The 144,179-nt window shown below is 41.6% G+C and overlaps 4 protein-coding genes and 2 long non-coding RNA genes across 13 annotated transcripts; 1 reads left to right on the top strand and 5 right to left on the bottom strand.

The window, feature by feature from the left end:
* Positions 1-13,930: 13,930 nt before the first annotated feature.
* Positions 13,931-56,868, bottom strand: FAM53A (family with sequence similarity 53 member A). 6 transcript variants are annotated; one of them, XM_020805923.3, is made up of 6 exons: positions 56,736-56,830; positions 45,883-46,029; positions 43,590-43,809; positions 39,922-39,976; positions 36,541-37,346; positions 13,931-15,537 (listed from the first exon to the last, which is right to left on the bottom strand). In XM_020805923.3, exons 3-6 carry the CDS (start codon positions 43,665-43,667, stop codon positions 15,211-15,213), a joined length of 1,266 nt encoding a protein of 421 aa, XP_020661582.3. In that variant the 5' UTR covers positions 43,668-43,809; positions 45,883-46,029; positions 56,736-56,830; the 3' UTR covers positions 13,931-15,210. The 6 variants fall into 6 exon arrangements, with proteins under 6 accessions (XP_020661582.3, XP_020661587.3, XP_020661583.3 ...); XM_020805928.3 differs by having other exon boundaries at positions 36,541-37,343; XM_020805924.3 differs by having other exon boundaries at positions 56,307-56,805.
* On the bottom strand, positions 20,278-27,170 carry LOC144588230 (uncharacterized). Its single transcript, XR_013543677.1, has 2 exons — positions 25,857-27,170; positions 20,278-20,594 (listed from the first exon to the last, which is right to left on the bottom strand). It is a non-coding gene; the product is annotated as an uncharacterized LOC144588230 (long non-coding RNA).
* LOC144588229 (uncharacterized) lies at positions 38,679-39,160 on the bottom strand. Its single transcript, XR_013543676.1, has 2 exons — positions 39,013-39,160; positions 38,679-38,868 (listed from the first exon to the last, which is right to left on the bottom strand). It is a non-coding gene; the product is annotated as an uncharacterized LOC144588229 (long non-coding RNA).
* Positions 56,869-62,009: 5,141 nt separating the features above from the next.
* SLBP (stem-loop histone mRNA binding protein) lies at positions 62,010-79,305 on the bottom strand. The gene is made up of 8 exons (XM_020805895.3): positions 79,132-79,305; positions 77,138-77,269; positions 72,552-72,656; positions 70,368-70,427; positions 67,325-67,456; positions 66,837-66,986; positions 65,312-65,396; positions 62,010-62,789 (listed from the first exon to the last, which is right to left on the bottom strand). The coding sequence occupies exons 1-8, from the start codon at positions 79,176-79,178 to the stop codon at positions 62,709-62,711; spliced, it is 792 nt and encodes a 263-aa protein (XP_020661554.3). The 5' UTR covers positions 79,179-79,305; the 3' UTR covers positions 62,010-62,708.
* Positions 79,306-87,686: 8,381 nt separating this feature from the next.
* Positions 87,687-97,480, bottom strand: TMEM129 (transmembrane protein 129, E3 ubiquitin ligase). The gene is made up of 4 exons (XM_020805897.3): positions 96,644-97,480; positions 95,176-95,650; positions 94,247-94,406; positions 87,687-88,731 (listed from the first exon to the last, which is right to left on the bottom strand). The coding sequence occupies exons 1-4, from the start codon at positions 96,846-96,848 to the stop codon at positions 88,483-88,485; spliced, it is 1,089 nt and encodes a 362-aa protein (XP_020661556.3). The 5' UTR covers positions 96,849-97,480; the 3' UTR covers positions 87,687-88,482.
* A 172-nt stretch (positions 97,481-97,652) lies between these two features.
* TACC3 (transforming acidic coiled-coil containing protein 3) lies at positions 97,653-134,053 on the top strand. 3 transcript variants are annotated; one of them, XM_078390662.1, is made up of 16 exons: positions 97,653-97,770; positions 106,898-107,060; positions 107,708-107,832; positions 109,821-110,603; positions 113,346-113,439; positions 122,802-122,967; positions 123,795-123,841; positions 125,138-125,268; positions 125,345-125,441; positions 125,755-125,925; positions 128,597-128,673; positions 130,242-130,285; positions 131,114-131,274; positions 132,767-132,873; positions 133,065-133,185; positions 133,762-134,053. In XM_078390662.1, the coding sequence occupies exons 2-16, from the start codon at positions 106,899-106,901 to the stop codon at positions 133,828-133,830; spliced, it is 2,355 nt and encodes a 784-aa protein (XP_078246788.1). In that variant the 5' UTR covers positions 97,653-97,770; position 106,898; the 3' UTR covers positions 133,831-134,053. The 3 variants fall into 3 exon arrangements, with proteins under 3 accessions (XP_078246788.1, XP_078246787.1, XP_078246786.1); XM_078390661.1 differs by having other exon boundaries at positions 123,789-123,841; positions 125,348-125,441; XM_078390660.1 differs by having other exon boundaries at positions 123,789-123,841.
* The last annotated feature ends 10,126 nt before the right edge of the window (positions 134,054-144,179 follow it).

The following is a 144,179-nucleotide window of genomic DNA, read 5'->3' as shown; positions in this document are numbered from 1 at the left end:
TACCAAGGAGCTGTCTGGGCTTGGCGTGAAGGGAGAGGGTGCTTAGGCGCAATCGTGTCAACCGCCCGGGTCATCTCCCTATTCCATAGGGTGACCTGAGCTTCGACAGGAGTGCCAACCATATCAGATGGATTTCTCATTTGCGGAATTTTAAAAAATGAATGGAAAGCAGAGATCTGGAAACACACACATGTCATAGACCCAGGGTGGAGCAGATAGGAATGTTTTCTAAAGGATACAGAGTGGGTCAGCCCCACCCAAAGAGTTTCTCCTTTTGGGGGAACTTCCTGTTTGAAAAGGAAGGTGGAAACTTTCACCTTCAGAAATGCCCATCACCTTTCTTCCCCACCTTTGTTTCTACCACATATTCCTGCTCCTCCTGCATAATTAGTTATCTATCTAGTTCAGTGAACTCAAATGTCTCCAGTTCCAAAATAATGATTTCTTAGGAAGGTTACGAAGATCTTTGTAAATTCCCACTGGTGGAAAATGTCCTACTCTAAAAGTGGTTCATATTCTGCATTCATTTGTTTTATATCCAGTGACAGTGATCCTCATAAGCATCATTAATTAATTAGCTTGCAACAAATGACTATTACCTTGTGCCAGACAGAGGAAACTGTCCCACCAAGCTTCAGAAGATTCGATACACTCATGGCATTTACTGGGTTCTTCTCCCTGGTCTTGGCACCACAAGGTTTCTGACCGCTGTCAGGGAAAGACACCTGTTTCTTGGTGGGCTGCTTTGCATGTTTGGAACTGCACATCTTTGCAGAATTACACTTAAACAGCGGAAGTGCATTTTCTAATACTGCCTTTATTAATGTTTTAACTGTTGTTTCCTTTGAGGATCTGACTATGTGTTCAGTGGAATCTGCTGTTTGGTTAATTTGTGCATAAATCCAGAATATTCTTGTTCTTACAGTTTCACCAGAAACCAGATGGGGACCCTAAGAATTGTTAACATGAAGCTACCCTAAATAATTATTATACCAGAATCCTGGTTCTCATACATTTGAATAGAGAAGCAGGACTCTGGTGTAATAATAATTGAATAGAGGTGTTCAACCATTAGAAACATAAGAATTTCTGCATGTTCAATAACATTGAAATAAAACCCATACCAGCAAGGGTCAAAAGCAGGTTAGGTGGAACACTACTGCCATCTTGTGGATTATTGCATAGCCTTATGTTTTCTTCTAAAAACAATACATTTTTCCTCTCACAGTGAAAAGACAATAATTTGATTTCACAGCAATTGCTGGCAAATGGCATCTGGGCTGTTTACTTTCTCACATTTCTAGGGTTCCTCCCTTCCCTTCTAGTTTTGTACTAGACTGAACCAATATATCAGAAATAACTACTCAGTAGTGAATCTCTCCATAAGCAACTATTTTAAACAACTTTCCCTTATTATTCTATAGTGTAGATAAAAATGCACAATTTAAACATCAGGAAAACTAATCTGTTCAGATTGAAAGCTTTATTTCTAAGGCCAGACAGAAACTCATGATTTTAGTTAAGAAGGCAGTTGAGATAGAACTATACAGTTATGTATTTTCCTTAAAGGAAGACAATAGGCAACGATTGGACTGCCTTACTGCGTTTGAGGACTTATTAGAAAAAAACAAGTGGAAGGAATCACATCCTCCTTGTTGCAATGTGCTAATTAATAAAATATGGATTCTGCTGTAACAGCAATGCAGATAAAGAAATTCCAGTAAGAGATGTACATGTATGCACAATATTAACTGCTGTCACAGACCAATCAACAAAGATCACCCTCAGAAACAAAATATACCATAATGTATACAAGGGTAAGAGCCTCCAGGAATATACAAAAAAAGAGAGGATTCATTGGCATCTAAGAAATAGTTCGGTTACCTACCTGTAACTTTGGTTCTTCTAGCGGTACTCTGTGAATTCACACAAATGGGTTAATCCTGCACCTGTGCAGGATGTCTGGAATATTCTAGAGCTTTGAAAAAGAAACAGTTTAATTCCCCCACGGGGCGTGGTATAGGCTCGCCCCTCAGCCTTCCTTTCAGTTCCCTGAGTCCACCGTTACCGTATAAAGTGTAGATAAGTATGGTATTTTGACAGTATCGTGACAGACAGCGGGGAGGAAGATAGGGATGTGTGAATTCACAGAGTACCACTAGAAGAACCAAAGTTGTAGGTAGGTAACCTAACTTTCTTCATAGTGGTCTCTGTGAATGCACACAATTGGGTGATTAGCAAGCTGTACTCAACGGAAGGAGAGCTGTCACGGTATCAAGGATGACAGTATTGCCCTTCCAAAGGCCGCATCAGCTTTGGCTCTGACATCTAGGTGATAATGTTTGGCGAATGTCAGAGGGTTAGCCCAGGTAGCTGCTTTGGACATGCTCTATATTTGAATACCCTTGAGTAGAGCTGTCGAAGTGGAGACCACTCTAGTAGAATGGGCCTTTAGACCATCTGGTATAGGCTTATTAGCAAGCTGGTAATCCAAGTGTATGAGTTGGACTATCCATTGGGATATTGATTGTGGAGAAGCAGGAGCACCTTTATTGGGTCCATGATAGCACAAAAGAAGACGCGGGGAGCGCCGGTACGATGAAGGTAGAGGGCAAGAGCTCTTCTGACATCGAGGATATGAAGTTTACGTTAAATTTATCTCAGCATTTACTTCTGTCATACTATCGTAGCACCATTGAGAGTGTCCTAACCTGTGGCATTCTGGCATGGTTTGGGAGTAGCTCTGTAGCGGACAAAAAAGCTCTACAGAGAACCATTAAAATTGCCCAGAATATCATTGGGCTCCAGCTACCAACCCTGGATGACATCTTCACATCCCGCTGTCTAAGGAAATCACATAGCATCCTGAGAGACTCTTCCCATCCTGCTTATAACTTTTTTGAACTGTTACCATCTGGCAGAAGATACAGAACAATTAAGACTCGGACCACACGTTTTCTCAATAGTTTTTATCCCAGAGCTATAATTGCAATTAATAATGAGCTTAAAGACCACCAGTAGTGAATAATTAGTTGGACTGTGTTACTTGGCCTGCTGTGTAGATGTTTGTATTTTTAGTGGGGGACTTTAGTGGGTGGGGAGTGTTTGGGAATTTTATGTGTGTGCATGTGTCTGGTCTCTGGGTGTCTGTGAATTTCGTTGTATGTGTATATACTTACAATGACAATAAATTATTATTATTATTATTATTATTATTATTGTTGTTGTTGTTGTTGTTGTTGTTGTTGTTGTTGTTGTTGTTGTTATATTGGTGTGGACAGAGAAGGAAAAAGTGTTGGGAGCACGATGGGCTGGTTGATATGAAAATCCGATACCACCTTGGGCAGGAAAGAGACATCGAAGGAAAAAGTGACCTTGTCAGGGTGCATTTGGAGGTAAGGAGGGTCTGACCGAAGTGCGGCTAGTTCAGTTGCTCTTCTGGCTGATGTGATAACCATGAGAAAGGCAGTATTTAGAGAGAGCAGCTTCTCAAAACAAGTAGCCATCAGTTCAAATGGTGGCTTGGTAAGGGCTTCCAATATGAGTGGAAGGGACCACTGCGGCATTATGTGCTGTGAAGCAAGCCAGATATTCTGGAGGCCTTCTAAAAAGTTTTTAAGTGTGGGATCGGAGAAGAGTTTGGCGGAGTGGGATCGAGGAGGTTGGTGAGCCACAATTGCTGAAGTGTAGATTTTGAGGGTGGAATGAGCCAGTCTGAGATTGAAGAGGCGTAATAGAAAGGTAAGTACAGTGGATAGAGATGCCGGTACTGGAGCCAGTCCCTCTGATTGAGTAAATTTAGTAAAGGATTTCAATTTACTGTCAGGAAGTAGATGGCTTTCGTGTTTGGTCTAAGATCGCATGGAATTGGGGGTTATCCTTCACGCCGTCAGGTGAAGGGATCGGACATTGGGATGGAAAAGGGCCCTGTCATTCTGTGAGAGGAGGGACGGTACTGGAGGTAAGTGAAGTATTTCCTCCACTATTTCCGATAGGTGGGCAAACCATTGCTGGTGCATCCACCATGGAGCGATGGGGATTGCATTTGTTTGATACTGGATAATTCTGGTTACAGTCTTGAGAAGCAGTGGTATTGGGAAAAATAGGTATGAGGAAGGCGTCTCCGAGGGAGGAGGCACCTATGCCCACTCTGGAACAGTATCGGTTGCATTTGGTATTCAGATGGGACATGAAGAGATCTATCATGGGCTTTCCCCATCGTTGGCAGATGTCCATGAAGACTGCGTGGTTGAGGGCCCACTCGTGCATCCTGGTGGGTAGCCTGCTTAGGTGGTCCGCCAGGGAGTTGTCTCTGGATGCAATGTGGATCGCTTGGGGAAAGATGTGCTGAGTACGGCACCATTCCCAGAAGTGCATGGTCAAGCGAAGGAGGGGCAGGGATCGAGTTCTGCCTTGTCTGTTTATGTAATGCATTACTGTGGTATTGTATGTTACCAGCTGTACTGCTCGTCCTTTGATACGAGGCAGGAAGGCTTGGAAGGCATTTATGACAGCCAGCACTTCTAGTTGATTTATATGAAGGGCCTTTTGGTGTTCCGTCCACAGGCCATGGCGTCGTAGCTCTTGACAATGCGTCTCCCAACCTGAGGGGCTGGCATCCGTGGCAACCTGGATGGACAAATACAGAGGGTGGAACAGCCTCCCCATCGACAGGTTGTTGGGGATAGTCCGCCAGATGAGATGTCATGCCACATGTGGAGGGACCCATAACTTTTTGTAGGAGGGTCCATTATGGGGTCGTACTGAGTGAGGAACCAAGACTGAAGTGATCAGAGCTTGAGTCTTGCATGAAGTACCACAGAAGTGGTGGACGCCATGAGACCTAAGAGGTGCTGAGTGTCGTAGGCAGTCACAGTTGCGAATGGAGCATATTTTTGGGCCGCTGTAGGTATATTGAGGATTCTGTGAGGTGGTAGAAAGGCTTTCACGTGAGCAGAGCCCAGAATGGCTCCTATATAAGAGATGATCCGGGAAGGCACGAGGTGTGACTTTTTTCTGTTGATTTTCAATCCAAGTCTGTTTAGAACATGTAGGGTGAGATTTGTAGTGGAGAGTGCCACTAGGAACCAATCGGCGATATAGGGAAAAACTTTTATATCTCTGGTATGAAGGTATGCCACAACTGGGTCATATATTTTGTGAATATCGTGGGGGCTGTAGAGAGCCCGAATGGGAGAGCGGTGAATTGGAAGGTGTTGTGATGAAACCGGAATCGAAGACATTTTTGATGAGACAGGTGGATGGAAATGTGGAAATATGTGTCCTGCAAGTTGATGATGATGAACCAGTTTCCCTGAGACAGAAGAGGGAGAATGAAGTCAAGAGTCAACATACAGAACTTCTTGTACAGTATGTAATGGTTGAGATCTCTAAGGTCCATTATGGGTCTGATACCACCGTCTTTTTTGGGGACTGCGAAATAGTGAGAGAAAAAGCCCTCGCTGATGTCAGAGGATGGTACTATGGTTATGGCTCCTTTGGAAAGTAGAGAGGAAATTTCCAGATGCAATGGCATGGAAAATTGAGTAGTTTTGATGGAATTTGGTAAAGGAGTTCGCAAGAACGCAATCAGGTAACCTTTCTCAATGATGTTAAGAACCCACTTGTCGATGGTGATGTTGTGCCACTCGGAAAGGAATGGGAGTAGTCTGGTGGTAAATGAAAGATTAGGAGAATTGCTTACCCCTATGCTGAGTTTTACAAAAGGAATGCTTGGGGCTGCAAAAGTGTTGTTGCTTGAACAGCAGAATGGTGGACTGTTGAGATTCATAAGTCTTACTGCATTTTATGCTCATGAAAAACAAATTCCACAAACAATTTTTCACTCCATTCTATCATTTGTTGTGCCTGCAGCCACCCATGGATCTTGTAAACCATCCCAGGCTTTGTTGTGCACCCAGCCGTGTGATAGGCAGCAAGCCAGAGGAGACGAGTGGTCATCGTGCAAGGACTGAGAGGCGACTGAAGGGGAGCATTGTGGTACCATATCCCCTGATACAATGTCCATGTCCAACTGAGTGGATGGGGAAAAAGGCTCAGTATCATGACCTCCTGGACCAGAGTAGAGAGTAGTAGCCTGAATCAAGGAGTGATGGCTGCTGTGCTTGGCACGTTTAGGAGGTGCTGTAGGTACCATAGGGACTCGCCTCTTATGTGAAAGTGCCTGCAGTGTAGAAAGGTCCACTTGAGTTTGTGGATGATGCTGCATTGGTGGGGCTAATGTATGGTGCCACGCCGGCTGAGGAAAGGTAGTGCTTTGATACTCTGGTGGATAAGCATAACTCTGCCATGGGTATGGAGCATAGAAAGGGTGGCCAAACTGTGGCGGACCCTGATGATGGTACTAATCTCCTACATCTTGTGGTTGGTACAGAGTGGTGTGTCTACACTTTTCCGTCCTTTTTCTAGGAGTGTCGTGGACAGACTCCTGTTCCAATGGAGACTCAGTATCAGCCCGCTCTGAATATCATGGGCTAGAAGGGGCAATGGCCCGGCTGGCAGCTGGTGCAGCCTCAAATTGACCCGAGTTTGGAGGCATGCACATAATGTTCTGAGCCGTCTGGGCTGGAGGAATGTGCTCCTCAGTATCAGAGAGTTCAATGCCTTCCCTCGAACGCTCCCTGAGCAATATCGAAGGAGTGGGAGGAAGTAAAGCAGAGTGCTTAGATGGCTTCTTGAGTTTCTTTGGTTTGTCATTGTTTTTCTTTTTTTGTAGCATTGGCGAGACGAGAAGGCGCCTTGGGTTTGGGCAGTTTGGAGGCTTCCTTGGACTTTGCAGGCAAGAAGAGGGTAAGAGCCACCTGTTCAGCAGGGGGAGGTGCCGATTTAGAGACTTCCGAATGCGGATGAGTTGGTGAAGGGAGGCAAGAAACCTCCATTGGGGAAGAAGAGTCTTTTCGTAAAGACCGAAGGCGTTGGCGTCTGAGCTTAATGGCTTGTTTAGAAAAACCCCTGCAGGCAATACAAGTTTGATCGAGGTAGGATTCACCCAAACAAAACAAGCATTTATCATGGCCATCTGACAAAGGAATTTTGCGGGAGCAGACGGCACACTGCTTGAAGCCCAGAGGGGCCATAAAACAGGAGGGGAATCCAGGATTTGGGGGGGGGAACAGAACAGAGGCAAAAGAAGAAACAAAGGCAAGTTCTGTCAGGTAAGTGGCAAAATAAAGCAAAAGGGAGACAAAAAGGCTAGCTAGGCTAGAATAATTAGCAAAATATTCGCTCTGCTCTTCCTAACGTCCTACTAGAACAGCGGAAAAAAGTAACTGAAAGGAAGGCTGAGGGGGCAGAGCCTATACCACACCTGGGGGGGGGGAACTAAACTGTTTCGTTTTCAAAGCTCTAGAGTCTTCCGGATGTTCTGTGCAGACGCAGGATTAACCCATTTGTGTGCATTCACTGAGACCACTACGAAGAAAATTCTGCAGTCTCTCCAATTGCCCCCAAACTACAACACAAAGTATGTGCAGTCTCTCCAATTATGTAGGAAATGTACCAAACTCCCCTTGCTATTAGCATGACTTACAAAACATTTAATTCATGCTGTTGCACTGGGCGCAAAGCAACAGGGACATATTTTTACAGATGGTAGATCTGTGAGAACATATAAATATTTGGAAAATATTCGAGGAATGCAGTACATTTCTTAATAAGATATTCAGTTTGACCCTAAAATATCCTTGCCATCATTGTTTATTAGAACATAAAGAAATGCTTACCTTTTATATATGGTGGGTGGAATAGAAGACACAAGTGGAAAACAAATGAAACTCTCTTTTTGGAACTGTAGTAACAATATGTTAAGAATATAATCCTAGTGGAAAAACCTCCTGTGCAGGTTAGAGCTCAGTAAACAGGAACTGAAATAGAATCTTATAGCATGGCCATTGTGTGGGCAGTTCCATCTTGTTCCATCAAGGAACTTCAGTTTAACCACAATCCTGACATTTCAACCTCTAATCATTGTGATTTTTGGACCTCCCCCACCCTCACACTCTGCAATGCCCAGCCTAATGAAGAGTCCCAGAAGACTCAAAATCTTTCCTGTTTATATATATTAAACATGCTGCACTGTTTTCAATTTTGCACATGGACCATGAGGTTTGTGATTCTTTTTTGTTCTACAGTGGAAAATGCCCCCAAACTACAACACAAAGCAGGATCCACAACTTCCACTTGTCTAGAGAAATGGAAAAAAGATAATTAAATCTATACCCCCTGAGGTGAAACATGGTGCTGTCATTGGTATCTTTAAAGCTGATTTTTTAAAAAGTCTGCCGTCTCCATCTTGGGATTTAAACTTATCTACAGATCCTGAAGTTTCAACACCTAGCCAAGATTATTTTTTTGATCTGTATGTCCCAGCCTCCTCCTCCTGAGCTCTGCAAGAACCAGCCTTGTGGGATTTGAAAACTCATCAGCCTATGGTATTTTAGTGATCCAATAAAGGCATTACCCATCTCTTTTCTTAGAGGTAGGATAGGCAGTTTCAGATTATGAGGACTTAAGAATGGAACTGGAAAAACAGACAGACAACACTTTTGAGGACTAACAAAAAACCCAAGACAGAGGGATATTTTGATGGTATGGTGGATGACTGCAGTCTAGAGATTAAGCATTAGTTGTATGCCTTTCCATAGCTGGCATGTGCATGGGGAAGTCTTCTGTCCATCTTTGATAATGCACTATGAAACCTAGTACCAAATTGTTAGACTTTGCTGCCAATTCTACAGGCCTAGATATCTGTTGTAAACCGAACTATTATTCCTGTTGATTCAGGGATGTTTCCTTTACTGCTTAGATTTTTTTTTCTTCCCACATAGCTACAACTGCAAAAATCCAGTGTCTCCGGTGCAAAGAAAGGGCCCAGGCTGTAGCTTTAGCCAAATTATGCATATTTCCTGGTGGTTAGAGGCACAGAACCCCTATATTTCCTGGTGGTTAGAGGCACAGAGCCCCTTACTACAGTGCAGACCTCTTTGAGCAGCCTTACAATTGTATAATGGAAATATTTTATTTATTTATTTATTGGATTTCTACCCCGCCCCTCTAGACCATGTCTACTCCGGGCGGCTTACAAAATAAAACAAAACAGTATAAAATATATAAAATCATAAAAATTAGTTACAGTTTCAATTAGAACAATTAATTTAAAGAAAGGATTACCAAGATGGAATAGCATAAGAAAGGAAAAAATAAGAAAGACTTAGTTGACTGGAGGAAAGGCCTGCTTGAATAGCCAAGTTTTTAACTGGCTTTTAAAAACACCCAGAGAGGGTGCCAGCCGAATTTCTGTTGGGAGGGTGTTCCACAGCCAAGGGGCTACCGCCGAGAAGGCCCAGTTTCTTGTTTTTTCCTTCCAGGCCTCTCTCGGCGTCAGACCCCTCAGCCGTCCCTGCTGGCTATATCGGGTGATTCGGGTAGATCTGGGTGGGAGAAGACGATCTGCCAAATATTGAGGTCTTCAGGCACTGACTAAGAAAGAATACAGGTGTTGAAAAGGAGTCACTGAGTGAAATGTATGAGGGGGTGCTGATAAGTATTGAGCCTTTCTCAGAAAAGGAAGCTATACATTGCAGGGTGCATTGGCCAATTTGTCTGTATTCAATGGTGCAAAAAACAACTACCTATGATTTTAACTTATCTTTCATGTTCAGGTCCAAAGTGACCATGGCAGCACCTCCAGAAAAGTTCAATGTGGAAGAGCATAGGACCATAATCAAGTCCCTGTTTCTCCAAGGGAAAGGTGCAAAGCAGATCCATGATGAAATGTCACAAACTATGGGTGACAGTGGCCGTTCATATGCAACAGTTAAACATTGGGTTGTCAATTTTTAAATGGCCATTTTGGTGTTGAAAGTGAGAAACTCAGTGGAAGGCCTGTTTCTGTCTCTGTTCCTGCAAATGTGAAAGCTATCCATGACATGATCATGGAGGACTTGCTGAATATCAGCCAAAAGTATTGCTATATACTGTATCTGAGAATATCATGTGAGAGAGTTGGTCCCATTATCCACGACGACTTGGAAACGAGAAAGCTGGCAGCAAATCCCCAAACTTTTGACAACTGGACAAATGAGGAAATGTGTGGAGTAATTGGTGGCTGTTTTGGAACATTTTGCAAGAAATGAGTCAGATTTCCTGGGCAAACTGGTAACTGGTGAGGAGACACGGATCTACTGTTATGATCCTGAGACAAAGGAACAGTCTAAGGAATGGAGGCACAGTGGTTCATCCAGGCCAAAAAAGTTCCGAGTGGAAAGGTCAGTGCAGAAGCAAATGGGAACAGTTTTTTTGGGATAAGCAGGGAGTTCTGCTGGTGGACTACCTCCAACAGGATTCAACCATCAATGCAAAATATTACTGTGCTTTATTGACGAAGTTGAGGCAAAACATCAAGTAAAAATGTCGAGGAAAGCTCGCCAAAGGTGTCATCCTGTTGCATGAAAATGCCTCTTCACACACCACAGGTGAAACAATGGCAAAACTGACATCCTTAGGCTTTCAAGTGATGATATGTCCACCCTATTCTCCCGACCTGGCTCCTTCTGACTATTATCTGTTTCCCAAACTCAAGGGACAATTTGGGAGTGTTCTGAAGGCAATTAATGCTGCAAAGGAGTGGTTACACCAGCAGTCAGAGGAATTTTATTTGCAGGGACTTAAGAAGATGCAGGGCAGATGTAGCAAGTGCATTGACTTCCTGGGGACATATGTAGAATAGTGTGGCAGTTACAGCTTCCTAGCTCAATTTTTCTCTGGGAAAGGCTCAATACTTATCAGCACCCCCTTGTAGAAGGGTTTGTTTTTCCTTTGCAGCTTTTTAGAACAAACAGTTATTAGTTATTGTGCTTATGTAGTTTTGGCAAGAAATCAAAGTGATCTTTGAGTAGATTGATCACTCCTGAGGGGGAAAAGATCTATTAGAAATGGAGCACCTGCTTTGTATACAAGATGTCCCTGATTCAGTCTTTGGCATCTCCACTTCAAAGGATTGGATATAAAATACTTTCACTTAAAGCCCTGGTGAGTTGCTGGCTCCATTCCACTGCAGTATATGGATGCTAAGTTGGTAAGAGGCAGGCTCTTATATTCCCCCTCATGAAAGAAACAAAAAACCTTCAATAAGCCCATTATCTGAGCCTTCAAAATTGTAACTAGTAGAACATGTTGTTGTTGTTTAGTTATGTCCGACTCTTCGTGACCCCATGGACCAGAGCATGCCAGGCCCTCCTGTCTTCCATTCCCTTCCTGGAGTTGGGTCAAATTCATGTTAGTAGAACATATATCAAGGCCTAAACCTACAGTATTTTTTGTAGGAGCATTTGACATGATGTAGTAACTCTGGGTCCCAAACACCTGGTGTAATCTTAGTTACATTTCCTCATAATGGTTGCAAACCTGTTCACACAGTTGTGCCACACAAGAACGATTACATTAGCAGCAGCAATTTTCCAAAAATTAAAAATTTCCAGTAACGCCCCCATCCTGAGGTTCCCATTACAGCCAGCTTTTTCTTTAATAGTGGCAAGGACCCCAGATGAAGGATTTTAGGATTGGGGCTCATGAGATAGCCTATCCCAACAGTTACATCACCAGACCAGCAAGCAGAGGAGCAGCCCACATTTTCAGGAGGAATATCAATATTATGCAGTATTTGTTTATGTGATGACTCTTTGGTGTTGTCTGAACATGTCTGTGTTTTTTATGATCGATCCATTAATAATCATTTCGTATTTCAGAGCAATCAGGAGAATAAGAGGAAGCATGCTGCATTTTCCGCAATTGATCGAGGGATTAATGGCCATTAGAAGGAGGCAGAGTAATAAATAACATCCTCAAGTTACTCAAGTGTTTAAAAGCACTGCATTAAATGTGAAACAAGGTTATTACAGTTGGACAACCTGGTATTGTCAAAAGTGGGCATTAATCCAACAATACACTGCATGAAATGACAAAGATACATTCCTAAACAAATAATCAAATGTGAAATTGTGAGATGCTGTTATTTTTTAATGGTATAGCTCAGTTGGATGCTGGGCAGCAAATCTTTCTATATGCAAAAAGTTTGTATGGCAGCCAAGATCACTTGGAGACAAATAGGTGAGGGCTGGACTGCAGATGAACTGCAAAGCTAACGTAATGCAAGTAGGATCTTCTGTCATTTTTAAACATGGCCGAAACCAGGCTTGCATTAGATAGAGGGCAGCATTACATCTAGTCTTCTCTCTGGAGATGCAAGTGGCCTCTACAGCTTGAAATACCTTTCACCAGTTCAGGCTCACACCAGCTCCAACCCAAATTTAATGGGGTTAGATATGCACTCATAACATCTTGTGTAAGTCTTCTATAGTAAATTAAATGTATTCTGCACCCATCAGTGACCACTCACAAAGATACTGCCACAACTTGGAAAAACATGTAGTTGTGGTGAGAAACCAAACACATGTGCATTTAGGTATTTTATTGACTCAGGATCCCCTGATGGTTGTTGTAAAATGTAGGTGGTACTAACTGCTCTTTACTCAGAACACAAATCTGTGGGGAGCCACGGGCAATCAGGGGACATCCTCCTTGCAGCTTCCTTGCCCAGAAGAGAACAGTTTAATTTGAAAACCAGAACAATAAATGCACTGTTTGAAGTGTCTTGCGGTGTAGTAAAAGCAAGTTAAGCTGGCTCACAGCGAGGCAATTCTAACTGGACAGCAATTTTCCTTTCTTCAAATTTAGTATCCACCAGTTTCACATTTTGCACAACTGTTGTATCAAATTAAATACTAAGAAAAATGTGCATCCCCTACAATTAACTCATTTTCCTTCCAACAACAGATTTCCTTAAAGATACCTCAAACTTGCTAATGAAGCCTACACAACTCTTCCGATGACCAATCAGAAAAGCACACAAGATGCAAAATGCATTGGTGAGGAAAAGCACATATGAGCTTTCATCACTTGAAGGAGTGCCTTTATAAAAAGGTACTAATTGTATCATATACTTTGACTCTTAAACAGAGGTGAACCAAGGATCAAGTATTTCCTAGGACTGGGCAGCATCAACTGAGAGTTCCCTACAGGCACCAATGCGAGAAAACTAGGATCTTTCCTCCAATTTTCTTTTGGGAGAAGGCAGAGGACAAACAATTGCTTGGTTGATACTTTATTTTGGGCTCATGGGAACTCTGCCTTGTATTGTTTACAGACCTCTGCAGTCCATTTGCCTCCATGGAAGACCAAAACAGTGATCATCCAAATGCCTCCGAGATGCTTACAGGATAGACAAAAGGTGACCAGCATTCATCCGTCTGTCCCACACATCTGGCATAATGCCTGAGGAAATGGAAGGTTCCACCTTGCTTTAGGACTGGTAGGGCTTCCATCTCTTTTGGATGAACCAGACTCCTCTCCCAAAGCAACACATGCATTTCTGCTCTGCAGTTCTAAGATTATTATTAACACTCCTATGGTTCAAGCCCTTGGCTCATATGCAGCTCCCAAACAGGCATGTGATATATTCATTGCATTATTCAACACTGGTGTTTCCCAAAGCAATGAATCTGCAGAGCTGCTTATAAGTTATAATTTATTCCTAACTAACTCCTCTCCTATCAGTGGATACTGAAAACCCCAGTTTCCCCTGCGTGTGACTTGGTCCCTGCTCTATGCAGCTTTCCTCTGCCTCCACGCACCCACAGAAAGAATTTCCAGCCCCTTTTGTTCTGGTCACCACAGAACCCCATGCAAGGGGGGGGGAGTCGTGTGCGAGATGGACAGAGCCCCACCCAGCAGGGGTGGAAATTAGAAGAAATCTTGTCTGTACCATGTCACCCATGTGACTGTCAATTAACAGAACTGAAACCTACACAGAACACAAGATGTGACTTAACAATAATTACAATTCAAACCAAACTGAAATGCAAAATGTAATTTAATTCAAGAACTAGTATTGCTGACAGGATGATTTCTTGAGGAACTTACCATTCCAAAGTCCCTTTGCAGAAGTTCAAGTGCTTTTGTCCTACATTCTTATCCACAGAAAACATGACCAAGGCAGTAGGCAGAGGCCAGTCCACTGAAGTCTCCTTCAGGCATTCTCTACTCCTCAAAATGCAAGCCGTGGGTGGGAGGGAGAGTATGCTCACTCTGTCCTCATCTGCTACCAGTTCCATCTCCCAAACAGCAGCAGTCTGAAGAGGAGAGCCACTGCTATATAATGAAGGCTCTCCATTCATTTCAGAACCCAGGGCTTCAAAGCGGGTGAAGAGCCTCCATGGCTACAGGAGGTTCTCCAGTTCAGAGCATCACTTTCCAGGTGCCAGAACTGGCAACAGAGGGGGACAGAGCTAGTTTGATTCCCCCTCCTTTAAACAGAGAAAATGCCTGAAGAAGGCTTCAGGTAGCTCTGCTTCAGGCTACTAGATAGTTTAAGATGGAAACTCTCAAATATCTTTCACAACGTTTTGGTAGTTTTAGTTCACAGAAACTATTTGTCAACATTTGTTTACAGATAAACATTCTTACACCTTCTGTGCTTCCTCATAATCTGAAGGTACAAAAGTATTCAGCTACGCAGGGCTGCAAAGATCCTTGTCACTATGTAACTCTAAGAAGGGCTCCTGTGGTCAACAAGTGTGGCACTGAACTCTTCTGGCTCTCATCCGATTTATAACCCGGTCAAGAAAGGCAAGAACAAACCAAAGGACATTCAGGGTGCGACTGCCATGTAAGCCAGGCTTCCACTTGTATGGAGAGCCATCCCTGCATGAAATTCCAAAGTACACACTGCACAAAGCATTGACCTATTTTGGATCAAATGCTGTAGAGTTCATTCGTGGTTTGATTAAGTAACTTACCTTCTATTTAGTAATGAGCCTAATAAACGCTCAACAGAATCACTGCAGCCAAACTGCAGCACTGAATGCCTTTTCCAGCCATGGGTTTCCATAGAATGAACTTTCTAGCAGTGGAAAGGAAAGAACCATAAGACATGTAATAGGAGTTGTGTCTACATCCAAATGATTTCTCAACATGTTGCCTCCTTCTACAGTTATTATTACCTTCACTAGAAACGTGACTTCTCACCTAAGCTGCAGGCAGCTCGCACACATTGTGGAAACTTAGGGATGTAACATCAGAGCCCACCGCCCTTCTGGTACAAAATGCAAGTCCAGGTTTTAGCGCACCTCTTGCTCAGTTATTTTCAATCTGCTCTAAATCTAAGGCCTCACAGTCCAGAGGAAAGATGCCTTCTTCAGTGCACTCACAGTCACTGGTTTCATCTTCACTCTCACACATGGCAGCCCCTTCCACAGAATCTCTTGTGCTGAAGCTGGCTTGCTGTGAACCATGATGCCAGCCATCATTTGGCTGTTCTTTCTCTAGGCTGAAACTAGGGGTGACTACGTTCAGAAAATCATCCGAGTCACATGGAGAGGAGACTATGGTCTTCATCTGTGCCTCATCATTGTCATCATCCTCATAATCAAGAGAGCAGAGACTTTTTGAATTTTTTAAAGTCTGTAATTAAAAAGCATGCAATCAGAAATTAAACAAAATGAAGTACTTATTCCAGAAACTTATGCAGCTACATTGTATTTCCATGTATACTATTGAGTATTTCCTTTTTTTAAAAAAGAAAAGCCCATCAATGCTCTCTCTGCTGGTAAATAACTAATACAGTAAAGCCATTTATGACCGTTACAGTTGCCTTACAGCAATGAACACAAATTGTAGACCATTCACATTATTTATTTCACAATGGCTCAAATATGCACAAAGTGTACATTTTGATGGTGAACTGCTGTAGGCATTATCTTCGCATAAGTGATTGTGCAATTTGGCATCCAACAAATAACGCCTATGGAGATTTCTTAACTTGGCAGTTTACATTAAAGACAGTGTCTATACCAGGTGATTGTCCACTTTTACCTCCCACGAGTTTCCCTTATAGACATGGACTTTAGCAATCAGCCTTGCAAAACAAGCATTTACCTCCCAATAACCAATTGCAAAACAAAGTACACTAAATGCAACAGGCAAGGAAAACTACATGTTCTTACAGACATCTTTCATTGTGATAGGGCTCCCATAACCCACAGGGGACCAGTTCCACAATCTACTGTGGATATAGGAATCCTATACACATAACATATGAGGAGATGGGACGAAGGCCACAAGGGGTACCCTTGTATGTTGTATATAGAACTGCAGAAAAACGCAGGAAAGTGAAACTGTGGGTACCAGTCCTGCAGATATGGCGTGGTTGTCCTGCTGTACTTGAGGGAGCACCTATTCTAAAAATGGATTAATTGCATAATCTTCTGACCCTGATGTGATCCAGTACCCTACATATCACATGTTGCAAAAGTCACTGGAATTCCCCATTTTTATTTTGCATACTGCTAGGTTTTAGTGGGAAAGATGGGTTATGAACTGTGCAAAATAAATCTGCTTTATGTATGGGCATGTGCACCCACACACACACACCCCGCAGGATTCTGGAATGAAGATCAGGTGTATTTTGAAGGACCATTACTATTCCCTTGGCATCTGCCCAAGTTCCCAGTTGCAGCAACCCATTCCCTGGGTGTCCAACTCAATGACCTATCCTTATGGAGAGGTTTGAACAGTCTCTAAAAGCCACACATTTATTAATTTTTAGCAACCAAGATCCAATATAGGGGGGAAACATCTGGATCAGTAAAATGCCCCAACCAACCGGTATAATCTATGGCAGAGATACATATGCATATCAGATCAAGATGTATTAACAGAAATGTTCTTTGCAAAGGCAAACAACCCTCAATTGCATTAAATGTTTAAAAAAATATTTCAGATAAAGGTGATATAGAAAGAATGTGGTAGGGATGAGGAATATGTGCCCTTCAGGAATTTTTAGCCTGCAGCTCCTATTATTCTGCACTGACTGCTGGCTAAGGCTGATAGGAGCTGTACAGCAACATCTGGAAGGCAATGTTCACCTTTCTTGATGTACAGCTAGGAGAAAAGGAAAACCAGAAAAATTTTAAAAAGGTAGAGAAACCCCACACGGGTGTGCAGAAGTAGAAACTGCATAGAAAACTACTATGTTTGCACAACAAACTTCTTTGGATAATTGCAATAGAGAGGTTGCTGCTTTTTATATACTGGTGTATATAATACCTGTACATACATTTTATTTATCAGATTATAAATTCATTTGGAGTGAACTGGTTTCCCTCTGCTTCCTGGGTGGGGAGACTGCTATCAAACGGTGTTACTAAAATGCACTGGGAAATCACATTATTTTAGTACATTTATTTTCCCTCTTTTTTCCTTTTCTTATTCAATAGTATATTGTGTATCTTGTATATTATCTACTACATATTATGTTATATATCATTATATTTTATAACTATATTATATTCATTTGTTCTTACGTACCATCAAGTTGTAACTAACTTATATTGACCCTAATAGAGCTTTCCAGGTGAGATATTTAAGGAGTGGCTTTCCCAGTTCCACTCCCCCAGTGACCTTCCATGACTGATCAGGGATTTGAATCCAGGCCTCCTGAGTCTTAGTCTATCAGTCTATCCACTAGACCACACTGGGTACCTCTTATATTCATTTACTATACAGTATTATATAATATTATCTCAGCACAAACTGAACAAATTAATTCAACATTCACAAGTGTTTTTAGTTTGCACATATGAAGTGCAACTTGTTTTACAGTGCTATCCTAAGTAGGAACTGTAGCACATGCCTTCTGTTTTTCTACAAGAGCCAGAATTCTTCCAGTTTAGGCCTTCCTCCCGGGTGAGTCACATGTAGACATCTGTCAGATGGGACTCCCAGCATGGATAATTCTTGGTTTTGTAGTACCAAAAACAAACAGCACCAAAATAAAACAACAATAACAAAACAAAAACAACAAAATTAAACCCCAATGGCACATCCCTAATCCTAAGCATATTTCCAGAAATAAACCTCACTGGGATTTACTCCTAAGTGCATAATGGACTGCAGTTCGAAGAATTAACAGCACAATCTTGTTCATCTTTGCCTTAGAAGAACACAACTGCATATAGGTTTGCAACTTCAGTCTTACTAATTCCATTAACTGATTAATCATCATCCCTCGGCCTGAATTTTGAGAACAAATAATAAACGTGTCTCCCCCCACAGCCCCAGGGAAAGACAGAACTGGAGCAAAGAAACCTATCTTTATTTGTAGTGTGTTGACTTACATAACTCCCCTTCACAATGGATTTACTTGCCTTCAGATTCTTAACTGATTCACCAATATAGGTCAACGGACACAATTCTATTCAAGCACAAATTCCCAATTTTTAAAAATCATGCTAAACTCTGCTGTACTCTTAGTGAAGAGTTTGATATATGTTACATTTTCACAGTGGGGGAGGGGAGACAACCTTGTCCTGATTAGTTGTTTCAGCAATGCAATCAAGTTGGTAAAAGAGAAATGTATAATAGTCCATAAAAGAGTCATGTATTTTCTAGTACATTACTTTTCAGTTCATACCACATTTAAGTAATAATTGCTACAACTGGAGAAGGGAACAAACTGTTACCAAGAGTTCTGTGGAAACATTCTATTTGTACAAATCCAAAAGATGAAGACAATGAAATTCTCTCTCCATTTCCAATTATCTGGAGCTTGCATTTTCAGTACAGAGGTTTCTTGCCTCAATAGCTCCCTTACTGTTTGGGGTCAGTTTTACATTGTAAAACTGCAGTGGCCAGGAGTGCATTGGCACATTTAAAACTAATGCACCAGCTGTGCCTATTCCTGGAGAGGCCTGATCTAGCCACAGTAACATATACAGTGGTGCCTCACACAACGATGTTAATTGGTTCCAAAAAAATCAACGTTGTGTGAAACATCGTTCTGTGAAACACCATTTCCCATAGGAATGCATTGAAAACCGGTTAATCTGTTCCAATTGGAACGGATTGCCATCGCTGAGTGAAAATCCCCATAGGAAACATCGCTGTGTGAAACAATGTTTCCTCCATTGGAATGTATTGAAGCCGACTCAATACATTTCAATGGCTTTGCAAAGTCCTTTTTCGCTCCTGTAAAAGTGTCTTACAATGTTTGGAAGCTGTTTTAAATGCTTGCAATGGTTAGCCCACCTCCTGAAACCTAGGCAAACTTAATTTGATGTTGTTCTGACACTTCGTTAATTTATGGTAATTTTTTGTTTTCTCCATTGAAAACTATTGAATGGTCTGTCTAATGGTTTCCAATGGAGAAAACAAAAAATCATCATAAATTAACGAAGTGTCAGAACAACACCAAAATCAGTTTGCATAGGTTTACAGGAGTTTACAGGAGCGAAAAGGGAGATCGAGAAAGGGCTCTTTGATCTCCGTTTGCCTTTTAAAGCTCTTCCCGATCTCCCTTTTCGCTCCTGTAAAAGTGTCTTACAATGTTTGGAAGCTGTTTTAAATGCTTGCATTGGTTAGCCCACCTCCTGAAACCTATGCAAACTGATTTTGGTGTTGTTCTGACACTTCGTTAATTTATGATGATTTTTTGTTTTCTCCATTGGAAACCATTAGACAGACCATTCAATAGTTTTCAATGGAAAAAACAAAAAATTACCATAAATTAACGAAGTGTCAGAACAACACCAAATTAAGTTTGCATAGGTTTCAGGAGGTGGGCTAACCATTGCAAGCATATAAAACGGCTTCCAAACATTGTAAGACACTTTTACAGGAACGAAAAAGAGACATCGTTGTGTGAAAATCCCCCATAGGAAACATCGCTGTGTGAGGCGGCAAATTTAACAGAAAAAGGCATCGTTGTGTGAATTCATCGTTGTGTGAGGCACCCGTTGTGCGAGGCACCACTGTACCTCAATTACATCCTGGCTACATCACTGTAACACAATCCATGTGGGGCTACCTCTGTAAAGTCTCAGGAAAGTTCAGCAGATCCAAAATGCGGCAGCCAGATTGCTAACCAGGGCTGGTCACAGGGATCACATAACCCCCATCCCCGTTACAGCAGCTCCACTGGTTGCCGATCCAGTTTCAGGCAGAATTGAAAGTGCTGGTTCTAACTTACTATTTAGGACTTTATAGTCCTAAACAACTTGGCTCCTGCTTCCATTAGTGTCACAGCACTATTCTTTTCCCTTAGTGATTGTTTACCTGAGTGGGGTTTTTTTAATGGATGGTTGAGACTTACTGCTTTGGATTTGCTTTTGATGGTGCTTTTGTTTGCCATCTTTTAGTACTGTATGGCATTTATTTGAATCTTTTTAGTATTTGTATACTTATGTTTTTAGCTTTGAATACAGTATTTTAGTGATGTAAGCCATCTTGGGTCCTTTTTAAGGAGAAAGATAGGCTAAAAGAATGAATGAATGAATTCCTTTTGAAGGACTAGGTAAAGGCAAAGGTTCCCCTTGACATTTTTAGTCCAGTCGTGTCCGACTCTGGGGCGGTGCTCATCCCGTTTTTCAAGCCGTAGAGCCAGCGCTTGTCCAAAGACAGTTTCCCGTCACATGGCCAGCTTGACTAGGGAACGCCGTTTTACCTTCCCACTGAGGTGGTACCTGTTACATACAGCACTGATGTTACCTGTCTGTCATGGGTTTGGAGGGAAAGTTCCATCCTATGGGGAGTGGAAGGCGGGACATCAGGAGGAGGGGCTGTACTGTATATATAGGTGAAGCCTGTGTGGAGAAGTTTAGGAGACGCTGGGATGTGAAGAAGCAGCAGCTGGGAAGAAGAAGCTGGTGTGGGAGTCTGTGTGTCAGACAGGGTACTACTGTGTGTCAGTACCAACCTGATAGGTTCAGGTGTCTGAATGGTTAGCCAGAACTGATAGGTTCAGGGTCTGTGCTTCAAGTTAAGGGTTCTGTGTGAACCAAACTGTGTGTATGTATGAGTGAAACTAAGCCACGTTACTATATCTTATTCACCTGATCATTTTATTTTCCCTGTGTGTTGTTTTAAATAAACCTTATTCTTTTATTGGTTGAAAATCCATCCCTGGTCTGTGTGACTTCTTATAGGGAATGGTTGGTGGCAGCTTAGTTAACGTGTGGCAGATCCCAGTAGGTCTGGGTTTGTCACATTGATTGGTGTCCAGCGTGTGGGATACGACTGGTCCAGTTGTCCAGCGGTCCAGCAAAGCCTTGGCAAGTGTGCCCAGAGCAAGGGGGGTCTAGTCAGGGACAATCTGAGGCGCGTAGGTAATCTTCTAGGTGTACCTCACGGGGAGGTGCGCTAGTGGAAGAACGTGCCAACTGGGGAGACTAGATTAGGGTGCTCTGAGGCAGCCTGGTTTTGGCGGGAAAAAAGCTGAGGCAAAACTGTGTAGTAGCAGTGATCTAGCCTGCCTGCTGAGAGGCCCAGCAGAGGGGGGTAGACTCTAACTCGCTACAGTTGCAAGTAGTGCTGAAGAACAGCAGCAATCTATAGGGAAAGCTGGTTCTGAGGCAAAAGAAAAAAAAAGTGGTCGCTTTATTTTGAGGCTTGACTTTTTAAAGCAGCCTGTTCTGGGGGGGGGGGAGTATGCCCTTGACTCGAAGCCAAATGGCAGAAATGGGTGAAGTGAAAGACCCCCAGGTTGACCAAGGTTCTGAGGATGAATTTGGCTCAGTGCAGGGTGACAGCACAGGAGAGCAGAACCCAGAACTCAGAAAGATACTCCTAGCCCAACAGCATGAACTGAGGGTGAGGGAAATGGAGGAAAGGGAAAGAGAGAAACAAAGGCAATTTGAATTGGAATTGCAGAGAGAGAAAATGGCGTTTGAATTAAGAAGATTGGAAATGATGAACCAGAACAATAATAACAATAGGGATTCTGAGGGAGGCCAATTGTCTAAAGCTGACCTGAAGAAATTCCCTGTATACCACAAGGGAGATTGTCCTGAGGTGTTCTTTTCCTTAGTGGAAAGAGCGTTTGTGGACTTCTCAGTGAGGGAAACTGAGAAGATGACCATCATGCGATCTTTAATCAGTGGTAGCCTGGCTGAGGTCTATGCCGAGATGCCTGAGGAACTGATGAAAGATTTTGCAGAGTTTAAAAAACTGGTGTTTGCAAGACATGGGATAAATGCGGAACAGCTGAGGCAAAGATTCAGGTCCCTCACAAAGAAACCAGAGCAGACTTTTACCCAAGTGGGGGCCCAATTGGTGAGGCTGCTTGAGAAATGGCTATCTCAGGAGGGGACAGAGACCTTTCAGCAGCTTAAAGATTTGATAGCGCTGGAACAGTTCTATTCAGTCCTGCATGGGGAACTGAAATTCCAGGTGAGGGAAAGGAAACCTAGATCTGTGGCCGAAGCCGCAGAGATCGCAGATTTTATTTCCCAAATAAGAAAGCCCTTGGGTGAGGGGAAAGCGATGGGGAAACCTAAAGAAACCTACAGCAAGTACTCTCAGGGACCAGGGAAAAGCCAGCAAGGGGGAGGGGCCCATGGTGAAGGGAAGCCCTCAGAAATGAAACCAAGACCTCAGATTTTGGAGGGAAAACCAAAACAAGATGAGAGAGACTCAAAATACACCAGAAAATGCTATTTCTGTCAGGGAAAGGGCCATCTAATCTCAGAGTGTGAGAAATTAAAGCAGCTAAAAGGAATTGTGCCTCAGGATTCGAGTGGAACCAAGCCAAAAGCTGTGTTCTGTGTCCAGAAAGAGCAAGGCTCATTGTCACTGAGGGAGCCTGTTGCCATGGCTACTCAATCTGGAACAGCTACATCTGCTGATCAGGCTGAGGAAAATGGTCCTCTTGTAGAGGTCAGGCGCTGCCTGCTGGTGAGGACAGATTCTCAGTTGTTTGAGACAGCAGGGGTGGACGTAGGAATACTTGACCGTCAGTATCGGGGGCTGCGGGACACTTGTTCTCAGGTGACCCTGGGCCATCCAGATATTATTCCTAGGGAATATGTAATCCCAAATGAGAGCATGAAGGTGGCAGGGATTGAGGGGCAGGTAATCTCACTGCCAGTAGCGGAGGTACCTGTGAACTTTCAAGGCTGGAGGGGAGTTTGGCGGCTAGCGATTTCATCGACTCTGCCAGCAGCCGTGCTCGTGGGAAATGACCTGGCTGAACATGTGAAACGGGTGCTAGTGATTACACGTTCACAAGCCACCACGGGGACAGTTCAGGGGGGTAATGATGAGCCAGAGACGGAAGCAGAGGGGAGTTCCGAAGCTGTGGTGGAAACCTTAACCACAGACAGCAGATTTGGACAAGAGCAAAAGGCAGACGCCACTCTCCAAAAGTGTTTTGAGCAGGTGACTGACGCCCAGCTAACACCTGAAACCCCAGTGAGATTTCTAGAGAAAAAGGGGATTTTGTATAGAGAGACCCTGAGGAATATCTCAAAAGGGGGAGATGGGATCAGAAGTCAGCTGGTGGTACCTGAAAAGTATCGCCCCATGATCTTACAAAGGGGGCACTCTGACATGTTTGCTGCACACTTAGGGGTGAACAAAACACAGCAGAGAATCACACAGAATTTTTACTGGCCTGACATAGGGAAGCAGATCAGGGAGTTCTGTAAACAATGTGATGTGTGTCAAAGGCAGGGGAATAGCCGCGATAGGACCAAAGCAAAGTTGTGCCCTTTGCCTGTGATTGACACTCCGTTCAAATGCATAGGGGTGAATATTGTGGGACGGACCTTTGCCCAAGGCCACAAAGAGGGGGAACAGGTTCATTCTCACCATTGTGGACCATGCCACAAGGTACCCTGAAGCCATACCCTTGACTAACATTGAAACTAACACAGTGGCAGATGCCTTGGTGGGGTATATGTCCAGGATGGGATTTGCCTCAGAAATAATCACAGATTTGGGAGCATCATTCACATCAAAGCTCATGAAACGCTTATGGCAAATCTGTGGAATTAAGCACAAGGAAACCACTGCCTATCATCCTGAAAGTAATGGGTTAACTGAGAAGTTCAATGGGACTCTAATGCGCATGATTAGGGCTTACTTGGCAGAGAATCCAAACAATTGGGACCAGAAGCTGCAATCCCTTTTGTTTGCTTATCGATCAGTGCCACAAGCCAGTACCGGGTTCAGTCCATTTGAACTTTTATTTGGGAGAAGGGTGAAAGGGCCCCTTGATTTGATCAAACAAAATTGGGAGCAGATCACCCAGGATGACCCACAAAACGTTGTGACATACATAGACTCTTTAAGGAAAGACCTAAAGAGAAACCCAGAGCTAGCAGCAGAGACCCTGCAAGCTCAAAAGGTCAGAAAGAAAGCCTGGTGTGTCCAGAGAGCCGGGGAGAGGCACTTTGACCCAGGGGAGGAAGTGCTTTGGCCTAGGCCCTGCAAAGAACACAAATTGCAGCTGGGTAGCCCAGAAATAAAATACTTGGGTCACATAGGAGGGGGAGGAGTGATAAAACCCCTGGAGGCCAAAATAGAAGCTGTTCGTGATTGGCCTAGACCCAACACCAAGAAAAAGGTCAAATCATTTCTTGGGTTGGTGGGCTACTACAGAAAGTTCATCCCGAGGTTTAGCGAGATTGCGGCTCCGCTGACCGATCTGACGAGGAAGAAGGCTGATGACCGCATCCCGTGGACCAGCGACTGTGAGGAGGCGTTCCAGAGGTTGAAGCAGGCGCTCATCAACTATTCAGTGCTGCGTGCTCCAGACTTCGACCGGGAGTTCATCATCTACACCGATGCGTCTAACAGCGGGGTAGGAGCAGTTCTTTGCCAGGAGGATGAGAATGGTGACCAGCATCCAGTGTCCTACCTGAGTAGGAAACTTCAAAAAGGTGAGAGACATTTGGCAACCGTGGAGAAGGAGTGTTTGGCAATAGTCTACGCGATCCAGAAGGCCAAGCCTTACATCTGGGGAAGACATTTTGTTCTGTGCACTGACCATTCACCACTGCAATGGTTAGAGACAATGAAAACCCACAATAGCAAACTTATGAGGTGGGCTTTAAATCTGCAGGACTATGACTTTGAAGTGAAGGTGGTCAGAGGGTCAGTGAACTGTGTTGCTGACGCCTTGTCAAGAAGACCTGAAGAATGAAGACGGCGAAAGAAACATGGACTATATATATATGTTGATGACAAAAGGTTAAATGTACCTGGTTTTTTTAAATTTGGTTTGTATGAATAAAGGTAAATTGATGTAATGTATATGGTAAATGTTTAAATGCCTAATTGCTATGGTTAACTTAGAATGTAAGTATAAGTAAGTATGATATGGTATGTATAACTGTTGTTGTGTGTTTTATCCAGGTTGTTTTTTGGGAAAAAGCACCTTAGCTTTCCCCCTACAAAACAACTTATAAAGAGGGGAGGTGTTACATACAGCACTGATGTTACCTGTCTGTCATGGGTTTGGAGGGAAAGTTCCATCCTATGGGGAGTGGAAGGCGGGACATCAGGAGGAGGGGCTGTACTGTATATATAGGTGAAGCCTGTGTGGAGAAGTTTAGGAGACGCTGGGATGTGAAGAAGCAGCAGCTGGGAAGAAGAAGCTGGTGTGGGAGTCTGTGTGTCAGACAGGGTACTACTGTGTGTCAGTACCAACCTGATAGGTTCAGGTGTCTGAATGGTTAGCCAGAACTGATAGGTTCAGGGTCTGTGCTTCAAGTTAAGGGTTCTGTGTGAACCAAACTGTGTGTATGTATGAGTGAAACTAAGCCACGTTACTATATCTTATTCACCTGATCATTTTATTTTCCCTGTGTGTTGTTTTAAATAAACCTTATTCTTTTATTGGTTGAAAATCCATCCCTGGTCTGTGTGACTTCTTATAGGGAATGGTTGGTGGCAGCTTAGTTAACGTGTGGCAGATCCCAGTAGGTCTGGGTTTGTCACAGTACCTATTTATCTACTCACATTTTTTACATGCTTTCGAACTGCTAGGTTGGCGAGGAGCTGGGACAAAGCGACAGGAGCTCACTCCGTCGTGTGGATTCGATCTTATGACTGCTGGTCTTCTGACCCCGCAGCACAGGCTTCTGTGGTTTAGCCCACAGCACCACCACGTCTCCACACCTTGTAGTTTGAAGGACTATAAAGCATCAGATCCTTTCACTACCTGCTACCTCTATTTGAGATTTTTAAGTACCACCTACTTTTATGCAGAAATAGGAAATGAAGCATCAGATGAACCTTCACCAATGATGGCACTCAGCTTTACATTTCCATGATGGTGGCAGTGGACATTTTGAACTGGTGTCTGAAGGCAATATTGATATGGGTGAGGACAAACAAACTGAAACAATCCAGACTAACTTCTGTTTAGTTGGAAATTCTGCTGAGGTGGACAGAGACCTAACACCTGTTCATGACGGATGCTATTGTAACAATAATGTTGAGCTGCACTCTCTCTGAAGATTCATGTACCTTGCCTGTAGAATCTCTACAGAATTAACTTTACATGTTCTAGTGGTACCAGCAGATAAGAGCACCTTTTATCAGAGATGGTTGATTTGTCTGACATGGCTTCAGCTGCTCATGCAGCAGGTCCAGTCAGACAGGATTACCACATGCCATCTTTGTAAAACTGCTCTTAAAAGATAGCTGCAACATCTCAGCTGATTCTCAGTGTGACCACATTTGTCTACTTGAAGCACAGAGACGTGATCATATAACACACTCTACTAGTTAACCAATTTGTTTCAGATTTGGAAGAGATAGCCGTGTTAGTCTGTGCCACAGGTTTTTGTATTATTATTAAAAAAACACCAGACACACTCAAAATTATAAAAACATTGACTGGTATAATAGATGCAGGTTTTAAGTATCTGTTAAATATTGACGCAGTATGTATGCTGTTCCTAATAGTGAAATTTCTTTATATTGTTCCCAAAGCCCCAATGACTATGGAGGACCACTGGAGTGTCTTTCATCCATAAGCAAAATGTATTTTGTTAGTTTTTCCAATTCTTTATCTTCTACACCCCAAAATTGCAGCAACAATGATCCGGGTATTTCTTTATTCTATTACTACTACATTTGATGTGTTATGTTCAAAATGTCTATCCATGTTCATTAGTTTCCGTGTTTTCAATCCAATTCTTCTAATTAATATTGGGTCCAATCTATTATTCCAGCTGGGCATCTATTTACTGGAACTGCCCATGTGTTTATGGCTTTGTGTTTTCACCATTTAATTCTGATTTTAATATTTTCCGCAATCTGTTGCTGTATTCCCTTTCTGTCAGTTCTTTAACCTCTGTGTGCATGATATTACAGTATCTGCTTCTAGTAAACCAAGGTATTTATAATTTTCATTGCTTGATAGTGATTTTATAATATAACAATTTTTAATTATATTCCATCTCGTTTTTGGACCTTGCCATGTTTTATAGACAAAGCTGTGCATTTGTCAATTCCAAATTTCATCTGAATATCTTCATTAAATATTCGCACTGTGTTTAGCAGTAATTCTATCTCTGTGGAACTTTTGCATATAGTTTTAGGTTATCCTTGTATAACAGACAATTGATTTGTCCTGCTTATTCTGAAATATGGTAGCCCAACCCAGTTTTATTTAAAATTATTGACATGGGGATTAGTGAGAGGTTAAACAGTTGTGGTGACAAAGAATCCCCTTGAAATATTCCTCTTTTGATGCTAACTTCCCACTTTTTTCATCATAGCCCATTAAGACAGTTTTCCATTTTTCCATGTTTTTCTTCAGGAACTTCTGAATATTTTTTACTAATCCCAAAATTTTTTAGGCAGGTGTTAATCCCACTGTGTGGCAAGGAGTCAAATGCCTTTTTATAGTCTATCCAGGCCATTTTAAGATTTGTTTTTTGTCTTTTTGCATTCTTTGGTATCATTTTATCAATAAGCAGCTTGACTTTTTAAAGTTCCCTTTCTGTTCAGTTGAGTATAGGGAGTTTTCAATTAAATAATTATATACTGATCATGAAAGTACTCCTGTATGGAGCTTGAACATTGTTGGAAAACATGTAACTGGTTGACAATTACTAGGTTCATCGCTCTTTTGATGATCTTTTATTATCAGAAACGTGTGGACTGTTTTCCTTGAGTTTCTTTACAAACATCTTTTATCCATGAAGCTTTTTTTAATGTCCAGTTGGGCATTCCCAAATTTCTTTTCACAATTTTAGAGCATCTTCTTTACATGAGCCTAATGTATTATTATTTTAAAATAATTAATTAAAAAATACCAGGCATAGTCAATCAAAATTATAAAAACATTGACTGGTATTACGTAACAGATACAAGTTTTAACCAAAAACCTAAGTATACATAATGTATCAGCACAGTATGTATGCTGTTCCTAATAATGTTTTTTGTAGGGTGTTATTTCTGAGATCTGGCAACTGCTTGTAATATTGTATGGAATTTCATTTTCAAAGCCTTGATGAATACAGGGACCACTGAAGTGTTTTTTTTTTTATCATCATCATCCTTTATCTACTTATTTGTTTCTGTCTCTCTTTTGGCCTAAAAAGGGGCCCAAGGAGGTTTTCATCGGACTTATCTGGTAAGTTCCAGAGAAAGGACCTTTTCTAAAATACCTCCTTAGTTATGGAATTCTCCTCCTTGCCAGCAAATACTTTTATAAAGAAAGTCCTTTTATGATTTTTAAAAACTGTGTATAATGACTGGCTTCTATACATCCTTTTCTGATACTTAGTTCTTTCTATCTTTATAATACATCTAATGTATACAGTATAATTATAAGCTGTTTTTGGAAAAGCAGTTTCTAAAATATGATCCATATTGCTATAAAATACAATAATAAATGAAGTGCATGGCTTAGTCACTTATAACAAAAGTGTGCCTCAAACAGCAGTCCCTTGCCTCAACCTTGAGTCAAACGAGAACCCTCTGGCTACTTTTTTTAAAGAAAAAAAAAGGGCGGGTGTAATTTGGCCCTTTAAAACTTTACAGTAAGCTGAAAGAACTGAAAGAAGAGCATCTAGCTTGCACTAGAAAACTAGATGAGAACAAGACTGCTTCAAAGGCCAGGGCTACATCTCTAGTGAAAAGCCAAATGCAGCCAACCAACTGTGTATTGTGGCAAGTCAGGTGCTTGTCAGCCAGTCATCCCAGGCAGGAAGTGAAAACACATTTCTTGAGCTGTCACAAAAGGCTGATGCAGACACTCAGCTTGATAGTTCACAAGCTGTACAACTCTGAGGTGTAGGCATCAAGAGATGAAAGCCATCATCTGCTTTCCAGTCTATTCCATAAAGTGCAGCATACAAACACTAGTTAAGTCATTGCAAACACAACTTTGTTAATTTATGATGATTTTTTGTTTTTTCCATTGGAAATCATTAGACAGACCATCCAATGGTTTCCTATGGAGAAAATTCAAAAAATCATCATAAATTAACGAAGTGTCAGAACAACACCAAAATCAGTTTGCATAGGTTTCAGGAGGTGGACTAACCATTGCAATCATTTAAAACAGCGTCCAAACATTGTAAGATACTTTTACAGGAGCGAAAAGGGAGATCGTTGTGTGAAAATCCCCCATAGGAAACATCGCTGTGTGAGGCAGCAAATTTAACAGAAAAGGCATCGTTGTGTGAATTCATCGTTGTGTGAGGCACTCATTGTGCGAGGCACCACTGTATCTGCCTATCTTATTTTGTTATACAGTACTTTCACCACCTTGGATCTATAATATATATCTCTGGTTTTATTGTTTTTAAATTTGTAAACCACCCAGAGTAGACCTTTGGTCTAGATGGGTGGGATAGAAATCAATCAATCAATCAATCAATCAATCAATCAATCAATCAATCAATCAATCAATCAATCAAATAAATAAATAAAAGAAAAAAAGGTTACTTACCTGTAACCATAGTTCTTTGAGTGGTCCTCTGTGAATTCACACATATGGGCATTGTCTGCGCCTGCAATGACTCTCTTGGAAGATTCTAGAGCTAAAAGTAACAATATTATGGTGTGATCCTCCACGAGGTATATGCTCTTCCCACCCACCATCTTCCTCAGTTCCTAAATTTTATCCGCTGGGTATGAAGGAAAGAATTAATTAATTACATAATTAACCCATGATGGATAGAGGGGAAGGATGGGCGGGTTGTGTGAATTCACAGAGAACCACTCAAAGAATTATGGTTACAGGTAAGTAACCTCTTTTTCTTTTTCGTGGCCTCTGTGAATGCACACATATGGGTGACTAGCAAGCTGCACTTACTGGTTGGTGGGTCGTCACAGTAAGAAGGATGAGAGGACAGCTCTGCCAAATGCAGCATCTTGGCATGCTCTGACGTCTAGACGGTAGTGCTTGACAAACGTGGATGGTGTGGACCACGTAGCGGCACGACAGATGTCAGGAACCTCGGTGCCGCGGTGAAAGGCAGTAGAGGTGGACAGCGCCCTGGTGGAATTAGCTGTCAAATGTTCTGGAGGGGACTTTCACAACAAGCTGTAAGCAAGGGAGATGGTCTGCACAATCCACCGTGCTATGGATTTAGAGGAGGCTGGAGCCCCTTTGTTTGGGCCATGAAAGCAAAGAAAGAGTTTATTGGACTTTCTAAAAGTTTTTGTCCTTTCGACGTAGAAGGCCAGGGCATGTCTGACATCGAGATTATGGAGCATATGTTTTAGGGGCGACGAAGGAGACTTGAAGAAGCAGGGTAGTATGATGGGTTGGTTGAGGTGGAAGTCGAAGACCACTTTCAGGAGAAAGGAAACGTCAAAATAGTCACTTTATCAGGGTGAAACTGGATAAAGGGAGGATTGGCTCGAAGAGCGGCGAGTTCACTAGCCCGTTTGACTGATGTGATTGCAACAAGGAACGCCGATTTAAGAGTCAGGAATCTGAGGTCGATGGACGCCATGGGCTCGAACGGAGGCCGCATCAAGGCATTAAGAACCAGCTGCAGTGACCACTGGGGGGAGATACGTTGTTGAGGAGGGCGAATGTTGTTGAGCCCTTTGAGGAACTTCTTGACAGTTGGGTGAGAAAACAACTTGGAGGAGGGAGAATCATCGGGCTAGTGAGCCATAATGGCTGAAAGATAGACCTTTAATGTGGACTGTGAAAGGCCAAAACTGAAGAGATAGAGGAGATAAGTGAGCAGAGTCTTCAAAGAGACAGGTATAGCATGTAAGTTATTGTCCCAAGTATACTTTAAGAAAGACTTCCATTTATTTTCGTATGGAAGGGTAGTGGAAGGTTTTCGGGCTCGAAGAAGAACCTGCATCACGTCGGGAGTATCCTCCATGCCGCAAGACTGAGAGAGGTGACGTCTGGGTGAAGAACGAGGCCGTGGTCGAGCAAGAGGAATCTGGGCGGAGAGGAAAGTGGACCATGTCTGACGACATCGAGACCAGGTGAGTGAATCATGGCTGGTGGGGCCAGTACGGGGCTATCAGGATCGCGTTGGCCCCGTCCTGTTGGAGACGGACGATTACCCTCTGGATGAGAGGCAGAGGGGGAAATACATATAGGAGATCTTGGAACCAGTCCATCAGGAACGCGTCTCCCAGAGAGTTGCTGTCCCGTCCCGCTCTCGAGCAGAACCGGGGGCATTTCTTGTTGGCATCGGCTGCAAAGAGATCTATTGAGGGCATGCCTCATCATCAGCACAGCTGCAGGAATATGACATCGTTCAGAGTCTATTCGTGTGTTCTCGTCGGTAGCCGACTGAGCCGATCTGCTAAGGTGTTGTCGTCGGTGGAAATGTGGATAGCAATAGGGAAAACATGGTGGAAATAGCACCACTCCCAGAGATTGACAGCTAGGTAGAGCAGAGAAGGGGAGTGGGTACCTCCTTGCTTGTTGACATAAAACAGTGCAGTGGTGTTGTCTGTTGCCAACTGCACTACTTATACTCGGATGAGGGGAAGAAAGACATAGAACACTTTGATGATTGCCAACAGTTCTAGATGATTTATGTGAAGTGGCAGTTCTTGTTTTGACCAGAGTCCGTGGACTGTGTGCTGAAGGCAATGAGCACCCCACCCTGTGGGGCTGGCGTCGGTTGTGACCTGTATGGAAGGTCTTAGAGGCGAGAAAAGCCTACCAATGAGAAGGTTGTCTGGGCGAGACCACCAGTTGAGCTGGGAGGCTAATTCTGGTGTCACCGGCAACAGAGCCGACGGAGGGTCTGTGAGCGGATTGAATAGGGAAAGAAACCATGCCTGCAGGGATCTCATTTTGAGCCTGGCGTGTTGGACAACGGCCATCATCGATGCCATGAGTCCCAGGAGGTGTTGGGTGTGATGCGCCGAAACGGAGTGATGTGTTTGAAAAAGGCGGACAGCCTTTTGGATTTTCCTGATCTTGTCTAGAGGCAGGAAAGCTGTTGCACAGAGGGAGTCTACCTCCATGCCTATGAACTTGGCCGTTTGGTTTGGGATCAAGTGTGACTTTTCAAGGTTGATCTTGAGACCGAGACTGTGGAGCGTATGGAGGGTTACGTCTCGTGATTTTATGGTGTCGTGGTACGACGTTGCCACTATCAACCAGTCGTCGATGTAGGGATAAATGTTTACTCCCTGCAGCCGGAGGAAGGCAGCTACTGGTGCCATACACTTGGTGAAAGTCCGGGGGGGGGGCGGTGGAGAGCCCGAACGGGAGGGCGCAAAATTGGAAGGCAGTGCCATTGAAATGAAACCGGAGGAATTTTTGATGGTCCAGGTGAATGGACATGTGGAAATAGACCTCCTGCAGGTCGATAATTATGAACCAGTCTCCCGGGGAAAGCAAAGGGATAATAGAGTCCAGTGTAAGCATGCAGAATTTGAGGGGAGATATGAAACGGTTGAGATGGGTAAGATCAAGGATGGGGCAGAGGCCTCCATCTTTCTTAGGAACAGTAAAGTATTTTGAGTAGAAACCGTTGAGGGAGTCCGAAGTAGGGACTGGAAAAATGGCATGTTTCTGGAGAAATTTGGTAACCTCATCCTGCAAAGCAGAAGAGTAGGGGGTGTATCGAATAAACCCCAACAGAGGTAGTTCGGAGAACTCTATGAGGTAGCCAGAAGCTATAATGGATAGAACCCATTTGTCTGAGGTAATGGATCGCCAACGATGGAAGAATGGGGCCAGCCTGGTACATTTCACTGGGTAGAGAGGAATGTCAGACAAGGGAGGTATAGGTAGTTGTCAATATTGCTTACCCTTTCGTTGTCCTTTGCGAAAGGATTGGCGCTGACGAGGCAGGGTTTGAGGTCGGTACGATGCCATCAGAGGCTGGGGGAAGGTAGGGACCTGTCAGCTTGATGGGGGCGATACTGTCTATAAGGTTGGAACCTTTGATTTTGGTATTGCTTAGGATGAAACTGGCCTGAATGGTAGAAGGGCCGTTGATAGGAGGAAGACAGCTGGGAAGAATAAGAGCGCGCAGTTTTGCGCTTCTTATGGAAGTCTTCCATGGTGTCATCGGTTGTGGAGTTGAACAGGCCGGCACCGTCAAAAGGCAAGTCCTCGATTCTTGACTTGGTGTCATCAGAGATTGTGGAAGATTTAAGCCAGGCATGGCGTCGAATAGAAATAGAGGTGACCAAAGTTTTAGAAGCGGCCTCAGCGGAGTGTCGCGCTGCAATCCTCTGATACTTGGCGAGAGAAATAGCTTGTAAATGGATATTGATGAGGTTGGATCTCATGGGTTCAGGAGATGATTCAATGAAAAGGAGGACTTGATTCCAAAGATGATGCTGAAAGGCGCCCATAACTGCCTAATAACTGATGCTTCTGAGTAAGAAGGCTTGCAGAGAGTAAATTCGTTTGGCCATCGTGTCAACTTTCCCTGTCATCTTTATTGCCAAGGGTAGGTTTGGACTTAGCCTGGGTTTGGGCCTGACTAGACTTGACGAAAGAGTTAGGCACCGGATGTTTATTGAGGAATTCGGCATCGACACCGTGGGTCCTATAGAGGCGATCGGTGCGGCGAGAGATATGCATGATAGAAGGCGGTTTTCCCCAAGTGTCCTTGATAAGTTGAAGGATAGACTTGTTAAAGGGGAGACTCAAAGGAATGGGACGCTCCTGATTGATGTCACTGAACACTGGGTCGGCATCAGCGGACGAGGGTTGTTCAGTGTCCAGATTTAGGGCTTGTGCCATTTGAAAGATGAGAATCAAATAGGAAAAGTCATCCAAGGAAGAGGAAGCATGGCTGCCCCTCGTATCTGGGATTGGAAGGGGAAGGTCGGGCTCATGGGAGGACTCAGAGTGTTGTGCCTCTGAAGATGCAAGGGAGCCTGGAGACGAAAGGTAGTCCAATGGACCAGCCTTCCATCGGGGGAGCTTGATGCCCTTGGGGTGGCAGGTCTTCGAAAGGGCCCTGAGATGTTGCCGGGTCCGGCATCGAGGGTGCAGGATGCAATGGTAAGGCCTCGCGTCCTTGTCTCGCATCCGCTTAGATGGGACGAGGGGGCAAACGGATGGAGCCGAAACTGTCGGGGCCAAGGTAGTCTCACGGAGGCGGCTTGAGTCCACAAAGGAAATGGCATGGGGGAGTTCCAGCATCGTTCTTAGCCATTTAGTCTGCTCAGGCTGGTACCTCTCGTACCAGGATTGCCACATGAAGGGGTCAAAATGGTATGGTACCATTGGAAATGGGCATAAGTTGCCTTGCGATGGGACCGAACTCGGTGGAGAGAGGTGCTTTCGTTTTTCTGTTCTCTTCCATGGAGGCAAAGGGGGAACCTTCAGATCAGATGCCGAGCTTTCAGCTGCCCGCCCTGAGTCGGGGTTGGAATGGACTGAGGCCGGGCTGGCCTGTGGTACAGCCGCATTGAGGCCAATGCTCGGAGTTTGGGGCGGCATCGTGGGGGGGGGTGCAACATCATGGGCATCGTCACTGTCCGAGGCTAAATCAGGAGCTTCTCTGGATGATTCATCGAGGATAGGGGAAGGCAGAGAAGGCTGAGGGGGCTCCACTCGGGGAAGTCTGTCCTTTCTGGGCCTCTTAGGGGCAGGTTTAGGTTTTTTTCTTTGAGCTGGGATCGTGCGCTCGAGACTTCTGAGAGGAGGGCAACTTGTGCTTACCAGACGATTTTGCTTTCTCAGCAGTGTCCTTAACTGGTAGCACAGAGGTAGAGTCAGAAGTAGACTGGCCCGCTGGAAGTCTATTGGCTGAAAGAGCAGGAGATCTAGCCGCTTCTGAAGACGAAGTAGGAGGATTCATGGCTGTTTGCCAAAGGTAAGACCGAAGTCTTTGGAGCCTCTGTTTAAGTGCCAGCTTGGTTAAATTTTTACAAGCAGGACACGAATGGGTAGGATGTTCCTCACCCAAACAAAAAAGGCACTGGTTATGACCGTCCGAAAGTGCGATTTTATTCGTACAGGTCGTACACCTTTTAAAAGGAGACGGTGAGGCCCTATGCAAAGAACTAGGGAAGGGGGGGAAGGGGGAAAAGGGAATAAAAGGACCCCGGGAAGCTGATTAGGTAAACAAGAGACGCGGATTATCACTAAGTAGGTAATTTAAAGTAAAGATAAACAAACAAAAGCTCAAAGGAGCCTAGAAAAATAGCCAAAAGGCAAATAGCGAAGCGCTCAATCTTTCCTGAGAACCATTCAGCTCGGCAGAAAAAAGGAACTGGGGAAGATGGTGGGTGGGAGGAGCATATACCTCGTGGAGGATCACACCATAAAATTGTTACTTTTAGCTCTAGAATCTTCCGAGTGAGTCAGCGCAGGCGCAGACAATACCCATATGTGTGCATTCACAGAGGCCACGAAAAAGAAAGAACTAACTCATAATTGTGTCAAAATGTACCCACAGTATCAGGTTCTAAACATACTGAGGATGGTGAATAAGCAGTTTCAGAGTGGACCTGCAGAGAGGTGTGGATAGCAGTAGCACAGAGAGAATCATTTGGCACAGGCATTAGACATTCCTCCCAGAACTGTGCAGCAAGTGGAGGGGGGGCGGACACACTTGTTAAAGGGGCTCAGCCAATCTAATGAAGTCGAGCATTTCAAAAACTGAAGGTGTCCCAACATTTTATTTTATTTTAGTATGCTGCACAATGACACTGGGTCTACCCCAATGGCAAGTCATCCAGCAAAAGTTGTAACTCCCAGAAGAATATAGTCACTGAGATTTGAATTTTTAACTGGGAGTATATTTGAACCCTATTTATAATTAAGATTAAAAGAATCAATTTTTAAAAAATCAAAATAAGCACAGCAATGCCTATGTGCAATATCACAAATCAATTCACTGAAGAACTTTGTTTTTCAGCATTCTACTCTATACTTCACAAAAAATATAAATAGAATACAATAAAAATAACAATCAAAGATGTTTACAATGACTGTATCTCCGGCTAACTAAAGAGAGCAAAATGTATGTTTTCAGTACATTATCTGCTACAAAAGATAACTGAATGTTTCAGAGACAAATCCTACATTTTTCATCTATGCACCAGGTTGCGGAATCAGCTATTCCAGCACATAACTTAGAGTGTAATGCAGCAGTGGTTTCTCAAACTTTTAACTCAACTAGTATCTCCAAAGGACTGCCTTAGTAGTTTGTACGTAGTAGATCTAATATCATGCAGACAGACAGAGACAGATAATCTCACCCGAGTCATTTTTAAAAAGTCTAATGAAGGGCGATTCCATTGGACATCCTCTTCTCGTCTACGCTTAAGTCGGCTTTTCTTTTCATTCAGGACACAAGGTTGTGAGCGACACCTTAACAAGCCCTGATTCCGAGTGAGCTCTGGTGTGGAGGTGGGAGTGCTGCTGGCTGAGGATAAGTTCTTTCCTGTTTCAGTAATATGTTCCTGTGATAGGGAAAGGCGACGTCTTGGGTTAAAATCATAAGGTTTTCCAGAATTCCAATTAAAACTTGAACTCGAGCTTCCTTCACTACTGCCTACAAAACCACTACTTGCAGATGATGGTCTGGGTACTGGTGAAGTGCTGAAGCTGGTGACTTGGAACACATTATTGAATGATTGTCTGCTGTGGGGCAGAATGATGCTTGTGCTTTGCTTCAAGGCAGTGCTTCCATGGCTATTGCATCTCTGCAAAGTAGTACTGCCTCCACTATTGCATCGCCTCTTAGACACAGGAGTCCAGATCTTTGAACTACCAGGTTTCCATGGTGATCGGCATCGGACCAACTCATCTGGTTCAGAGAGTGATCTACAATGTCGTTTGGTAGGTGGTGTCAATGGCTGTCTGGAGTTCTCATTAAGATTGAGTTCACTTATCCATCCTGAAACCAGGGATTGGGCTGGAGATCTGTGTTGCCAATGTAAACCTATGCTAGATGCACTTGAACTAAATGGGCAAAATGACGAAGAACAAACTAAATTTTTACTTGGTTCAGTTCTGACTTGACTATCTTCAATCTGTGAAGATTTCCAAGGACCCTCTTCTGCTGAGAGGAAATATCAATGGAAAAGAGAAAAAGAAAAGATTTCTGTCAAGTTAGCAAATGGCATTATGAACTTTACTCCAAGGATGTGGGGAGCATGAAGAGGCACCAAACACTGATTTTCTTCTTGAAAAAATGCTAATAAAGCTTTAAGGGAGTGTTTCACAAACCAAGTTGAAAACCTACTGTTTCATATTAATTCCCTGCTCCTCCTATATTAAGTGGGCACTCACCTCCTAAACAGAAGAAAAAATCTTGTTGTGGTCATGGCTTTCTTCCCTTGCACACCCTCCTAGGGCTACATTACACCACTCCTCACCATGTTGTCTATTTTCAGCGACATGGTGGTACAAAAAGTACTTGTAAAAACTTAAGAGTGATAACAACACTATAAGACACCAGAAGCAGAGTGATAGAGGGAGACTGCCAAATGACAATTTATTTGAATAGGATCTCCACTCAGTGCACACCACTGGAGAACCCTATGGCTATACCTAGGGCCCTGTGAAAATTCCTTTGCCCGGACCTTCCCTGAGCATATAATCAGTCTAACAATTCATGATGAGATGATACAGCTTCTTCTCTTATTGTGGCATGTGCCAACTGTCCCACTGGGTGCTAAAAGTTGGATCAAGCTGGAAATAAAGGGGAAAAAACACCCACATCTACATTATAGGTTTGATGATGCCTGCTAATTTCTGTAACCTGCAATGTCTGGATTTGTATAGTAGTATTAGCAAGCCAGAGATTTTATTTATTTATATTTTATTTATACTTAGGCTCACGTGTCTCTCCTCCTGTTCACTTCAACCTCAAAGCAATCCTGTGAAGGAGATCAGGCTGAGAGACAATGACCTGGATCTCCAAGGTTCTAATCCAGCATTCTGATCACTATTCTACATCGGCTCTCCAGTGTTTACTCTGAAATGTTTATTTCCCAATACACCTATATACTCAAAGATATATTAAACACGGAAATCTGCTGTGTTAACTCTAACTTGGCCTATATCTCACTTAATGGGAATGGCTAAACCAAAACTGTAGGCCAGAATGCCATTGACTATTGAAAGTACAATGAGATAAATCATAGCAGTGAACCACTGCTAGTTAAGAAGCTGCCAGTTGCATTCCTTGTTGCTTGAGTTGTGCAACTTGTGGATGCTTCTGGATCCATCTCTGAGCCTGGATGGCTAGGTTTCATTGGTGGCCAGAAGTGCTTTCATATTGTTAAAACCAGTATGTCAGCTGCACCCATTCCTTGAAAGATCTGATCTGACCATGGTGACACATGCCTTAGTTACATGTTGGTTAGATTACTGTAATGTGCTCTGTGTGGGGATGCCTTTGGCGAGAATTCAGAAACTTCAGCAGGTCCAAAATGCCGCAGCCAGGTTGTTAAATGGGGCTGGTTACAGAGAACATATAACTCCCCTGTTACAGTAGCTCCATAGCTACCAATCTGCTTCTGGGCAGAATACAAAGTGCTGTTTCTAACCTATAAATTCCTAGATGGTTTGGGTCCTAGCTATCTAAAGCACTGGTTCTTAACCTTAGGTTACTCAGGAGTTTTGGACTGCAACTCCCAGAAGCCTTTACCACCAGCTGTGCTGACTGGGGTTTCTGGGAGCTGCAGTTCAAAAGCATCTGAGTAACAAAGGTTAAGAACCACTGATCTAAAGTACTCCTTTATGAGCCTGCCCAGGTATTAAGATAACCAGGAGAGGCCTTTCTCTTGTTTCCACCATCCCATGGGTGCATTTGGTAGAGACGTAGGACAGGGCCTTCTCTGTTGCTGCTCCCACTTTGGAACTCCCTCCCACGAGAGGGCAGGTTGGCCCCATTTCTGCTGTCCTTCCAAAAGCAAAGATCTTCCCTTCAGGCAGGCTTTTCTTTAAATGACTGGTTAACCATAGGGATTTTTTAAAGGGATTGTTTTATTCTGTGTTTTACTTGTGTTTTTACTTTTGTTCTTGTTATGAGCTGCACTATATTTTTAATGCTGTTTTAATATTGTAATAATTTATTATTTGGTTTTTAACTTTGTTTCTTTTAATACTGTAATCCACCTTGGCTCCTCTAGGAGAAAGGTAGCATATAATTTTTTTTTTAATAAAATAAATGAACTTAGCACATGATAACAGATACTGGACCTGACTTGCTGTTCCACTTCATACCACCGCACTTACTGCAGCATAAACAATCCAATAGAAATTTGTAATCTGTGTAATATTTATTTACATTATTGCACCATTTGCAGATACTGGTTCCATATCAAACAGTACTGTATGTTTAATCTTTCTAGTGCCTCCCAAAAAAGGAAACACAAAAATGCTATTTTAGACAGAGTCTTTGGATCCTAGCAGAAGATGAAAGAAATACATTTTCCCGAAAATAAAGTTATCCTACATCACAATATGCAACAGCATTTCTAATGCAAAGCATACATAGCAAAGCTTCCTATTCCAATAACTTCCCCAAACAGGTCTACAATAAGCAGTAGCTTGTGTAACTTAGCCAACTGTGTTTTCATTAAGTTTAGAACACTGAACAAAACTATAAAGACACCTGAGAAACTTACCATTAACTTCAAATGGGAATTGTCTACAACTTTTGTTCTGCTTCTCAGATGAATACTGCAAAAAGGGGAAGATTAATACTGCCATTGATCCACTCAAGATACAAATGTAAGTTTATTTAAGCAGCACCAACCTTGTCCAGACTGGCCTTTAGGGCTCAAAGTAAAGTCAGAAAGTAGAGGATGGAAATTTCAATAGCTTCTTCTGTTCTATTGTCAAGTATATGTGCCTGTGTGTGCATACAAGTACACATACATAGCTATTGTTAGCATCCTCCAGTCCTTAAGATGTAAGGTAAATGTAAAGGTTCTCCTTGACAATTTGTCCAGTCGTGTCCAACTCTAGGGGGCGGTGCTCATCCCCATTTCCAACCCATTGAGCTAGCGTCTGTCTGAAGACAATCCTCCGTGGTCACGTGGCCAGTGCGACTGGACACAGAACACCGTTACCTTCCCACCACGGTGGTCCCTATTTATCTACTTGCATTTGCATGCCTTCGAACTGCTAGGCTGGCAGGACCTGGGACAAGCAACAGGAGCTCACTCCGTCATGTGGATTCAATCTTATGACTGCAGGTCTTCTGACCTTGCAGCACAGAGGCTTTTGCAGTTTAACCCGCAGCGCCACCACGTCCCTTCCTTAAGATGTAACAGGACATTAATATAAAAGCACCTGAACAGGAGCTGGCTGGATAGTTAAGAGAGTTAGGTATCCGGCTGTGAACCAGTCTGGGAGTTCATTATGCATCCCAGAAGAGCCGGCCTGGGTGGCCTCGGGCAAGCTGCAGTGCCAGGAAGAAGGGAAGCCCCTGCTGAGTACTCTATACCTAGAAGACCCTGAAAAGGATTGCCATAAGTCAGCACTGACTTGACAGCACATGATTATTACCTGAAGAGTCAAGAGACTGTCCTTTAAAACAGTATAAAATATTACCCAATTAAGATTTTTAAAAAGAGAAAAAAGAACAGAAACTGGTGAAAGGCAAGCCCAGACTTTTAGCAGTAACTCTTGATAGGAAAATATATGGTTATTCACCGTAACTATCATTCTTCATGTGGTGATCCATGTACACACGCACGCGCACACACACCAAAGGGGGTGTGTGCCTGTGCAAGCACCAGTTTGGAAAGTTCCAGAACCCCCAAAGCATCTTTGCCTATACTACACAAGTGCGGCCCCCGCTCTCTTCAGTCCCAGTTGCCTGCTGCAGGACAGAGGGAGAAACAAGAATTGAGGTGGGCAGGTTGTGTGAAGACATGGATTACTTGAAGAATGACAGTCATGGTAACCATATCTTCTTCTATGTGGTGTCCATGTATTGCACACAAAAGGGGAAGTTGGCAAGCTAAGTTTTGGAAGTGGGTGTTAAGCCAAAACAGAGGATACAACAACCTGGCCAAAGGAAACAAAGTGATCATTTGAGGTCATTTTAAAGTGAAGGATAAAAGGTAAGTAGGCTGAAAGGTTGTGACATATGGAAATGGGAGGCTACCACAGGCAGAAAAGTTACGTCTGTATGAAAGGTGACCCTGTCGTGGGAGAAAATCAGGTATGGAAGGTCACAGCAGAGGACTGTCAGTTCTGCTGCACAGCAAGCAGATGCGAGGGCCACCAAAAGAGCTGTTTTAAAGGTCAGGAGACAGAGGTCTGTCATCACCAGTGGCCTGAAAGGGTGTCTGTTGAGTTGAGACAAAACCAGTGAGAGAGACCAAGGGTCTTATGGGGGCCGTATGTCAGGGTAGGTGTTTTGAAGACCTTTCATAAATCTCTTCATTGTCTGGTGTGTGGAGAAGTGGGAGGAAGAGTGACCAATAGTTGCAAGATTGATGGAAAAGCCCTGTTGCTTGAGATACAGGAGAAAGGCCAGGACAGTAGATAGGGAAGATGGAGAGTCCAGCAGATCACATGATGATGTGTAGAGTTGGAACTTCTTTCGCTTGTAGCTATAGAAGCAGTTTGTGGATGGTCACCAGGGCTGTCTTAGGATGTTAGCAAGGAGGGCAATATCCTCCAGGCTGTGAGCTTCAGGTTAGTGTGGAGGACCGTTCCCTTGTGGTGAAAGAGGAGACTGTGGTGCAGGGGCAGCCAGATCCTGTCAGAGGCAGAGAGGAACAGGGTAGTAAGGCATTCTTGGCAAGTCCACCAAGGGTTTATGATGATGATGATGAAGTTGTCATGGAGGACTGAGGAGCATGAGCTGAATCAGAGGAAAAAAAGGGAACATGTATAGTAGGCCACTGGTCCAGTCAGCAGAGAAGACATCCCCTAGGGAGTGCCTGCCTGTGCCTACCCCAGAGCAGCATCTGGAGCATTTGGAATTGCTGGCAGTTGCAAAGGCGTCCACTGAGGATTTGCCCCATCAGAGGACAAGCTGATTGTAGACTGTGTCATGCATCTGGGTCATCATTTGGCTGAGACAGTCTGCTGTCTCGTTGTCTGTGCCAAAGACATAAGTTCCTATCAGAGAAATGTGATGGGTGATGCACCACTCCCCAAAGGAGGCCAGAGAAATACAGGAGGCTCAAGGATTTGTTCACGTAGAACAGAAAAGCAATGTTGTCCATGGCGATCTGGACAGTGCAGCCACGGATCACATTCCTGAATGCCCATAGGGCAATGAAAATGGCAAGAAGCTCAAGCAAGTTAATGTGGTGGGCCCTCTTGTGAGTGGACCAGAGCCTGTCCTGTCCTGTGATGACGGTGCACCCAATCCTCTAATGCGTGTGTCAGTCAGTGACTATGAGATGAGATGGATGCTGTTGGTGAAATGGAGTCTTAACCCATAGGTGACTTCCTGCTGTCCACCAGAGAAGTTAGTGCTTGAGCTGTGGTGAAAGAAATAGTTAAAGCCAAGACTTATTGCAATGTGACACAAGTAACTAAGAGGCGGCTCTGGAACAGTCCAACACGTGCTGTTGTGGCAGTGGGTAAAAACGGACTGAGGAGAGCAGGTCCGCGCTTGCATGGTATAGGCAGACACTTTCACTTTTGAGCCTCGGGAACTTTCCAAACTAGTGTTCACACAGGCACAACCGCACTTTTGTGTACATACATGGACACCATGAAGAACATTTCTTTAAATCAGAAGCAAGAAACCAGTCAGAGAGAAAGATAATACCACTAGATGATGAAATAAGAATGGCAGGAGAAACAAGATGCTCAGTGAATTTCTTGTTTCGAGGTGAATTGTTTTTAAGTAGTCCATTTGAAAAACTATCAAAATAGTTGAGCTCTTAGAAGAAAAGTTGACAAGTTATGCAACTAGATCCTGCTGCTTCAGAAAGTTCTTAAAGGACTCAAAGATTAAATGTGTTGATAATTTGATTAACATTTTTAAGTTAAAATCTGTCTCCTAATTAAAAGACTGGAAAGTTGCACTGGGGCAGGGATTTGACCTCTGGTACTTAATGAAGTTATGCTCTGATAAAACAAACAGACGCAGCAGCAGAACAATGGCATTTTTTTAAAAAGGGAGTACACACCACTCTGAATTTTGTGTAAACACACAGAAAGTCTTAAAAAGCATCAGAAGAACTACCATACTTACCTCCTTTGCCCATATTTTCACCTTTTATCATTCCTTTTGTTTGTGAACATTTTTTCCTGCTAACATGCTCACTCTTTATGATGATGCAGATTATATTAAACAATTACACTGGTGTAGTCTTACCAGATTAATATTGAATGTTTTACATGTCAGGTCTTCCAAAGTCTGGTTTTGCAGTTTCTCTGTTATTAGTGTTACCATGGTATTCCACAGCTTCTTCTTGCCTATATTTCCAAATGGTGGAGATACATTGCTTTGTTACTAGTGAGCCACTTCTGCATTAGCTTCATGTTCTAGCCAGGTAGATTTTTCCAATCAATTCCTCAGTGCATTCTGCAGGTTTCTGACAAAAGACATCACTAAAATTAATTTTCAAAGTGGTAAACCCCAAAATTACTTACAGTTTTCTGCTTCTACGCTTTCTAGAGAAGAAACACTCTAACTGATCTCTATGCCATGATGCTCCGTATTCTTCTTCAGTGTAACCCAAATCAACAGGTTAGCTCAACAAGGACTTTTATGCAAAAGGTTTGCTCATAATTCAAGCAGAAGCACACTTACTATCAGAATGCTGCCACAAATAGTTATTCGTCTTTGCCCATGCCACACCACGCCACATGGATACATTAGAAGGGATATGGAATGGAAATGTTTCCACTACAGTACTGTTATTTTTCATGGAAAATGTTTTATTTCAAAACTTTTTCATGCATATACCAACCAAGGTGATTTCTTTAGTCAAAGGCAAAACCTTTTTTAGAATGTTTACAATATAGAAAGATCATCATCATGCAGCACACGAGACAAGGAAATCCCAGGAGATGATGCAAGGCACCCTTTATTTGGCCATAAATTACTCAAACGATACTCCACTTTAAGACACATACGTAAGTTTTGAATGACAGCCGTTAATATCATTTTGACCTTTCATAATATAGTAGGAAATCCTGCACTGTAAATTACCTAATGCAATTATGGAGAGCTTAAAATATGTATCCCTGGACACTTATCATTCTGAACTGGCCCAACCATGTTTTTTTTTTTGGGGGGGGGAATCATATTTCTAGCCAATTGCCAGAAGAAAAAGCCCAGTGGAGATTTAAAAAGAAAACAAAAACAAATGCTTCCCCTCCACCCTTCAATTCTTTCAGAATTTATCTTTTGCACACAAATGCAGCTGCTGTGCAAAGGCAGAAAGAAACTAGTCCCAAGTTATGAGACCAAGACACTGCCAACCAACTCCTCTCTAATCCCTTTCCTATTAGGCAAGGTCAATCATGGCATCCTTTACCACTAGTCCAGGCTGTTATGACCACTGGTGAGACACAGAATGCACTCATGACGGCCAAGACTGATGTTCAAGCTTCCTGGAAACAGCCTTAAACTAAGTGGGAATGCTGCCATCAGTCCCTGACATTCCTACATGCAAAGAAGCCAAGGAGGGGCTCTGAGTACTACAGTAATATTTATGTGCATGAGATTGGCACATTCAGTAGTATAGCTGTTCTGATTGTTATTTATTTATTTATTTATTTATTTATTTATTTATTTATTTATTTATTTATTTATTTATTTATTCATTCATTCATTCATTCATTCATTCATTCATTCATTCATTCATTCATTCATTCATTCATTCATTCCATTTATACCCCGCCTATCTGGTCAATTTTGACCACTCTAGGCGGCTTACACCACAAAAAACAAAATACAGGAACAATATATAAATAAAAAGGAATTTGTACACAATTAAAAATTCTATAAGATGGAAAAGGAAAAAAAACATAATAAAGAAGGCAAGGGAGAAGGTTAGGGGTTATATTGTTTTCTTGTACACTAGACAGAGAAAAGTCCCCAAATCACCCTAGGTAGACATTAAAAATGCTAGTTCTCATATGCGTTCAACCTATAATGCAGGGAATTTATGTAATGTTATAAAAATGCTGACAAAAAGTATCTTCTCTCGTGTTGATCTGTGCTATCATAGGAAAGAATGCTATTTAATATTTAAAGCTGTTGTTAGCGATGCCCTTGACGTGCAGATATGATGCCCATTTTCAGATTCCCTGCTTGCAGCAGCAGAACATTAAAACACATTGCAGAACTGGTTGTTGTATGACACTATCAGCCACAGCCCCCTTCAGCCTGCAAGAACACTAAAATTTAAATTGGTAGAAGTATTTTTAAATGCTTACAAATTAACAAAGATTGATTCCACCCCCACCCACCCTCCGCAGTAAGACACTAAGAGTGGTTATGCTAGTATCCAAACAAATCACAAATGTGTAAATATGTTGGACATCTTTGCTAATTTCTATAGCAGCACACACTTCTGCTCTGCAAAACTAACTAATCAGAAAATGGGACTTGTTGCTTTCCATTTTGGTTTCTCTGTGGCTAAAGGTGCCTCATATACCTTATGGTCTTGTAGTCCTCAGGATAGCTATGTGAAGCAAGTCATTATCATTATTCTCATACTGAAGAGAAGACTGAAGCTGAGATTGGGTGGCTACAGCACTGGAGTCATTTCAATGAAAGACTTGTTATTTCAAACTCCAAGCCCCTATAGGTAAGAAAGAGAAGGTTTTTTTTTTTCTTTTAAAAAAGAAGACCTTTTACTGGCTGCACTTCAACTATCATGTTAAAACAAGGCACAACTAGGAAGCAAACATTTTTGCAATCATCAGTCTTGTGTGTCCAATCCCCGCTCGGTCTAATGATCCCCAACTAACAGTTTGAAGTGATAGAATCAAGCTACAGGACCCACAATTCATCTGTTGTCAACTGGGCCTAAAAATGGCACACTGTTCTCTCTCTCTCTCTCTCTCTCTCTCTCTCTCTCTCTCTCTCTCACTCACTCACTCACTCACTCACTCACTCACTCACACACACACACACACAAACCAATTTAACTTTAGGTGTATTTCTTTTGCATTGTTTCATTTCATTTTATACAATTCTGGAGATTTATGGACTGAATAAGAAAATGGTGAAACTCTTAGAGGAAATAATGGTCACGTGGAAGCCTCTGAAGTTCAATTTCTAAGCAGCAACTGCACAGGAAGTTGTGAAACCAAGTTTCCAGGAGAAGACATAGCCAAGACCATAAACAAACTTGGCAAAAACATAATTCCACATGCAGAACAAATAACTTGGAGACATGAAAAGGAGCAAAGATGCATCCAGACAGACACTTTGCAGTCAAAGTGAGGCAATATATGATTCCCAGTGTGGTGTAATGGGCAGAGTAGGACTTTGAAGAACAGGGTTCAAATCACTGCTCAGCTATGGAAACTCACTGGGGAAGTGGAACTGGAAAAACCACTCCTTAAATATCTCACTTACCCTGAAAGCTCTACTAGAGTCACTATAGGTCAGTTCTGGCATGACTGCATAGAACACACACAATATGCGGCCTAATGACTGTGGATCACAGGAGACAACATGTAACTACAGTGGTGCCTCGCTTAGCAATTGCCTCGTTTAACGATGTATTCGCTTAGCGATGAGGTTTTTGGAGCGGTCTTGCGCTCTGTTTAGCAATGTTTCCAATGGGGGAATTTCGCATAGCGATGTTCGGGACCTTGCTTCGCTTAGCGATGACAGTTTAGGTCCCGTTTTGCTTAGCGATGTTTTTGACAGCTCCGTTTTCGCTATTTTCAAAAGGTGTTAAATTGTTTAAAAAGGGTTTAGAGTGCTTGAAATCGTTAGTGCACTTAATAAAACCTTTGTTAACCAAATGTCGCTTCGTTCTGACTCTTTTTGAATTTTTGTTGATTTTTTTCTCCCTAGCGATGTTTCCTATGGCAATTTTCGCTTAAGGACGGTAATCCGTTCCCATTGGAACAGATTATCCATTTTTCAATGCATCTCTATGGGAAAACGCGTTTCGCTTAGCGATGTTTTCCCATAGCGATTAATTTTTTTGAACCAATTAAAATTGTTAAGCGAGGCACCACTGTATATGTTCAAGCCCTTGGAGGGAGGGATTTAATAGCACATTCACTTTAACTGTTTGGGAAACTATTGGGAAATTACCAGTTAAGACATCTTGTATATGTTCTTATTTTGACAAAACTTAAAACTTACTTATTTTCACATAAGAACCTCATAACTCTTTTGGTTATGTCCCTCAAAACAGTCTGTTTTTTTAAAAAAAACTGTTTAGTAAAATGTACAGTTTAGTACATTTTCAGATAACCCAGTAACGGAAGTCCTCTCGGTAGCATACACATAAGATGCATTATCATGCATGGAAAGAAAATGGAAGCTATACAACAGATTAAAACAAGAAGATAACTGAAGTGAAATGAATTGGTAACACTCCACCTATTGAACATAGCAGCCCTATTAAGGTGTTACTAAAACCAGTGCTGTGAATATGCTTAGAGGTGACCATCTAGTCTCAACCCCACAAGTCCTTCACTTTCAGTACCAAGTCTGAAGAGAAGAGGTTCCTGCTTGTGAGTAGATTCAAAATGTAAGCAAGAGTCCTGGAAAATTTGGGTTCTTGCTTGCTAATAGTCAGAGATGTAGGTTGATGCTGTATTATTCTTCAGAAAAAAATCCAAACCATATATATTTACATTTATCCATAGCTGTCTGGGCTGTCGTACTGAAACCAATTATGTAAGATGGGCTAAATGTGAGATATGAACTTCTACAAGTCATTCTTCTAAGAAGTGCTGACTAACCCCAGCATTCAGCTGCCCATCGGGAAACTGAAAAATAACATAAATATGAGAACCACCTCTTCTGTGCACAATGCAGTTGGCTTCTGACTCAGCCTGGACCAGATTTATACATGGTGTATTTGTCCTCAACAGGCTGACAAATGAACACACTGCTCAACTTGTTTCTATTTCACAAAATATCTTGATCCTCAGTCAGTCGCAAGTACAGGTAAGTAGACAAAATAAAATGTCTGTGCCCATAGACCCCATCTTTTAGTGAAACAGAATATTAAATTAGTGGTACGAATCAGATTTTTCTCAACTTGAAATGGAACTGGAAAGTACTGTATATCAGACCATGAATAAGTGAACATGAAGATACTACAGTTATACTTCAGTGAAAGAAAGTTACAGTTGTTGACAGTAAGTCATAAAAGGTATAACTCTCTTCTGGTATGTGTTCTAAAAATTGTGTTCTTTCACAAGTACTGCAGTCTTTTATTGTTGTTGTTAAATATAAAGTGTATGGTACTCCCTTTATATTATTACAGTTATTCCAATAAAACAATTCTCACATAAAAGCTTTGAACATTTTTGAGTATTTAAACCAAACATACTAAAGCAGTTAACATTGTCTGGGGCAGCGATTCCCAATCTTGGGCCCTCAGATGGTCTTGGACTCAAATTCCCAGAAACCACTAATGTCCAGGTGAGGATTCCTGGGAGTTGTAGTCCAAAAACATACAATATGCATTTTTTCTTGGACTACAACTTGACGGGAACCAAGGTTGGAAACCACTGATCTAGAGCATTTTTCATTAGATTTTTCCAATTCTACTTTTTCCAGAAAACACACATCACTGTTAGTAGAGCCTACATGTAAGCAGACACTTCTCTTCAGACTTGGCACACAAAAAATGGACAGAGCTAGGTGCTCCCCTCTAAGTGTGGTTAGAGGACCAGATTTAGTAAAGACAAACACAGCCTATGTGCTAAAGGTGAATAACGGCAAAAAGCAAAATTACAGAGCAAAATTCTACATGCATAGTATCCAGCTCCATGCTCTATTATTTCAATTAAAAGGATTTCAGGTTAGCAGTGCTCTGCCGGGGTCCTCAGAGACCTGCTGCCTATCAGAGTAAACTGTTCTGGGCTATCTTGACAATTATTCACTGTATAATTGTCTGAAACTGTAACAAAGTGCTGATTATAATTATAACTACTGCACATATGATTATGAGGAAAACAAGGCATGCACAGAAATATGGATTATACAGATCTATAGAGGGTAAAACAGTCAATGGCCATTAATCATGATGGTATGTATTGCCTTCGTTAGCAGAGTCAGTTGCAGGGGAAGATGAGCAAGAGTTTATTTTATTAATTAATTTGAAACATTTTACCCTGCCTTTCTCTTTAAAGGCAGCTTACATCATTAAAAGGACAGTATTGAAAAATCTAAAAACAGTAAGTATACAAATATTAGAAGATTTAAACAAGTATATTAAAAACAGTAAATAAGTTAAAAATACATTTAAAAGCAACAGAGCACAACAGAGAATTTGGTTTTTTGCCTGTGGGTTTCCCAAAGTTCTCAGGTTGGCTGTGGTGGGCAAAAGATGATGGACTAGATATGACATCCACCTCATCCAGTATGCCTTCTTTGTAATGTTCTTCAGGTCAAGGATCAAATCCACACTCAACTGTAAATCTGGACTGGTTACTCAATCTAGCCCACCACCCTTAGTTATTAAAAGGACAAGAAGGGCAGAGAGAGGGGACTCTCTGTAAACCACCTTGAGACTCTTGTATGAAAAGCATGATTTTAAAATGGTATAAATAATCAACCCAGCCCTCCTTCCCTCTAAAGCAGATTTAATATTTAAGAGCTTTTTCTTCTCTCCCAACGTTCATGTAAATCAAGAGTAAAATACCTGTGACCCTCCAGATCCCTCCCCACTGCTTATGCTGGCCATATGATCTTCGGACAGCCACAGGTTGCCCACCCCTGGTTTAAACATATCAAACAGAAATGCAGTCTTCAATGTTCTTTTATCACCTGTGTCAGTAAAGCACCTTTTCAGTTCTCTGTGTGCTACTGCTGCTTCTACATTTGGACACGGCAGTTTTCGCTTCCTCACACATACAGTACTTGCTATTAAAATCCCTACTCTCTGGTTACTACTGACAAGAAAAGAGGGCACGAGGTTGAAGTACTGGAGAGATGAAGCCCAGTTTTTAAAAAATGTTTCTACCTTAAGTGAAATTAAGTGGGAACGGTGAAAAAAGGAGAGGAAAGGGGGGGAATCACAATAAAAACAGAGCTCAGCAAAGGAAATGTGATCACAACAGCAGCTGCTGCTACCATCACAACAGTCTTCAGATAACTGCTCTGCCTTCCCAAGGATACAGTATACGGGTACACTGTTCTCCCTTCAAACACAAAGAAACTACACATGTAATAAAAACAAACTGTCATATCACTTTCTTCCATGCCTACAAACAGCTGGAGACGTATGTATTAATCCTGCATGTCCTGCCTCTCTTCACATTCCAACTACTTTCAGAGTTGTTCTTTCTTTGGAAGGCCTGCTATGAATCTCCAGCTGGACCGGGTGCAGATTAATGGCAATAGCTTATTTTTGCAGTATGTTTTTTTTTAAATTAAAGCAAGGTTCTATCGTAGCAAAACTGGCAGGAATGTTTACATTATATGCAAGTTAAGTGCTTTGCCTGCTCAATCAAATAATCTAAGAGGGTGAGATTACAGACTGGCCTAGTTGAATGCAACATCAAATGATTAGTGTTATATAGTGTTAAATGTTAGTGTTATATTAGTGTTATGCCCATAGGCCAGTTCCCCACAGCCTTTAGTGTTGCTTTGAAGGAAGCATTTGCTTTCAGTTTACTGTATTAGGATGCCTGAAACAGGAATGTTTACTTCTTTAACTATGTTTACAAGCTGGCTTCAAAACCATGGTTTTAAAACCAACCATTACTAAAACTAACCAGTTTATTCTGATTTGGGGAACACTGAATCAAAATTTAAAGCAGAAATAAATGTCTCCAGTCCCCTTTTGATCACATATAATGGGGGGAGAGGAGTGGGGAACCCATACTCATGTGAGGACCACATGAGTTAACAGCTTATTTAGAAACTACTAAACTATGGCTTAGTGCCGTGTCTGTCTGAACGAAGCCCATGAAGAGCACTCACTATATGCCAACCTTGTTACAGGACACTACCATCCAGAATAAGCAAATAGGAGAAATGTTTTCTCCTGTTCTCAGTGGTTCTTAACCTTGGGTTACTCAGGTGTTTTTGGACTGCAATTCCCAGAAGCCTTCACCATCAACTGTGCTGGCTGGGGTTTCTGGGAGTTGCAGTTCAAAAACACCTGAGTAACCCAAGATTAAGAACCAGTGCTTCTAGCTGATGATGGGAGAGAATTTAAGTCAGGAAAAGGAAATTTGCTAATGCACATGAACTGAAAAGGGGAAGAGCTGTATGCTATATTTGTACAGTCCACTCAGTACTGCATAATTTCTGCTATTTATATGTGGGAATCATGTTTGAATGCTCTTTGAAACAAAAATGAAGAAAAGCTTTTTTCATGCAGATATCTCGGCTAAAACTCTACAGTGATGTGGACAGAACTGTAGGAAGGGGGGAGGGAACACACTGTTGAGATTTTGATGTGAAAATGTATTAAATATTAATGTTATATAGTTAAATGCAAAATGGCTGATTTTACCTGAGTCATGTATAGATTGTATTTAGGTGTGGTATCAAGGATTAATACTTAATGTTGTACAGCTGTGTACATGATGAAACTTTGTGTAACAGAAAATTAAGTGATGTATTTTCTGATTGGTCACAGAACTGTACATAAGTCATGTGTAAAATGAATATCTTTATCTAGTGTAAGTCAAAGCACTTTTTCCTATGCTGTGTTTTGCTTCATGTCATGTTATGCTGCCAGAGAAATGTCTATTCTCTACGTATATATGTAAATAGACTAAGTTGTTGGTTTTACTCTCTCAGTGTGATAGTGTCATAAGTATCTCTGCTAACCAGTATCTCCTTACTCTGATTATGCTATGAGAATATACATTATAATCAAAATTATAATATACATTATAATCAAAATAATCAAGATGCTGGCCACAGAAACTGGCGAAACGTCGGGAAGAACAATCTTCAGAGGACTGGAGTAGGAACTCTGTCCATGCTTACAGAGCATGGATAGAGTTCCTACTCCAGTCCTCTGAAGATACCGGCCGCAGAGACTGGCAAAACATCAGGAAGAACGCATTTTCTGAACATGGCCAAAGAGCCCGAAAAACCCTCAACAACCATTAGATCCCGGCCGTGAAAGCCTTCGCGTATACAGCTATGAAATCATTTGCGTTCCTCTTCTGCTGAGGAACCAATCTCTGGACTTGAAAATATCAGAGGTGCAAAAAGTACACATGTAATATCCAACCCATTTCAGTTTATTTTTTATAGCAGGAAGATTATGTTTGAAAACAATGGATAAGAGCACTAAACTAAAATTGGGAAGACTCAGGTTCATACTCCTACTGAGCCATCAAACTGGCTCAGTGACTTTGGATTATTTTTCAGTCTGAACATGGTTGTTACAAAACGAAAAATGAGAAGTGTAGCAAACAACACTTGCTGCTTTCATCTCCCTAGAAGAAAGGACATAAAAATAAAAACAAATACATACAAATTAACAAGATAAGACATACATGCTATTCTAACTCAGAACTCTAGCCATTTTATAAATACCTACCAGCATATTTATTGACTCAATTGTTTTACTCTAACTAGGCACTGAGACCTCTGGGTAGAGTGGGTGGCATATAAATTAAATAAATAAATAAATAAATAAATAAATAAATAAACAAACAAACAAACAAACAAACAAACCATGGCCCACCCCTAAACATATAGAAACAAATGGTCAATGTTTTGCCTCATTCTCAAGCTTTCTTCAGCCAATCAACTTCCGCCCATCTCCTTAAAATAGACAGAGGGACTATATGAGGATTGCAAAATGTTTCACAACATACTTTATCTTTCATGAGTTGAAAAACATAGACCATCGAAGTATTAAAATGCTACAATTTATAAACAGCAACAAAAAAAACCCAAAAAATCACTCAGAAGCAAGTTTACAACTGTCCAAATTATCTTGGTTCGCTACATAAATTGTGTAACTTGCCTTCATACAACTCAGTATACAACAGATAACATCTACAGTGATTTATTAACTTGAGGTAATTTGCTTCCAAAGTTTATGCCGTTTATCTTACAACAACATAACTAGGTAACAGGATTTGGGCTAACGTTACCTCTTAGCAGGTATGCTAAGCATTACATCCTGAAAATCAAGTACAGTTCAATTATCCACTAGTACTATTCATTAAACCCCAATTAACAATACTTGCTAGCAGTGTGTTCCCATAGTACAACTTAAATTTGTTTCAAAATGCCTATGTCATACCGATGAATAGTAAAAGATACTGGACCTCAACATGTAAAAAACAAACAAATGAACACTAGACAAAAGACAAAATGCAATTTCTAATGTGATTATATTTATACTGTGCAGAACTGAGTCTGCATATGTATGTACTTCTGCATGATTGATGAGTAGGATGCTTTCGCTCCTGCTTTTTCTTTCAGATGTCAGGGAACCGTGGTGCAGCTAAAAAAGCTTAGCAAGAATATTTAATTCCAGCTAGTCAAATCCACAAACTCTGACCGGCCTTGGTAGCCCGTACTAACCAAGTGTGAAGTATGTTCTGTCCACATTAATGTAACATATAACATTACTGCAGTATCATGGTGAGCTCTACTACTATAACATGAATCTTCAAAACAGATATCAGCTTAGGCAGATCAAGTACTGTACAATGATGTAACAACTTTGGCTTTATCCATGTTATCAAAGCATGAAATCATTCTTCAAAATTTCTGACCAAATTATTTCCATGACCTGACTTGTTTCCTTCCTAATTTTAATGGATGATGATGAACAATGAACCAACTGGCATATAACAGCAATGAAATACAGACTTTGCTATGAAAGATGTCTTCTTTGATTCCCAGTCCAAGGCATCTGGGCATGTGTTTGCAAACATGAAAAGGGGGGGGGGGGTTCCGTTGTAATCTAATTATCACTCCTGTTATCACTCTCTACATTCAGTATATTCATGCTGTAAGGAAACCAAAACAGGGCCAATAAGAAATAAGATGAAAGTATCCGCATGATCCGGGGAATGCTGCTGTTTCCAGATGGTATCCATATGGAACACTGATAACCTCTTTAAAAAGAACAAAAATGAAAACCCTATAAGAAGCAAGCATGCCCAGTTGATCCAAGAAATGCTGACTATCAGCTGGGGAAAACACATCAGAAAACAGGAATATCTTGCTTCTATCTCTTACAGATTAGAGTATTTTGCAGGAGGGCACAAAAGAATGCTGAACAGTAACACTTCTGTTAGGAGGTGACAATATATAGTACAACAATATTTTGCTGTAGAACCAATTTATAAGACTTCTTAACAAGACTGCAATTCTGTGCACACTGAAATAAGATGAGAAAGGGGGGAAGCTGTGTATCCTCTATACAGAATCAAAAAACAAGGCTGGAAAATATATTGCACTACTAACAAACTAATTATGGGAAGCTCTTAGTCCAGCAGATCCTTTCTTCAAGAATACCTGCTTTTCAGTGACTCATGCTTATCTGAATCTCACAGCAATGCTAAAAAAACCCTTCCTTTACATTTAAAGTTAAAATTACTGAACTAGAACACTAAGCTAAGACATGTCAAAGTAAAACACAACTATAAACTCTTTAATTTAGTGATTTATATGGCATACAACACTTTTCCCTGAAGCTTATTCATAACCATGTCTTGTTGCATTTTAGAAATCCAGTATGGTATAGTGGTTATGGCACTGGCCTAAAATAAGGGAAACCTGGGTTCAAATTCCCACTGCATTATGGAAGTCATCTGGTATGACCTTGGCTTCCCAGCAGCATTATTGGGAGAAAGGTGGTCTGTAAAAAAGACAAATACATAAAAAATAAATAAAAAGCCTAATAAAGAGAAGAATCACTTCAGCCCACAAAACCACCCCAAGTTTCTCTTTCTACAGACATATCAGAACTCGCTTTCCAATTACCTGATAAGTTAAGCCTATAGGACAGGAAGAAATGGTGACAGGATGCTCCAAGATGGCTGAACTGTGGTTTTTGTGGTGCAATACTTGCAGTACAAGCAATATGTTGCCATCTAATGAACAAGAAGGCTTTTAGTTTTTGTTACCTCCTGATATAACTTTCAGCTAACTTTAAGAAGCCCCAACTGTGAGACAACATCCCAGAGAACCACTGAGCAGTTCAGTCAGCATCACTCTTAAAGGATCTCCTGTTCATTCTCACTATTGATGGTTGTTACCAATGTATTCCTCTCTGAACCTATCTCGGTATGTTCTTCATAAACCCTACTCTAGATGCCACTACATTCTTAGGCAAAGTGGGTGGCAACAAAAAGAGGTTTTTCCTAGATTCCACCCATCTACCACTCTGCACACCTTTAAGACTTACTAAGTTGGCAAAATTAAAGGTGTAGAGGGAGGAAAAAAATACCGTCAAAAAAACTGTTCAAAGGCTTGCTGTAAAACAAAAGACCCCTTTGGGAAAATGTGGCTATTTCCTATTTATGTTCCACAACGCATTTTAATTGTTGTAAGCCGCCCAGAGACCTTTGGGTAGAGTAAGTTAAATAAGTAAATAAGCAGCATATAAGTTAAATAAATAAATAAATAAATAAATAAATAAATAAATAAATAAATAAATAAATAATATTACTACATAAAGGAATTTGCTTTGTAACTGATGATTTTGCTTAAAGTGGTGGGATGTAAACTATTCTCATCAAAGTAAAAAAAAAAAATCAGAAGCAGCTCGCAGCAGCTTCATGCAACGTTTCCTGTTAAGATTTTGTGGTGTCTTATTTCCAGAGAACTTTCCCAGGGTCGGTGAACTGGTTTCTTCGTGCGGAAGTGACTCCGTGGTGCAACAGCCAAGAGACGGAGAGCGGCCGCCACGAGGCTCCACCAGCAACTCCACGAGCAACCCACCTGACGTGCAGCACCGCTCTCTCACATACACACGCGCCCGCACCTCTCCAGCAACCGGCCGCCGCCGCCGTCCTCCTCTCCTGGCACTGGGCATAAACGGAAGCTTGCCTGTGCAAGCACGGGGGAGGCCAAAGTTCAGCAGCTGGAGGAGACCGGCAAGAATCCGCACGTACTAATTAACAGCGGGAGCAAGAAAGCCACCCCTCCCGTTGCAAGGCGGACCAAGAGGGTTATTAGCTGGGGCACCCGACGCCCCCCAGGCTTCCCTCAGCCTCCAGGCAAGCCGCTCTCTTGCCTTTGTGGAGCAAGACATTAAGGGTCACTGACAGCCAAGGCAGACGTTCACGTAGGTATCATAAACGGGGTATGTACACGTGTTCGGTGTACACGCATCTACCATATCATGTGCACGCATGGAAAGATACATACATTCCCCCTGTTGGGGTATGGAGGCAAGCCCCACCGCACGCTCTCCCCTCCGGCTTCAACTGCTGGAATGGGGGACTGTTGTGGTTCCCGGATGCTATCCCAGCAAGCCTTGCCCTGCCGCCAGGGGTAAGGCAGCGGCTTCAGTGACGTCTCCTGGAGGCGCCCCTCATGCCTCGGGCGCAGTTCCCTGAGACGGACGGCAATTCTTACCGGGGGGAGGAATAAGGGCGGGAAGGGGCAACGTCGCCCTGTTTTTCTCAGGTTTTTAAAGTGCCAAAGCCTTGGACGGATATTTGCTAACGATGTTTGGTCAGCCTCTTTCTGAGGGTTTCCAAAAGTCAGAAAGCGGGGAGGGAGGGAAGGAAGGAGGGAAGAAAGAGAGCAACGCGTTGGGAAAGTGACGAAGGACGGATCTTTTCATCTTTTGATGACAGGAGGTTTAAATAACTTTTCAACTTGTGTACTGTATATTGCATGCAGATACGTTTCTTTCCCCCTCTCTCCCTTAGTCCAGTCAGGGTCCATGGATATCTTGGAGAGGGGGTTTCTTTAAGTACTGTAATCCTGTTTTTAAAAGGGAAACCAAACATTCACGGAAAACCAGAAAAAAGGAACTTCGTGGGAAATGAGAATCCATATCTACCCCTCTGATCGTTTCATTCGATGATCGCGTTTTACATTAAAACTTTGCCCACTCCTGTTTGAAAATAGTGATACTTTATCACTACCTCTAAGCAAATCAAAGTTAAGGCTGTAATCCTTCATAATTAGGAGTAAACTCACTGAAGTTTTTTTTTTTAAAGGCGACATATGATCATCCCGTCTTCCTCCACCCTGTGCATTCTTGCTTTTACAGACATTTCAGTGAAAACGTAGTTTAAAAAAAAAAAAAAAAAAAAAAAAAAACAGGCATTCCTGGCAGATATCCAACATATCACTGCCAATCAAAAGATAGTCACTATGCGTATCACCATATATTTGGCGATAGAATTGCTAGATGTATTGCTAGATGCACTCCGTGTTCAGGTAGAATTTTCAGACATCCAAATTTTTCTTCTGAAGTATTACAATAGAATCGTAGTGAAGGCAGAAATCATTCGTGTAATTATAAGCATTATAATTATCATTTAAAAAAAATAAAATTCACCTATGTGTGGGATTTTTTTTCATAAAACTTAATAGGTGACTTTGAACAGCTGTTGTCTACCCAAAGCATGTTCTGAAGGGAAAAGGGTGCATGGTTCAGTTTGTTCTTTGTATGTACTTCAACCTTTTAACTAAACTGGATTTTACTGCTTTTTATCTTGATACAGAAATTTGTGAAAACACTCTTTAAGCAAGCATAAATTCATTTTGACTTGTTTCTTTACTGAAGTTTATATATTCTTGACCTGCATGCAATGTTTAGTATGCATCCTACCCAGTTTTTTTTAGAGGAAATTACTGAGATTATTTTGGAGATTAAACTTTTAATAGTTTTATAATTGGTTGTTGTGGGTTTTTCAGGCTCTTTGGCTGTGTTCTAAAGGTTGTTCTTCCTAACATTTCGCCAGTCTCTGTGGCTGGCATCTTCAGAGGACAGCACTCTGTGCTCTGGCCAGATTTTATTTTTTAAAATGATAAAGTTTTATAATTATACTAAGTAGAAAAATAATAGTAAAAAAACCCCCTATACATAGGACTGCAATTTTCATTCATTTCTGAATTTACTGTTCTTGGCACTGTTAAACCAATTTCAGTTTCCTACATTTTGTAAAAAGTATGTTTTAATGGAGATCAATGCTACTATTCAATGAACATCATAGGGGAGATGTTATTGTGACTGTGAGTTCTATTAAACGTCTGCAAAGGTGCTTCAGAGTGAGCTTCTAGTAGGTGAGGTTATCAGATTACATCTAGCAATGCTTATGGGAGTGGAAAAGGAATAGGATGGTCTCCATTTTGAAAACACAAGTCTAGTTGCCTCTTACCTTAAGCAAACTGCATAGGTTCCCAAGCCAGCATGGAAAAACTACAGAGACAACACTACTAAGAGTGAAGTTTTGGATTTCAAACTTCAGGTTTAAGAAGTCAGTTCATATGATATTGTGAGAATTACATTGTGGTAGGTGCAGTAAAACCTCTCTGCAATCCATCACCAGACAGTATGAAATGGTCATTTGAAGTTGATTCTTCCTTGAACAGCAGAAGGTGCTATGTTGCAAACATGTATAAAAACAAAGGTAGCAGTGTTGCTCCACAGGAAAATAAAATCAACATCTACAGGCTGTCAATATTTTTATTAAGATCAATTAAAGCTTTCCAAGGAACCTATACATTTTGCCTAAGGAAAGACAGAAGCCAGCCTAGTTCCTTTAGAAACTGAAAGCTACTGTTTCTTCTAAGCATTGCTGCTAACAGCACACTTACAAGTGACTCATACACCCAAAATCTCCATCTTGGGAGATTTTAACAGCAGAGGTCATGATCAAAGTACCTGGCCATTTTTAAACCTTGCTCATTCCCATTTTGAAAAACCACTTTGCTTGATTAAGTAAGAATCCTGGAAAACTCTTAATGTATTGCCTGCCTGTGGTTTTTGGTATTTTATATTCACTGGCCAATATGGCTGATTGTTTTCATATTAACTAAAGTTATAAACTTATTTCTGCCCCAAAATGCATGGAATTTGCATACTAAAACACCTATTTTAATTTCCTTGATGTGGAAACAGGAACTTAATTTTACAATCAGCATATGTTACAACATAATCTTCTATATGTTTTCATAGCTACTGAGCCACAAGCCTCTCATTCATTAAGTTACATAAGCTAGATCATATAACTCCCCGTTACGACAGTTCCACTGTTTGACAATCCATTTCCAATCACAATTCAGTAGTAGGTTTGACTTACAAAGCTGTATCTGACATGGATCCAAGCTATTTGAAAATGCCACATTTCCCTTTATGAGCCTGTCCAGGTTATTCAATCATCAGAGGAAGCCTTCTTCTCTGTCCTGCCACCGTCACAGATGCATTTGGTGAGGACACAAGGCGGCCTTTTCTGTCACTGCTCCCAAACTGTAGAACTCCCTCCCAGGAGAGATCAGGTCGCTGCCCACCTTGCTATCCTTCCTGCAGCAGGCAAACACTTTTTTCTTAGTAATTGGCTGCCTAAGAGTTGAGATTCTTCTCCCCCCCTCTCCTTTTTGTATTTTTTTTTTAAATATTGTAAGCTGCCTTGACTCCTCTTGGGAAGAAAGGCAGGATATAATTTTTTAAAATTAATTACATTATTTAAGAGAACACTGTTAAACAATTTGTAACCACTAACTTTGTACAGATTAAATGTTGCAAGTGGAAGAAATGTTTTAGACCAAATCTTGGACATGTACTGGCACAGACATAAACTGGATGCATGTAATTAAATGTGGAAAGTGTAATTAAAAAAAAATTAAAAGAGGGCATTGGAGCCCAAGACATGAGAGAGCATTGATCATCAAACTACAAATTAACTGGGTTTTTTCCTTTAAGCTTTCCTTAAGCTAGAGGGAATCGCATGCTTGTGAACAAGGTTGGTAGAAGGGCAGTGCTGAGAAAAGTTCATAAGGTTCAGAGATACATTAGAAGAAAGTGTTTCATGGCCGTCCCCATTCATTTTTCCTTTCAAATGCTTGTGTCCAGTCAAAATGACAAGAACTGATAACCAAACTTGTTTTCTCCTCCATGCATCACATTATTTTGTATCTTTTCAACTGTAAGCTAACATAGCCACTTGATTGTGGGATGCTTCTTTCAGCATATGCTCCATTATATAATTTAATCAGAGCCACCTTTGAATCACCATGTGATACTGTTATTTAATTTCAAAGTTGTGCATAATAATTTTTGCATCTCCCATTTTGTAGCTACAATCCAGTCGCCTAAGGAGAGCCATATTCTGTTGATGCCTACTTTAGTCAGTAGTGTTCTAGATACTGCATTTCCATGAAAATAAGACAGGGTACTCCTATTTTTAGGGGATGTTTTATTTTTTCCATGTACAACAATCTATATTTATTCAAATACAGTCATGGTATCTTCTTGTGGTGGCTGGACAATGGTGGAAGGCCGTTTTCACTTAACTGGGGCTTATTTTGGGGGTAGGGTTTACCATATTTTTCCATGTATACAACCCCCCAATGTATGGGATGAGCCTCTAATTTTTACCCTTGCCGGAGGCAGAGGAACAGTCAATGGGCAGCAGCGAGAGGTGGCCGAGCGCAGCTGTTCCTTTGCCTCCATCTCTGCCTCCTGCTGCTGAGCCCACCAGTGGCGCTAGAGAAGACTGCAACAGCAACAGGAGGCGGAGGCAAAGAAGCAGCTGGGCTCGGCCACCTCTCGCTGCTGCCCATTGACTGCTGCTGCCGCCAGAGCACCTCCTCCAGCAATCATCTCCTTCAAGCAGGGGACAAGGCGGCGACGTGAGCTGGAGGTAAGACCCAGCAGGAGGAGTTGGTAATTGGACAGCAGCAGTCAATGGGCAGCTGTGAGGCGGCTGAGCCCGGCTGCTTATTTATTTATTTATTTATTTATTTATTTATTTATTTATTTATTTATTTAACTTATATGCCGCCCACACTTTGCCTCAGTCCCACCTCCTGCTGCTGCCTTCCGTGTATAAAACGACCCTCAAGTTTTCCTGTAATTATTTTAGGAAAAAAGTGTTGTTTTATACACACACAAAAAATACAGTATATTACGAGCATCCTGAAAAATCATACTAGGGCTTATTTTCAGGTTAGGTCTTTTTTCGGGTGGGGGGGACCGAGTATATGAATGTTCAGTATTTAAATCTGTGAACTTCCTGTGAAGCATAACAGAGCTAACATTAGTACGTAACTTCTAACGCTCTATTTTATTCTACAGCTCTTAACACTAGAAAGCATCACTCCTAGTTCTCTCTCCTCTTTTTCCCAACTTTACATTTTGCTTTCACAGCTACATTTGACCCATCAATGCAAAAAGTTATGTGTTATTTTCCATCTAGCCACTTCCATATTAAAATTCTTGCCACCATAAAACACATCTGTGTTGGTAATACATTTCAATACTGTATATGCTGAGGAATAAAACCTTTGATTGCAAAATTAATTTGGAAGCCTACTGAATTCAGGGGGATGTGCTTCTAATGTACATACATTTCACTAAGTAAGAACTCTGCACACTGTTGTGACCTTAATAGCTTTGGCACTGTAACATCGTGCATTCAGAATGTTTGAAGTCACACAAACATAGTACGCAAACAAATCAAATTAAGATGTTCTTGCTTTATTTATGCATTGGCCCATACAAAAACCAGCAACTGCATATTTTAGTAAAAAAAATCTGTAAGTTTACATTAAGAAAGAATAAAAATAGAACAGTTTTCTAAGTTCTGCTCATTAATTTTTTAAAAAAGTTAGTAAGGTCAGCATGCAATTATTTACAAACATCAATTCAGAATACAACTGTGATAGCTACCACCATAAAGTGGGCTCAAAAACTGGGTTATAGTCCTTTCTCCAAGAAAGAAGCTTTCTTATATTCATTATCTTATTGTTGCTATAATGTGCTGAAGAATCTGAAGAAAACTTGTATTTCAGGGCATAAAGTCCCACTTAAGCTGTTCAAATAGTTTTGAAAATATATAATTTGTGGGAAATGCTCTTTCAATATTTCCCAGATTCTTGATATCTGACAGCAACTCTGGGTCGGTTTAACCATATGAACTAGAAACTGCTTATAAAACTACTTACTGTGTATATATCAATTAGACAATTGTCCCAAGTTTCATTCTTGGAAAAAGAACTGGTCAAGAGAAATATTGTGATTTATAGCTGCCATATTTCCTCTGTCCAGATTATTAGACACAAGCTCTATGAGCTATTTTTGCAAATATCAGACGAAATACACTTTCCCCTCAAACAGGAGCCCACAAAATGTACATTTATAGTTATGAAGTGTCTCACAGTCTAACAGGCCTCTAGCTCAAACTCATCATCTACCAGATGGTCGATACTTCTCACTTTGGTTGGGGTGCCGCTGCAGTTTTCCTACAGAACAGAGGATTGGACAAACAATTAGCATACCTGTAACTTTATTCATACTACTACTGGCTATTTGCGCACATAACTATCCAGTTAAAACTGGTTAAAGCTTTACACAGTATCTTTGAATAAATCATCTTTAGAACTGCAGGACACATTTGTTCTAATTTGAGTTCAGCTACCACAGCATACTTTATCAATTCTGGATGCAATTTCAACTTTTCTATCTACCCTATTTCTTGAGACTTCACTAAAGGCCTATTAAGATACAATCTCAGGTTATGTAAAATACCACCTTACTGAAGATATCTTTACAGGTTATTCACAGAAACACAAATCTACTTTGAAATGTGAACAGAGCACTCAGATCAAATCTGTAAATACCTCTTTTTTTAAGCAGCAACACAATTTGAAGGAACCCATCTAGTTTGACCCTAAAATATAAGAGTCTGAGGCTTGTCTACATGCATTCATTTGGAGCAGAATAAATAGGGTCGCTTAAGGTCAGATAGAGATCCAATATGCTATTTGGTGTAATCCTTACATCCAAATTGTTTACTCACCCAAGCAACCCTATTTAACCCACCTGCCTGTTGAAAACAATAACCCTCCTCTGTCCTCCCACTTCTGGGACAAAGTTAATTTTTTAAAATGCTTTTATGTGATGCAGTGCATTTGTGCTGTCCTGTGAAGTCCCCAAGCAAAGACAGGAGGCGTTCATGGGAGTGCCGTCGCTCCCCGCGGTTCATAGGGAGACACAGACCACCCCGCCCACTCTCTCCCCCTAGGAAAGAACATTGGAGCACAGGTACCCAAGAGTTGGAGGAATTATCAAGGGATAAAGGGTGGAAACACCAGGGGGTAGATACTTGGGATCTGGTGCTGGGGATGAGGGGGTTAAGTGTGGCTACCCAGACTGACTGGAAAAAGGCGGGAGCAGATCAACGGTCGGTGGTGGAAGCGGGAATAGGGGATATAAGAGCGGCCCGGGACGAGATACCGGGGGGTTAGGAGAAGATATGGGTGCCTGATCCGTGGACTGGTGAATGGGAGCAAGTCCATGTTCCACATGCAGAAGCTGAAAAGAGACGTCGGCAGGGACTACCCCAGAGACCATCTTATTGGGGTGAGTCTGAGACCAAAGAGTGGCGAAAGAAGTTGAGGGAGGAGAAAGAACGGATCCTCAGGGAACAAGAGGCGAAGCGGGCATGGCATCTGGAGGAGCTCCGGAAGATGGGCTTCTACCCGGACCATGGCTCGAGCAGCAAGGAGGGGGATCTCCCCTATGGGGCTGGCTTGGCGGCGAGGAGACCCTCCCGCTTCTAACTCCAGACGAACATGAGGGAGAAACCCAAGAACCAGAAAGAATGTTAGGTGGACCTTGGGACTTAAAAAATGTTAACCCGTTTGAGACCAGTTCATGGACACCCTTGCGTGCTACGTTTCAGCCGCAAGAGATGTTTGAAGTTAAACATGCTGATGTTCAAATACCAGTTCCAAAGTTAATAAATACAGAACAATGGTTTGACTTAAAACAGTCTCCTGGTTTATTGGGAGAGGAGAGCCCCAAAAACGAACCTTCACATGTCCTAATACAGTTTTTAAAAAATGTGTTTTTTTTCCTGTGCTCCTCCATGGAGCAGAAGTGTTTCATTTGGCATATTTTTCTTTCCTGCAAACATTTGCTGCATGGCCCTCCTCTATATCCTTTAAGTCAGGAAAAGGAGGTGACTAAAAGGACGTTCTGAAATCCATGTCAAACTATGCTGAAGGCTGGTCTCTGTAGGATGGAGAAGACATGCCCCTCTAATCCAGCATTTTTAAGGGTCCACTATCCAGCTAGCCACTGTGCTCACTTAATCCCCTTTTATGAATTTCAGAAAGTTTCACACAAATTGTTCTGCCTCTCTACCATTGATACTCAATGGCAGCTACAGGTAACACAAGCTATTGTTACAGAGAAAAGGCCAGACTCTCGAAGAAGTCAAAATGTATCTTTGGTACAGGCAGCTGAGAAATAACTGATGAAGATCTTGATAGCCCAGGCACTGGACATGATGCACAGTCCCATCATCTCACATGCTTTCCTCCTGAAAGCCAGTTGGTACAGTTCTGCAGATGGCTGCTATTGCCAGTGTGGCCTTCAACTCTATGGTGTTGCAAACAAACCAGACAGGTCTCCAGTATTTCTGGGATGGTCAGCTTCTACATCTCAGCTATCTTTCAAGAAATAACAACTACAATCCTATCCTGTGATAACTAAAAAAGCAAGAAAACCTTTGAATGTCAATTTACGCCCACTGTGGCCAGCATGCTGAAGATCAGAAATAAAGATGCATCAGTGAAATCTGAACAGCATATTGTAGAAAAGCAATGAGCTACTGGCCAGCTGACAGCCAAGAGCTTGAAAATTTTACTTTTCTACAAAACAGACACACAGACAGTTAAAACAGATCCTAATTAATTCCTTGATTAAATAAAGGTGTATATACAGTTTTTACATTTGGCCTAAGTTTCTGCATGCTTACCTCATTATCCTGAGAGCTTGCTTGTGATTGAGCAGAGTTACTTCGTACAGATTCTGTTTCCATATCACTAAGATCAACAGGGCTACTGCAAAAATAAAACATTCCAGAATATGGAATTACAGATGTAGAAACTGTATTTCATTTTGTAGGACAGACAAGTTATATTATCTACTTTCCTTTTTCAGACTAGCATAAATCTTGGTTTCTCTTCCACACTAATGCTTCAACACTGGGCATGTTTTGTAGAAATAATTATGTGAAGGGGGATTACAGATATAACTTACAGCATCATAGAAATGTAGAGCTCAAATGGAAACCCTCGGTCATCAAATGTAACTCCTTACCACAGCAGAAAATCCATAACTAAAATTTCTAAAACGTACAATGAAAGCATCAACAACCGTTCACTTCAGAACAGCTCTTCCGATCAAGAAATTAATTCATTCTTTCTATTTTATACTGTCCTGTTATTGTGAAAAATTATTCAGAATATATTCCCGAAGGCTTTCACGGCCAGGATCTAATGGTTGTTCTGGATTTTTCGGGCTCTTTGGCCGTGTTCTCAAGGTTGCTGAACCACTGCATTAGATAATGAAGAATGCTGACCACTTGCTTATTTGGTAAACTTTCTGCGTAACTGACCAAAGTGTGATGCGTCAATGATAAATTCTACCAGTCTATGATTATATCACTCTAGTACAGAGATGGGCAAACTACAGCAACCCCAAAGGATCCTTTGGCAGCCTCTAGCCCCGACAGCGCTCACCTGCCAAAATAGATTTCCCCAGGGAAATTGCATCCGGGAGTAGCAGTTCATTTTTTGAATAGGCAACAGCCCCAGTGCAGTGATGAACAACCCCATTCTAAAACTCTTGGTCTAGTTATTACACAGATTGGGAAACCTGTAATCCCCCAGAAGCAGAAAACTGGCTGCTGGACATGCCAGCCCTGCTCACATATGCCATGCAGCAACTTAAAATGGCTGAGACTTAACATGAACACTGACAGAATGTCAAGTGTATGAATACATTAGTTATCAAACCAGGCAAAATATGCTAACATTTCCACAACATGTTCTGTGTCACAATACAACATCCCTTTCTTTTGGTATTTTTCCTTCACACATTTTTTTCCTGAAAACTGATGGTCCAAGCTCCAAGTCCCAATAAGGAATCAAAGCAAAGATTCTACCCTTGACATTGCAGAGATCCACTAGTTTTAACAATGCTTCCTCAGTATCAATGAGCTTAAGGAGCTCAACATTAACCCTGTAAACTTTTTATTTCAAACCAAAGCATTTTCCGTTCTGCCTTATAAGCCAAGACATAGGAGGGTCCTGCAAATGCCCACATAAAACCATGAACTGCACAGCAAATGTCCAAAACATAGAGATAAGCAGTAAATTTCTAGAACAGTGTGTTCCTCTTGAGGTGAGTAGTAAATTTCCATCAAATATTCAAGACCAGTTTATTTTAAACAACCCTAAAATCAATATTACACACCATGAAATACAACTGCTACTTACATTATTTGTGTGTCACAGCCTTCCTCAGCGGGAGGATCCCAAAAATGCAATGCAACCTTCCAAAGTCTGATTTGTTGGTCCCAAGATCTGCGACTATATTTCTTAAATTTATTTGGAGTCCTTGGGTGAACCCCTGGGACTCTTAGACACCTTCAAAACAAAAACACTGATTTAACTGGCATGTTAAAGACAAACTATTCTTTCATTTTGAATTCAATATGAAGAATACAGATATACAGTCAAGATTTCATATTTTATTGGTGTATTTTGCCAGCCCACCCTCACTATCAATGTATCACAATTACAATTTAATACTTCACAAATGTATTGTCTGTGTAACAGCTCACATAATCTTAACACATCTGAAAGTCCTATATGCCATACTCCTCCACAAAGACCATGAATGAAAAAAATCAGCTTTATTTAGCAATGAAAATATTGTGAAATAGACAGGCAAGGATCCAAATGTTCTAAAAACTATGATTTACCTTGGAACTTCTCGAATGTATCTGTCATATGCAAGCGTGTTCTTTCCGTAATTTATTTGTTTCTGTCTCCTCATTAGAACAGCCTCATCAGTCTCAAGTTCCACTGCTGCTGTGGACTCCTTGGAATCAGAACTGAAAGGGTTATGCAGATTTTCATTTTTGGCCCACCTTGTTTCATGACAGGTTAACAACGCTACACAGATGCGAATAGTACTTGCAACAAAATGGGAATGCATCCCCATGGCCATACATGTACCTAACTCAGTATTCAAGCCAGGAACAAATACAGTGTAGTGCTATTTAGTGCCTACAGAGGGCATATTTCCTCTTTTCCACTTTCACAGAATCTTTGCCTGACCGTGAGATACCATCAGGCGACAATTATTTATGTTATGCCTCCAAATTAGACTATGATAACGCACTTCATTTGAAGACTGGATAGAAACTGCAGTTCCAGTAGGAACTCCATATCCACTGGGGATTGGTTCCAAAGTCCCCACAGATATTGAAAACTGAACGAGAGAGAGAATGGTAAAAGGAAAAAACCCAGCAAAAATGCACATGTATTAGCAGATCTGGCCACTAGAACAGCAGTCCTCAACCTTTTTAGCCCCGCAGACTGGCTGGGGACGGCGGGGCACCCTAGTGCGCATACAGCGCGAAGGGCAACGCTTGTGCAGGTGAGCACGCTTGTGTGCTCGCATTAAGGGCGGCACAGTGCACATGCAGGGCATATGTGTGCTTGTCTGCATGCACGAAGGGTGGCACAGCGCTCACGTGGGTGTGTACACATGCGCAAAGGGCAGTGCAGCGCTCACATGCTGGTGCAGACTGGGGGAGTGCATGCGGGGGGAGGTCTCTCTCCACAGCCCGGACTGGCATCGGGACGCAGACTGGGGGTTGGGGACCTCTGCAGAAGACACTAGAGACCTTGCTGTGTATTCTCACTAACGAGTACTCATAGAACAGTCTCTGGCTCCCTCTAGTGGCTGTTCTGGTAATAGATGTGAAAATAGTTTTGTATGGATTTTTTTTTCCATTTATTTTCAGACTGTGGATAAGTGAATCCATGGATACTGATCTCATGGATAAGGGGGTCCTACTGTAATTCCAAATAGTGCTACCAGATTGCAAGTAAGACACAGTTACACTTACTTTGTCAAATACATTTGGCCCAGTTCAAAATGTTCATCTTAACTTGAAGTGCATCACAATTCAGGTTCTCAATAGCTGAAGAGTCACTGTCCCAAATTTGCCTGTCCATATAGTAAAAACTGAAGGAGTTTTTTTTTGTCTCTGCTTTTTTGCTATCTGAAGTGCAAAGGGTAACCACGTCATTACTGGCACCCGAAATCTGGAATACCATCCCAACATCTACATGTTTATTTTGGTATCAGGCCAATGTCTTTTTATTTTTCCAAGTTTCAAAATTAAGATCAGACGACAAAAACAAAAGAAAAAAACATGGTGGCACCATAAAGACTTAGTGTTATAGTTTAAGTTTTTGTGGATCAAGTCCACTTCCCAAACAAAGGGCCTGGATAGATGAATGGGTAGATATTCTATCTATCTATCTCAGTACAGTGGTGCCTCGCTTAACGAGCGCACTGCAGAACGACGAAATCGCATAGCGATGAGGTATTTGCGATCGCAAATGCGATCGCATACCGATGGCCCCTATGGGCAAAACCCGCATTGCGAAGATCGGTAAGCGAAACGCTTACCGATCTTCGCATTGCGATGTTGGGAGAACAGCTGATCGGCGGTTCCAAAATGGCCACTGGAAGCCCCAAAATGGCCACGCGCAGCGTTTTCACGCCCTGCCCTCGCTTACCGAGGGCGCAAAAATGGCTGCCGGACCCTGGAAACATCGCTGAACGGTGAGTTTTTTGCCCATTTGGAACACATTAAATGATGTTTAATGCGTTCCAATGGGCTTCCCTGTTCCGTACAGCGATGTTTTCACACAGCGAGGGTTAATCCGGAACAGATTAACCTCGCTATGCGAGGCACCACTGTATTTGGATGCTTGTTGGTACAGTTTGGTTCAAACCAAGCTGCATTGTCCACACACATTTCTACTTAGGGGCATCTGTTTTTTTAGCAGAATCTGGTGCCCTCTAATTATCCTGTTGTGTAGCTTATGCAGATGGCTAGTTCATACCCAAATAAAACAGAGGGTGATGTTATCTGAGGTGACAACCCTGTGACAAATTACGTAAGCTGTGAACCTGTGACATTAAAAGGAGTGGAGTAACCCTCTCCCCTATATTCTTTTTTAAAAGACATCCATAATTGATGCAATGCAATTCTAATACGATGCCAGGTTGATGCATTGTTCTTTCAATATGCCAATTACATTATTTAACACATACACACACCCAAAATGAAAGTCACCATGGCCCACCAAAGATAGCCACAAGAAAGAGGTCTATGTCATCTCTATAGAAAGGGGGGAAGGGGGTGTTACCTCCCTTCCATCTCCCCAACATTCATCCCAATGTTTTCCCCTTGCACCGCCATGAGCTTGACCCACCGCTGCCTCCTTACTAGCAATTAAATTGGCTAAACCTTACTAGCAAGTAAACCAGAAATCCAAAGACTTGTGTGACCCTTTTCACAGGAGAAAAAAAAACATATCTAGGGTATATGGATCACTAAAGTGAGGGATAAAATAGATCACACTGAGAAACATTTTAAGCATAACCCAGACTGCTCCAAATTCATTTGGGCAGACCCTAAGATTTGTTTAGTGTAGTTGAATTATGCAAACCTTGTGTTAGAATTGTGGCTTCTGCTGTATGGTTATACTGTCCTAAATAACAGCTGATTTTTCAGCTTTATGAGCCACTCTGAAAAGATATGAAGAATGGGATGAAAATGCTCATAATAAAAGGTTCAGATCTGAAACTTGCCTTAGAATCATAGAGAACAAGAACATTTTTATAGCTACATCCAAGTACAATTATTGCAACATCATACATAAGCAAACTTTCAAAATGAACACCCTACCGAATATAAACGGTACAAGTTATATTCTTACCTTCCAGTAGAAAGTTTTCTCTCTCTTCCAAATTCATTTATCAAGAGTTTTCTTTTGTACCTTAAAAAATTATGTATATCTTAAAATAAATATTTCCAGTGTTTCTGCTTATTCAGCTTCACAGATAAACCTTTTCTTATTGCAGTATAGATTAGTATAAGCTAATAGGCTTTATATGCGTGGAACAATGTCAGGACCACAGAACTGACAGCATAACATCCAGTTGCTTTTCTCCAGCGAGTGAGTGCCAAGCTTTCAAGCCACCGGGCAGGCATGCCCTCGAGAATTCCATACATCATTTGTTAATTGCTTACAGAAGCAACTTAATGTTACACTGTCTTCATCATGCATAAAAAAGCAACAAGATTTCATCAAGCGTCCTTTACAAAACCAGACTACATATTACAAGTGATAAAACTGAAACTTCTTCTCAGATGTAATTGCACCCAATGCTACAATCACAGCTACCATTAAGCTATGCCACCGTTATAAGAGGTGTAACAAAATCCTGCCCACAAGCATCATACACATTCATGCTCCACAGTACCAAAACTGAAGTAATTTGCCAATATTAGCACTATTCTCACAGTAGGTGCTACTCTAGCTATTCTTTGGCAAAGGCACAACAGACCATGGCTAAGTCAGCATCTTTGGCCCAGCTCCAGTAAACATGATCAGTACTACAATATTGGTGGGATTTCTAACACTTTATCAGGCAAAAAAAAAAAAAAAAAAAAAAGGAAAGTGAAAACAAAAAGAGAAAAACATTGTGGCATTTTACAATGACCACCTATATTATGTGAATTTTGGTGGATCAAGTCCAGTTCCTCATACCTGATATGCTTGCACAGACTAACATGGCTATTCGTTCAAAAAAAAATTTAACACTTGTCACTCCTAAAGAAATCAGCAAAGTGCTGTATAAGAACAGGGAATATACTACTTTCGGTAGCACTGAAGCCCATTCCTGGATACCATGCAACATTTTTAAGTCTAAGTGCATGTCATTGTAATCATTAAGTCGTGTCCAACTATTCTGGCCCATGGGGGTCACGAAGAGTCGGACATGACTTAATGACTACACAACAAGAGAATATGGGTCACACCAAGATGCGGCAACATGGCAGAGAGGAACAATTTCAAATGCATTAAGTTCAGGACAGTGCTAAACACTCCCCTTGTCTGCTGCTTTCCAACTCTCTCCTTTTCTCCTGGCTAGGCTTACTTCCTTAGTGGAAAATATTATCAAGTTATAGTAATATCAGCCAAAATCCAAAGAAGCAAACAAAAAACAAAAACATATGCTTCATCAGTGTATGCATATCAAGCAAAACTCAAAGAAACACACACAAAAGGACAAAAACATGGCACATTAAAAGATTATATTTTAATGTCAGCTTTTGCAGACAAATCCATTTCATCAGACATATGGAAAAAAATGAAATGCTGTTTTAAATAAACTAGTTTTAAATAAACAAAACTCACTATGTAATATTGGCATATAGCTTGATCCATAGTCCTAAACATTATGAAAGCTAGTATTTTGTGCAGCATATACACACTGCCCAGAATCCCATTCGTAACAGAAAGTGTGTAAGCCATCTCTGGCTTGCAGTTGCACAAACCAAGATCACACCATTGGAAACAGGACTGAGACTTGAATAATACCCCATTTCAGAATTGGTGTATTTCAACAACCATGTGTGCAACCAGACAATTGCACACAAGGGAAAAATAGGACTCTAGCAAGAGAAAGCATTATCTTAAGCAGATATAAAATGGCACTGAGTAAGAACATGTAGCTGTTTCTCAGTTGTTCTTACATGGGAGTGACTCAGATCTATCAAATGTTTAGCAACTCCATCTATTTTCTATGATATAGTGCAATTAGCTTTTTTTAAAACGCCATGTCATATAAACATGGTCAAGCTACTAAAGGACTGGAAGCTGTTTCTGTGTTACCAATCATTAGCAAGGGAGGTAGCAATGTCGCATTTTAACTCAGTACTGACATATTAGAATATTCTAGTCTCTGCTTTTTTATAACAAACTATTTCTGGCAACCAAGTTATACATTCTGCTATCTCCATAGCAGCGGGCAGCTAGGGGATTGTAGGAATAGTCTAGCAGCTAGACTATTCCTACAATCCCACCAAAATGTTGAAGGAATTACACCATCCATACCTTGCCATTTCTTTATTAACATTTGTCCTCATTTCATCTTCTTCCACTGCAGTTCCCCAATCCGAACACCTTGAATAAGGCTTATGTCCTTCTGGTGTTGTGAAACTGTAAGCCAAGTCCCAACAGAAACAAAAGTGTGTGTTATCACAATATTTAAAGTAAACAGGCCAAAATCTTACTGGTAATTTTACAAATTTGTAAATGAAATCATGTAAGTTGCAGCAATGAATTACCACTAATTAACAAGATACCCATCAGAGTCCTGCTTACACACTTGGATGTGAAACCAAGAATGCAAACCAGCCATCATTAATTGTTGGCAATCCACCACTGTCATTCATACAATTTCACTCATGCATGTATAAATCATCAACAAGATTCCAATCATGTCAAAATGTGCCTTCTTCTAGAAGCCCCACCAACTAAATCATTCAATACAAAACTAGTTCATATACTGCTTGACTAAACATTATCATCTTAAGCTCCTCCAAAGTAGACCACTATTGATTACCATAATTCCAGTAAGCTACTAGTGTATAATTAGTAACTATAAATCGTGCATCTCCCTTTAGTTATATAATAGTAAACTAGAACCATATTTAAGTATAATATACCAGGGGTGTGTGTGTGTGGTCTGCTGACATGGAAGATGGCAGCATGAAAGACTAGCTCCACTCTAAGCCTGTCTATTATAAACTAATAACACATGCAAACTGGCAATTAATGGGAAATAATCATAAAAAATAAATATAGATATGGGGAAATCAAAGATGACTCAAGAAAACAAACCAGATGCTTCTTCAAAAGATGAGGAACAGGGTGATTTTTTCATCTGAAGATACTGGCAGCGAAAGAGCTTTTAAGATGAAAGGGAAAAGGCAAAAGAAATCGGCTAACGAGCAGAGTGATATGAAACAGCTCTTAAAACAAATAAGGAAAGATCTATAAACAGTTATATGAAAACTGTTATAGCACAACTGTAAGAAGCATTAGCAGAGCTGAAAGTCAGTATTGAAAAGATAGAAAAGACTGTTAATGAGGCTTTTGAATTGGTACAAAACCAACAAAGTGATGCTGTGGAAAAGGAATTAAAACTATTAAAATACAGGATCAAATCCCAGGAGAATCGTGATCATAAACAAAACCTACCTAAGATTTTTTAGAGAGAGGAAGAAGACAGAGGACTTAAAAACTAATGTTTTAAAATGGATCCATTATCTCTGCCCCAACCTGTAAATTACAGAGAATACTTTAGAACGAATCCATTCATCAGGTTTGCCTTCTACACAGCAAAAATGGCTGTAGATCATGCATTAAACAAAGTGGAGGATCTGTCATACCAAGGTGAAAAGATAGAAGTCTATCAGGATTTGGCTGTGGAGACAATCTGGAAACAAAGAATGGAGACTGTTCACAGAAACACTCTGGAACCAAAAAGTGAGATATGGCTGGGGATTTCCCTTTATTTATCTGGCATGGACAGAGACCTAAGACTGTAACAACAACAATACAGCTACAAGATCGCTTGAGAGAGATGAAGATTCGAGGGCCAGAGACTGGAAAAGAGAAATCTGGATGTAATCCAAATGCTCATGAAGAAGAAAGACAACTATGGTGGAACAGAGCTGGGGGGAAATAGCTAAAAAGCAGAAACCCTTGCTGAACACTCTGAGCTGTCTCAAGGTTGAGGCTGGACTTTTATCTCTGCTGAGAGAGGATAAGCAACTGGCTCTTCTTTTTTCTTGTTTTTGTTTTCTTTTCTTTGTTTCAATTATATTACTGGGCTAATGGGGGCAAGATGATGGTTTATAATTTTAGGTTGATTTATAAAGAGTTTTTGAACTGAATCATATTTAAGAAAGGGATTATACCTTTCTTTCAAAGAAATATGAAACCTACTGAAGGATAGATCATATAATTATATCAGAATCATTGGCACCACTGTTAGATAAAACTCACTTTGCACCGATAATAACCTCAGACCATGTACCACTGAAGGTTTCATGGACTAATACTTAAAAAAAACAGGATTTGGAGATTATGTACTAATATATGTGCAAATTGACAAATTATTGAAAAAATTAAATCATATTTTATGAACTAAATAACAAGGAAGAGATTAAACAAACAGGTGGAACATTTAAGGGGAAATTCATCATAAAGGGATCTAGATTAAAAAGAGAAATTACAAATACAATTAGAAGATAAAATTAAAAAAACAAGAACATAAGAAATCAGGATCTAATACAATATTCAGAGAAATGACAAAAGCTAGAGCAGAATTAGAAGTACTGAACATAAATAAAACAAATTGCAATAAATTATATAAAGAGGAATTACTATGAATATGGAAAAAACCTCCAAATTATTATTTAATGCCATAAAAAGGAAAGCTATTAAAAACTGATAAAATAAGAGCTAAAGATGATAAAATAGTAACATCACAATAGCAAGTTCAAACAACTTTTAGGGAATAGTATAGAGAGGCATATGAGACAGAAATAGGACCAGAAACGGATGTTCATGAATTTGTGAATTCTCTACCAAGTAACCCAATTAGCAAAGAACTTAAAAACCAACTTGACTCAACAATAACACTTAAAGAGATAAAAATAACTATTAAAAAAAATTAAGAAGTTTAAGTCAACAGGTTGTGACGGTTTCACAGCAGACTTCTATAAAATACGGGAGGACAAACTATCTGAACATTTATTAAAAGTATATAACACAATAATGAATGGGGAAAAGGTTCCAGACTCCTGGAAAGAAGCGAGAATAGCAGCTATCCCAAAACAAGATAAAGACACTGAAACAAATATTGGAAGAATTCAAATGTTAGCCAGGATTAAAAATTAATTATGATAAATCTAAATTGCTAGGCATAAATAATCCTATCCTAGAGCAAAAAGAAATCAAGAAAGGAACAGGTTTAGACCTATGTTATTCAAGTTTCAAATATTTGGGAATTTGGATAACAAAAGAATAAGGCAAGTAGTCTATGAGAACTACAAAAAGTATTTAGTTCTATAAAGGAATAAGTAAAAATGGAAAAGATTAAATCTAACATTATTGGGAAGAACTGCAATAGTAAAAGCTCATATCTGACCAAAATTTCTATTAAAATATCCCTCTACAATTGGAAACAAAAAAGATAAAACAATGGCAACATGTATTGGAAAAATTTAAATATGGCTCAAGTAGAAATAGAGGGCTAGCAATATATTTACTAAAATATTATGAAGATTGCGAGACTCCTGAATGAGCAAGAATAGAGAGAGAACAAGGAAGGTCATTGGATGTAAAGGATATAAAGAAAGAAACTTGACAAATGAGAAACAAATAGAATCCTTTTACTAAAGAATTACTCTGGATATGGAGGAAATATATGATAACCTTCGCTCCCCCTATATCTCCATTATGTCCTGTATTAGAACACCCTAAATTTAAATTTCAAGATAAATATGCACAATTTAAACAATGGAAAGAGAGAGGAATGTATAGAATAAAAGACTTGTTTGTACAAGTAAAACCTATTACACTTGGACAGCTCCAGGAGAAAACCAGGTGTATAGCAACTAATTGGCATCAGATAACTCAAATCAGAAATTTGGCAATTCAACTACATAAAACACTGGGCTCAAATTAATAGACCATTAATAGAAATAGAAAAATATTGTATAGAGATAGGGAATAAAATTAACTACAGGGTTAATTTAGTTGAAACTAAATATAAAAACTACAGGGTTAATTTCAGCAATTTATAAAAGTATTATTGATAAACAATTTGGAGACAATATGCAATTCAAGACTGTTTGGGAGACAAACTTAAAAACTGAAATATTAGAAAACACATGGAAAATAATATGGCTCTCTCAACCTTACAAACCAGTTTCATCTCAAGATAAAAATGGTGTTAAAAGTAGTGCACAGATGGCACTTATACTCTGTAAAATTAAATAGAGTAAGTAAAGGAATATCAGACATGGGTTGGAAGAAATGCAAGAATAAATGAACTTTGGAACATATGTGGTTAACATGCCCAAGAATAGAAATTTTCTGATCTGAGGTAATTAAGTGATTAAAGTATAACAAAAGAAAAATAATCTCAAATGAAACTTTGCTACTTTTTTCGTTATTTATGGGAGGGAATGAAAACATTGTGCATAAAGAACTAATTGCAATTATATTAGGAGGAGCCCGTAATGAAATTGCCGAACACTGGAAGGACGCTCAGGACTTGTCTATGCAAGGATTTGAAAATAGAATATGGAGACTGGCTCCGATGGAAAAACTGACCTATCGCATTAAACTCTATAGAGATGAAATAAAACAAGATACATTTATAGAAGTATGGAATCCCTTGTTGGCCTCTGGTGCAGGAGATTGAATGGAAAATGGGCTGAAATGCTGGTTAGTTTGAATAACTGTAGGGTTAGAAGTAGAACATGTATACTGTAAATGTTTAAATATTATTAGTATACTATAGGTAAGAAAATTATTGGAAGTGTTACTGTATTTATAGTTAATTATTACTTTTTTGTCACATGACTTAAAGACTGTGACTAAAAAAATTAAGTACAACATACCTTTCTGGCCTGTTATCTAGTACCGTGTGTGTACTATCATCATCATTATCATCAGGTAAGCTTGAATCATGAGTGCTTCTGTATTTTCCATCTGCATCACGCTTTCTTCCTTGGGTCCAACGTGCTGGTGGCCTGAAAGAATGAATCAAAAAGTGTAAACGCTGAAATAAATTAGTCCTCACATATAACATCAGCAGAAAAACAAAACTAAGCCACACTGATGCTGTTGTATCTGCTTTCCCAGCCTTTATAAAGCTGTCCTCTTAAGATTGTATAACATCCAATGATACGCAAAAGATAGCCCACACAGGTCCACAAAAATAAGACAAACTCCAAACCTACAGGCAGAAAGATTTTATTATGGTCAGTTAAAATTCCATAAACATTTGCGCATCTAGATGGGTCTAATATATTGTTTGTCTGTAGATTCCAGTTGTATATAACATCCATGAGTCACTTTTTCCTCCTTACTGCTCTACTTTCATCTCTTAATGGCACCTCTTCTACAAGTGCAGAAGCAGTCCAGCAGAAGATGGGAGGATACACTCCATTACCTACTCAATACAATATATTAAATGGAAAATCACTACCTCAAAGGAAGGAATATTGCAAAATACGATATGCAAAATATGTTTTAACTTGTAGACTAGATTTTAGTGGTTCTGACAACAATATTAATGGCAAGGGCTGGTGGAACTTATATCCTCTGATAATTTTGTGATAGTTTGCTACTATGTTAATTATGTCTTTTTAAATACTGTCTGCAAGAAATGTTTCCATGATTCTTTAATGTTATATTAATTTATTTTAATTGGGGGGGAGAGAAATCCTTCATTTTTTGTATTTATTGTACTGGATATTGTATTCTGCTAGTACTCTATTGTTCCATGCTGCTATGTATTTAAATCAACTTGTTGAAACTAAATATAAAAACTACAGATAAAAAAGACAAGATGGGAAAGGCTACTTGCTTTTTTCTTTTCTCCATTCTTTCTTCCTTCTGTCATCTAAAAGTTTGTTTTTAATTATTATATGTAAGCCGCATGGGCAGCCTTCCCCCCCCCATCTTAGAAAAATGTTAGAACTACTGTACAAAGCGGAAGTGATTCTGTGGATCACCAAGTCCAGCTCCTGTCAGAAAGGCACAGTGCGGATTTGAACCCCCAAACCACTCAGCTATCATTCTCTCATATATATATATATATATATATATATATATATATATATATATATATATATATATATATATATATATACACACACACACACACACACACACACACACACACACACACACACACACACACACACACACACACACACACACACACACACGTATGTGTAATCAGTCCAACAGGTCCTTCTCCCAATCCCACTATCCTCACAGTAATGGAAGAAAATAAAACTATTTCCAGTGGTCACTTCCTAGCTGAGCACCTCCCTTCCCCTGACAAACAAAGACTCCCCTTTTCAGAAAGGCCTTTGATTATTGTCCCAATGACAAAGGAGATTTTAAGGGGGTAGCCAGCCATTTATTATCTCTTTGTGTTCTGATGTCTTTCCAATCTGATCCAAGGTAGTCATCCTTTGATCCCATTATTCAATCATCGTTTAATCACATCATCTCTGGCATTACTGAATACTGTAATATTATAACAAGTTGTGGTAAATTTATTGGCTCTATAATTAATATATTTTAAGGCAGCGTCCAGTATTTTATTGGTTCCATTTATACATCCTCTTTTAACTGATACCAGAAACCGAAAGCAGGAAATGCTTTTTAAAAAGTGACTAAAAACACAACTCGTGGTAACATTAAAGTACTAAGTAATGCTACAGATAGTTTTGAGAGAAATAGAGGCATAATCAATGTCCTGGGGTGCGGCTGAAACAAAAGCGCGGCCCTCGAAGCAGGCCCCGAGCCGATCGGACCCATCACGGAGACGCGGAGCCACTGGCAGGCCAACAGGACACCTTAGCGGCGCGATACTCACCTATCGTGGGCGCGGCCTCCGAGGGGGCTCCGCTGGCGAAAGGACATGATGAAGAGCGACCGACCGTCTCCCGCGAGGACAGGAAAAAAATAACGAGCCCACCTGCCCGTTGCTGCTGCCTCCGCCGCCGCGCGCCCTCCCTCACGGCCTTCGCTGGCTCGACTGAGCTCCCGCCCCGCCTCTTGCGATAAAAGGCGCGGGCGCGCCAAACAAAAGAAGGCCCTACCATTCTCCAAACGGTAGGGGGTAAGAAATGAGGAAGGGCAACACCCCCTCGACTCCGCAACTTCTTCGCTTCTTTCCATGAGTCTGCCGCCGGTCCACATGCAAAACTAGACGCCACCACTTCTGTTTCAGGGCAGGTTTCTCCTTAATGTCTACAGGAGGAACGGTGTCCACGTTTGTTTTGACAGTGCTCCCCTATAAAGAGCACACTAGTGGAGCGTCCCAAGTCTTGTTGCTGCTGCTCCTCTTCCTCTTGTCCACCAATTCGCGCGCTTTCAGGGGCTTCTGTAGAGCCGTCCCCTCTCCGCGGAGTGGCGATAGCGGGAGCGTCTGAGGCTCCACCAGGACAAGAGACTGGCGTCGTCCGTTCAAAGTTTTTTTTAAAAAAATCCCCAACTGATATTATAGCAATAAAAGGGAAGAAATTTAAACCTCTGCTCACACCCAAACTCTTGGGCACCCTTTTTTGTACCGTAGGGCTCACTCCAAGGCAATGCGACAGCCTAATCCCACCAGCCTTTCCACTCGCCAGAGCATTCCAAGTGGCGGGGATGAGTCCAGTTCTTTATCTGTAAGCAACACATTCCGGGCCCAGTCCTGTCGGGATCTAACCTTCACCGGCCCAGACCAACAGATCGGCATTTGAGGAAAAGAATGTCATTGTGTTTAATGAGACTTCACTGCCTCTGTCGTTAGAGAGTGGAGGAGAGGAATACGCCTCTTGTGCACCTTTGTGAGGAAGGAGGGTTGCTGTGTGGTCTGAATTTCGTGGGTCCCTCTTCAACAGTAACTTTTCGTTTTAAACAAGAGGCTATTCTCTTGGGGGGAAATTTGCAACAGGAATACACAGACATCCAGTGCGGGCAAAACATAATTTTAAAAGTGTAAATAAGCAAAAGAGGGACGTGGTGGCGTTGCAGGATAAACTGCAAAGCTTCTGGGCTGCAAGGCTGAAAGATCAGCAGTTCCAATTCACACGATGGAGTAAGCGTCTGTTGCTTGTCCCAGCTCCTGCCAACCTAGCAGTTCGAAAGGATGTAAAAATGTGAGTAGTTACCACCAAGGTGAGAAGGTAACGGCACATGCTGACTATGGAAACTGTCTACAGACAAACGGTGGCTCTACGGCTTGGAAACGGGGATGAGCAGTCGGACACGACTGGACAAATTGTCAAGGGGAACCTTTACCTTAAATAAGTAAAGGAAGCTACCAAGAGAAACCTCCACCCAAAAAAAACCAAAAAAAAAAACACCTTAGGTTACAATGCGAAATAAATGCATCTCTTCTCAAAAAGTTCTGACTTTTAAAACTTTTTAAAGCTCCCTTTCTCAAAGGAAACCACATCCATTCACAAAGCGAACTGCTGTTTAAGATGTCTCTTGAAGAAATAGTTCTCACATATTGCAGGGCATTATTCATAAACTTATCCCCACAGGATGTTGGTGCAGTGTTTAAAATTTCCCTTACGAAACACATCCTAGGAGCACACGTATTTAACAAAATTGCTGCCTTGTCGTGGTGAAGGGGCTTGAGTAACTCAGAGAAGCTATGGGCTATGCCGTGCAGGGACACCCAAGACGGACAAGACATAGTGGAGAGTTCCGACTAAAGGCAGTCCACCTGGAGTAGGAACTGGCAATGCCACTCCAGTATCTTTGCCAAGAATGCCCCATGATCAGAAACAAAAGGCTAAAAGATATGACGCTGGAAGATGGGACCCTCAGGTCGGAAGGCGTCCAACATGCTACTGAGGAAGAGTGGAGGACAAGTACAAGTAGCTCCAGAGCTAATGAAGTGGTTGGGCCAAAGCCGAAAGGACGCTCAGCTGTGGACGCGCCTGGAAGTGAAAGGAAAATCCAATGCTGCAAAGAAAAATACTGCATAGGAACCTGGAATGTAAGATCTATGAATCTTGGGAAGCTGGAGGTGGTCAAACAGGAGATGGCAAGAATAAACATCGACATCCTGGGCATCAGTGAACTAAAATGGACAGGAATGGGCGAATTCAGCTCAGATGATTATCATATCTACTATTGTGGGCAAGAATCCCGTAGAAGGAATGGAGTGGCCCTCATAGTCAACAAAAGAGTGGGAAGAGCTGTAATGGGATACAATCTCAAAAATGATAGAATGATGTCAATACGAATCCAAGGCAGACCTTTCAACATCACAATAATCCAAGTTTATGCACCAACCACCACTGCTGAGGAGACTGAAATTGAACAGTTTTATGAAGATTTACAACACCTTCTAGAACTGACACCAAAGAAAGATGTTCTTCTCATTCTAGGGGACTGGAATGCTAAAGTAGGGAGCCAAGAGATAAAAGAACAACAGGGAAGTTTGGCCTTGGAGTTCAGAACGAAGCAGGACAAAGTCTAATAGAGTTTTGTCAAGAGAATAAGCTGGTCATCACAAACACTCTTTTCCAACAACACAAGAGGCGACTCTATACATGGAAATCACCAGATGGGCAATATCGAAATCAGATTGATTATATTCTCTGCAGCCAAAGATGGAGAAGCTCTATACAGTCAGCAAAAACAAGACCTGGAGCTGACTGCGGCTCTGATCATCAGCTTCTCATAGCAAAATTCAAGCTTAGACTGAAGAGAGTAGGAAAAACCACTGGGCCACTCAGGTATAATCTAAACCAAATCCCCTATGAGTACACAGTGGAAGTAAAAAACAGATTTAAGGAACTAGATTTGGTGGACAGAGTGCCTGAAGAACTTTGGATAGAGGCCCGTAACATTGTCCAGGAGGCAGCAACAAAAACCATCCCAAAGAAAAGGAAATGCAAGAAAGCAAAATGGCTGTCCAACAAGGCCTTAGAAATAGCAGAGAGGAGAAGGGAAGCAAAATGCAAGGGAGATAGGGAAAGTTACAGAAAGTTGAATGCAGACTTCCAAAGAATAGCAAGGAGAGACAAGAGGGCCTTCTTAAATGAACAATGCAAAGAAATAGAGGAAAATAACAGAAAAGGAAAAACCAGAGATCTGTTCAGGAAAATTGGAGATATTAGAGGAACATTTCGCGCAAAGATGGACATGATAAAGGACAAAAATGGGGGGACCTAACAGAAGCAGAAGACATCAAGATGAGGTGGCAAGAATACACAGAGGAATTATATCAGAAAGATGTGGATATCCCAGACAACCCAGACAATGTAGTTGCTGACCTTGAGCCAGACATCCTGGAGAGTGAAGTCACGTGGGCCTTAGAAAGCCTGGCTAACAACAAGGCCAGTGGAGGTGATGGCATTCCAGTTGAACTATTTAAAATCTTGAAAGATGATGCTGTTAAGGTGCTACATTCAATATGCCAGCAAGTTTGGAAAACCCAACAGTGGCCAGAGGATTGGAAAAGATCAGTCTACATCCCAATCCCAAAGAAAGGCAGTGCCAAAGAATGCTCCAACTACCGCACAATTGCACTCATTTTACACGCTAGCAAGGTTATGCGTCCGACCTGCTACAAGCAATCTTATCACATAACTACAAAGCCTTCTGGTCTCTGGTTTCCTCTTCCACTACTTTCTTTTCTCCTGATCCTTCTTCCTCTATCCCCTCGGAAGAATGGATAGCCCACTTCTCCACAATTTTCTTCTCCCCAAACCCTAATCCCCCCCTGATTCCTCACTGCAGGCCCTATCTGATTGGCCTCCCATTACCTCTGATGAAATATTGGATTTAATTAGTTCATTGAAGTCTGGTAAGGCCCCAGGCCCAGATCAAGTTCTTACTGAGATTCTGACTAGTAACCCTCATTGGTGGTCTCACTCTTTGGCCAACCTCTTCACTTTAGTTAACCATTCTGGTATCTTTCCCAACTCCTGGCTAATTTCAACCCTGATCCCAATTTTCGAAAAAGGTGATCCCTCCCTTCCCAGTAACTACCGTCCAATTAGTCTTTTATCTTACATTGGCAAACTTTATTCAAAACTTCTCCTTTCTAAACTTTCTGCTTGGGCCTCTTCTATCAACCTTCCGGGGAAAGAGCAAATAGGCTTTCGCTCTGGAGCCTCCACCCTTGATCATGCTCTACTTCTGTCCCATCTAGCAGAAAAATATTCCATCCACCATAAATCTAGACTGTTCGCCGCCTTTGTAGACCTTCGAGGTGCCTTTGACTCCGTTAATAGATCTCTTTTATGGGACAAACTATCCCAATGGGGCATTGACCCTCGTCTACTTTTTCTGCTTAGGCGTCTCCATTCTTCAAACTCATGCCAGATCCACTTTCCAAACTCCAATATACTATCTGATAGGTTTCAAGTTAATAGGGGCGTCCGTCAAGGGTGCATATTAGCCCCCTTACTGTTTAACCTGTTCTTAGCAGATCTTCCCCCTTTCTTATCTAAAGCTGCCAACCCTTCCCCCTCTCTTAATGGTGCCCCTCTTTCAGTTCTCCTTTACGCAGACGATGCAGTCCTGCTTTCTCTTTCCAAAGCCGGCTTGCGTCTCCTTTTAGCCAAATTCCAAGACTACTGTTCCGTCAACGATCTTTGTATAAATTCCTCCAAAACAAAAATAGTTGTTTTTTCTAAATCCAGCCTTCTGTCCACTTGGACAGTTGGTACACATTCCTACCAGCAAGTGCCAACATTTAAATACCTTGGGCTCACTTTCCATCACAAACTAAACTGGATCCCACATAAAAAATTGGTTATCTCTACATCAACTACCCAACTCAATGCTATTTCAAAATTCCATTATCTTTCGGGCAACCAATTTGTTCCAGCAGCCCTGCATATTTTTCAGTGTAAACTTCTATCCCACCTTTTTTATGGGGTGCCCATCTGGATAGAGGCTGTAAATCATGACATTGATTCCATTGCTGCTGTTTTCCTCAGAAAGATCTTAGGTGTTCCCAATATGATCCGTCTCTCCACCATGGTACTCGAATTGGGAACCCACCTTCCATCTACTCTTGCCTGGGTCACCACCTTCAAATACTGGCTCCGCATTCATCTTCATTCTAACCCCAATTCTCTCCTTTTTGACCTTCTTAGCGATTCTTACACATCGAACTGGTTCCAACTGATCGATTCTAAACTTCTTTCCTTAGGACTGAACCTAGAATCCCTCTTCGATGTTGGATTACAACAGGCCCACTCCTTGATCAAGCACAAACTCTGGCAGCTTGAGTATGAGACACTTTCAGCCAATTTGAACCCCACCTGTTCTCCTCTTTTTTTCAGTCTTCCTCCTTCCCTAGGACGTCCTTCCAACTACTTCTCTTCACTGACTAATCCTGGTCAGAGAAGAGCTTTTATGCTAGCTCGCCTGAATATTTTCCCTTCGGCGGTCCATGTAGGCCGTTTCTCCAAGATTCCCCGTGTAAACAGGCTCTGTTTTTTCTGTCATACTCTGCCAGACTCCCTGGACCATATTTTATTTCACTGCCCGGCTCATTCCTCTCTGAGAAAGCTTTTCCTAGAACCGTGGCTTTCTTTTTTCCCCAACTCCTTAGCCTTTTTCCTGAGTGATTCTTGTCCTTTGATTACATCTGCCGTTGCAGGATATCTATTGGAAATTTCTATTTTAACCCACAACCTATGATATTACTTGCTGTTTTGAGTGTATTTCTCACTTTACTTTTCTCTTGATTATTGTTTGGTTTGTATCTACGTCTTGCTCCTGTCTGTTCATATGCCAATAAAGGTATCGAAATCGAATCGAAATCGAATCGCAAGGTTATGCTCAAAATCCTCCAAGGTAGGCTTCAGCAGTATGTGGACCGAGAACTCCCAGAAGTACAAGCTGGATTCCGAAGAGGCAGAGGCACTCGAGACCAAATTGCTAACTTGAGCTGGATTATGGAGAAAGCCAGAGAGTTCCAGAAAAATATCTACTTCTGCTTCATTGACTATGCAAAAGCCTTTGACTGTGTGGACCACAACAAACTATGGCAAGTTCTTGAAGAAATGGGAGTGCCTAACCACTTTATCTATCTACTGAGAAACCTGTATGTGGGACAGGAAGCAACAGTTAGAACTGGATATGGAACAACTGACTGGTTCAAAATTGGGAAAGGAGTATGACAAGGCTGTATATTGTCTCCCAGCTTATTCAACTTATATGCAGAATACATCATGCGGAAGGCTGGACTGGAGGAATCCCAAGCCGGAATTAAGATTGCCGGAAGAAATATCAACAACCTCCGATATGCAGATGATACCACTCTGATGGCAGAAAGTGAGGAGGAATTAAAGAACCTTGTAATGAGGGTGAAAGAGAGTGCAAAAAACGGTCTGAAACTCAACATCAAAAAAACTAAAATCATGGCCACTGGTCCCATCACCTCCTGGCAAATAGAAGGGGAAGATATGGAGGCAGTGACAGATTTTATTTTCCTGGGCTCCATGATCACTGCAGATGGAGACAGCAGCCACGAAATTAAAAGACGCCTTCTTCTTGGGAGGAAAGTGATGACAAATCTTGACAGCATCTTAAAAAGCAGAGACATCACCTTGCCAACAAAAGTCCGAATAGTCAAAGCTATGGTTTTTCCTGTCGTGATGTATGGAAGTGAGAGCTGGACCATAAAGAAAGAAAGCCACCGAAGAATTGATGCCTTTGAATTGTGGTGCTGGAGGAGACTCTTGAGAATCCCCTGGACTGCAAGGAGAACAAACCTATCCATTCTAAAGGAAATCAACCCTGAGTGCTCACTGGAAGGACAGATCCTGAAGCTGAGGCTCCAGTACTTTGGCCATCTAATGAGAAGAAAAGACTCCCTGGAAAAGACCCTGATGATGGGAAAGTGTGATGGCAAGAGGAGAAGGGGACGACCAAGGATGAGATGGCTGGACAGTGTCTGTGAAGCAACCAACATGAATTTGACACAACTCCGGGAGGCAGTAGAAGATAGGAGGGCCTGGCGTGCTCTGGTCCATGGGGTCACGAAGAGTCGGACACGACTAAACGAAACAAGTCTCATATAGGGTTGTTGCAGTCATCAAGTTGGAACTGACTTTTAGCAACCCTAAGAGGGTTTTCAAGGTAAAAAAGGTCTTTACGGAATGGCTTTACCAGCTCCACTCCCCCAGTTAATTCTATGGATGAGCAGGAATTTGAACCCAGGCCTCCTGGGTCCTCGTTTCTCACTCTGCCCACTATGCCACACTGGTTGGATAGCTCAGTGGTTTAGGTACCTGGCTGCAGAGCCAGAGATTGGGAATTCAATTCTTCACTGTACCTCCTGGGAGAAGAATCAGCCTATGTAGTCATGGGCAAACAACAAAGTCCCAGGGTATCCCCAGAAGAGAACAGTAAACCACTTCTGAGTATTCTCTACCTAGAAAACCTTGGATAGGGTTGACATAATTCAGAACTGACCTGACAGAATGCAGTTATGATACAGGGGTAGAGATGTACACAAACTGCTAGTTTGGTGGTTCATGCCATTTCATCCTTTGGACAAGTAAGTGTTAGATGGTACCCAGCCCTGCCTCCTCTGGTGGGCCCCCATTCAGAGGCAGCACCCCAGCTTTTCTGCCCTGCTTCCTCTGGGCGTTGTTTCTGAATGGGCGCTTGCCATATTTTTGGCCAATAAACAAACTGGCACAAACCACCGGACCAGAAGTTCGTGCCCATCTCTATACAAAGGTAGGAAACAAGGCACAATTTTCACTCTATAATCACTACAGTACATTGTCTATTTGTGTAAAGATCTCAGACTTTCAGAGGATGGAAGGCAGAGAGGTAGGACAGCAGCATCAATTGACAGTAATGGTTATAAAGGTTGTCAAGTCATGCATGACAGGTGAATTTAGTTGCTTTGGTCTACTTGGATCTTGCTGGTTGGGGCACAGTGATCTGTTCCAAGTACGTAGCTTCTGTAATTAAATAATGAAATATGTTTACAATTATAAAGTATAGTTGAATTCAGTGCTTGCTGTATGTATAAGCTACAAACCTACAGTCAACCCATTCCTTTTGGAAAAAAGGCAGTAAAATCCTAAAATCCATCTTTACTTTGAGGGATTAAGTTCTTTGTTGGACTTTCCCTTGAACTCCTCTATAAGAGTCCGTTAAAACGTTTTTGAAATTCTTAATTGTAGTAGAAGTAGCAACCTGTGGTCCCCTAACTGTTGCTAAACTACAGCTCCAATGGTTGCTCCTCATTATTAGCCATGCTGGCTGGGGTTGATTAGACTTTGAATTAACTGTAATTGAAGAATATACAGATTCCGGCCAATGATTTATAGAATCCAGACTTTTCTGTAAAGTATAAAATTAGTAGTTTCTTACTAGTCTACTCAGACAGAAAACATCATTAATCTGCAAGGGAAGAAGTTATGACGCAAAGCCTCAGTACTTACCTATGCTTTAAAAAAAAGTTTATTTCTTGGCAAACCAGTATCTTAATGTTCACTATAAAATACCAACTATTTTTCACATCACTCAACTTTCTATCATTTAATAAGAAATGAATTACTTAGGAGTCAAATTGTAAAAGAATCAATACCGTTTTGTATATTGTTAGGAATCAGTAATAACAAGCATAGTTTTAAGACTAGTTGTATTATTAAATATTTGAATATTATTTGATTATGTAATAAGAGAACAGATGCTGCTGTTGAACTGATAACAGCAGAAATTTCACTCACTCTAGTAGAGTATGTTGTGCATGTATGTCCTGTAGATTTTGGGTGGAATCCTAATGGTTTGCCAGGTTTTGTCTATATAACAAACCTGAATATCACAAACCCATAAAAAACGATTGTCAAAATAAGAGAATTGTATTTTAGGACACTAATGTTTATAAAAGCATAATCTTATAAAAAGAAGTCAAATATTCTCATTTTTAAAGAATGCCTATTTATGGTTTGACTGATACAGTGCTTCAGAACTCTAATATAACATATTTCCCAAAATTGAACAGTGTTATCGGAATTTAAGCAAATGTTGAATGGCTGCTGGAAACAACTCTTAGTTGTTTTAGTATCAGAAACAGGAGGTTAAAGGTAAGAAAAATAAACAGGAAAAAAAGATAACAGACATGGAAAACCAGAGAAACCCAATGAACAGAAGAATGAAAGGTAATATATAGGTGGATGCACACTTCCACCTTTGAAGTGCATTCAGATTTAGAAGGCAAGAGTGTCCTAGGATTTGTTCATCGTGTAACACAGACATCTAAAATGCAGAATTTGGCTCTGCAGGTTGGACAAGGCACACGGCTTGCAAGCCAGGTCTCCGGATGCTGCGGGTCCTGTTGACTGGCAAACCATTTGCCCATACAAGTAAGACACCACATAGGACGACAGTAGCATTGTTGGCATTCTCCTTCATTTGGTTCTTGACAGTTTTTCAAAAGCTTGATATTTGAGATAGTCTGCATACACCCAATGCACAGCTCCAGTTCCTGTAGGCAGACAAGAAGAAATATATGGCTCATCAGTTTTATTTGTAGAAAGCCATAAATGAAGTGGTACCTTATAGGACAGCAGGAGCAAAACACATACAGTGGTGCCTTGCTTAACGATTACCTTGTTAAACGACAAATCCGCTTTACTATGGGTTTTTTGCGATCGCTATTGCGATCACAAAACGATGTTCCTATGGGGGAAAATCGCATTACGATGATCGGTTCCCTGCTTCAAAACAGCTGATCGTCAGGTTTTCAAAATGGCCGCCGGCTGTTCAAAATGGCTCCCCGCTGTGTTCAGGACAGATTTTTTGCTGCACAGGCATCGGAAAATGGCCACCCTATGATCTTCATTGGATGCTGAGGTATTTCGCCCATTGGAACGCACTGAACCAGTTTTCAATGCATTTCAATGGGCTTTTTTATTTCGCTTGATGAGGATTTCACTCTACAGCGATTTCGCTGGAATGGATTATCCTTGTCAAGCAAGGCACCACTGTAGGCCACTTTCCAAAAAGCAGACTTAAGAATATAAAATAGTCAACTATTACTTTTCTCAAATGACTGTCACAGATATAAATAAATTCTTGTACCCACAACTGCCACTACAACACGAATAAGACAAGATACCATATTTTTGCAATGTACTGTAATGGACAAAGTAAATGGACAGAGTAATTAGACTAGGATCCAGGAGACCTGGATCCAAATTCCTGTTCAGCCACAGAAATTCACTAAGAGGTAGCAAAGGTAAACCACTTCTTGAGCATCTCACATACCACAAAACCTCTATTATAGACAGAAGCAACCTGATGCCACACAACATCAGCCCTCAACACACACACATATATTATCATTCCTTGTGGAAATCAGACCGCATTATATAACTGTTGAGAAAAAGGCCCAAGTCAATCACAGAAATTATCTTGAAATCAATGGAACTTCAGTTAGTTATAAGTTATAACTCAACTGTCTTACTGATTTTAATGTGAATTATATACAATATATATTATTTTTTATTTGAGGCAAAATAATGAATAAGTAGCAATCTGGCATCAGAGTTGCAAGACATATTGTGTTATTGACTGTGTCATTTCCAGAAAACTACATAGCATTTCACTCTTCTATTAATATACAGTAGTTTTAAAAGAGGTAGCTAGCTGTGTTAGTCTGTGCAAGTGTATCAGGCAAAATCCAAAGAAACAAAACAAGACAAGACAAAAATATGTGGCACCATAAAGATGTTTAAGGTGATATTTTAATGGGAGCTTTCATGGACAAGTAAGTCCACTTAGTCAGACATATGGAAACAAAATGAAATAATGGATGAAATGTCAGTTCCACAAGTAGAACATTCTAAATATTCATTAGCTGTAGGAGTCTTGGGTGTGTAATACATATCACATGCAGTATGTTATGGCCTATGTTTGGTATTGGGTTCCATTGTACACATTCCTACAGGAGACATGCCTGGTACAGTATCTGTTTTCTGTCTTAGTCTCTAAGGTGCCACCTGTTTTTGTTTTGTTTCTTTGTATTTTGCCTAATAATCAGTAGAACTAATATACAGTAAGACTCCCAATATGGACGGAATCATTTCAAATATGCAAGGACGTCAGACAAATGTGCATTTTACCTCCCTATATACAGAACATATTATGCAAAAAGCTAAATTAAATTCAGATGAAGGAATGAAAATTAATAGAAGAAATGTTAGTACTGTAATTTAAGAGATGTAGATGATACCTTATTACTGGCAGGAAATAGCAATGATTTAAAACAACTACTGATGAAGGTCAAAGAAGAAAGTATACATGAGGGTTACAGCTGAACATTAAGGAAAAAATAATGTCTAACATAACAATGCAGAAATAGAGATTATTTTAAAACTTCTATACTCAAAAGTTATCAATTCAAAAGGAGAACAAAACTTAGAAATCAGACGGAGATTGACACTTGCAAGAATGGTTGTGAATGAACTAGAAAAGATCCTAAATGGCAAAGGTGGCCAACTTCTATTAATCAAAGGACTTTATAACTCTTTCAAGAGTTCAACATATGACATACAGATGGCACCTTCATATAGAGACCTACCCAGATATTTGTCATCTTTAATTGTAATTTATATCAGATTCTTTTTGAGATACAGTATCGGTATATTCTCCATTCCCTTTTTAATGAAACATTTATCACTATTATTCTGTTCGCACCCCCTCCCTTTTAATATCTTTCCAGCTCTTTATTCCAGAATGAGTTTTTGTTGACTTGTATGCTTTAATTTTATCTTGTTCATTTACATATTAAGTACATTTTTAAAAAATAAGAAGTCTAGGGCTGTGTCATTGGAGACTAAGACTAAGATCATTTATACCAGCGGTTCTTAACCTTTTCTTTACCATGAACCCCCTTTAAATAAATTTTGTTGCCGTGGACCACCAAGGCTTAACTCAAAATTTAAAACCCTGAATATTTACTTAAAGTTTCTCATGAAGGGCCTCATCGACAAATATTCCTTGCTATAACAGCAACATTTTTAAGATGACCGGAAGAAGCTTCATTTTACTTTGAAGAGAACAGGATGCACCATCATCAACAGCATCAGTTCTTTTACATTTCAAATTCAGCTAGCAATCCATTCTGAGGCTCAACCAAAATGTATTGTTACAAAATTCACTGTGATAATATCAAAAAGTCACTTTACCAATCACCAAACAGTTTTATTAGCAGAAATTGAAGAAGAAACACAATCACGAAATCCAACCAAACACTCACTCCAACTCTTTCTTCCCGCAGTTTCTGACTGTCTGCACAGTAGCAAGATATGCCATGTGGTATTTCTCAGCTACTCAAGTGTTATTCACTTGGATGTTCTCATCATGTGCAGAAAAAGTTATTTGCTATCAAATAATTATTTTCATAACCAATTTTTACTTTTGTTTTTAATGGAAGTGGTAGTTCAGAAAAGCCAAGTTTTACGCAAAAAAGCAAGGGACATTACGATTTTGTTTTACATTTCCTTTTCTTTTTCTTTCTTTCTTTCTTTCTTTCTTTCTTTCTTTCTTTCTTTCTTTCTTTCTTTCTTTCTTTCTTTCTTTCTTTCTTTCTTTCTTTCTTTCTATTTTAACGGCAAAAGATTGTAACATTTTTTCAAGCCTTTGTGGACCCCCTATGAGGGCATTGCGGCCCCATGGGGGACCACGGACCACAAGATAAGAACCTATGATATATACTGTTGTACTCTTATGCTCAGATGTGAAAAATGGACAATAAATAAAGTTGATAGAAAAAAAATTCAACTGAAATGTGATGTTGGGGGAAAATTTTAGATAGCATGGATCACCAAAAACACAATAAGTTGGTGCTAAATCAAATCAAGCAGAAACATTTATTAGAAACAAAGTGATTAAACTAAATTGTTATAGTATGAATATACAATAGACAGATCTTCAATATCTTGAATTCAGAGTGGAAGCATATTAGCAGCCAGTGCAATTATTCCAGGACTGGAGTTAGGTAGGTTCTGAAATGTGTTCCTGCTAGCAGTCTAGCTGCTGCATATTACACTAACTCCAGCATTGGTGTTGTCTTCAAGGGCAGCCCTACATGAATTGCATTACAATAGTTTAACCAGGAAGAAACACACATATTTCCACAAGGCTCTCCAGTCACTATTTCTGATGTACCTTAGATGGCTGTGGTATTCAACAGGGCTCTAGCTACTCTGAGAGTCACTGAAAATAACAGACTTCTATCAGTGTTATTTCAAGAAATATAACCTATGTAAGTTTTGAGCAAACATGTTGTGTGAGAGAGATAGAGAAAGAGGAGAAAATGGAAAATCTGTCTATACTTTTAAAGGTTTCTTTAACAATTAAAATAAAAGTATTCAATCATATTTTTAAACGAACAAAATGGTGGGTGAAATAACTCTATACATGGACATCACCAGACAGCTAATATAGAATCAAATAGGCTATATAATTGGAAGCAGTAGATAAAGAAGCTGTATTCTCTTCACCAAATAAGACCAGGAGCAGATTATGGCACTAACCATGATATGATAATACCAAAAAACTGAGTAAAGAAGGACATAAAAAGAACCACACTATCAAAACATAGTTTAAATAACATTTCTGATGAATTAAAAGTCTGTATAAAGAAATTTGTATTGCTGAACTCAACTGATCATGAACCAGAAGAACTGAAGAATGAAACCAGAGAAAAATGCAAAAGGCTATTCCTGTAGTCAAAAGAAAAGAAAAGTTTAGATGGATGACTGATTAAACTCATAAAAGGGTTATGGACAGGTGAGTAGTAAAAAAGAAGAGACAGAAAGGGAGTCAGAATTCTATATGGAACTTTTAGTAAATGTCACATGAAGACAAAGAGAACAATTATAATAATCAGGGCAAAGAAACAGAAGAGAACAACAAAGAGGAAAAAACAAGATGTATCTTTGATAAAATGCAAGACATACAAGAGAAATTTAAACCTACATTAGGTTTAAAATTTGATTTTTTTTTAGTTTAAATAAACAAAAACTCCAATTTTTAAAATTTAAATCAATTTGATTTAAATCAAATCCACTTGGATTGTAAATATATGCTTTTCTTCCCAAAATCTCTGGATTACGCCAGAGATTTTGGGAAGAAAATCATCTCTGCTTTATACATCACAGCAGTCTTTGACTGTACAGGCCTTGAGAAGCTGTGGATTATCCTAAAAGAAATGAGTGTGCCTCCATACTTGATTGTCCTCACATATAACATATATTTGTACTCTGGACAAGAAATTCCTGTTGAACAGGGAGAAACAGAATAGAAGATATAAAATATAAAGGTATATTTTATGTCCCAACTGATCAATCTGTATACAACCTATATGATACAGAAAAATAGATTAGATTCTGAAGAAGCAGGAGTTAAAACTGGTGGAAGAAATACCAATATCTAAGATATGGAGACGATGTCATAGTATTAGCTGAATGTAGCAATGACATGAAACAACTTCTGATAAAAGTGTAAGAAGAAAGAGCCAAAGCAGATCAAGAGACAAAGGATTTACTTTTTAAAAGGCTGAATGCTGGGAACAAGAGAAGATTTGAATTAGACTTTGCGACTTGTGATAGTTTATATTTAATGAAGCCTGGATATTTGCAAACCAATATGGTATAGGAAACAGAATCAGACTATGACTCAGGACTCAAATCTTCACTGAGACACAGAAACTCACTGGGGGTGTAGAACTGGTAAAATATCTCACTTACTTAAATTACTCCTTAAATATCTCACTTACCTTGAAAACTCTACTGGGGTCGCTATAAGTCAGTTCCAACTTAATAGTACTGTACATAAAAAACTGTAGGCTAAGTAATAAATACAGTGACTTTGTTCCCCATGCTGATACTGACCAAGTCATCTGTCAACATTTATTTTTCAAAAGCAACTAGTATCTTTTGCTACAGTAACATGAAAATATTACTTAATAATGCCTTGTCTTTAAAAAGTCATACCTGATTGCTTGGAACTGAATATGTCTCATTCATTTCTACTAGGGAGGTAAAGGTTTCCAGGAACAAGTCACTGAGAGTCTGATGAATTACCACATTAGCAACATTGCGAATAGGAGCATGGAGCTTCTCACGCAGCTCTCCATATTCTGATGAATTCAACCTACAAAAAGACAGAATCCCGTATCAGCTATTTGTAAAAATTGGTGGTTTTGGGATCAACTTACTTGATCCCAAAACCTGAACCTATATGAACTTGGACAGCCCCTGGCTGGTACCTTAACAGGTACAAAGGACAGTTCCTGGACCTATATATTTGGAATTTCAGATTTTTAAAAAAAATTCATTGTTTTTATTCGCTGCTTTATTTTGCTTCAGGTTTTAGTTGCTGTTGTTCTAATCATTAACTTATTTTTTCTCAGTTTTGTTTCTAATATCCAAAATTATGCTAGTGATGTACACATATATACACTAAATCATCTATCTAACTCATTGTGATGAATTGTTACCAACTAATGAGGCACTAGCCTGTTCTGCCTTATAACACAGCTGAGAGGCTCATTTGTTAGCAGCAATTTGAGACAATAAATTACATTATATAACTTATACACACATAAATCATTAGCAGAATCCTAATAATTATTTTATTTGTCTATTACTGTACATCCAGTCTAGTGGTGAACTGACACCACTTGAATGCAATTCTTTCTTTTTCTTGCTATTGACAATGATTCCCAAATGTAGATCTTATTTAGCTAGAACAAATTGTATTACTAAGGTTCCACCTCTAGAATGTTTGTTCTACCCATAGAATATTTAAGCTAGTTTGCTATAAAATATAGCTCTTACAGCTCTATACTACAGTAACAAAATCCCATTCTCCTTGGTATTAAGCGTTAACATTCAATAAACTGAAAATTATCTTGTTTTACCGTATATCAAAAGATTTCACATTAGGATTAACACTGGCAACGTGGATTGTGAGGAACTGTGCAGGCACATTTGAATCCGGCAAGAGTTCATGTTGTCTGGAGTCTACCACTGTTAGATAGATGTCCTGCTGTTGGGCAATATGTAAACTGTATGTAGTCACTTTCATAACCCAAGTGTCTGTAACAATAACACGTGCTCCTGGGGCCCCAGTAGCAAACTTGTCAATTCTTCTGAATTCTGTGTTGATAGAAGAAGCCACTGCCCTCCAGCCTGACTGTGGGAGAGCATACTGAGAAATCGTCTTGACAAGGGGATGGTTACTCCAACCATTTAATGACCAGTAATATGTTAGGATACCAACAATTGTTGGAACAAGAACAGCCAACAAGAAGAAGCCTTTCCAACCATCCGGAGCCCGGTAAACACTGCAAAGTTGTTTCTCGGGTGCTGCAAAGCACATGCCAACATAATAGCCTGCAAGAGATAGGAAAATTATTTCAGAAGACAAAACAAACATGATGCGTAAATACATCGCTTAGACTTTTATCCAGCTGGTGACTCGAACTTAAAGGTATAGACAGATTATAGTGGTGCCTCGCTAGACAGTTACCCTGCATGACAGTTTTTTCGCTAGACATTGACTGTTTGCGATCGCTATAGTGATTCGCAAAGCAGTGATTCCTATGGGGGAATTTCGCTGGACAATGTTTGGTCCCTGCTTCGCAAACCAATTTTCGCTAGACAACAATTTTGACAGCTCCCTCCACACTTGCAAAACGGGTGTTTTCGGGACCTAAGCTTCGCAAGAGAGCTATTTAAACAGCTGATCGGCGGTTCGCAAAGCAGCTTTCCTATGGTTGATCTTCGCTAGACAACAACAATTCTTCCCCATCGGAACGCATTAAACAGGTTTCAATGCATTCCAATGGGGAAATTCTTTTCGCTAGATGATGATTTCGCTAAACAGTGATTTCAGTGGAATGGATTATCATCGTCTAGCGAGGCACCACCGTACATGTCACCAAAATGGTAGCAGACATCCTTTGCTTATGTGCAACCATGCACCTTTGTTCTTTTGCACGACTGTCATTACTGTGGCTTCTCTACTTCGCAAGCCCAGTCGGGGTGGGACTACACAGCCGACTTCCCTGCATGAACATAAAGTCATCACTTTCTTTCCCTGACCGAGACTTCCATGTTCTACACCAAGAGAGATGCGGTGATGGTGGCGGAGGAAGGGGTAGGGAATATGACTTGCAGAATTCCTCTTCGTTAAAAACGGCAACTCTGGCAACAATATAGAAACTTTCCCCCCTCCCCCCCCTCACGCAACCCTTCTTCCGCCTGTCCGGTCTTTGTCCCCCCCCCCCCGGGCCAAATATCCCAGAGCAGCCCCTTTCCCTCCCAGACTTGCCCCCACCTCCCCCCTTCCCTCCCTCCGGGCTCCCTCTGTCCGGGTTCACCCACCCAGCGGGAGGAGGGAGTGGGCCAGGAGGGTGCTGGTGCCCCGCCGCAGATGGTACTGGACGAAGGCCGCGTCCTCGCTGCCCAGCCAGCCGCTCAGCAGGTTCTGCACCGTCAGCCCGGCCGAATGGAACTCATTGGGGGGAAAGACGAAGCACACGGCCAGCACCACGTAGGCCAGCGTGAAGGTGGCGGCGGGGCTGTCCATGGGTCGGCCCCCGGGGGACGACGGGCTCCGCCGACCGGACCAGGCGCTTCACTCGGGCAGGCGCTTGGCTTATTTTTTGGCCAAGCCTCGGAGGCTCTGACCCGGCCGGGATGTCCCGCGCTGCATCTTGGGAATTGTAGTCCAAAGCCCCTGGGGGGGGAATCTTCGCGACCCGCCCGCCCGCTCGGGTTCTCAGCCCCCACATGGGCTCGAGGACCAGGGGTGGGGCGCCGGCCAACCGCCTCGGCGCGGTGGTCTTCCGGCAGAAAGCGAAGCCCGAAGACGGTTGGCTTTGCTCCAATAGGCGAAAGTGGACCCCCCCCCCCCAGAACGGACGTAGTACAGGGACCGACTCCTCTGCGCCAAGGTTGCTGTTTCTCTCTGCCCTGGGAGGACAGGTAGACGAGAATGGCCCCCTGCCTTTGACGGGAGATTTGACGGGCGAAAAGTCAGGAGCTATAAAGTTCTTCTCTCAGAAAGCCAACTTTGTCCATTCGCTCACTTACTCCAGTTCAAAGGAAGCGGGAAGAGATTCAAGCCGACCCATTGCAGGGCTGGGCTCCACGGAGCTCAACCTGAGACTTACTCCTCCGTAAACAAGTTTAGAACTCGACTAAAAAAAAAGCCAACCCCCCGCTGCAGGTATATCCGCTCAGCAGTAGTTTACATTTCCTTGTACCCTACTTAAAACGAGGGTGTGGGGAAATGAACTACAACTCCCAAGGTACAGCTGGCACGCGCATGCGTGATCCACCGCGTGGGCTGCCCCTTGTCGCTTTAGAACCATGTGATCTCTGATGTCATTGACCGCTCTGTCTCTATTGGTGGAAGCGAGTTAACGTTGAAATTTGAAAAAGGTAGAACTCGGGAGGTTTGCTGTACTAACAGAAAGGCGCCTGGCGCTTCCTTGGCGGTGAAGCAGGTAAGGGGAGGTCGACAGGCGGGATAAGAGGAGAGGAGGAGCTGGCCCATAGTCGGCCTAGGGAGGGCCGAGGCCTTTGCCGTCTCACCCACGGCGCCGAGAGTCGCGGTGGGTTACCTGGCCGTTTTCCTCTGTCGTGTGAAGAAGCCATTCCGCTTCATCCAGGCGTCCAGCGATAGCAGTGGGATGCTGTTCCTTCACCCTGTGCTCCCCGAAGTGGACTTTGGGTCACAAACTGTGGCGGGGGGGGGGAAATAGAATGTATTGCTCTCTCCTTGGTTGCAAAGGGGTGGGTAGGTGGGGTAACGAGAAACGGAACGCCCGGTGTCGACGGCGTTGTGCGAATAGTGAAGTGAGGAAAAATGCAAATGGCCGGCATTGTACACGTTTGGAAAAATCTTTCAGATCTTACCATGACCAAGGAACTCCCCCGGGTGAAATTGAGCCACTGACTTTCTCAGTCTGATCTACTTCACAGGGGTATTCTGAGGAGGAGGTGGAAGGAAATGTTATGTACACATCACCCTGACCTTAAGAAAGGTGTGAATATAACAAAAATAATGTATAATAAGGAGTTGAATTAGAACAACTCTTATCTCCACTAAGGAAGGAAGCTGAAAAAGGCTACCCCAGTGTATGGCGCTGTAGGTGGAGATTCGCACATTTCAGTGTGTTGCTCCTTCAGTCAAGAGAATATGAGGGAAACCAATTCCAGGCACACATCATAAGGACCTTTCCTTGCCCGTTTGGATGGGAGAGGCCGTTTTTGGCTATTGCCTGTTTCCTTGTACTGAAAAAAGAGCAGTATTTTTAGTAGAATCAGCTAAAACGGGGCAAAACTGCAGGTTTTTGAATTCTGAGGCAGAAAGGTGATACAAATAGGTGAAAATTTGTGCTAAGTGCTTGTTAGCCACACCATTTCTACTTTTTCAGTTAGTGTAGTATAATCCGGGGAGTGAAGGCAGAAGGGGAAAGCAATTAAAAACTTGGATATTTCAGCAGGCCTTCCCATCACATAACTCATGACCTCTTTCTTTCCCCCTTACTGTTCTATGTTTTGTGTTTGTGCATCGTAATTCAGTGTTGTTGTGATTTAGAACTGTTTATTTACATTTTTACTGTATTATTTTAAGATTGTTAGCCGCCTAGAGTGGTCCTCGCTTGACCAGATAGGCAGGATATAAATAAAATAAATAAATAAAAGCAGCCAATGTGCCCTTTGCAGTATTCTGAATAAACGAGCTACATATTTCCTCTGTTGCTATTTATAAACCCCTGAAAATTATTTTTCCAGAGGTTATTCCAGATCCTGGCCTTAGAGTATGTGTAGTTCCTTACCAGCAAAAACATTTTATCTGTAGATGCTTTTCTTGAATATATTTGAGAGTATTAAACTGTACATCTCATCAAGAGTCTAATCATCTTGCAGCACCTGTGGACCAAGCTTTCATGAAATATCACATATCTGCTCCTTAGGTCTTGTTGCCTCCCATGTGCTACAGAGGGTCTGAGAGGTGACAAATTTAATTGCTCCTTGACTACTTTTATTCAGCATAAGCACAGCTCTTTGGAGGAAATAAAGCTTCCTCAAATGTTGCCACTTACAAATGTTGGTTACCTTTTTAAACCTTAGGTACGTGGATAGACAATCCTTACTACATGGGACAAGCCAGTATTTTCTCTATGTTGCAGAAGAGGAAGTGACTGAGATGCTGTTTGATCAGGGCAACTAACGAAAATTTGCTGTGATGAGATTGGTTTGGAAACTTCCAGGCTTACACTTCAGTTTTTAAACCATTGACTGAAATTCTGTTGCTTAGTACTGTATAGTGTATCGCAATTAGAATAGACCCATTGAATCAGTGGGAATTTGGTGAGTCAACTTGTGTGTAACTTCATTTATTTCAGTGGACCTGCTCTATTTGCGGCTTACTATACTAAGCCACAAGATTTTAGCCATTATTTTAGTGAGCTTGTCTTTGAATAAAATTACATAGAGCTTGTTGTCTTCTCTGCCTTCCATGGGAGGAAACAGAAATACGAGAGAGGAAAAAAATGGTAGCATTTTATTTGGCTTACTTACTTTAATCACGTATTTCTTTGATATGAAAAACCCTAACTTTTCTAGCTCAGTGGTTTAGATTGCTGGCTGAGGTGGCCACTGGCCGGGCTGGTGCTGGGGGTGCTGAGAGAGAAAGAGGTTGGGAGTTCAATTCCCTTCTGTGCCTCTTTGACAGGGGTTGGGCTTGATAAAGTCCCTTCTGTTACATACAGCACTGATGTTACCTATCTGTCATGGGTTTGGAGGGAAAGTTCCATCCTATGGGGAGTGGAAGGCGGGACATCAGGAGGAGGGGCTGTACTGTATATAAATGTGAAGCCTGTGTGGTGAAGGAGATGCTAGGAAGGAGACAAAGCAGCAGCTGGGAAGAAGAAGCTGGTGTGGGAGTCTGTGTGTCAGACAGGGTACTACTGTGTGTCAGTACCAACCTGATAGGTTCAGGTGTCTGTTGGTTAGCCAGAACTGATAGGTTCAGGGTCTGTGCTTCAAGTTAAGTGTTCTGTGTGAACCAAACTGTATGCATGTATGAATGAGATTAAGCCACGTTACTATATATTATTCACCTGAGCATTTTATTTTCCCTGTGTGTTGTTTTAAATAAACCTTGTTCTTTTATTTGTTGAAAATCCATCCCTGGTCTGTGTGACTTATTATAGGGAATGGTTGGTGGCAGCTTAGTTAACGTGTGGCAGATCCCAGTAGGTCTGGGTTTGTCACATTGATTGGTGTCCAGCGTGTGGGATACGACTGGTCCAGTTGTCCAGTGGTCCAGCAAAGCCTTGGCAAGTGTGCCCAGAGCAAGGGGGGTCTAGTCAGGGACAATCTGAGAGCACGTAGGTAATCTTCTAGGTGTACCTCACGGGGGGGTGCACTAGTAGAAGAACGTGTAACCTCAGATTGGGGACTAGATTAGGGAGCTCTGAGGCAGCCTGTTTTGGCGGGAAAAAAAAGCTGAGGCAAAACTGTGAAATAGCAGTGAGCTAGCTTGTCTGCTGAGAGGCCCAGCAGAGGGGGGTAGACTCTAGCTCGCAACTGTTGCAAGTAGTGCTGAAGGACAGCAGCAATCTATAGGGAAAGCTGGGTCTGAGGCAAAAGAAAAAAAAAGTGGTCGTTTTATTTTGAGGCTTGACTTTTTAAAGCAGCCTGTTCTGAGGGGGGATTATGCCCTTGACTCGAAGCCAGATGGCAGAAATGGGTGAAGTGAAAGACCCCCAGGTTGACCAAGGTTCTGAGGATGAATTTGGCTCAGTGCAAGGTGACAGCACAGGAGAACAAAACCCAGAACTCAGGAAAATACTCCTAGCCCAACAGCATGAACTGAGGATGAGGCAATTTGAAGTGGAGGAGAGGGAAAGAGAGAAACAAAGGCAATTTGAATTAGAGAGAGAGAGAATGGAAAAGGAGGAAAGGTTAGAGAGAGAGAAAATTGCTCTGGAAAAAGAAAGGATGGCGTTTGAATTAAGAAAATTGGAAATGATGAACCAGAACAATAATAACAATAGGGATTCTGAGGGAGGCCAATTGTCTAAAGCTGACCTGAAGAAATTCCCTGTGTACCACAAGGGAGATTGTCCTGAGGTGTTCTTTTCCTTAGTGGAAAGAGCGTTTGTGGACTTCTCAGTGAGGGAAACTGAGAAGATGACCATCATGCGATCTTTAATCAGTGGTAGCCTGGCTGAGGTCTATGCCGAGATGCCTGAGGAACTGATGAAAGATTTTGCAGAGTTTAAAAAACTGGTGTTTGCAAGACATGGGATAAATGCGGAACAGCTGAGACAAAGATTTAGGTCAATCACCAAGAAGCCAGAGCAGACTTTTACCCAAGTGGGGGCTCAATTGGTGAGGCTGCTTGAGAAATGGCTATCTCAGGAGGGGACAGAGACCTTTCAACAGCTTAAAGATTTGATAGCGCTGGAACAGTTCTATTCAGTCCTGCATGGGGAATTGAAATTCCAGGTGAGGGAAAGGAAACCAAAATCTGTGGTAGAAGCAGCCGAGATCGCAGATTTTATTTCGCAAATAAGAAAGCCCTTGGGTGAGGGGAAATCTGTAGGTAAACCCAAAGAAACCTACAGCAAGTACTCTCAGGGACCAGGGAAAAGCCAGCAAGGGGGAGGGGCCCATGGTGAAGGGAAGCCCTCAGACATGAAACCAAGACCTCAGATTTTGGAGGGAAAACCAAAACAAGATGAGAGAGACTCAAAATACACCAGAAAATGTTATTTCTGTCAGGGAAAGGGCCATCTAATCTCAGAGTGTGAGAAATTAAAGCAGCTAAAAGGAATTGTGCCTCAGGAGTCGAGTGGAACCAAGCCAAAAGCTGTGTTCTGTGTCCAGAAAGAGCAAGGCTCATTGTCACTTAGGGAGCCTGTTGCCATGGCGACTCAATCTGGAACAGCTACATCTGCTGATCAGGCTAAGGAAAATGGTCCTCTTGTGGAGGTCAAGCGATGCTTGCTCGTGAGAACAGATTCTCAATTGTTTGAGACAGCAGGGGTGGACGTAGGAATACTTGGCCGTCAGTATAGGGGGCTGCGGGACACTTGTTCCCAGGTGACCCTGTGCCATCCAGATATTATTCCTAGGGAGTATGTAATCCCAAATGAGAGCATGAAGGTGGCAGGGATTGGAGGGCAGATAATCTCACTGCCAGTCGCGGAGGTACCTGTCAACTTTCAAGGCTGGAGGGGAGTTTGGCGGCTAGCGATTTCATCGACTCTGCCAGCAGCCGTGCTCGTGGGAAATGACCTGGCTGAACATGTGAAACGGGTGCTAGTGATTACACGTTCACAAGCCACCACGGGGACAGTTCAGGGGGGTAATGATGAGCCAGAGACGGAAGCAGAGGGGAGTTCAGAAGCTGTGGTGGAAACCTTAACCACAGACAGCAGATTTGGACAAGAGCAAAAGGCAGACGCCACTCTCCAAAAGTGTTTTGAACAGGTGACTGACGCCCAGCTAACACCTGAAACCCCAGTGAGATTTCTAGAGAAAAAGGGGATTTTGTATAGAGAGACCCTGAGGAATATCTCAAAAGGGGGAGATGGGATCAGAAGTCAGCTGGTGGTACCTGAAAAGTATCGCCCCATGATCTTACAAAGGGGGCACTCTGACATGTTTGCTGCACACTTAGGGGTGAACAAAACACAGCAGAGAATCACACAGAATTTCTACTGGCCTGACATAGGGAAGCAGATCAGGGAGTTCTGTAAACAATGTGATGTGTGTCAAAGGCAGGGGAATAGCCGCGACAGGACCAAAGCAAAGTTGTGCCCTTTGCCTGTGATTGACACTCCATTCAAATGCATAGGGGTGGATATTGTGGGACCTTTGCCCAAGGCCACAAAGAGGGGGAACAGGTTCATTCTCACCATTGTGGACCATGCCACAAGGTACCCTGAAGCCATACCCTTGACTAACATTGAAACTAACACAGTGGCAGATGCCTTGGTGGGGTATATGTCCAGGATGGGATTTGCCTCAGAAATAATCACAGATTTGGGCGCATCGTTCACATCAAAGCTCATGAAACGCTTATGGCAAATCTGTGGAATTAAGCACAAGGAAACTACTGCCTATCACCCTGAAAGTAATGGGTTAACTGAGAAGTTCAATGGGACTCTAATGCGCATGATTAGGGCTTACTTGGCAGAGAATCCAAACAATTGGGACCAGAAGCTGCAATCCCTTTTGTTTGCTTATCGATCAGTGCCACAAGCCAGTACCGGGTTCAGTCCATTTGAACTTTTATTTGGGAGAAGGGTGAAAGGGCCCCTTGATTTGATCAAACAAAATTGGGAGCAGATCACCCAGGATGACCCACAAGACGTTGTGACATACATAGACACCTTGATGAATGACCTAAAGAGAAATCTAGAGCTGGCAGCAGAAAACCTGCAAGCTCAGAAGGTCAGACAGAAAACATGGTATGACCACAAAGCTAGAGAGAGGCACTTTGACCCAGGGGAGGAAGTGCTTTGGCTTAGGCCCTGCAGAGAGAACAAACTGCAGCTCAAATGGGCAGGACCATATAGGGTCATTTCCAAGATGTCAGACCTGAACTACCTAATAGAGCAGGAGGAGAACCAAGCAAGGAGGGTGGTTCATGTGAATGCCCTAAAACCCTACTACAGAGGGGAACAGAGGGTTTTATTCGCTATAGAAGCAGCTGAGAGTGAGGAAGCTGAATTACCCTTCTGGGAGGGTAGAGGGGAAGTAAAATACAACCCAGAGGAGGTAAAGATCAGTCCTGCACTCACCCAAGACCAGCAGCAAGAACTAAAAATGCTGCTTAGTAAATATCAACAGGTGTTTTCCAACAAGCCGGGGATAGTGAAGGGAGTGATGCATCGGATCCACACAGGGGATGCACCCCCGCAAGCAGTATCCCCATACCGAGTAACGGGACCCTATAGGGACAAGGTGCGGAAGGAGCTGGACGAGATGCTTAGGGAGAACATAATCGTCCCCTCTTCTAGTCCTTGGTCCTCTCCGATAGTCCTTGTGGACAAGCCTGATGGGAGCATTAGGTTTTGTGTCGATTACAGGAAATTAAACCGTGTAACCACTCCTGATGCCTACCCAATGCCCAGGCTAGACAACCTGATTGAAACCATAGGGGGTTGTCGGTTCATCTCATCATTGGACCTGGTAAAGGGATATTGGCAATTAAGAATTGATCCCAGGGATCAAGAAAAGACTGCCTTTTGCAGCCCTTTTGGTCTCTATGAGTTTCGAGTCCTGAGCTTTGGTCTCAGAAATGCACCAGCCACATTCCAAAGGCTGATGGACCAGACCTTGGCAGGGCTCAGTGACTTTACAGTGGCCTACATTGACGACATAGGGATCTTCAGTAATACCTGGGAAGATCACCTGATACACCTGGAGTTAGTGCTGCAGAGGTTAAGTGCAGCAGGGCTAACAGTAAAGGCCAGCAAGTGTCAGCTGGGTAGCCCAGAAATAAAATACTTGGGTCACATGGTAGGGGGAGGAGTGATAAAACCCCTGGAGGCCAAAATAGAAGCTGTTCGTGATTGGCCCAGACCCAACACCAAGAAAAAAGTCAAATCATTTCTTGGGTTGGTGGGCTACTACAGAAAGTTCATCCCGAGGTTTAGCGAGATTGCGGCTCCGCTGACCGATCTGACGAGGAAGAAGGCTGATGACCGCATCCCGTGGACCAGCGACTGTGAGGAGGCGTTCCAGAGGTTGAAGCAGGCGCTCATCAACTATCCAGTGCTGCGGGCTCCAGACTTCGACCGGGAGTTCATCATCTACACCGATGCGTCTAACAGCGGGGTAGGAGCAGTTCTGTGCCAGGAGGATGAGAATGGTGACCAGCATCCAGTGTCCTACCTGAGTAGGAAACTTCAAAAAGGTGAGAGACATTTGGCAACCGTGGAGAAGGAGTGTTTGGCCATAGTCTACGCGATCCAGAAGGCCAAGCCTTACATCTGGGGAAGACATTTTGTTCTATGCACTGACCATTCACCACTGCAATGGTTAAAGACAATGAAAACCCACAATAGTAAACTTATGAGGTGGGCTTTAAACCTACAGGACTATGACTTTGAAGTGAAGGTGGTCAGAGGGTCAGTGAACTGTGTTGCTGACGCCTTGTCAAGAAGACCTGAAGAATGAAGACGGCGAAAGAAACATGGACTATGTATATATATTGATGACAAAAAGTTAAATGTACCTGTTTTTTGAACTTGGTTTGTATGAATAAAGGTAAATTGATGTAATGTATATGGTAAATGTTTAAATGCCTAATTACTATGGTTAACTTAGAATGTAAGTATAAGTAAGTATGATATGGTATGTATAACTGTTGTTGTGTGTTTTATCCAGGTTGTTTTTTGGGAAAAAGCACCTTAGCTTTCCCCCTACAAAACAACTTATAAAGAGGGGAGGTGTTACATACAGCACTGATGTTACCTATCTGTCATGGGTTTGGAGGGAAAGTTCCATCCTATGGGGAGTGGAAGGCGGGACATCAGGAGGAGGGGCTGTACTGTATATAAATGTGAAGCCTGTGTGGTGAAGGAGATGCTAGGAAGGAGACAAAGCAGCAGCTGGGAAGAAGAAGCTGGTGTGGGAGTCTGTGTGTCAGACAGGGTACTACTGTGTGTCAGTACCAACCTGATAGGTTCAGGTGTCTGTTGGTTAGCCAGAACTGATAGGTTCAGGGTCTGTGCTTCAAGTTAAGTGTTCTGTGTGAACCAAACTGTATGCATGTATGAATGAGATTAAGCCACGTTACTATATATTATTCACCTGAGCATTTTATTTTCCCTGTGTGTTGTTTTAAATAAACCTTGTTCTTTTATTTGTTGAAAATCCATCCCTGGTCTGTGTGACTTATTATAGGGAATGGTTGGTGGCAGCTTAGTTAACGTGTGGCAGATCCCAGTAGGTCTGGGTTTGTCACACCTTCCAGCTCTGCAGTTTTAAGAATATCATTGTTCTTTTTCAGTGCAGATAAAACATTCCTCCCCCTTCCTCTACCATAAACATATCCAAAATTAATGCAGTCTAGGAGAGCTAGAGGCGGTGGTGGCAGCTGCTGTTAGAGGCACTCTTCGAGGAAGGGCCGGGAGTGAGCTCTGCTTTCAGGCATCACTCGGGGGAAAGGCCAGCAGCACGCCTTGCTTACCGGCTCTCCCCCAAGATAGCACCTCTTGCACCCTCCATCCGGAACTGCAGCCTGCCAGCCGGCAGACAGGTGGGCTGGCTGGCAGGCTGCAGTTCCGGATGGAGGGTGCAAGAGGCACTGTCTTGGGAGAGAGCCGGTGAAAGAGACGAGGCTTTTTTTTACTCTTGACAGCAGAGGACACATGGGTGCTTTGGCGGGCAGGCAAGGCGGGGGGGCCACAAACTATTGTCTGGCATGCCTCAAATGGCCCCCGGGCCACATGTTTGAGACCCCTGCCATAAAGCAAGAGTATAGAATCTGCTACATTTCAGTGTTAAATTACAGCTTGGGTCAATAGGATCAAACAACATCTGCTGTAAAGACATACTGCCTACCAAGTAGACTCTTTACGTACTGGCTTTCATTTCTAGAATGAATCTGCAGACCTGGAACAGAGAAAATATGACAGATGACATATCTTCTGAAAGCTGTGCAATTCTCTTCACATCTCCAGAGGCCACGGGCAGGCCTTCCATTCTTCGCCCATCACAGAAAGAAAATGTGCCACCAAAAGGAATAGTAAAGCCTATGAAGGTATGCCAATCATAGAGTGTGTATACATATGTGTGTGCATATAGGTCTGTATATTGTGTGTACATTTCAAGAGATACACTGTTATGTTTGTGTCAGCAAATATGTAACAATGTTTCAAGAGATATGCTGACACTGAGCAGTAGATTAAAGATTCTTCACAGTGAAAAACTGTGTTGTCTGTATTACAGTGGTTACACTGTAGGCATGGGATTGAACAAATCACAGAACTGTCAAAGGGGCACACAACCGAAGCATTTGGATACTTAGCAGCACCCTGCTAATGGAAAACAGCTGGATATTGTCCTGTCATGTGACATACCACTTATTATCCACCTCCCCTCCATAGGTTTTTCCCTTCTATCACTGTTCATCTCACTTTGCAGTAATGTTCCTTTACAGTATTGAGGATATGAAATAAGGCATCTTTTATGGCACCCAGAATAAGTAATTCCCTGCCCTGAGAGATTTAACTGATTCCCACTTTGCTAATTTGTCTGTCATAGTTTTAACATGTATCCTTTTAGTTTATCTAGAGTTGTAAAAATATTTCTTATTTTACTTATTGGTTCAAGACATAAATTATACTCTGTGTGAATGAATGAATTTATTTTGGCTCAGTGAGTCTATAACAAGCTTTCTCTCCCCAGGTAACTTTTCAAACTCCTATGCGGGATCCCCAGACTCGTAAAATCCTGAGTCCAGATATAAGAATGAGGATGGAAGAGAACTGTGGAGATAATTCAGAGGATCTTGTCTTGCCCACACATGATGTGTGAGTAAAATAGTCTGACAGGATTAAAGAGACTGTAAGATGGTGACTAATTTTCCAAAAAGCATTGAGGCTGTCTTGCAGCTGTCTTTTCAGGAACAGATGGCTTGCTCTCTTGGAAGATTATAGTTGGAATTTAGACAGGTTATCCCTCCAAAGTTACAAGCAGTAACCATTCCACCTCAGAATGAGTGCCACGATACTGTAGCCTCTCTCTGACCTAAGGTCTGTAAAGGATGGTTGTATTAGCCCACAACATTTTAGACAACTACAGTGGTGCCTCGCATAATCCATTCCAGAAAAATGGCCTTAAGTGAAAACATCATAAAGCGGAAAAAAACGCATTGAAACCCCTTCAATGCATTCCAATGGGGTCAAAACTCACTGTCCAGCGAAGATCCTCCATAGGGCAGCCATTTTCGCTGCCTGTCTTGCGAGGAGTCCGTCCCAGAAAACAGCGGGGAGCCATTTTGTTTACCCGGTGGCCATTTTGAAACCGCCAATCAGCTGTTTTGAAACTGTCGTTTTGCGAAGAATCGGTTCCCGAAGCAGGGAACCGATTGTTGCAAAGCGAAAAAAACCCATTTAGACCATCGTTTTGCTATCACAATTGCGATTGCAAAAAGATTCTCGTAATGCAGTTTTGTCATAATGCGGGGCAATTGTAAAACGAGGCACCACTGTACACTGTTTTTTGTCATCCTAGGCACCAACAGGCAGTATTGTTTTAATACTTACAGTTGGTTCTCTCTGTTGGCAGAAGCAAAAACTGCCCTTTTTAGCCTGGTTGTAGCTGAAATTCCTTTCTCAGATGCCATTGATACTTATTGTTATAAAGTGATTTGACTTCCACCCTGTGTAGAGTAGGGAGGTTTTCAGCATGAGAACCATATTTAGTTTTAGAGAAGTTCTTGGGAGCCCATATTTGAGTCATCAGCAAGGCAAAAGTGTGGGACCAAAAATACTAGTATATCTTAGCTTAAAACTCTTAAGCTTTTGTCATGGCCATCTGGGACCACAGATCATATCTGGCCTGGAGGTTCCCTGACTTTGATTTTGAGGCATCTGAAATCACTGATTTTCTCAGGCCTATAATCATGCAATTGGTGGTCTCTGACATCAAGAAAGGCTTACCTAGTGCCAATATGGGATTTGTTTTCAGTGCCAGATGAGCATCTATTCTTTTTCCAGGTGTTTAGAGATGATTTAAAGACCTTCAGTAGCTTCAACTTTATTCGGTCAATACTTTGAGCACTGTTTGTAGGAGTGGGGTGATAATATGGTTGGTTTTTTCTGTCTTTATTTTGAGGGAGTTTGGTTTATGGTTTTTTATTCCTACTGTCAAGACAATATAAGCTGTGGCTAACACCATAGCATGTAAAAGGCATAAATATATATAATAAGTAGGTGTAGAATCACTGTTACATATAGACTGCTTAGTGCTGACTAAACAGCTCAACGAGTTGGGTACCTGGCGGTGGAGCCAAAGGTTGAGATTGATTCCACAATGTGCCTCCTGGAATACAGTAAAAGTGTAGCATTGGGCACATTACACTAATCCTAGAGCAGCCACAGAAGAAGGCAATGATAAACCACTTTTGAGTACTCTATACCTAGAAAAGTATTGTCTTAAATCAAAATTGATTTGATGAACCTTAATCAATCAATCAATCAATCAATCAATTAACAGTCCTTACTGGAAAGTAAGTTCCATTTGGCTTGATTCCAGAAATTATACCTAGAACTAAAGTTTAACCATGCCATTAAAGGAAACTTGCATGGATCTCAAGGCCGTCTAATGCTCTTTGACAACAATATGTTGATAGTGTGTTGTGGATGTTCTGATTCATAAATCATGGACCTTGTTGACCTTTTTGCCCTTGATCCTTTCTGAGATTATTTGGTTTGAGTCCCAGGTATAAAGCTCTTTATTTTTCTTGTGCTTCAAACGACTGGATTATCTAACCAGTGATTACTCTGTCTTTTAACAGGAGGCAACAAAAAATTACAGCAGAAGCAGGTGCAATAAAAGAGGAGACAGAAACAAAACAAGAGATCAGTTCTGATTCTCCAGATGATGGGCCAGAAAAAAGCAAAGGAGCACACATACCTGACTTGCCTACTGTAAATGATGCAGGTTTATTCAAGAGCTCTAGTGATCGTCCAAATGATCCAAAACCTCAAGAAATGTCTCCTTCAAAAGTTTTCACTGGAGCAGATATTAGTATTAATGCTCTTTCACTTGATGCAGATCTCATGTCTCAAACAGCTATTGAAGACATTCCATCTGAGGAAACAGGCTTCAGAACAGAGTGCTCTTTCTCTTCAGAGTCACTGCAGGATGTCTATTTCACAACGCAAATTGTTAGTTCTGATCAAGCTATAAAGCTGGCTTCTGACAGAGTTTGCAAAACTGCACCTTTGTCTATGTCAAACACAGAAAATCCTTCCTTGCCACATGTATTAGAATCTTATAACTTTGAGAATCTCAGCTATGGTGAAATAAAAGTGAGGGATGATGAGAAGCACAATACAGGAACAGAGGAAGATTCTGTGCTCAAATCATCTTATAACTTTGATTATGATAAGTTTGATCCTAACGTCAACCCATTTGAAGGTGGTTCCAAAATACAGAATCCTAGACATGATGGGCTCAGCATTGAGAAGTCAAATACCCAAGAGGAAACTTCTTTCTCCAAAGCAGATTCTGTCCAAATACAGCAATGCATCCTACTAGATGAATTGAAGGCTGTAGAAACAACAACTGAAATACTGTAAGTATTCTCCAATTACTAGTCTGTTTTACAGATACACTTTAAAAATTACGCTGGGAGGTTGTTTGGAAGTGACAAGTACACTGTAACGCTGATAACCAGATCAGCACTCTAATAGTGGGGAAGATATTTTTTTTCCAAGTAAAAGAAAAGATTTGTCATGTTAGCACGGGCAAATGAGAGTAGTTGGGAAAACAGGAATGTAAAACTTACAAATAAATAAGAATACTCAAACGGTTTTCATAAAACAGTGTTTGGCACTACAGACAAACCTGCATGGGTAGATTGATTATAGAAATTAAAAGCCCTTTCTATTCAGGACAAGGGAAACAAAGTTAAATCCCTTGTTGATGTCTTGTTCAGCTGTGTTCCCTTTTGAATTTTTCTGTGAAGTCCAGAAATGGCCACATGGAGCTTAGAGGCAGTGTTTTGGAGGATGTTGTCCCATTGGTTTCTGAGCATTATAGTTTTGAATGTCAGATTTCTGCCTTTACATAAAGGTCAAGGTCCCCCTTGACAATTTGTCCAGTCATGCTCAACTCTAGGGCACGGTGCTCATCTCCGTTTCCAACCCATAGAGCTAGCGTTTGTTCGAAAACAATCTTATGTGGCCATGTGGCCAGCTTGCCTAGACATGGAACACCGTTACCTTCCCACCGTGGTGGTACCTATTTATCTACTTGCATTTTGCATGCTTTCGAACCACTAGGTTGGCGGGAGCTGGGACAAGCGACAGGAGCTAACTTGGTCGCGTGGATTCGATCTTACAACTGCAGGTCTTCTGACCTTGCAGCACAGAGGCTTCTGTGGTTTAACCCGCAGCACCACCACGTCCCTTTTTTTTAAACATAGGGACTGCATATTTCTCTTGCATAAAATGCCGTCAAAATGGCTTGATAGGGAGAAGGTAAACATCTCACTACATAATGTTAATCAGTCCATCTGTTCAGATTTGTCTTTATTGCCATTACTATTACATATTTTTGATCACTGTTTAAATATACAGTGGTGCCTCGCATAGCGAACGCTTCGCTATGCGATGAAACCGCACAACGATGGGTCCCGGGCCATCGCTGGAGCGTTCGCTCAGCGATGGCCCCTATGGGCTTTTTTTGCTATGCGGACGCGATCAAAGCATAGCGAACAGCTGATCAGCGGTTCCAAAATGGCTGCCGCTAAAACAAAATGGCGACCGCTGTTTTGCCTCGCTAACGAGGCATCCAAAATGGCCGCCGCAATGGAGAAAACTCGCAGAACGGTGAGTTTTAAGTCCATAGGAACGTATTAAATCAGTTTTAATACGTTCCTATGGGCTTTTTTGTTTCACTTAACGATGGATTCGCTGAGCGAGGGTTAATCCAGAACGGATTAACCTCGCTAAGCGAGGCACCACTGTATTTCTTTCTGAAATCCCTGCAGTCCTTTTCCCACAAGCTCCTCCAATTTCCTGTATCAACTTTCTTTACTTTTTTCTCTGCTTACCTTAGATAGGTATTAATATTTTATGACTGCATGGTTGTACTTGTCACCCACCAATGGCCTTTCAAACATTTTCAGCAGTCCCCTTAGTGACCGTGAGAACATCACCATGGTGGGCTTTTTGCATTTCACTTCTCCCCATGTCTGTATATATCTATGTCTCCTGATACTATTATTGCACGCATCTGAAGAAGTGAACACTTATACCAAATAAAACTTGTTATCAACGTTCCTTCTAAGCTGTGTGTGTATGCATGCACGCAGAGTTCCATCAAGGCTGTGCACCAGCAGCTGGAGTTAGTGCCCATTTCGTTCTGGTTTTGGCTGGAACACGCATGTGTGCACAGAAATTAGAGGGACTGTTGCTTGTTTAAGATGCTGGAAGATTTTGCTGTAGTTACTATAACTGAATGTAGAGATTTGAGATTCAGACATATAATAATGCATGTTCATGAAAAATATTTTAAATATCCTTTTAGAAACCTTGACTTAATCTAAAGTTGTAGAATGGATAATGGAAAACTGGGTAGGGGAAAATACTAGAATTCTTTGTCCTAATAAATTAGTCCTTTCAAGTTGCATGAAATACTGAGTGGCTATTGACTGCTTAATAGAGATGGAGGTATTCATATATGAATACAAATATCCCCCCCCCCCAGTGGTATAGATTTACCAGATGAGTGGGATATAAATCAAATAAATAAATAAATAAAAATAACATAACGAGGGTCCGGCCCCATGGGGCCGGACGGTCCACTCATGATTCCGCCACTGCTATTGGCTCCATGGAGCCTTCTTATCTCTCCCTTGCTCGCAATGTATTAGCCACTCTGTGACCTGACAGAGAGGCTTGTCATCCCGCCTTCTGCCAGGAGTGACTAATCTATCACGAGCAACGGAGCGATAGGAAGGCTCCATGGAGCCAGTGGGAGAATCATGAGTGGTCAGTTTGGCCCCAGGGGGGCTGGACCCTCATTATCTGCACCTCTGGAGGAAATTCGTATACAAATACCCCCATTTCTACTACTTAATACATGGATTTCACCCAGTCCTTTAAAGAAGAAAGTTTCATAAAGGTCTGCAGTGATTTATAACAGTAGTTAAAATATATTGGTTTAAAAAGTCGTTCCTTTTTTAAACAAATACTCTCTAAAAAACTTGCATGTGGAGGATGAAGGGAAACTGGAAAGTACAAAAATACATTATAAAGTGCTTTAATTCAAGTGTCATTTGCTTTCTACATCAGCATTTTGGTTCCCACAGGAAAGAAATTGAGAAGCAGAATGTAACTGAAGGTCAAGAAGAGCAAACTGTGGCTCAAGCAGAAACTCATGCAGAATCTTCACAGGAATTCATGGTATTGTATATAGTCCCCTATATTGTCAAGCATTCTCTGCCAAAACGTATACTAGCAAAACATATATTTACTGTGCCAAGAGTTTTATAATCTACATGCTTTATACATAGATCAAGCTTCTGCACAGGCAGGAAGGCCCCATCCTATCCAGGCATAGATGTCATTTTTCAGACGTTTTTGAGACAATGCTTTATTAAACTCTGGAACTTGTTTTTTACCTTAATGGAAAAACAAGTTCTATCCTGTGCAGAATATCACAGTCTTTGCTTCAGAAATAAACACTCTAGTCTTACCAGAGCATCAGTTTTTCCAATAGACTGTCCATTTCCGTTATTCAGATACCAAAAGCTTTTTCTTCTTCCTTTCTTTATGTTTTTATTTTCTCTCTCTGTGTGTGAAGTGCCACTAGATGTCAAAACAATCCTGGTGTAAGTGTAAAATGGATAATCTTAGGAAAATCTTTAGAAACAGTGTTTATTCTGTGTAAGTACTAGAAATGCTGTTCTGCTACAATGCCATCCTGAACATGTCAATCTTATGTGGTTGGAAGAGCAAATTTGATTAGTACTTTATCTGGCGACCACCAGAAAATATCGGGTCTTCATGATCTCTGTGAATCACAAACTTGGGTTAGTTGGTGTGCATGCACAAAGCCTTGGAACATTCTAAAGCTTAGAAACAGAAAATTTTAGTTGCCTCCCCTTCCCAGTGCACATGTATTGACGTGAAGGAGCCCAGCCCTCTCAGTTCCTTTTAGCCGCCTCCATGTTAGCTTCTAGGGATGGTTCTACAGCAAAGCTTAGTTTGTTCTACATGTTCCCACCTTCCTTGTCCCCCTTTTTTCCCTTCCCCCTTTTTCCCCAGAAGTGTGACAAACCCAGACCTACTGGGATATGCCACACATTAACTAAGCTGCCACCAACCATTCCCTGTAAGAAGTCACACAGACCAGGGATGGATTTTTAACCAATAAAAGAATAAGGTTTATTTAAAACAACACACAGGGAAAATAAAATGATCAGGTGAATAAGATATAGTAACGTGGCTTAGTTTCACTCATACATACACACAGTTTGGTTCACACAGAACCCTTAACTTGAAGCACAGACCCTGAACCTATCAGTTCTGGCTAACCAACAGACACCTGAACCTATCAGGTTGGTACTCTGACACACAGTAGTACCCTGTCTGACACACAGACTCCCACACCAGCTTCTTCTTCCCAGCTGCTGCTTCTTCACATCCCAGCGTCTCCACTTCTCCACACACGCTTCACATATATATACAGTACAGCCCCTCCTCCTGATGTCCCGCCTTCCACTCCCCATAGGATGGAACTTTCCCTCCAAACCCATGACAGACAGGTAACATCAGTGCTGTATGTAACACCTCCCCTCTTTATAAGTTGTTTTGTAGGGGGAAAGCTAAGGTGCTTTTTCCCAAAAAACAACCTGAATCCAAAACATACAAAACATTTATACATACAATATCATACTTACTTATACTTACATTCTAAGTTAACCATATCAATTAGGCATTTAAACATTTACCATATACATTACATCAATTTACCTTTATTCATACAAACCAAATTCAAAAAAACCAGGTACATTTAACCTTTTGTCATCAATATATATACATAGTCCATGTTTCTTTCGCCGTCTTCATTCTTCAGGTCTTCTTGACAAGGCGTCAGCAACACAGTTCACTGACCCTCTGACCACCTTCACTTCAAAGTCATAGTCCTGCAAGTTTAAAGCCCACCTCATAAGTTTGCTATTGTGGGTTTTCATTGTCTTTAACCATTGCAGTGGTGAATGGTCAGTGCACAGAACAAAATGTCTTCCCCAGATGTAAGGCTTGGCCTTCTGGATCGCGTAGACTATGGCCAAACACTCCTTCTCCACGGTTGCCAAATGTCTCTCACCTTTTTGAAGTTTCCTACTCAGGTAGGACACTGGATGCTGGTCACCATTCTCATCCTCCTGGCACAGAACTGCTCCTACCCCGCTGTTAGACGCATCGGTGTAGATGATGAACTCCCGGTCGAAGTCTGGAGCACGCAGCACTGGATACTGGACGAGCGCCTCCTTCAACCTCTGGAACGCCTCCTCACAGTCGCTGGTCCACGGGATGCGGTCATCAGCCTTCTTCCTCGTCAGATCGGTCAGCGGAGCCGCAATCTCGCTAAACCTCGGGATGAACTTTCTGTAGTAGCCCACCAACCCAAGAAATGATTTGACTTTTTTCTTGGTGTTGGGTCTAGGCCAATCACGAACTGCTTCTATTTTGGCCTCGAGGGGTTTTATCACTCCTTCCCCTACCATGTGACCCAAATATTTTGTTTCTGGGATACCCAGCTGCAGTCTGTTCTCTCTGCAGAGCCTAGGCCAAAGCACTTCCTCCCCTGGGTCAAAGTGCCTCTCTCTGGCTTTGTGGTCATACCATGTTTTCTGTCTGACCTTCTGAGCTTGCAGGTTTTCTGCTGCCAGTTCTAGGTTTCTCTTTAGGTCATTCATCAAGGTGTCTATGTATGTCACAACGTCTTGTGGGTCATCCTGGGTGATCTGCTCCCAATTTTGTTTGATCAAATCAAGGGGCCCTTTCACCCTTCTCCCAAATAAAAGTTCAAATGGACTGAACCCGGTACTGGCTTGTGGCACTGATCGATAAGCAAACAAAAGGGATTGCAGCTTCTGGTCCCAATTGTTTGGATTCTCTGCCAAGTAAGCCCTAATCATGCGCATTAGAGTCCCATTAAACTTCTCAGTTAACCCATTACTTTCAGGATGATAGGCAGTGGTTTCCTTGTGCTTAATTCCACAGATTTGCCATAAGCGTTTCATGAGCTTCGATGTGAACGATGCTCCCAAATCTGTGATTATTTCTGAGGCAAATCCCATCCTGGACATATACCCCACCAAGGCATCTGCCACTGTGTTAGTTTCAATGTTAGTCAAGGGTATGGCTTCAGGGTACCTCGTGGCATGGTCCACAATGGTGAGAATGAACCTGTTCCCCCTTTTTGTGGCCTTGGGCAAAGGTCCCACAATATCCACCCCTATGCATTTGAACGGAGTGTCAATCACAGGCAAAGGGCACAACTTTGCTTTGGTCCTGTCGCGGTTATTCCCCTGCCTTTGACACACATCACATTGTTTACAGAACTCCCTGATCTGCTTCCCTATGTCAGGCCAGTAAAAATTCTGTGTGATTCTCTGCTGTGTTTTGTTCACCCCTAAGTGTGCAGCAAACATGTCAGAGTGCCCCCTTTGTAAGATCATGGGGCGATACTTTTCAGGTACCACCAGCTGACTTCTGATCCCATCTCCCCCTTTTGAGATATTCCTCAGGGTCTCTCTATATAAAATCCCCTTTTTCTCCAGAAATCTCACTGGGGTTTCAGGTGTTAGCTGGGCGTCAGTCACCTGTTCAAAACACTTTTGGAGAGTGGCGTCCGCCTTCTGCTCCTGACCAAATCGGCTGTCTGTGGTTAAGGTTTCCACCACAGCTTCTGAACTCCCCCCACCTGCTTCCGTCTCTGGCTCATCATTACCCCCCTGAACTGTCCCCGTGGTGGCTTGTGAGCGTGTAATCACTAGCACCCGTTTCACATGTTCAGCCAGGTCATTTCCCACGAGCACGGCTGCTGGCAGAGTCGATGAAATCGCTAGCCGCCAAACTCCCCTCCAGCCTTGAAAGTTGACAGGTACCTCCGCGACTGGCAGTGAAATCACCTGCCCCTCAATCCCTGCCACCTTCATGCTCTCATTTGGGATTAGATATTCCCTAGGAATAATATCTGGATGGCACAGGGTCACCTGAGAACAAGTGTCCCGCAGCCCCCGATACTGATGGCCAAGTATTCCTACGTCCACCCCTGCTGTCTCAAACAACTGAGAATCTGTTCTCACCAGCAGGCAGCGCCTGACCTCTACAAGAGGACCATTTTCCTCAGCCTGATCAGCAGATGTAGCTGTTTCAGATTGAGTAGCCATGGCAACAGGCTCCCTCAGTGACAATGAGCCTTGCTCTTTCTGGACACAGAACACAGCTTTTGGCTTGGTCCCACTCGAATCCTGAGGCACAATTCCTTTTAGCTGCTTTAATTTCTCACACTCTGAGATTAGATGGCCCTTTCCCTGACAGAAATAACATTTTCTGGTGTATTTTGATTCTCTCTCATCTTGTTTTGGTTTTCCCTCCAAAATCTGAGGTCTTGGTTTCATTTCTGAGGGCTTCCCTTCACCATGGGCCCCTCCCCCTTGCTGGCTTTTCCCTGGTCCCTGAGAGTACTTGCTGTAGGTTTCTTTGGGTTTCCCCATCGCTTTCCCCTCACCCAAGGGCTTTCTTATTTGGGAAATAAAATCTGCGATCTCGGCTGCTTCTACCACAGATTTTGGTTTCCTTTCCCTCACCTGGAATTTCAGTTCCCCATGCAGGACTGAATAGAACTGTTCCAGCGCTATCAAGTCTTTGAGCTGCTGAAAGGTCTCTGTCCCCTCCTGAGATAGCCATTTCTCTAGCAGCCTCACCAATTGAGCCCCCACTTGGGTAAAAGTCTGCTCTGGTTTCTTTGTGAGGGACCGGAATCTTTGCCTCAGCTGTTCCGCATTTATCCCATGTCTTGCAAACACCAGTTTTTTAAACTCTGCAAAATCTCTCATCAGTTCCTGTGGCATCTCTGAATAAACCTCAGCCAGGCTACCACTGATTAAAGATCGCATGATGGTCATCTTCTCAGTTTCCCTCACTGAGAAGTCCACAAACGCTCTTTCCACTAAGGAAAAGAACACCTCAGGACAATCTCCCTTGTGGTACACAGGGAATTTCTTCAGGTCAGCCTTAGACAATTGGCCTCCCTCAGAATCCCTATTGTTATTATTGTTCTGGTTCATCATTTCCAATTTTCTTAATTCAAACGCCATCCTTTCTTTTTCCAGGGCAATTTTCTCTCTCTCTAACCTTTCCTCCTTTTCCATTCTCTCTCTCTCTAATTCAAATTGCCTTTGTTTCTCTCTTTCCCTTTCCTCCATTTCAAATTGCCTTTCCCTTTCCTCCCTTCTTTCTCTCTCTAATCTTTCCTCCACTTCAAATTGCCTCATCCTCAGTTCATGCTGTTGGGCTATGAGCAATTTTCTGAGTTCTGAGTTCTGTTCTCCCGTGCTGTCACCTTGCACTGAGCCAAATTCATCCTCAGAACCTTGGTCTACCTGGGGGTCTTTCACTTCACCCATTTCTGCCATCTGGCTTCGAGTCAAGGGCATAATCCCCCCTCAGTACAGGAAGTTTCTCCATGTTCGTTATTATTTTATAGTCCCAGGGCTGTTTTCAGAGGTGCACTCTCTGTGGAAATAAAATTCCACTCTCATACTGCCAGGCTGTATGCTTTTATTATCTAAGTTTAACCTTGCATCCATTTCCGCAACCTCTGCAGTCCAGCAATTTAAAATAGACGTTTCTCTCTGAACACCTTTTTGTGGGAAAAGTCCCTTAGACCTCCCTCATCTACCTGGGAATCCCCCATTGGCTCTCCAGATGTCAACAGAGCCTTCTTCTCCGATTGAGGATTTGCCCCGAAGAAACCCCAGAAAGAACTTTAGGATCCGACTAAGCATAAAGATCATTCTGCGGCTGTCCAGCAACCGATGGCCTTGACTTCAGCTCCAACATCCAAGCCCAGTCTGTACCTGACTTGGCCAACAGAAAAGGGGAAAATGTCTTCCCGCCCCCATCAAAGACACTGAAGTAGCCAAAAAATAAGGCTGACAAACTCAAGCCTGACAGGACTCAGCCCCAACAGGTTGCCACTCCACTCTGACCTGTGCCTGGGTCAACTTCCCCTTTCCATCCAGAGACCTGCCTTGTGGACAATGTTTGAGCGCTCCCCCCTCAGTTCTGTGGCTCTCTGTTCCTTCACCTGCCTTCAGTGCCTCTGAGGATTAACTTTAGTCCCTTCCTGATCCCTTGGTTTTTCTCTTCAGTGGTCTTGTTCCATGATGCTGGAGTGTCAGCAGTCTCAATGTCTTCCTCGCAGTGTTTGAAGTCAAAGCCCCTAGAGGATTTCTTGCAAGCATCGACATCTATCCTCACAGTCACCAGGTGTTGATTTACCTGCTATAGCCCCGCCATAAGCCCGTCAGATTTCAGACCCTGTGCAACCTCAGGCAGCTGTGATCTCTTTGGTTCTGGCTTCTGCACTGCCATGAGTCTCTTCAGTACTGTCGAGTTCCACAGATTTATCAATGCTGCAGCAGCCACCCTATCCCCTTTCAGCCCTTCCTGAACCTACTGACTCAATTCTTCTCAACCCCATAACCTATCTCCTTCCATACTGAGCAGACCCCACAGTTTATGGGGGCTCATGGTTTTCCTGATGCAGTATTTTCACACTCTGGCTCCATCTGTGCAGCCATCAGTCCTGGGCCATGCTCCCATCACTGGAACCAACAATTCTGAGCCAGACGGTGTTATCCTTGGCTCTGCAGACTCCAGTCTCTCTGGTGATGGCTATGACTGTTTCCAGCCAGTTCTGGGGCTCTGAAAGACTTTGCTCCATCAGTATTCTCTGGCTGCTCAGACTCTGACAATGCTCCATCAGCTTCAACATCTATGGTCACCCCAGGGAGTCAGTTGCACCCTTTGGCTTCGAGCAATCTGGCTTCTCCAAACTCTGGTCCTGAGGCATCACTGCAAGCGCTGGCACCAGTCTTCATCTTTTCCACCACTGCAGAAGCATGCCTGCTATTTCAGCCTTTTCTATCAGTTTCTTTCACCCCTCAGACTGATATGAGCCGTGACACTGATTATCAGCATTGAGCAGCCTTGATTTTGACACAGCATGTGCCTCCTTTGTCTTCAATGGCCTCTACTTCTCAGGGCCCTCATAAGCTAGAACCTCTTCTCAGTCTCTCACCACCATTTTCGGAATTGTCATCAGATTCAGTCTACAACTCTGATGTCCCTTTGTGCCTTAATACCGTCACTGAGTCTGATGTGGGAGATCCCCAACCACCCTCCCCATCTGAGGACATGAGAAAGTACTCTGACCTGGTGTTTCACTTAACTAAATCTGAACCTGGAGGTGCACAAGCCTGTTCAACATTCCAATCATTGTATGATCAAATCTCTGATTTTGCCACATCAGTTCACTTTGCAATGATCCCTTTGCTGCTCAGATAGCAAAGGATTCTTGGAAAGGACATTCAGCACGCTCACCCACTTCCTGACAGGTGGATCACTTCAATTGGATTAATGATGAGGGTGCAGCATTCTTGCTCATGTACCCCCAACCCAAGTTTAGAGTTGAGGGTGCACAAACGAAATCTAGAGGATGTCGGGTCCATGTTCCTCAGAATAAAGAGGGATCAAACTTGACAACTTTGACAGACGTCTTTAGTCCACTGTCTCTCTTTCCATGAGGATTGTCAACTACCAGGTGCTATGGGCGCATGTTCGCGATTCCTCTGGAACAAAGTAGAGCCCAGCCTTCAAGCTTTGCCTGATGACAGCTGCAATGTTGTTACAGTTGGCTATGAGGAGGTGAGCTGTAACATTTGTTTTTGCACAACAAATGAGGTCATCCCGCCATGCCACCGACTGCTCAGCCAAGGCAGTGACTACAGCTGTATCTGTTAGATGCCATGCCTGGTTATGCTCTGCTGGTCTTGCAGATGATGTTTGTGCAATAATCAAAGATCTCTCCTTTGATGGAGAACACCTTTTCATTACTAAAACATGATATTAGGGAGGATCTACAAAAGAAACACAATGCAGCTATGTATCCTTGCCCTCATTAATACCAACACACTTACTGACAGCCCTGAAGAAAGTTGCCATCCATAGCCGCCTCTAAACCTTCTCAAAAGCGCCAGAGATCATTTCCTTCCTCATTAACCTACTACTCCTCTCAGAGGTCTAGGTGCCAAAAATACAGGCAGATCCCAACTGCTAAATGCCAGGAACAAAAGACCAAACAGAGCCTTTGACTCTCTTTATCCACCCCCATCTCTTCAGCAGTTCCACCTACTTCAGTCTCCAGACCTGCCCCTACTGCTAGCACCCTTTCTTCCAGCTTGGCACATCATCACCACTGATGTGGTGATACGCTGGACACGCTATCGAGGTCCCCACCCCGGGACATGCACACTGATTAACTTGTGTAAGTGACTTCATGGATGACCACTCAAAGAACCATGATTACAGGTAAGTAACCCACCTGTCTTCAAGTAGGGTTAGGGAAAAAATCTAAGGGAAATTTGAGGGACCCACTCACAGATTTCATAATATTAGGCTTTATGGATGGACTAAAGTTTCCTGTGTTCTAAGAAAACATCTCTCTTGTGAAACAAGATAAATAATAGTATTGCCCCTGATGTTTAGTAATTGTCTTATTCTTTAAGAATATTCTTATTCTTAAGGGGACGTGGTGGCGCTGCGGGCTAAACCGCAGAAGCCTGTGCTGCAGGGTCAGAAGACCAAGCAGTCGTAAGATTGAATCCACGTGACGGAGTGAGTGTCTGTCGCTTGACCCAGCTCCCGCCAACCTAGCGGTTCGAAAGCATGCAAATGCAAGTAGATAAATAGGGACCACCTCGGTGGGAAGGTAACAGCGTTCCGTGTCTAAGTCGCACTGGCCATGTGACCACAGAAGATTGTCTTTGGACAAAACGCTGACTCTATGGCTTGGAAACGGGGATGAGCACCGCCCCCTAGAGTCGAACACGACTGGACAAAAAAAAATTGTCAAGGGGAACCTTTACCTTTACCTTTTTCCTTTCTTATTCTTTAAAGGTAAAGGTTCCCCTTGACAATTTGTCCAGTCGTGTCCAACTGTAGGGGATGGTGCTCATCTCCATTTCCAACCCATAGAGCTAGCGTTTTGTCTGAAGACAATCTTCTGTGGTCACGTGGCCAGCGCGACTAGACACGGAACACCATTACGTTCCCACCATGGTGGTACCTATTTACTGGTATTTTGCATTTTGCATGCTTTTGAACTGTTAGGTTGGCGGGAGATTGGACAAGCGACAGGGGCTCACTCTGCTGCATGGATTCAATCTTACGACTGCAGGTCTTCTGACCTTGCAGAACAGAGGCTTCAACATAATTAAGTCTGCAACACAACTATTTGACTCTTTTTCTGCACACAATACTCACAGTTATTTTGTGAGATAAGTCACAGTGAGAGTAATTGGCCCAAAGTCATCAAGTGAGTTTCACAGCTTCCATGCTCAGGCCAAGCAGTATCACAACTGCTCGGTAAGATGAAGTGGAACAGTTTCAGCCACATGTGCAATTAATGTCTACCATACTGTTCCACTTTAATGAACATTTTTTTCAAACTTTTCTCTGCTTCCTAGGTGGCTAAAAGTACCTTACCTTCTGAGACCTCAGGTCCAGATAATTCAAATGGGCAGTTGCTTATAGATGACTTGGATCTCATATCCTCCAGTAAGACTGAAATGGCAGTGAATGAAAGCAGCCAGGTGGATACAGAAAATGAAGAGTTCAGACCACCATTAGATGGTAAGGGAAAGATACTGTAGATGATTTGAGTAAGATCTCTTCTATTCATGTGAAGCTAGTTGAAGAGAAACACTGTTGTGACTGTTCCTAATGTCCTGGTCAGACTGGAAGATATATTGCTATTATCTTCAAAGGTAGCATTGGGTAAACCACATTGTTTAAGACCTAGTCTACCCTATGAAACTATCCCATTAACTAAATGTAGATTTTCAGACTTCTTCATTGTGATCCCTGGTCTATATAGGCCACAACCTCCCTCTACACCTGCTTTATCTTATAAATTTTATTAATATTGTTTGTCATGCACTGCCTAACCTATAAAACTGATGGCAGTAATTTTGCACATGTTGAGGAAGGAGAAAGTCTCTGTTTCTAAACAAAGGTAACAGGTACATGTAGAAATCTGGCTGCTTTTGGCTTTGACTTTACCTCTCTATAACTTTAGCCATATGCATTGCTGGAATGTGAATCCTGACAGATTTTGCCCAAGGTAGAGCAGACATCAGCAGGTTCACTCATCTTCACCTAAATGAGTGTTTATTATACAATATTTTGTCTAACACTCTCTTAACTGAGGAATAGTAGAACTAATAATTCATCCCAGTCATTCACAAAGAGCAGTATATTTCCTTGTCCGTGAAATCAGTTTAATCAAAATTTAACCTTATGAAGAACTTAAGGCTGCCTAATGTCTCAGTAAACATAAATTGCAAGGAGATGCCTCTGTAACTTAAGTCCAGAAAGGATAACACCACGTTTTGGAGACACTTTACTGCTAATTTACTATAGAAATTTGTTTCTGCATTCAATATTCTTTCTAGTTTTAGGAATTGACATAGAAGTAGACTACCTGGAGCAATTTGGAATGTCCTCAGTAAGTAACCTAAAACATGAATCAAATGTAGTATTTTATAGCTTGAACCACTCCAAAATAGCCTGTAAAAGGAAGTAAAACTGATTCAGCTATTGAAAGAACATGCCATTATTACCTATCCTGCCTCCTTTGCTTTGCAGTATGCCACATGCTGCAAAAAGCAATCACGTATGTATTTGGAACCTAAAACGTTTTAATTCTGTGGGCAAACAAATTGTATGGTGGAGTTTTACATGACAGGTAATTATTATATTATGTGACTTTTGTCTTTGTGGTTTCTGTGACTCACATACCTGGGTTTTGTGCCTACATGAAGTGTCTGCAGATTGTTCCAGAACCCAGTAGCTTTTAAGTTGGGCCTCACCCCCATCAAACAACACAATTCAACAGGCCTAACCTTGTTCTCAAAATTATTATATAGAAACATGTATGTTCTGATCAATGGATAAAAAGCTGAAAATAAAGAAGATCTGGCTTTTGTCTTATGTTTAGTGTGTCATATTTTGTATGATGTATGTGTATTTTAAAGCTTTTCCATTAACCAGCTGGTTGAACTACAATATTTTGATTAAAAGGAAAAAATCATTATGCAGTTTGTGATTTAAATGTGATATAGAAATTCAAAATGTTAGGAGTTATTCTTATTGAAATACTGTAGGACCCCTGTATCCGCAGGAACAGTATCCATCATTTCATTTATCTGAGGTCTAAAAATATTAATAGAAAAAAACCCAGAAAAAAACTATTCTCACATGTATTACCAGAACCAACCACTAGAGGGAGCTAGAGACCATGTTGTGAACATTTGTTGGTGAAGACCATATACTGACCCTCTACTGGCCAGTTTCAGTAATGCATGTGAAAATATTTATTTTCCCTTTTACCATGCATGTATAGGATTTGATATTATTCACAGTTTCCAGTATCTGCAGGGGGCTTGGAACCAATCCCCAGTGGATACGGGGGTGTGTGTGTCATCTTGCACTTCTCTAAGACATAACGCCTTAAGCAGTACATGCTTATCATTTAGCTTTTAATGAAAAAATCAGAACCATTGGAAACTGTTGATGTACTAATACATGCTTTTGTTGAATAGTCACCTGAAAAGTTTGATTTTAGATTTGACTGACATTCGCCCACTATCCAAGCATGTATTCTTCATTTGGAGACTATGTATACTTTTGTAATAATGGCTCCTAGCCAGATAGCCCCAGCTTGAGTCCAGCAAGTGAACAAACCCCTCATGGTAGGAAAAAAAAAATCTAATTTTATATATTTCTAAATCTTTTCCCATAGTTTAAGGACTCTGTTCTGAGAAAACAATCTCTTTACTTGAAGTTTGACCCTTTGCTGAGTGAAAGTCCTAAGAAAAGCGGTCCCAGCACCAATAAAGCAATGCCTGTAATTCCTCCACTTTTTCAAAATGGGTAAGTGTGAGCTTGTTGTGCTAATCAGTTTCAAAGTCTATACAGAATTGTTTCAATACAGTTTCTGTTTTTTAAGCAGACCATCCACAATAGTGGTTTCTGATGAAATAAAAACATCTGACCATGAAGAAAAACCACTGGGTCTGGATCTTCTTGGAACCTTCCCAGATATGGTAAGTGACACATATCTCCAATACTCCTTTGCAAATCTTGGTTGTCTGTAGTTCTTAAAACAGGCAAATTGGCCTGGTTCAGCAATAAGAGAGAATTGTGGTTCCCCACAATTCTGCCACACACACCCCACTTCATACAGCAGAGGAGAACAGAAGTATTTGATTTTAAATTTAGTGTCAGAACCATTCTGAAATTGGGACATGATATGGCTTGTCCAGAACCGATGCCTGGGTATATGTTTAGTACTGTATTTGTTAGGCAAATGAGCTATGAAGTATTGCAAGCAAACATGCATTATATTTCTTTCCACAGGCCAAAGTCCTTCCAGACATCCCAACCAGTAGTGACAATTCATTGTTTTCTTGTGCTACATCCACTGAGAATATTATAGACATGCTGAAATATAGTCAGAAAGACATGGATGATGCTGTAGAAAAAGCTAAGCAAGAGATGGATGCTGTTGTTAAAAAACTTAGTTCTGAGGTAAGAACTTGGGAAGGGATAGACAATTTGAGACAATTCTGCATCTCCAGTCTGCGTCTCCCATTGGAAAGAATGATTTTTAAAATGTTAATCCAACTGCCCCTATTCTGTTCTGTTCTTTGTAATGAAAGATCTTGAGCGTATTCATTTCACACTGCTTCCATAAGAATCACCACCAATTCTTTATTTGATAACTTTTCATTTCCTCCAATTAATAATAATAAGGTTGCATTTGGCATAATTTTTTTAATTTGGTACTTTTTCTAGCCAGTAGGTTACTTCATACCAGAATGCTTCTACCTTCAGACAAGCTATCCTCCTATGCTCTAGTGTTCCTTTATACCCACATTTCGACCGGCACAATCACGGTATCTCTATTCTTTATAGTTTTGTAGGACATAGGTGCCGCCTATGCACAACTTTTAACATCATCTCTTTAGATTTTGCTGATACCAATTTGTACGATTGGGTGATTCATATTTTTGTACAATTGTTCTTTGGTATGTTGATATTTAAATTTGTTTTCAAACCGTCTTAAGTCCCATGCTGCTACCATATTCTTTATCAACAGTGCTTTTGTAACTTATTCCTTTTCCCTTTTTATTATTTGTTTCTATACAGTGATTTTTTAAGCTCTCTTAGTGGTCTGTTAGGTCCTGAGGTCTTATACAGTTGAGTTGTGTAATTTCTTATCTGAAATAATTGGAACCAAATAATTGCTATTTGTGTAATTTTTTTTCTTGTAACTGTCTAATCGAAATTGGTTTTCTTTGTTGTGAATGGGTTCGGTTTCAACTTTTGACAACTCCTCACTTTGCACGAGAAATATCACAGGAGACGTCTTCTTAACTTCAACAACTTCTTTATTAGTAACCGGCAAATCAGCATTATTCATGATGGGATCAAAAAAGCTTAATTCAGGCAACATGCCATAACTGTCACACACACACTCCTGACCACCATCCGTTGAACTCATAGGGGTGCTGGGCCAAACCTCTCCACATCTGTTGGCTTCCGAAGGAGCACACTCCGCACTGCGCAGATGGTGCCGCAGCATGGGTGTTGAGCCCAGTACCCTTCCGGAGGAGGAGTATTATATTGTGAATCTGGTCTCATCATTTGCTGCCCTCGCCCTTTATTCTTTGGGAAGACTGAGCACTCTAACGTCTCATACTTCACCTCTCCTCCTTCTTTCGGTACAGGATCCGGTAACAGCCCACCTAGCTTCATATTAGGGAAGTCTCTCAGTAATTCCTGGGCAATAAATAACCTACAATGGTTACTCATTATATAGGCGCATGCATAGATTCCACACAAGTTCGCACCTTTCTTCCTTCAGACAAGAGAGTAAATCTCATCACATTACTTTAAGTTTTCACCCCTCATGCTATGCTACCTGCCTTGACTGTGCAATGTGTACTAAGCACCATGGCCTCTATGACTTCAGTAGTGCAGCACATACGTCTCAAGATCAGATCTCTTCAGTCGTGGTTTCTCACCCTCTTCGAAATGCTCACAGACTCTCCTCACACTCTTTTAAGGGTAACCCCAGAACCTTGCTGCCAAAGATTCTTATCAGCCCCCTAACTGTCTGGCAGCTGATTTCTTCAAACATCCAACATTGAAAAGTTTTCTTAAGGGGCTATCTCATATCTACCCAGATACCCACCCACCTTCCCTGCAATGGTCACTAACACTAGTACTGCAACCACTTACTAAAGCTCCTTTCAAATCTTCAGCTTCAGCTGATTTACAGCTAATTACCTTTAAAAGGGTTTTCCTCATTGCTGTCACCTCAGCTCGACGAGCTAGTTAGTTAGCGGCCTTACGGCACAACTATCCTTATTTACAGTTTTTTCCGGACAAAGTCAAACAATCCATGGATATTTCTTTCCTCCCCAAAGTCATAACTCAATTCCATCTCTCTCAGCCGATTATCCATCCTTTCCGTCACCGTCCACAACTCAAGAATCCTCCATACTTTAGGCGAGCCCTTGCCATAGTGCTCCAATGCACCAACCTTTCAGGCATTCATCTCAACTTTTCATAAGTCACCAACCACCTACTAAAAGTTGCCAGGTGACATCTCAAGCTACAGTGGTGCCTTGCAAGATGAACACCTTGTGGGACAAAAAAATCGCAAGACGAATGGGCCGTCTTGCCATTTTTTTCGTCTTGCGAGGCGGGTTTCCCATAGAAATGCATTGAAATTTAATTAATGTGTTCCTATGGGGGAGAAAGTCAGAAAAAGTCACTTACCTGGTAGTAAGACCGAGTAGACCGAGCCCCGCTCCTCCTTGGCAGCCCCTTTAACAGGTTTTCCAGGATAACTACTAAATTAAATAATCAGTTGCCAAAACATAACTAAAATTGTGAAAACTTTGATCTGCTGCACTCCTCCCCCATAGTCTTCAGTGTTACAAAGCTGCTCCGAAAGCAATGGAATATCAGTCCAAAGAGCAGTTGGTGAGAAACCATTCAAAAGTGTAGTCTTAAAAAAGAGAGAGCCTGAGCAAAAACAATTGACAATGGGCCTCATACACAACAATCATCCTTCTCACATGCTGTAGTTATCCTCAAGGAATAGTTATGTAAATCCAAGGGCTTTTCTATTTTTCTTTAACTCTGGTCCATAAATATTAATTCTTGCTTGGGAATCTTCTGGCTTTAGGTAAAGGAAAAGCAGCAGGAAGCTTTGGAATGGAAAATGAAGTATGAGAAAATGTATATTGAAAATAAAGAAATGGGGTAAGTACAACTACATTCCTTCAGACGTGGTCTGTTACTGCTTTCTCAAAGGAATAAATGAGAGTAAACATGGTGACCTGTTTTGGTCTCCATTCCAATTCAGTTCCACCCTGATGAGCAACTAACAGTTGGTAAAAGACAATAGGTGTTTGAACCCGTTAGACTGCTAAATAATTTAGGTAACATTGAGTATGTTGTCCTTATAGATATAATTTTGGTTAAGTGTTGGAATAGTGGTGTGTTCCTATTCTGGTCCCACTGGAATAATAGTGGGCTGGTATTCATAGTCTAGGATTTCTCTCCTGCTTCGAGTGGTACTTAAGTTCTTAATGTTGGCTTGAAACTGCAAGGAGGTGAAAGTCTTGGTAAACTGGAATAAAGTGTCATAACACCAGTTGGATGACAGTTGGCTCTTGTCTTTTAATCACATTTAGATGAATAAATATGAATTAATGTCTGGCTCGGGCTGGGTGCCTGCCAATAAGTTGAAGCTCAGTCAGAACAAGATGAGAGGGAAATCTGTTGATGGGGAAAGGTGTCATAGAATTGATTTCATAAAATATCCTTTGTAATTAATTTTGAATGACTTATGTTAATACATTGGTGCCCTGCATAGCGACGATAATCCATGCAGCAAAAATCGTCACTATACGGATTCATCGCTATGCGAAAAAAAGCCCATAGGAATGCATCAAAACCCATTTAATGTGTTCCTATGGGCAAAAAACTCAAAGCGAAAATCCTCCATACGGCCGCCATTTTCGCTGCCCGGTAAGCGAGGAATCGTCGCGAAAACACAGCGGGTGGCCATTTTTTTTACCCGACAGCCATTTTGGAACTGCCGATCAGCTGTTCTAAAAACATCGCTAGTTGTTAAGTCGTGTCTGACTCTTCGTGACCCCATGGACCAGAGCACGCCAGGCGCTCCTGTCTTCCACTGCCTCCCGGAGTTGGGTCAAAGTCACGTTGGGAGCTTCGATGACACTGTCCATCCATCTCGTCCTCTGTCATCCCCTTCTCCTCTTGCCTTCACACTTTCTCAGCATCAGGGTCTTTTCCAGGGAGTCTTCTCTTCTCACGAGATGGCCAAAGTACTGGAGCCTCAGTTTCAGGATCTGTCCTTCCAGTGAACACTCAGGATTGATTTCCTTAAGAATGGATAGGTTTGTTCTCGTTGCAATCCAGGGGACTCTCAAGAGCCTCCTCCAGCACCACAGTTCAAAAGCATCAATTCTTCAGTGGTCAGTCTTCTTTATGGTCCAGCTCTCACTTCCATACATCGCTACTGGGAAAACCATAGCTTTGACTATTCGGACCTTTGTCGGCAAGTCCGAATATCCCCTACCAACACCTAAACTGATGAGGACAGGAAATGCAAGCCTCCAAATGCTGATGGGACAATCACCCTATGCAGGATGTTTTTCCATCTTCGAGCATGAAGGCTGCTCAAGCAAAACTAATATTTTAAATTCACTAGTGTGAAGAATTAAGACCATTTTACTAGTATGAATTTCTACTAATTTTCTGGCTTTGTGTATATAAATAAGATACTTATTTTTTCACTTTAGAAAAATTGTTGCAGAATTTGAGGGCACCATAACACAAGTGATGGGTAAGTGCAGATTGTAAATGCATATAATATTTGTAAATGTATGACTGCCTTTGATAGTGGGCATTGAATATCCATATCAGAAATGTACAGTACATGCTAGGCTTTGTATATTGTTTGCTTTTGCTACCTTGAGCTCCTTGGGAGAAAGGCGGAGTGTAAATGTAACAAGCTTAGAACTGCTAACTCATTTTTTTCACTAAACCTTTACCACAGAACCAACCACTTAAGCAGATGCATGTAGTTTATGTAGATGAGGGTTGGAAACTTATGGTTCTCCCGATGATGTTGGACTATAATTCCCTTCATCCTTTGCCTTTGGCCAGTTTTCTTGGTGCTGGTGATAACTGGAACCAAGCAGGAAGGGCTGTTTGTTTTGCACCCCTGCTTCAAGGGAAATACATTCATTTGTGTGCTTCCTTTGCTGTTAAAGAGAGGAAGCTGATTGTTCTGCTTCTAGCTGCTAAAGAGGAGAATGGAATATGGCCAGGTGTTAGAAAACTTAATCCTTTAAATTAGAATTCCCAAATCAGCATTGATTATGCTGGGTGAGAATTTCTGAAGATGTAGTCCAAAAAAGTAGTAATTTCTCTATGCCTTGGTCATGAAATAATGGATCATCAACACTCAATGTTAGCTTGATTCTACTGCATATTTTTATAACACTGGAAAATTTACAATACTGGGTATAACCACTTCTTGACTTTGCATGGGAACTGCCTCCCATATGATGGGTGTGGGGATTGTGAGTTTCTGTGCATATCTCCAGTTTTCTGTCTCTTGGAGCTTGAGAACATAAACTTTATCCATTACACAAATTTATTTTTTTAGAAGATTCCCAGAGCCAAAAGGAGCTTGCGAAGAAGGAATTGCAGAGAGTACTGGATGAGAAACAACAAGTTGTATCTGATCTGGACGCCATGGAAAAATCTTTTTCTGAGCTCTTCAAACGCTTTGAAAAACAGAAGGAGGCAATAGAAGGGTTTCAGAGGGTGAGCATTTTCAGCTCTACTAACCACCTTAAAAAAACACTTAACTGCTCTCCTTTCTACATTTCACCAGATATTCCCCTGAAGTCTTTTACCTCGTTTTTTAGATGAAAACTATCTAAAACAAAGCTTGTGTTACAAATGCTTTTGCTGCTGTAATTGTTGTCTTTTCCACATTTGAGGCATTGGGTATGTATTCATTGTGGTTGGGAACCTTTCTTTTTCTTGCCTCAATCTCTTAAAAAGACCGTATAAAATTAGAACCACACCATCTGTTTTAGCCAGCAGACATTTAGGGGACAAACCTGCTTTTGAGAGCTGAAAGAGTTTCTGCAACTCTAATTTTTGATTGGGGGGAGGGTGTTTATCAGCCTCTGCAGCTGCTATTTCAGGACCATTTTTTCCTTTAGCTTGAATGACTTCAAAGGAAATAGATTTAAGAATTGCAGTGATTTTGTGAAATTGTGTTATAGTGAGAACAGCAATTCTTGAATTGGTCATATTGATTGATTGTTGGTCAGAAGTGCATTGTGTCTCTAAGGCGGCAAGGTGTTTGCAAGCTAGGGGAGAACTTGTGAGGTGATAGACACCATGATAATTCTATTATAATGTTTAGCAAATTCTTTGAAGAGAAAAATAGTGGTTGAAATACCTCTTTTTAAAAAAATGCTGGTTGTCTTGTCACGATAAAGCAGAGTTGGGAATCATGTGGCCTGAGTATGTGTTCCCTTCTCCTCCCATCCCTGGTTTGTATTGCCCTGGATTGTGCCTTCTCAGATGTTGATAAATGTCTTGGCAATATTTTTAGAAACCATATTTGAAAAAAAAACATAGTAGATGTAGACCACTCTCTTTCACTCTAGCTGTCCTTCAAAAAAACCATACTGAAAGCAGATTTCTGATCACTTCTGACTTCATTTTTAGGTGCTAGTAAATGGCCCACATTGAATCTAGAGGCATGGGAATTAGTTCTTGGCTATACATTTTAGTGAAAGTGCAAATACATAATATTGTGCTCAGAAAAGGACATACAAAAGATTATCTAGGAATTTAAATACAAGGTTATTTACTTCTGAGGGAAATCTAAAGATAGCAACTTCTCACTTTATAGCAGAGGTCCCCAACCCCCGGTCTGTGGCCTGAGCCAGACCAGGCCGCAGAGACAGTCCTCCCCCATATGCACTCTCCCCTTTACAGACTGCGCCTGCATCCACATGAGTGCTTCCCCGCCCCTTCGCTCATGCACATGAGTGCCCCCTGAGTGCTGCGCCAACCTTTGCACATGCGCGTGAGCATGCCTGCATGAGCGCTGTGTCACCCTTTGCACATGCATACAAGTGCAAGTGTGCTCCTGAGCGCATGTGCACAAGCACAGGGGGGTACCCCACCTTCCCCAGCTGGTCTGTGGAGCTAAAAAGGGTGGGGACCGCTGCTTGATAATGTTTTCCCCACCCCACAGTAGTATTACACTAACTATTCCACTTCTGTTTCCTAGAATGAAGAGGCTCTGAAGAAATGTGTTGAAGATTACCTTGCCAGAATTAAGAAGGAAGAGCAGAGATACCAAGCACTAAAGGCACATGCGGAAGAAAAGCTACACCAGTGAGTAATCTTAATATAGGACTCTTGATATATGTAACGTTATAGAGCTTTAAAGAATAGAATAATAGCCTTGGGTTCTTGATTGCACGGAAGGTGGAATAGAAATGAATAAGTAAATTATTTAATGAATGAATAATGGAATATTATCACTCTTTGAGAAGCTAATATATCTGGATGTGTTTTTCTTTTAGAGCAAATGAAGAAATTGCTCAAGTAAGAAGCAAAGCTAAAACAGAAGTAGTGGCACTCCAAGCCACTTTACGCAGGGAACAAATGAAGATCCAATCCCTAGAGAGAAGCATCGAACAAAAGGTGAGTCTAACTCCTTGATGCTGCTTGGACAACATCCTTGTGGTGAGTCAAGTTTACATGGTCCACACCTACAAGCAGAGTACTTGTATTTCAGTTTTTGCTGTCCACTAATTGAATCTCTAGCTTCAAGCCAAGATTGCATGATGATCTCCTGGATCTAGATTTTACAACAAAGGGGCTACTGAGTGGGTCCCACTGAGCTCTGAAATGAATCAAGTGTAGTGCAGTTTGAAAGCCCTGTTAGGTTCCAATTTGATGGCACAAAACACACAGTGTAATTTGAATGTAGGTGTAAAATGGAAATCTGGTACTCTAAACTGGCCATTCTCAACCATTTTTGGACACAATCATAAACACATTATGAAAGAAACAAAGGCCAAATCAAAGTTATTTACAGGCCTTTTCTATGTTGTTCCACTCCTCCATTTCAATATGTCCGTGCTTCAAAATAAAGTGCAACCATGGGAAAAGCCCTGTTTATTCATAAACACGTAATCTAGAATATAAGTTGTTTTCTAAATATAATTTATGTATTTTCTATAACCCACATAACACACCCCTCTTGTTTCTTAACAGGCAAAGGAAAATGATGAACTTACCAAAATCTGTGATGACTTGATTTCTAAGATGGAAAAGATGTGCTAAATCTCTGCATTGTCCCATTTTTCTGTTCTAGTTTTCTTGACATCTTAGGTTCATTAAGAATTATAAATAACTACTAGGCTTCATCTGTACTAGTTAAACTAGTATTGTTGTTTTTCTATAAAATCTTTGACATGTACTGTGGCTGTTTCAGAAAAACAACTGAGGACCTGGCAAAGGCATGTATATCGTTATTTTTGTAAATAAAACTTTTGATGCACTTTGATTTTATAGTTCTAGTTTTTGGACTGTCCTTCCAAGTCCTCAATATGTAAGTTGCTTCCCTCGCCTTTGGGCTTTGGGAATTTTTTTCTCCAGTGTCACCTGTTTGATACAGATATCCATAAGCTTCAAAAGTATTTCTTCCATGTCTGTGTGGAAAAGTGTAGAGTTGTTCTTTGTCAACAGACTGCTTTACTTGAACTACTAGATGACTACTGAGTAGCACTGGAGTGCAATCTTGATAAGTAGTGTATGAGGACATTTAATCTGCTGTGTGTTCCACTAGCACTGAGATACAGAAATTTCCTGAACTGAAAGTGTTCCTTTTGAACTTACCTTTTTCATTGAACATAAATACTTGTTTTCAGACCATTTTTGTCATGGTTTTCATATATCTGTTTGCCAACAGTTAACTCATAGCCTCTAAAAAAGGTTGCCTGGGCCATTTTCATTAACACATACCTAGCCTGTTTGGCTTAGTCAGAAATGAACTGGAATATCTGTCGCAGTCATTATCCTGATTTGATTATTCAGCTCCTCTGTAAGTTCCATTGATTCATTGAGCCTATGCTAATGATTTACTACTGGATTTCAGTCATTATGTTCTATATCGGCTTTTTCCAATGTAAACTTTTCTCTTTGTGTTCCTTAAAACTCTAACATGGCATTTCCCCCCAGCATACTAGGTATGCAGCTTCCTTCAGGTACCGAGTTTGGGAGGCTTCCAGGGTGACTAGTAGGTTAAAACCTAGAGCCTGTTTGTTCCATTACTCACTCACTCCCCAGCAACTTTTTTGCCTGCTTCCAAGATCTTGGCAGTGGCAGCAGGAAAAAACAGCCACTAATTTTACATAGAAAGCAAAAACAACACAACAGTTCCATCAAATAGAGACATACTCTTTGGGGTTGCAACCATTCTTGCCATGCCAGCAAGGCATGCCACATTAACTTGCAAGTCCGATTAGGATATTGTCTAAAGGCAGTCAAAATAGTTATTATCACCTTGTCATTATAGCCCTTTCCTTCTCAAACTCAAGCTGTCAACTTCCACACATGGATTTGCTACCAGTTTTGACCTAGATCCTGATGCAGAAGGGTTACAAGCATGCTGAATAATAAAAAAGGACAGAAAGTCTGTAAAATGACGGTCCTGTTGACCAACAGAATGCTATTAAAAGTACATCTCCCACTGCAAAGAGTCTCTCTGAACTCTGGAAAGAGAGAGGAAACAAAGTCCCTTTGCCCATCTTTATGATCTGCTCACCTGCCAAGCACTCTCAGAAATTGGGGCATAAATCTCACTTTGTGGTTGATTGCTGAGGCAAAAACATCTTTCTCACTGTAATCTCCTTAAACTCTTGAGAATGAAGAGACCATTCCCCTAGTCTAGCCCATGTGTGGAGTAAGGAGAAAGACTTGTGCATTCTGGAGCATTCTCTTTGTCTTCTCAGGTTTATTATTGCACTATTAAGACTGAGTGTTCATGTGACTGAGAGGATTGTTGTAAGAGTTTTGAGTGGACATCTTACATAATTAGGAAACTGCATAGCACCCTGTCATAGCTATCTACATTTCCCCACCATTTGTGGGATTTTTTTAAAAAAATCCAGAAATGCACAAATAATGTCATAGACTCAGAGACAGAGGAAGCTGAAATGTCTCCTTAAGGGCATACCCAATCTGTGTGCCCCTTATTCAGATACACTGTGGACTGGAGGTTTCCACACACTCTACTCTCTATAAAAGAATGGAATGTTTGCATTCAGTGTTCATGTTTCTTTACAAACCAAGGGACCCTTTGAGGTCCCACAAGACCTTTATTTTATGGGAATGGTCACAATGAAGACTATTGGGTAAGATCGTTCGTATCTTTGAACCAATGACACTTGCCCAAGTATTTGTGTAACTTGCAAGCTGGTTCTCACTAATCCGTAAGGTGCCAAAGCACATTTCAATTGTGCATTTAGGCATGGTGACCAGCCTCACAGCTGAGATGTGCCCTAACGACTTTCCCAGACATATCTTACATGAACATCAACAGGATTCTGGTCTTAAACTTTAAAAAGTGGTTTTCCTCCTCTTTTCCACTGGATGACATAATCTACTTTTTATTTATTTATTAACTTATGATTTGTAACTATGGTCTTTGGTTATTTTTATTCTACTAATGCACATTTTATTATGTTATGTTTTGTGTAATTTGGTTTGATTTAAGTTATCTGTTGTCAATTTTAATTTTTACTTTTTTGTTTAATTTGTCATATTATGCTTTTTGTTATTTTATTAATTTAACTGATTGTATCCTCTGTTCACTTATGTAAACCACCCCCAATTAATGTTCCACTAAGTTGTGCAGTCTATAAGCTCAGTAAATAAATATCCTTGAGTTAGTTATATGCCATCAAATTTGTATTGACTCTACTAGGGCTTTCAAGATAAGTGAGATATTTAAAGAGTTATTTTACTAGTTTCTACTCCCCAGTGAGTTTCTATGGCTGAGCAAGGATTTAAACCATGGCCTCCAGAATCCTAGTACTGTATGTCGCTGTATGTACTCCATCACACTGGCTACTGCCTTTATCCTTAGTCTTCACCAAAATACTGCAAAAACTGGAACCAAAAAGCTTATTGGCAAAACAAGAAAAATGATGACAAATACAATTTGGGTTTAGCATATACACTGCATATTTAGCATATACTATATTCAGAACCAAGGATACCACTGTGCCACAACATCAGCAGCCACAGCATGGGCTGAAAACTGCTGTTAATAAGAATCTGCCATGAAAGCTGCATCCTTGGCCAACTTATTCATTCCCTGCATCAGATTATTGTTGTCATGGGGAATATCAGCCAGAGCCAACTTAGTTCCTTTAACTGAAGCACAGGGAAATAAAAATATAGTAAGTTCCTAGAAAGCCAAGGTAGAAGCCTCATGAGTCCTTCTAAAGAAGAACGTATTATTCTGTCATTTCAGTTATTAGAAGCGTCATCCTCACCCTTAGGAAGCACTGGCCTCCAAGAAAAAAGAGTCATAGGAACATCCACTAAAGGATTATTACATTTCCCTCTTGTATTAGATGGGAAAGAGTGGAGATGCACAATACTTGGTCCAACAGATTCTGAAGAATTTAAACAAATTATGATTAGGTTTTGAACTCATCTCTAAAATGTCCGAGAAAAAGCACAGTCTAAAGCTGACCTGTCTGTAATAGCAAATACTTATTTTTAACTTTCTACAAAAAGTGGGGAAACCCTGTATTAAAAAAAAGTTGTATCTGCTGAGATTTTTGAAAGGTGAGTGAATCCTCCCCATTAGGAGGTAAATGCCTCTCTTTTTCAGAAGGCTGAGAAGACACAACACTCTTGAACAATGATTCCCCTTTGTTTGCAACACTCTTGGCAACAGGAGGCCAACTCCACTCTCCTCTATCAGAAAATGTTTCTCCTCAGTGCCTCTTTAAAGAGGTTCCTAGAATATGGACTTCCCGAATCCTTAGAAATTTGTTGTGACGCAAGGAGGAAAGCATTCTCTAGAGCAGTGGTTCCCAACCTTGGATCCCCAGATGTTCCTGGACTAAAACTCCCAGAAGCCTTCACTAGCTGTGCTGACAAGGATTTCTGGGAGTTGTGATATAAGAACATTTGGGGGCCCAAGGTTTGGAACCATTGGTATAAAAGGACATTTGCTGATGGTGCTTTAAAAAATGGTATGATGCACTTGCCTTTCTGTTTAAAGCAACATTTAGCTAACATATTTAATGAACAAGACTCAAATTCTGGAGGACAATCTACTAAATTTGAGTTTCAGAGCAAAGAGTTCCATGACATTATGCCTGTAGCTGCTTTACCTTAAACCACTGAGTTATCTTCCTGTACTGTCAGCCCATGTCTCCTTCTCATATCCGTATTTAGCACCCATGATCCTTTTTTAAATTTCTATAGCAGTCAAGAAACTACTTGGGACAGCAGTATGAGCTCTTCCACATTCCTTATACTGTATAACAGATTTTATAATGCCCCTTATCCCTGATGCTAGAGTTACTTGCAACAACTTAAAACGATAAAATACAATGGCCAGAATCCTACTTTAATATTTTGTGTATGCAGCATCTTCATGGTACCCAGTGGCCAAAATCCTATGGTATCACTTCACATGCACAATTCAAAGTTGCATATGCAGTACTGTTGGCACATTGTGCCATCAGTCATGCCAATGATATGTGGCCAATTGTGCTATTCCACAGCACAATTCCTTCTTGCTGAGTGCAACGCCTGGCACATTTATCCCACCATAACTTTACATTACACCAGCATGAATAGAATATTAGGCAATTAATATGCTGGTAATCAAAATAATGCCAGTTTCATGACAGTTGTCAAAATATGCTTTTCAGACGTGTAAGTCTCATTGTTACCAACAGGGCAGCCTCTGGCTTGCATAACTGGGAACAAGAGACAGGCTGAGAATGGCCAGCTCCATCTGCAAAGCAGTTACATTCCACTGCTGCAAATAGTGTTCTGCCCATTAAAAATATGTAATAATCAAAACTATAAAATAACATTAGACAAGCAGAACAATAAATGCCTAGAGCATGCATGCAACAATATTCATGGCAGAGACTATAGTAGAAGATGGATTTTGATGGGCAGAATTTTTCCTATTGATTCTAAAAAGTCACAGGCTGAAAAATCTAGATTGCTATGAGTAAAATGGCAAAATAGTATTTTGCTACGTATTTGAAATGTGGAGTGCCTGCTCTGTGTGTACTTCCAAAAGGTAATTTTGGAGGACTCTGGGCCCACAAGACTCACCCACCCCCATTGAATGTTGGTATGTGTGGGGAAAGTACTATTCCCTACTTCTGAAAGCCTCCAGGAGCAAGTAATGGCTATAAAATGGGATGCTGGAGTCCTTTGTACCCAAACACCCCAAACAAAAATGGAAATAAGAGTTTCAGTAAGTGGACATAACATTTTCACAATTGTGGGAGGTTATTCATCTCATAGAAAGTCCTGGAGAGTGGTATCAGGAGACAGGTATCTAGTTGTCTCGTGTGCTCCCAGAAGCCTCTGGTGGGGCCACTGTGAGATACAGGAAGCTGGACTAGATGGGCCCTTGGCCTGATGTTCTTATGATCTTATGATTATCTCATAGCACACTGAAAAAGCTTTATACATTTCTGTGCTGTCAAAGAATAAGGAACATAGATTTATAAATTGAAAATAAATTTAGCTTTGAAGCTTAACTATGGTAGTATGAAAAGGAGGTAGTATTAGGTACTGTTCTCTGCCTGCCTTACTAACTGATGCTTAAATTGTAACAACAAGGCTGAATGGAATGCATGACATTCCAAAATCCATGGTCAGGTAGTATTTTACCGTTTCTATGACTAACCAAATATGTGCAAAACTGTGCACAGGTTTTTATGATATGTAATACATAATTATATGAAGTGTGGTATAGTGGATAGCCCCTTTATAGATTGCTGCCTTGTTATGGCAAAGGGGCTTGGCTAACAACAAGGTCAGTGGAGATGACGGCATTCCAGTGGAACTATTTCAAATCTTAAAAGATGATGCTATTAAGGTGCTACACTCAATATACCAGCAAGTTTGGAGAACTCAACCGTGGCCAGACAATTATCTGAAAAGATCAGTCTACATCCCAATCCCAAAGAAGGGCAGTGCCAAAGAATGCTCCAACTACCATACAATTGCACTCATTTCACATGGTAGCAAAGTTATACTCAAAATCCTCCAAGGTAGGCTTCAGCAGTATGTGGACCGAGAACTTCTGCTTCATTGACTATGCAAAAGCCTTTGACTATGGACCACAACAAACTATGGCAAGTTCTTAAAGAAATGGGAGTGCCTGACCACCTTATCTACCTCCTGAGAAATCTATATTTGGGACAAAAAGCGACAGTTAGAATTGGATATGGAACAACTGATTGGTTCAAAATTGGGAAAGGAATACGACACGGCTGTATATTGTCTCCCTGCTTATTTAACTTATATGCAAAATACATCATGCAGAAGGCAGGACTGCATGAATCCCAAGATGGAATTAAGATTGCCGGAAGAAATATCAACAACCTCCGATATGCAGATGGTACCACTCTGATGGCAGAAAGTGAAGAGGAATTAAAGAACTTCTTAATGAGGGTGAAAGAGGAGAACGCAAAAATGGTCTGAAGCTCAACATTAAAAAGAAAAAACTAAGATCATGGCCACTGGTCCCATGACCTCCTGGCAAATAGAAGGGGAAGATATGGAGGCAGTGACAGATTTTACCTTCTTGGGCTCCATGATCACTGCAGATGGTGACAGCAGCCACGAAATTAAAAGGCACCTGCTTCTTGGGAGGAAAGCGATGACAAACCTAGACAGCATCTTAAAAAAGCAGAGACATCACCTTGCTGACAAAGGTCCACATAGTCAAAGCTATGGTTTTTCCTGTAGTGATGTATGGAAGTGAGATCTGGACCCTAAAGAAGGCTGACCGCTGAAGAATTGATGCCTTTGAATTGTGGTGCTGGAGGAGACTCTTGAGAGTCCCCTGGACTGCAAGGAGAACAAACCTATCCATTTTGAGGGAAATCAACCCTGAGTGCTCACTGCAAGGACAGATCTTGAAGCTGAGGCTCCAATATTTTGGCCATCTCATGAGAAGAGAAGACTTCCTGGAAAAGACCCTGATGTTGGGAAATCGTGAAGGCAAGAGGAGAAGGGGACAACAGAGGATGAGATGGTTGGACAGTGTCATCGAAGCTACCAACATGAATTTGACCCAACTCCAGGAGGCAGTGGAAAACAGGAGGGCCTGGTGTGCTCGGGTCCATGGGGTCATGAAGCGTTGGACATGACTTAAATACTAAACAACAATAATAGTGGATAGAGTGATTGACTGAGTTTGAATCCCCACTTGCCATGGAAACTCACGGGGGGGGGGTAGAGGTGTAGAAATGATGATACCACTCCTGAAATACCCGACTTACCTTGAAAGCGTTATTAGGGTCACTATAAATGAGTTCCAACTTGACAACATAGAACAACAACACATGAACCCATAAGAACATATGAGAATAATCTGAAAAACATTAAATATATAGGAGCTAGATAAATTGACACATTTGCCTTCTAATGGGCTCATTAGAATACTAAAATCCCCGCTTCAGTATGAATGTGTCAAAGAATCAAGAGTAATTGTATTAAAATAAATGTTCATTCAAAGAGACATTAACAAAGCAAAGTATGCTGATTATATGTCACCCCATAGCACTTAGATGAAGCCCTCTCTGGGCAGTTTACAATTTAATTATGTAGGCTACACATTTGAGAAAAAGTAGAACATGATGTTGGTGTTATGATTTCTTATTCCACTAGATGGCAATGAGATACTGTGAAAGAAATGCAGTTGCTTACACGCAGTTTGTAAGGTTCTTGATCTCATTACCGATAGAAAGGAGATTTGAACTGGGTCTAACAAGTTCTAATTTCTTTTTAAGGTGTCAACATGACATTCAAGGAAGCTTGGGTTTTTGCCTCTTGGACTGTGTTTTTCCGTTCAGGAGGATGTTATTTTAACTCCTCTGCCGGGGCCATTTATTTTAACTCCAGTCTTATACTGCTGTTTTATTAATCATCATGTGCACTCCTCTGTCAGGGGGAATGGCTTCTCATTTCTCTGTCACTGTGCGAGTTCTCTGTGTGCATGTGTTGGTTTCTCCTCCACCAGGGAGGGAAGATACAGTAGATGGATAAGGAGAAGCCCTTTCGTTTGCCAGCCTGCTGCAAGTGAGGCTTGACCATCATCTCCTGGAAGGGAGGAAGGAAGAGGCAGGTGGTGGTGGTGATGGCAGTGGCAGCAGCAAAGGTGGTCCTCTACTGCCTCTTTCTCCTGTCTGCCCATCCTGAATTTCTCTGGGAGCAACCCAGGAGCAGAGGAGATGTGTTTTATTTCTTTCAGTATTCCTCATCTGCCTCCGCCCCTGCCCCTGCCCCTGCCTCTCCTTCCTTCCTTCCTTCCTTCCTTCCTTCCTTCCTTCCTTCCTTCCTTCCTTCCTTCATTTATTTATTTATTTATTTATTTATTTATTTATTTATTTATTTATTTATTTATTTATTTCCTTGCCATATTCATCCCTAATTTTCCTCCCCAGGCAACCTTTCATCAAACAAAGTTTTAAATGGGCAGAAAGAAGCCTGAGGTGCAGGGTGGGAGGAGTGAAGAGCTGTCTTTGGGGGGGGGGGGGAAGGATCTGAGGCACAAATCCTCTTGGATCCACGTGATTTCTATGTAAGATCGTCTTCAAACCACTCTCAATCATAGACACCATCTCTGCCCAGAGATTGTAGAGTGGCTTGGGGATGATCTCATTTTAAAATCATGTGAATCCATAAGAATCCATGCCTGGATCAGTGTTTTTGCACTGCTGTACAGCCATGCATCCTTCATTTCTATGGTGTATTCTGTGGGTACAAATGGGATTTATGATTTGACAGTGTTTGGGGACAGATCAAGTCTTGCCCCATATGCTCTTTGCAAACATCCACAGTCCATCCTGGCTTGGTGTTCAATGAGCCAAAAAGGACCAGAATATGGCTTCTTTTGCCTTTTAGTCCCCCATCTCCTAATAGTTTTGAAAATAAATAAATAATAATTTAAAAAACAGTTCTTAAAAAACAGTGTGGTCCTCTCAGCTGAGATAGAACACAGCTTAAAAATGGACTAAAGTTTTCCCAAGAGGATGCACATACTAACCCAAATATCACGTGACTACCACATGGCTTTAATGCGATTTCAAAAACCCTAGTACAGCTACCGATTCATTTTCATAGTGTAACTTCCCCTAGTTTGACTAATATGTTGCCAAACAAAAAATTGTTCTCTAAACAAATTGTTCCCAAAATAAATTGGTAACAGAATTTTATTGTGATTGTGAAATTGTAGTAATGAGCAGGAAACATACAGAGTACACAGACTAATTTGGTTACAGTTAAATATGAATATATCTGTGACTCACAGAATAACAGCCACAACGAAAGGCAAGGAAAGGGGCAGAGGAAGAGGCAGCAGTAATTGAAAGGATGAGAAAATTGAGCAATACTTTCCATGGAAGAAGAAAGACTCCTATGTGAATTGAAGGATTGCTCCATTTACATAGAATAGATCGCACCAAAGATAATAGCCTTTTAAACATGACCTGGATTGCTCCAAGTTTCCCTTCCTAGTTGCACTCATAGTTTTAAATGTAGTAACATGTGTCAGGTAGGTACACAATTGGCTACAGAATCGTGCTCAGAGGGTCCTTTTCTAACTGGGAGGAGGTAGCAAGTGGGTTACCCAAAGGCTCAGTCCTGGGCCCAATGCTCTTCAATATTTTTATTAATGACTTGATGAGGGAGTGCAGGGAATGCTTGTCAAATTTGCAGATGATACCAAATTGGGTGGGATAGCTAAAAACCCTGAAAGACAGAAACAAAATTCAAAATGACCTTGATAGGATGGAACACTGGGCCAAAAGCAACAGAATGAAATTCAGCAGGGATAAATGCAAAATACTGCACCTCGGAAAAAGAAACCAATTGCACAGTTACAAGATGGGGGATACCTGGCTCAGCAAAACCACAAGCGAGAAGGATGTTGGAATTGTCGTAGATCACAAACTACTCACAAGATCTCAGAAATAACATCATCTGAGCTACAAAAAACAACAACAACAGGAACAGCATAAATACTCTGCTGATATTTAACAGATACTTAGGTTTTTGGTTAAAACTTTTGTCTGTTAATAGAATATAAGTCAACGTTTTTACAATTTTGATGGACTGTGTCTGGTATTTTTGAATAATAATAACGGGACAAGGAAATTCTTTCCAATAATTGTTTCTTGATATTGGCTGACAAACTGTCAATTTGCTTCTTAACGGTGTCGTTTGATAAAGGTATTAAGGGATGATCCTTGGCAGCTCTCTTGTTGATTAATGCAGGAACCATTATTTTTGCAGCAGGTGATATAAGTTCATCAGCTATTGTCTGTGGTTTTTCAGTTTTTGCTATTAGTTGAGAAACTTCAAATGAGGCCCTCACTGCATTTTCGTTGTAACAACCTGTTGCAGTCTTT

This window comes from Pogona vitticeps, chromosome 3 (assembly GCF_051106095.1).
Source record: "Pogona vitticeps strain Pit_001003342236 chromosome 3, PviZW2.1, whole genome shotgun sequence".
Classification (NCBI taxonomy): domain Eukaryota; kingdom Metazoa; phylum Chordata; class Lepidosauria; order Squamata; family Agamidae; genus Pogona; species Pogona vitticeps.
Note: the sequence above shows the minus strand (reverse complement) of the source record. Positions and strands in the feature narration are given on the sequence as shown.

What these genes read in the sequence shown, in the direction of transcription:
- TACC3 (XM_078390660.1), top strand. Translation starts at nt 106,899, where the DNA reads ATGAATCTGCAGACCTGGAACAGAGAAAATATGACAGATGACATATCT. An exon ending in GAAACAACAACTGAAATACT is followed by an intron (nt 110,604 to 113,345) that starts GTAAGTATTCTC and finishes TGGTTCCCACAG; the next exon opens with GAAAGAAATTGAGAAGCAGA. An exon ending in GCGGAAGAAAAGCTACACCA is followed by an intron (nt 132,874 to 133,064) that starts GTGAGTAATCTT and finishes TTTTTCTTTTAG; the next exon opens with AGCAAATGAAGAAATTGCTC.
- FAM53A (XM_020805925.3), bottom strand. Translation starts at nt 43,667, where the DNA reads ATGGTAACACTAATAACAGAGAAACTGCAAAACCAGACTTTGGAAGAC. An exon ending in ATTCCCATTTGAAGTTAATG is followed by an intron (nt 37,347 to 39,921) that starts GTAAGTTTCTCA and finishes ATTTCCTCTCAG; the next exon opens with CAGAAGAGGGTCCTTGGAAA. An exon ending in ACTTTTTAAAAATGACTCGG is followed by an intron (nt 15,538 to 36,540) that starts GTGAGATTATCT and finishes TTTTAATTACAG; the next exon opens with ACTTTAAAAAATTCAAAAAG.
- SLBP (XM_020805895.3), bottom strand. Translation starts at nt 79,178, where the DNA reads ATGTCCTTTCGCCAGCGGAGCCCCCTCGGAGGCCGCGCCCACGATAG. An exon ending in GGAGGCCGCGCCCACGATAG is followed by an intron (nt 77,270 to 79,131) that starts GTGAGTATCGCG and finishes TCATTCTTTCAG; the next exon opens with GCCACCAGCACGTTGGACCC. An exon ending in CTAGATAACAGGCCAGAAAG is followed by an intron (nt 72,657 to 77,137) that starts GTATGTTGTACT and finishes CTTGGCTTACAG; the next exon opens with TTTCACAACACCAGAAGGAC.
- TMEM129 (XM_020805897.3), bottom strand. Translation starts at nt 96,848, where the DNA reads ATGGACAGCCCCGCCGCCACCTTCACGCTGGCCTACGTGGTGCTGGCC. An exon ending in GTGAAATCTTTTGATATACG is followed by an intron (nt 94,407 to 95,175) that starts GTAAAACAAGAT and finishes GTCTTTTTGTAG; the next exon opens with GTTGAATTCATCAGAATATG. An exon ending in ATTCAGTTCCAAGCAATCAG is followed by an intron (nt 88,732 to 94,246) that starts GTATGACTTTTT and finishes GTCTGCCTACAG; the next exon opens with GAACTGGAGCTGTGCATTGG.